Genomic DNA, 122,767 nt, shown 5'->3' on the forward strand with positions numbered 1-122,767 from the left:
TGGCCAACATAGACTGGCGTGTTTGCACACGTGCTTCGGGCACCGGTCACACTGGGGGCATTCCCACAGTGTCATGTCATCATGACACAGCATTTCCTTCCCTCTCAGGGAACAAGGGTTATATTTATAACCCAAGACATTTATAGAAGCAAACAGAACAAGTTAATTATAATTTACAGAAAGACATGCATGCATTTAATGTTATTTCGTTACATAAATATGTTAATAGTCATGTAGTACATAGTTTTTGTTATCAGTTATGTACATTTGGGTTTTGTTACAGCTTCTGTTGTTTAATGAATGTTTAGTGCATTATTTTAGCGCCGTGTGTTGCCATTTTGGTGTTTTGTGGGAATGACTGTGCACTTTCTGAAGTAACATATATACAGTGTGTGGAAATGCTACTTGTGAGGACCTTTGATTTTTACAGATTTTTTTAACAGAATTATTCATTTATTATTCATATATTTTTTTTGTTTTTTTAAACCAAAACAACAACAACAAACAACAGGAGTTTTTTTAATGTGTAGATGATTTAAATGAATTGCAAAAAGATTTACATTTTTGTTAGTATTGCAATATGTAGTGTTGCTAAATACATTTTTTTTTTTTTTTTTTTTAAATAGGTAGCTCAGAGGCAGTTTCAAAAGTAGTTTTAAAGAAGCTTCCACCACAATGCAGGATAAGTCATTGGTCTCATACGGTAACAAGAAATGATAACATTTATTGTAGTGCTGATTGAGCTAATCGAGCAAAGGAATAAGAAATGCTCTACTACATAAGCAGCTTAAAGCTTCTCTCGGGCCCAGTTCATGTTTAAATGCCCCAGCGGGGTGCCTAACCTTTCAGCTGAAGAGGTTTTCCAATGGACTTTCTTGCTGGACTTTAAATGTCTCATCCAACCATTTCAGTACAGGGCAGATGATGACAGCTAGAATGACAGCTTTCTTCTTTGAAAGGGGACAGGAACTGAGGGAGTGATCAAGACAACAGTGTCCTGACTTCTGATACTATATCACTTTTGCAACGATTCAAAAAAGGATTGGAAAGAACTGGCCCACCATGTAAAATTAGTTGGCATTCTGTGATGCTCGAAATTGCAAAATTGCAGTTTCAAAATCTTGTGACTCAGACTTTTTTTTTGTTTTTTGTTTTTTTTGAAAGATGCTTTTTTCCCCTAGGGCTGTCTATATATATATATATATATATATATATATATATATATATATATATATATATATATATATATATATATATATATATATATATATATATATATATATTTCACATACATTAAATATTTAATTTACTATCTACATTAAAGGGATTTAGAAACCCTTGGTAATTGTGACACCGGTGGCCATTAAGTGAACTGTAGCCAGCAACTTACTGATTGTGCTCACACTCATGCACTCATAACGTTCAAGAGACTGAAGGTGATTCAATGCCCCAATATACTCATGGTGTTATGTTATCACAAGTTATTTTTCTTTTCTTTTTTTTCTCCTTAATAAAAAGAAGTTGGAAAGTATAATTTACTATATACATTATTAATTATACGGAATGTGATTAATTAATATTAACAATAATAATAATAATAATTTAGTAATTAAATACTGTCATTAAAATTTTTCAAAGTTCTATAGCTCCTTTTTATATTTATAATTTTATATTGTATATATCAGATTCTATATATTTTTTTTTAAAATAAATCACTTCAGTTCAGACTATTTCCAAAAAGTTTCTGATCAGTTTTTAGAAATCACACAGAACAAAATAAAAAGGTTAATATCAATATTAAATAAAAGAGTAAAAACTTTTAAAAAAAAAAAAAAAAAAAAAATACACATCTTTCATTAAGCAATAAGTTAATGTGTTCATTTTGATAGTTTTTCCAAAAACAAACAAACATAGAAATGACATTCAAAATGACAAAAACTTCAGATCGACAGTGCTGTACATTAGATCGTTAAATTACTTTATTTCTGATCTCATCATCAAAATTTTTACAAAACATTTTTTTTTCTGACAATAATATACTCAAAGAAGAGCCACATTTTTGCATTTGGAGCAGGTCTTCACAAAACTGTTTTCAATCTGCGTACAGATGAAAACAAAAGAAAACAACAGCAAACTAACAGAAGGGTTATAACAATGCATATTTACATCCCACAGAAAAACAATAACCCATAGCCCGAGACCAGGCAAAGCCAGAGAAACATGATTTTCATGGAAGTTAATGGGCCTACAGAGGATGAAGTGGAAGGTTAAAACACAGGGAGAGAATACAAATGAGAGACAATATTGCTTTTCATTGTGTTTTTGCCCTATGTAATCCATTAATAGATTGAGTGGGGGGAAATGAATCAGAACCAAAAAGCCAAAATTCGCTTGAATCATTAGTTTGAGTTCTCCATAAATCATCAAGGCCCAGATCGTTGATATCTACACAATTAGCAGTGATGTCACGCCTCTTTCTACAACACTGTATTTCAATTCAAAGGACGGTGTTTGAGGTCTCGGCTGAGCACCGATTTCCTTCATACAAAGCGGCTCTGTTTTACAAATGGAACAAAACATCCGACTCAAGATGTTATGCTGAGGAACCTTGAACATGCTAGATGGGTATGCACACAGCCAGCTTAACAGACGTCATTTTAACAAAAGCGTTTTTTGCTGTAGATACATCAAGCACTCGGGTAACAGTGAAAACAGATACATGGGAGCTATTGCGACAAGTAGGCCTACTGTATAGCAGTCAAAATACAAAATCAAAAGTGTGTCTATATCAGATCCTTTTTCCTGCAGATGACACTCAAAAGTGCTAGACCGACAACTCAGAATCAGAATGAAATACATGAAGCAATAAGCTTTAGTCAGTGTAGAAGAAATACTGAAAATGTCATGAACAAAAACAAAGCTGTAAGAGATGGAAGTACAGTCAATTCAAGATCTGCCAGTCATTCAGACAATTAAGCATTTATATTTCCATAAATTTTCAGTGGACAAAAGACTCTAGAAATGACACACTGAACAAACTTCTATCCTGTTTGCATTTTCTCTGCCTAAATTCTGTAATTTCCTGTTCATTGATTAAACTAAGTTCAGGTTGGAATGAGTTTTATTCCACATGATTGCATTATGACCAATTTTATATTAGTAATGAATGCTTTTTTTAGCATTTCAGAGGAAATTGTGTCTCTGTTCCAAAACCTAGCATGCAGCCTACGTAAGCAAGATTTTAAGGCATTATTGGCATGTTTGCGACATAAAAGCCATTCCAAAAGGTAGGCAACATGATTAAGCTGCCTTCTAAAATACCTACTTTGGCCAGTTCAAAGGCAATCCCATAATGCAAAGCTGAAATAATGATGATCTTATTCATTTGAGTGAATCACTTTAGATTTATTTAAATTCTTCCATCTTTCTTATAGTAATAACTGTTACTTATGTTGTAAATTATTATGTAAATGATGCTGATGTGTGGCCCTCCCACTCATAAATGTAGGAAATCTGATTTATTTCAGGAAATCTGTTCATCCATACGATCAATTTAAATTAACTGTTTCAAAAATGATTCACATTTTTGTTTGCGTTATGATTTTTCATGGCAGATTCTGATTCCGATTTTTTAGAAGCAAATTTTAGAAGCTGATTTTTTCTTGTTTATTTGGTCTATAGACCTTATGTAGCCCCGTCCCTTTTCAGCAATCTTTCGTATTTATGATTGAACTGCTCATTTTAAAATCTTCCCGGTCTAATGACATTTGTTAAGACATCTGCTTTAAACATAACAATGCTCTGATAACTTTCATTAACTCTACAACAGGTAAATCCACTTCACCAGCTAATTATTCTTCAACAGCAATGCCATAGAAATATACAGGGCTACCGGAAAAACAGAAGTTCAAAGACAATATTCTAAAGATGGTGATGCACTTGTTTCTCTGGTACATAAGGTCTATTACAGACCAAACTGGCCTTAAAAAAAAAAAAAAAAATCATAATACCTGTACCAATTTGAAATAAGAGGAAACCACTGGATTTTAATCATGATCCAAAACAAAGATGCTGAACACATTTTGGTTACTTTCAAGATTTTAAGCAAAAACAGAACAATCTGACTTTTTAACATTCTCTTTACAGACTTCGCAATATTTCCACTCAAATTACATTTTGGGAAATGATTGCAATGCAGTTTGTGTGCAAGTCCAAAACAGAGATCGGCCAAAATAAAATGTCCAGTTCCGATTTATGGCCGGTCGATCGGTGCATCTCTGGTATTATCTAGTGTATGTTTTTAAATTGGTAGCTCAAAAGCACTTTCAAGTTTTATAGACTATTTTGCCCCAAATTAGTGTTATGTGTTTTTATGCTTCCTAAAATTTTGCTTAGTGACATGCTAACACTCTCATACAATAGGAATTTTCTACGTAGGGTATTCCAAATCAGTCTCTTCCCATGTTTCATGATGGTTAAGATGCTGTCTGTGTACAGTAGGTGGTGAGGCAGCTTGCTAGATTTTGGAACAGATCCTTCAGCTCTTTGGCCCAATTTTCGCCTGGCCATTTTGTCCAACATTCAGTTGCTAAACTACGACACTTGATGTTTAGATAGTTTGTGGGCTGGAGCTTTGGTTGAATGTGGCAGATTTAGTTGACATAGAATAAGTATGGTGACAGAGCCAAGTCCACAATAGCAGCAGATGTTAGCCCCATGGGCCAACCCCCGCACACTGACAACAGCGCTACCTCTCAGCCATGTGCAAGCCTGGAGATAAGCGATGTTTTTTTTTTCTCCTCCAATTTCTGCACAGATGAGCAGATGTATGTATTTGTGTATGTGTGTTGTATATAGCTCCTTTCACCAAGACTTTTGCCCCAATGTTTTTTTTTTTTTTTTTTTTTTTTGGCTGCACAGCAGAGAAGAAAACGGCCAGTGAGCGGAAATTCTTTCTTTCTTTCTTTCTTTCTTTCTTTCTTTCTTTCTTTCTTTCTTTCTTTCTTTCTTTCTTTCTTTCTTTCTTTCTTTCTTTCTTTCTTTCTTTCTTTCTTTCTCACAGGCCTCTTCCTGTCCTTCTGGATATTTGCATTAGACACTCATCTGAGAGTCATTGCAGAAGTATAAAAGTCTTCTCTGTTCCTTTAAATCCTACCCTTGAGGAAAAATGTGTTCCCAGAAGACACTGGGACCCAAATCACAAGGGGAAAATAAAAGAACAAGGCCAAAACAAACAAACAGGAGGGGAAAACTCTGTGAAGTTGTGGTTTTATTTTTTTGGAACTCTTAATTTTGCTTTTGTGTGAATGAACTGTATTAGCCTATTCTTTGTCTGCAAAGTGCTCTCTGAAAACCAGCGAATTACTGTACGCCCACTTCCTCCATTTTTAGAGAACATCCTTTGTGGACTGAGATGAAGTAAATGGAAAATTTGCATTTAGTTTGTTTGTTTTCCGCAGCTTAACAACACCTGCTTGGATATTTTCAGTAAATCTTTCAGGAAATGTTTTGCTTTGTAAACACTACTAAACACAGATTTTATTTAACCCTTTTGTCACAAGAAACTGTGCCTGCCTATGATCCTTGTGGCAAATTGAAATTTGATTGCACTAAAATCCATTAATAATTCATAAATTCTTGATTAGGGACTATTCCCTTTAAGGAAAACATGCCCCCATGCCCCCATCCCCCCTCCCCCTTCTGGTTCTAAAGTGTATTAAAATAATTTATTCAAAAGAATCAGCATGGACCCATTCTGCCCAATCACTGCATAATAGAATTAGGCACTACATTTTTGAAAATGTAAAATATTTTGGGCTCAAATATGAAAATATGATTAACGGATTTAATACACACTGTATTAAAAAAAAAAAAAGAATAATGTACTGGCAGAAAATTACCAGGACATTATCCATTAATCTAAAACACAACACACAAAATTCAAAATACAGGTAAAACACCTGTAAAAAATAAATACGGAAAATTCAGTCAAATTAAAGGTGCTCTAAGAGATGTCACGCGTTTTTAGGCCAAAACATCACATAAAGCAAACATCTCCTCACTATCCACTAGCTGCCTGTCCCCTTGAACACACTGTAAAAAACGCGGTCTCTGTAGTCGCCACAAGCTCCAAAAACGGCAACAAAACCTACCTGGTGTAGCCTGGACCACGAAACATAATAAACATGCTCCAGCCAATAACCGTCAAGAATGATTTTAAATGCGCGTTCATGACTGTTTCAGGAAGTACGGAGGGGAGGGGAAGGAGGAGGAGGAGGAGGAGGAGGAGGGAGGGTCTAGCTAGCCTCTGTTTTGTTTGACAACACTTCGAACGTCAACAGGAAGTTACTCCACCCAGGATCACTTAGAGCACCTTTAAAACTATACATTCTGCCCTATTTTTATGGATTTTTTTTTTTTAGAGTGCACTACCGTTCAAAAATTGGGGGCCTGTTTTTTATTTTTTTAAGAGAAGTCTCTTATGCTAACAAAGGATGCATTTGTTTGATAATACAGTCAAATACAGTAATATTATGAAATATTATTACAATTACAAAAAAAAAAAAAAAAAATGTTCTCTATTTTAAAATATTTTAAAAAGTAACTTATTCCTGTGATGTCAAAGATAAATTTTCAGCATCATTACTCCAGTCTTCAGTGTCACATGATCCTTCAGAAATCATTCCAATATTCTGATTTGATGCTCAAGAAACTTTCTTATTATTATCAGTGTTGAAAACCATTTTGATGCCCAATATTCTTGTGGAAACCACAATCATTTTTTTCCCTCTCAGATTATTTGATGACTAGAAAGTTCAAAAGAACAGCTTTAAAAACTATATCTATATAAATATTTTGTCTTTACTGTCAGATATTTAAGACTGAATTTCTTTTAGAAAAATATGGTAGTGTATTTCTGTCATGACAACTCTCGGAGAGATTGGCATGGTCATGAATATGGCAATCTAGAGTTTCATGACAGAACTAGGTGCATATCAGGTTCTTCACATGCGCCAAATGTGACAACAGAAAATGAAGACTTCAGAAGTGCCATTTGAAATTTTCTTCTAAAATGAGCATTTTTATCAAGCTTGTTTGTTTAGGTTCAGTAATTTCACTTTAATGGCAATTAATAGGTAATTTTCATTGCCATTAAAGTGAAATAACTGAACATAAACATACAAGCTTGATAAAAATGCTCATTTTATAAGAACATTTCAGATGGCACTTAGAGGCTTTTGCATCTGAAGTCTTCAAATACTTTTTTAAATAGTTGTATTAAAAAGGTTTAAATTCTGTTTGGATATTGTCACAATGTCACAAAACCTAATTACCAAAATGATCCTATTTATATTGTTTTTTACCCAAAGGACAATAGGAGGGTTAAACGCTCAAAACAGAAACTACAATATGTGAAAGACAAGCAAAGAGAAGATGCAGGAGCATCTTCAGGCTTACATAAATGACAGTAAAGCAGCAAATTGTCAGAAAAATGGGAAGAGACAGTTACATAAGGCTTCCTGATTTGGCGACTTTGTGGAGGAGGAGAATCATTGCTTTGAATGGCGGTTTAAGAGCTTAGATTATCAAGTCAATGTAACTCATCCAAATAGCTGATTGGATCGGATGCTTTCATACACATTCCTAGTCTATTTTAAGACAAAAATGATAAAACTATGCGGTTCTGAAAAAAATAAAAAAATAAATAAGCGTATGCAAATTATTTTATTTAGACTGATACCTCATAAAGCAGACAGTCCCAAACAGGGAAGTCTATGGAGAAACACAATCTCATGGCAATTCATAACTATTGTACATTTTGGCAAAATTTGTGGCTAATTCGTATGAATTCGTACAATCTCATTTGTATGTTTCCGTACAATCTGCTTACACTCATGTATAGGTATGTTTATGAGTGGATTTTGGAGTGGACCTACATGCTTTACTTTTTTTTTATAATACTCGTACAAATTGATACAAAATCGCTACCCAGTAACACAGTTATGTTTTCCTGGGAGATCAGGTTGGAAAATTATCCTTAAGCATTCCTATCCATCTCAATGGCAGTTGCTCAGCTGGTGCATATACAGTACAGTCCAAAAGTTTGGAATCACTAAGATTTTTAATGTTTTTAAAAGAAGTTTCGTCTGCTCACCAAGGCTACATTTATTTAATTAAAAATACAGTAAAAAACAGTAATATTGTGAAATATTATTACAATTTAAAATAACTGTTTTCTATTTGAATATATTTCACAAAGTAATTTATTCCTGTGATCAAAGCTGAATTTTCAGCATCATTACTCCAGTCTTCAGTGTCACATGATCCTTCAGAAATCATTCTAATATGCTGATCTGCTGCTCAAGAAACATTTAATGTGTACAATTGTACAAAATATTTGTGTACAATATTTTTTTTTCAGGATTATTTGATGAATAGAAAGTTCAAAAGAACAGTGTTTATCTGAAATCTAATCTTTTGTAACATTATAAATGTCTTTACTGCCACTTTTGATTGGTTTAATGCATCCTTGCTGAATAAAAGTATTCATTTCTTTAATTTCTTTTCAAAAAAATAAAAATAAAAATTCTTACTGACCCCAAACTTTTGAACGGTAGTATATAATGCTACAGAAGCTTTGTATTTCAGTTAAATGCTGTTCTTTTGAACTTTCTATTCATCAAGGAATCCTGAAAAAAAGTACACAACTGTTTTCAACATTGAAAATAATCATAAATGTTTATTGAGCAGCAAATCAGCATATTAGAATGATTTCTGAAGGATCATGTGACACTGAAGACTGGAGTAACAATGCTGAAAATTCAGCTTTGCATCACAGGAATAAATTACTTTGTCAAATATATTTAAATAGTACACAGTTATTTTAAATTGTAATAATATTTCACAATATTACTGTTTTTTACTGTATTTTTAATTAAATAAATGTAGCCTTGGTGAGCAGACAAAACTTCTTTTAAAAACATTAAAAATCTTAGTGGTTCCATATATATATATATATATATATATATATATATATATATATATATATATATATATATATATATATATATATATATATATATATATATATATATATATCTTTATTTTATATATAAATTAGAACAATTAGAATGAAATATTCTACTTTCCCCTAAACAAAAGCCTGACATTGCCTTTGTCAGACACATTCAGGACACAGAAAGTACTATGGATTTTCTGCAACGCTGCCACTGAGCTAATGTCTTGCTGTAAGGACCATTTTATGAGGTTGTAAAGTTCTTGCGACTTACTCAGAATTGAAATGCGGTGGGCAGGTAACCCTATTAGCATTTACCTAACAACATCAAGCCTTTACTTGATACATCATGCATGAAGCCTCGGAGCAAAGTATAAGCCACTCTCACTGAACAAGTAGATATTATTTTAATTTGCCCGGGCTTCTCAAATACAAACCAAGGAGAAAGAGAGAGGGCTGGTGGTGGATCACAAAGCTTAGGGCACATAGCAGTATCAAAGTATATATGATGTTAAAATGAGCACTGATATCAATCTTTCAATTCCCAAACAGATGTCAGCAATAAAGTGATACAAAGAAAATGAAAATCTATGATGCTAATGAGATGAGGAACTGAACAGACAGCAGATAGAAAAATATCAATCTTCCAAATGAGGAATCATATCGAGTCTTTCTAGAAGCGTATTCTTTGATCAGGATGCGCGTTTAAACAGCTGAGGCTTCTGTCCTTTTCACAAAACTTGTGTCAAAAGAAGCAAAACAATATATTTCTTTATACTCTCTATTTACAAGATAAACATGTGAAGATAACTGGTGCCGGAGACCATCAGGACACGTTTTCAAAATGTCTTTGATCGTCTTGACAGCGTCAGTTCTCTCGAAGAGATTGAGACATGACAGTGTGAAATTTCTTACCTCGCCAGCTCTCCACCATATTTCCTGTGACGTCTTGGCGGAGCATTGCGTTTTATCGATCCGTGTCAATTACAAACATGCCAAAGTAGAGTTCTGAAGGGGCCAAAGTGGTTACCGTGGCTCCCGAGAAGACGGTGATGATGCCATTGTTCCGGAGGCTTTGAACAGGTTGAAATTTGCAATATCCACACTAACCGTTGGTGAGGTACCATGTCCACATTCATTGTGTGAAGTCCAAACGCACAGGCACACAGGGTGAAAAAAAAAAAAAAAATCTGTGTTTACAGGCAATAATTCCATGTCCTTTGAGGGTTAAAAGAAAGAAAAAAACAAACTGGACAATGGCTTGTAATGCCAGAGAGTTCCTTGATCAAAATGCTCTGCTGAACTACAGTGTGTGAAACTGCAAACTGAGTGATACAGAATCAATGTAATGTGACTAATGAATGACTATAGTAGTCTATTAGACTGGTAATAGTCTAAAGTTCAAATAAAAGCCACGCCAGGAGCATCTGGTCGCCTTAATCTGAGCTCAAACTAAAAATGAACAGGCCCTTGATGACTATGGGAGACCGGAGGCTATTGCAACATGTATTCAGCACATGTTTAGTAGAGATCACTTTCTGCCTGAGGAAAAGTGTGATCATTTCACTTTACTAAATAATAAATTAAACGAATAATACATTTTAGTAAAAGGCATTTTCCCCACTTTGTTTTAAACATTATTCCTGACATCTAAAAGATGTACCATCTAAAGGTGAAAACTCTTACTACATGTATTAGATCAATAATACTATTATTTTGATGTGTGCTCTTATCGGACGTACAGTGGGTTAATACATTTTTTTGTGTTATGTGTTATGATTGCCCCAAGTCACTGTCACAATCAAACCCATAACACTCTGACAACTTGTATTAAATTCAGTTTAATGATATTATTACTTTTGGCACATATATACATTTCTTACATCAAAACATGTCATGTAGATTTGTAGCAGTAGTCCGAGTTATAAAGGAAAATTTCAATTACAGTTGTCCCCGGTCTCCCATATGTCTTGCTGTTTCATTCAATTGTAGCTGCTTTGTTGAGTGACATCTAGGGTCAGAAAATCTCTTCGTTAACACTCCATGACCTGAGGTGACTGTCCACCTCTTTCTGAACTCAGCTAAAGAAAAATTTGGGAAATCCTGGTTTATTCAGCTCTTCGATACAACTGGAGGCTCTTATCAGAGGTTCTAGCTTTGTTATTGTTAGATAATTTTCTTAGATAATTAAAAAGTCATTTGAAAATGGTTCAGAAAAATCGTTTTGGTCAGAAACATGTTTTACACAAGTATGTGAATGTAAACTCTTCTAGCTAAGCTCCATTTCACACATTGTTGCGTGCCAAAAAATAAATACAAGTATGTGGTGAATTGTCAGCATTTCCACTATCAGTTTTTCCATTTAGGTCTATTACTGTCATAGCATATCAACAGTTTGAAGAGGACACTCTTCGATGACACATAGCTAGCTACCTCAATAATAACACATCCAGCGTAATGCCGCCATCCGGAGGTTTGTTACAACAGCGTGTACAACAGGACAGTGCGCTTGCGACGTGTTGCATACTTGCGAAGAAGGTGTTTCTGCCACTGTATGGAAACCCCAGCATTCTATCCGAGTGAGGTACGCTTGCTCCGCCCTCTTAGGATTCTTTCCTCTTGAAGCTGAAGTGTGTAATTTCTAGCAAAATGCAGAGACAACTAGTATTTAGTAGAAAGTATGAACAAGCGGTTGATTTAGCAGAAACATCAAAACATAGATTGTTTGTTTGAACAGCCAACATATACTGTAGCAACACCAGCTCAACCAGTAGTGTACATCTGGGGGCGTGGTTTTCTGTTTGCCTCACCAATGGCAGATAAAAAGTGTTTGGGAAACCTTTCTGAAAACAGTTATTATTTTTGACACTAGTGGTTGCAGAAATTACACACTTCAGCTTTTTAACTTATAAAACACATACACGCTCACAAGCAAACACACACACACACACACATACACTATCTAGTTAACAGGTAGCCTTCAAACACAAAGCTTGACGATTTTCACTCTGCATTTCAGTATTGAATTCTGCAGAAATAAAAATCAGGCAACATGTTGTCAGTCGTAAACACTGCTGGCCCACACATTACAGTATGCTTTAGACACACACTGATTAATTTGATTACAATTTGAAAAGAAACACAAGCTTTATGTACATTTAAAGAAGCTTGATCTTTGGTACATGTGCACACTGAAAGACCTTGCCGTGTGAGACTTCATTTCAATTTTAATGAATGCTTTTTTATATACTCAAGAGATCTTCCATCTGACATGCTCATGTCTGGACAGATCTGTCTTTTTAATCAAATAATGACAGCATTTATGAGCACTCCCTGGCAACTAAATGAAAATAACAGCGAGAGGCCTTTGAGCTCTGGTGAACATTAATTTGTTTCTTTTCATTCTCTCATTCTCACACTCTCTCCCTGGTCAAAAAAAAGCCTTGTTTATTGCACATTCCTATTCATTCTTCACTCAGCATGGGAGAATCACCATTATCTACTCCTCAGAGAAGGCGTCATGTAGCGTCGGCACAGAGCGAGGGCTGAATGAAACCAAAGCCACGTTTAACGTCTCATGCATGTTGCATTGGATTTCAATTTGCCTTTGAGCAGAACGGGGACAACAAAACATGTACTGGCCTTTGATTCGGAACAAAGAAAAGATGGAAAAAAAACAACAAATGGAATCCTATTTTCCAGGATACGCTACACTCCAAAATAGAAGTGTACCGTATGCCAGATCCTCGTGTCCTCCAGCGACGTCATGGGAATGATTTTCACTTCTCTATATTCACGAGAAACAGTTAGTGCACAGCAGTATGCACAGTTTTCAGACGCGCAGCTGCGTTAATGCCGGCAGAATGTGGATCACCACCCAGGCACAGCCTCTTTTGAAATTATCCAACATGCCTTGCTATACGAGCGGGGCTGTTAGCGTCTAAAAGTGAGGGTGCTGGTGGAACGTTCTGTTGTTGGATAGTTAATGGAGCGTTCTGTGGTGGGGTAGAGGATGCTGGGCCCCTCCATGGTCGCTCTCTGGCTCGGTGGGGAGCAGGGACCCGCGGTGCCTGTGTTGATGGTGGGCACTGCCGGAAGGGCCACAGTCTGGATGGTGCTCCTCTCACGGGAGGGAAGCTCCTCCAGCCCCTCCAGGCTTTGCGGAGGACCGTCGTAGCTCATGTTGAGCCGTAGGGGTTGATGCGCCTGGCAGTAGTCCACTATGGGCTGCTCATACCTGTAGAAGGTCAGAGTGCTCATCTGGTGAGGGACCTGTTGGGGGTAAAGTAGAGAGAGACAAGAATGAGACAACTTGAAGATTCTTAATTAAGCCATCAACAGTCATTAAATCATCATAAAAGGGATAGTTTATTCAAAAATGAACATTTTTTCTCATTATTTACACATCCTCAAGTCATTTTAGACCTGTATGACTTACTTTTCTCAGTAGAACACATAATAAGAAAATTTAAGTTGTTATACACTGATAAAATTAACAGAGTCAAACTCAAAAACAGAATCAGTCAGATCTGTGAATGAATCATTCAGACTCAAACTGAATTAATTCATTGAAAATATCTGATTAAAAAATGATTTGTTCACAAATCAGTCATTGCTACTTCTGTCATTATTAATAATTTTTAGTGAATAAATCATTTGATAACTCTTTACAATAAGGTTCCATTTGTTAACACTAGTTAACCACATTAGTTAACATGAACTAATGATGAAAAATATTGCAAAAGCATTTCTTAATCTTAGTTCATTTCAACATTTAAGATTTGTATCTGTAAACATTATTTAATGAACCTGACTTAACATAAACTAACAATAAACAGTTTTATTTTTATTAATGTTAACAAACATGAATAGATACTGTGTATTGCTTATTGTTAATTAAAGTTAGTTAATGATTTTACTAATGTTAACTAATGGGACCCTACTGTAAAGTGTGAACAATCATTCAAACTGGAACTAAATTAAAGTTTCATTGAAAAGACTCGAATCAAAAGAATGGTTTGTTCATGAATCAAACATTGCTACTTCTCTCATGAAGAATGTTCACAGAATGAATCATTCAAACTGGAACTGCAATAACGATTCATTTAAAGAATCAGATTCTAAATTATAATTCATTCACGAATCTGACATACTTCTTCCATTAAGAATTTTTGATTTTCAAACAACTTACATTTTGGTCTTTTTTGATCACAAAAAGCTATTGTATGACTCTGAATATTGCACATTAGTCATATAGTATGGACTACTTTTATGGTGCTTCTTGTCATTCTGTAGCTTGATAGTCCCTGTCTTCATTCAGTTTCTTTTATGGAAAAAAAAAAAAAGCAATCAGGATATTCATCAATATCTATTGATGTCTATCTATTGAACCTATTGTGTGTTCCAAGGATAAATGAAAGACATGAAGGTGAGTAAATAATGACATTTTTCATTTTTGGGTGAACACTCCCTTTAATTAGAGTAATTAAACCACCCTCTCACCACAAGAGTCATTAAATAGTCATAAAATATCTCCGATAATGATTCTACCACCAAGAGACATGCACACATTCCAACATCCCTTATTCCCTCATCGTTCTCAGCCCACTCGCGACTTCCTCTTTAAGCCCTGCTTCCGTCTGCATTTAGAAGCTGCCTCGTGGCGCCTCGTTTTCAAAGAGGCACCGCGCTGGTAGGGGTAATAGCTTTTTACACCGAGTGCAAACCCAGCATCTGTCTTGCTTCCCAGTGTGTGTGCTGTGCTCGCTGGTGACTCACTCTATGTATACACAAGTGGCAGAACACACACATGCATACACACACACACACGCACACACACAAACCCCCGCATAGGCTTCTGCAGCTATTCCTATGATAAGTGACACAAGCAAATATGCCTTTCCTTTTCATGCCGTGACTCTGGGAGAGTTGCTGTGGAGAAACATGCCTCATGTGTACTGCAAAAAATAATGAAAACTTGACAACAAATACTGATAAAATACTGACTGGTAAATGTCCTTAAAACAAGTAAGTTCATTTTTCCTAAACTCATTGACAAATTATTTTCTTGTTTTGAACAAAATTCAGTGTAGTTTATGCTTAAGGAATCATGAATCATTCTTTTTGATTCACATGAATCAGTGAATGAATCATTCTTTTGAGCTGGATCTTTTCAATGAACCAATTTATCCATTTCACAAATTGAACAATTGGTTAAAGAATAAAACTGATTTGTTCATAGCGAGCTCAAACCACTGACAACTTGATTTGGTAAACTATCATATGACTTCATAAGACATGATGCGTACGAGTCATAAATTCTACATTTATGGTGATTTTATCATCAATTTTGGAGCTTAACAGCTATGATCACTATAAACTCTTTTCATATGGAAAAGAATCTTTAAAATATTTATTTCCAGAGAAAGCCATACAGATTTGGAACAACATAATTTTGATAATATATACAGCATATTTTCTAAAAACCAAAGAGGACCCATTATGGTTTTTTATATTTTTTGATTTTTACATTTTCTGTTGTCTTTAGTGTATAATGTTGCTGTTTGAGCATGAAAACTGTAAAGTTGCAAAGTACAAAGTCACTCCAAAAGGAGTTATTCTCATTATCAGTAAGAACTGTTTCTGAACTCCCTGAAACGCTTGATGGTAGTCTTGTGTTTTCTTCCGGGAATGAACACGTCACAATATTCCCAATTAAGTTGCATTAGTAGTCAGTTTGTGGTAAGGGGTGTGACATTTCAGAAACAAGCTATAAGCAGTTGACCAATCACAACACAATGGTCCAGCCGACCAATCAGAGCACAGTGCACTTTTCAGAAGAGGGGTTTCCTAGAGACAGGAACTAAACAGAGTGTTACAAAAGACTATAGATATAGAAAGATGGTTCTCTCTTATTATTTATGATGGAGAAACTGCAATGTGCAATATGGTGGAATAGGTCCCGCCTTCAAATTAACCCTTAAATGCATACCTCGGGTCTTTAGTGACCCGGGACATCATTCACTACCCTCCTCCTCAATCATTTTTTTAAAGTTAGACATCAACCTTCTTGGTATTCCTCAATCAATTTATTATAAACAATATAAAAAGAAAAAAAAATCATAAAAATATAAAAGAATGCCTATTTTTGCGTTCATTTTGTGTACAAATTGTATAGGGGTGTGTATGAGTGTACCCGAGGTGTGTATGAGTGTACGTATATTTTTTTCTGCACAACAATAATTTAATCTTAGATGATGGAAAAAGTGCAATTCACCTTTATTCCACAAGGTGGCAATATCTGATACACAATGCTGAAGTGACGACTCATTCAGACAGAAAATGAAATAATAAAACAAACATGAAATGGCTCAGCGATTTATTGCAGAGCAAGTACTGAACGCCATCAAATATGACTGTAACTGTTACAGGATGAATCTGGTGAAGCTGTTAGTGATCGAAATATTGATTTTGAAGATTTTGAAAATTATATAGTTTTGAGAATACGTTTGAGATCGCGAATGGGCTCATATTCGTGACCTCAAACATAAAAATAGCCTATTATTTGCTGAATTTACTGGGAAATGAGCTCTGACGAGGACAATGATGATGGCATAAAACATCTGCTCAAACGGAGCCCTTTCAAGCTGTAAAAGGTAACATATATATAATATATCTTCTGTAATTGTTACTCTAATATCAGAGGAGTTTTATATTATCGCGACAGGTAGAGATCCTTCCATGTTAGATATTGATCCGGGTCGATAAAGACCCGAATATGTAAGAATGATTGGCCAATCGCTGATTGATAAAGTCATTGCGTCTCTGCAGCAGCCGTTAGAAGCTCCGGTTCCCACAGAAACCTGTGAGTCATGTATAGCCTGAAAAATACGTTTTTTTTTTTTTTTTACGCTATTTGAGCATAATAAACGTCATTTATGGGTCTGTTCATGTCTTGCTGATTTGCCAAGCAGTTTTTGAGATTTCAGGATTCCCCCATTCAAATAGATAGGACTTGGTCTCGGATGCCTGAAATAGCTGCCCAGAGGCATTGCAAATATGGCTGCCGTGTGAACAGACTTGAAAGGGACTTTGGCGTTACTGACAGACTGAGAAGAGAGGTGATGCAACAATGTAAAATATGTGAAAAATAATGTTTTTTGATCATTCAATGAAAGTCTATTCTAGAAGACTCCAAAAATAAAATCAAGACTTTCAAAAAGGGCATAATATCTCCCTGATATATTCTATGAAATCGTACTATCCAATACAGGTTTGCTTCTCAAATAAACTGATCTCGTTTAAAGGATTTTCAGACATTATATTAGAAAACATGACAAAAATAGTGATTTAAAAAACTATTTTTGTTGTGTTCTCATCCCTCTTACCCTCACACACAATGACAAATCATGCTGAAACGAGTCACCATGTATTTCCACTGAACGACCGGAGTTCATTGCTTTTAAAGGGGTGAATTAGTGAACGCTTAGAGATAGTAAAGAGCAACCAAGCGCGATTACCGTCACCGAGCACTAAGTGAACATTAGTGACAAGAGAGCTCTGCCGGTGTGACAGACGAAGAGATTTTACAAAGAGACTCCTGACAGGAAGCAAAATAAATAAACAACGTCAAATGCAGGGCCGACTCTCAAGTGATAATGAGATGCGTTGTGTCAGCGGCTCGGGTTTAAAGCTCTTTGTATGCCACAATTAATCCACTTCCCCATATTCCCTTGAGCAGAGCGAATGGCTTTTGCATAGGCACCAGCAGAATGCACAGCTACTTAAAAAAACTGCTTTACTTAAAGTGTCATGGGATTTGTTAAGAAGAAATGGATAGTCATATATATAGGGCCAGTGCAAGGGATCTCAAAAGTACTAAAGCCAATATTAAAATACGAAAAGGATTTTAAATACATGCGTATTTGTGCTAATGGGTATGTGAAGTGCACATGCTCATCAAGATACCATTTAATGCGGCCATGTAATTGAAAAAAATCAGATTAAAAATTGGATCAGTGCATTAGGTCTTGCAGTGTAAATGCAGCTTAATAGAACTGCTACTGTGTGTTATGTTATTAATACTAATCAAACAACAATATTGTCAAGAAAAAAAGATAAAATGATGTTGACTGGATAACTGTAGAAGCTTTAATAAGTCTCTACAATCAAATATAAACACAAAATCAGGCTTAAAGAAAACAATATAATTAATTTACTCATTTTAATTACATGCCTGCTTCTCATTTAATCTCCAACAGCATTCAATATTAATGCTTTATATCTAATAATCATGCAGTGAAGACTGTGCTAATAATTTGAGCAGTTTATTTTACATTTGATTACTTCAAGAAATTATGCTGCTTTAACATAACTTGAAGCACTTCATTTATTCTGTTGGATATAATTGATTCTATCGACTGGTTATTCATAAGCAAAACTGTATAATTATTACTGGTTATCAGCTGATGGTGATGGCAAATATCTGCTAATTAATTGGCCTGTCTAATACAGTATATCGGTCCTGCTGGCAACATCAATCACAAAGAAGTAGCAATCTTACAAAAGCACAGGAAGAGTCTGTGAGCTGATCTATTCAATAATGGTCTTATTGCATTTTATGACTCCTCTGTGTGTTTGGGAGACAAGTGGGTTGGACCTTTAGTCTATGAGGACCCTCAGAAACATCAAAAGGTACCTGGGTAAAAAGAGAGGAGTGCTTGCCAAAATCCAAACCACTGCCCCAGGTGGCTTGAAAAATAGAAAATGAATGAGAAAGAGGTTGGATCATTGTTGTCAAAATGAAAGACCCTTTGGCAAGTATTTTTTCTTCTACAATCTGACATAGATTTTCTGATGGCTACTCTTCATGATAATCAATATATAATGAGTTAAGGCAGAGGCTGTTTGCATTAAGTGCAAATAACGATAGATGCTAGTGTTGTCACGATACAAAAATTTTGACTTTGATACGATACCCAACTTAAATATCACGATACCGATACTTAAACGATACTATGGCAAAAACCTAAAACAGCAGGAAATAACATATGACAGAACTTCTTTCTTCACCAGTGTGCAGGCTGATAATTCTGGATTTGAGCTTCATTGCCATGAAGTTAGAGTTAGCTTTAATATAATTTTTAATGTTTATTATTTTCATGCTCAATAAAATTGTAAATTATTTGCTGTTATGCTTTTTTCCCGTTTTTTTATACATGTAGGTTCTTGACAGTAAGATTATTGTAAACATTAGATTACTGTAAATAATTAGAGCAATGTTATTCATGCATAAATTGGTTTAAAATAACCGTAGCCTATATACCTTCACATATTTATGTTTTTTTAAATTAATTTTATTTTTGCAACCAAAAATCACTTATTAAACTTACACTCAATAATACACCTCTTTGCGGAGGTCTGCTTGCACAAGTAAAATAAATAAATAACACTCATTTAATGTTTGAGAGCATAAACATAATGCTGGTATCACATTCACTAACCTCTTTAAATTCTTTGTACAAATCGGGATGTTTGTTGGCAAGATGCTTTGCCAAGTTGGATGCGTTGGCTCCCTTCACTTGCATTATTTTGTAACGTCTTTTGCAGACGGGCTTTGTGATGTCTGTGGGCTTGCATTGTAAGCAAAATAATGCCATATTTCGCTTCGTGCATCTGCTTTCTCAACAATTTGTGCACGGTCTGCAAGAGCACCTATATTTGCAAACATACCTCTCGTTTCGTCACCATAAAAGCCGTTGCGCAGTTGAGAGGAATAAACACGCACTCAATAATGTGCTTTAGAAGCAGCGCGCTGGAACATTAGGAAATACAGCTGGAACTCAAAGTACCGGTACTAATAAAATGAAGAACCGGACCGTTTTTAAAAGCAGGGTATCACGATACCTTTCTAGTACCGATATATCGTGCAACACTAATAGATGCTTACACTAAGTGAAAATAGCAATATATTCTATTTACACCATGTAAAAGTATCAGTTCTTTGCAATAAGAGTAAATAGTAATTAGATGCCATCTATACTTTATATTAGCAGATTCTATTTGCACCTTAGTATTTATGTACGTTAACAGGATGCAATAATATCGTGCAATTGATCATATTTATTAAAATTATTAAATTGATGCTGCCTTGTAGAGAGAATAAAAACCCTCCCTACACCTTCGCCTAACCCTACCCAATAAACACTTTTAATATTATTAAACACTAGTTTGCAGTTTATTTCCACTTTTAGAACATTATTTTTATTTTTATTGAAAATAAATGCGAGCTTGGCAAAAGGCGGATTCGAACCCACATTGATCGCGTTAAAAGCCATGTTTGCGTGCCTTATGTGCTACTGCTGTGCCACTGAAGATGTTAAATTCTGTGTCTTTTTTTTTTTTTTAACTCAAGTGGCCCAACCAGATATTGTGGGCTGGGCTAGTGTAAATAGCGTTTGCTAACAAGGGACGCTATTTGAACTTAGTGTAAATAGACACTCCGATGAGGGCAAATATGTATTTGTTGTTAAATGACTTGCCATTTTAACCAAACGGACATTGTTGCCAAGAAGATGTATAATGTTTGATTTATAATGCAATAATACAGTGATTTTCCTCAACATTCCTCCTTTTTCATGTGGTTGGAATGGAGTGGTTAAAGCCTGCTTGCTATTTTCCAAGCGACAAGCAAAGGTGAAGCACGTTTTTGATGTAGAAGAACTTTGGAATATTTGGAATAACATAAAAAAATCAATTAATATTCATTAACAAAGTCAATGGTCTATTTAGATTTGCTATTGACTGTAATTGTCTTCTCTGATGAAGTGAACTGTCACATTGTACTGAGTTACAATGATTGTCAGAGGTAAAGAGCGGTCATGTGAAAAGGGAAATGTTCCAGGATGTTTACGCTACCATGAATGCAGTGGACTATCCAAATGAAAAGACATATATATGATAAACAGGGTGAATCCTGTACAGTGAGACAGGCATAATGTTTGCGGTGAGTCAACCTTTCTAATGAGCACTCAGTGACACCATAGCATTACCTCTTCACTCTTTCCAGCTTAAATCAACTCCATTAAGCTACCCCCCCCCACCCCTCCACACACACACATCTCTCTTTCATAGCCATTCCTTCCTTCAGCCACTCCCAACAGATCTGCAGTGAAGTTGCACTGATTAATTATAATATTAACTACTAACTGTTTCAGTGAATTCTGAACAGTGCTGGTACATAAATCTAGACTTAATGTGTGTGTGAAGGAGAGAAAGGGTGTGTGACAAGTCATAACTACACCTTTCAGCACGGCAAAGTGACAGACGTGGACCTTAGTCAGGGTAGACACTATATTTAATTTAACACAAATGAAAAATGGCCTTGAGAGACAGACGTACGGTCTGTTCATTGGGTTTCACTGTCTTACAGAAACAGTTCATCCAGTGCGGATGCCATGAACAGACTTATGGGTCAATGACATGATGCTCATTTTTTATTAATTCATTAAAAAAAAAATTATACATTCACACATACAGAGTTAAATTTACCTATTCTATGATGATCATGTTTTAATTACTGGACTAAATCAGGGTCACACAATTGTCATGATATTATAATAACAATAAAAATGCTTAATTAAAAGAATAAATTAGAATAGAATATATTTTAAAATGTAATTTATTCATCTGATGCCAAAGCTGAATTTTCAGCATAATTACTCCAGTCTTCAGTGTCACATGATCCTTCAGAAATCATTCTAATATGATGATTTGATGCTCAAGAAACATTTATTATTGTATTATTATAAATGTTTTGATCAATTTAAATTGTCTTTGCTGAATTAAAGTATTCATTTACTTTTATTTATTTTTTTTAAATATCTTACTGATATTATTTTAAATCCAATTTAAAAAAATATTTTTGGACATCCTCATTTGTCATTGATCCTTAATTAGATTTCACTCTTTTCTGGCTTATTTACAGTATACAAGTCAAACTTTTAATGTTGGTCATGTATGCCTGAATACCAGGGCTGGACTGGTAATCGGGCTTACCAGGCATTTTCCCGGTGGGCCGACGCACTTTGGAGCCGATAAAAGGTTATTTATTTATTTTTATTTATATTTTTTGCCATGGACTAGCCCATCTCGCAGGGACAGCGGCCTATTGGTTTGTCTTCTGAATTGACAGGCCAAAGTGAGAGAGATCTCCCCCTCCTGCGCTGTTTTTTTTTTTTTTTTTTTAAATTGGAGCACATGGGAAACTGCAAAAGGCAAATACCTGCTCACCGCTGCCATTGACGAACATGCACTGCGTTTCTGTTGCCCCATGAAATGATAAACATCAGCGCAAATCGCTTGATGCGTTGAAAGATTCAGATTTGTCTCAGAATTTTGTTTAAAACAGTCATGTGATATGGGAATATTACAGGTTCGGTGGTGAATCTAGCTGAAAACAGCCGCGACCATGTAAAACATGATGAGGTAAATTGGAAAATACATACAACTACAAGCTTGTCAATCCAACACCACCACCTTTATAGTAATTTACCTTGCAGCTACAGTGAAGAAATATGGTGTTTTGGCAGAAATGTATTTATTAAAAATGCTGCTATTATTAGGCCTACTTATATTACATATTGCAGAATATAAATCACTTTCTTTCATAAAGGCTGTTTTCGTATTTTCTACGTTTACAATATTTTTATTACACAATCTATAGTTTATTATTTATTTTAGAAACCATATACCTATGGTAATGAGGAGCATGGTTTTACCTGTGCTCTTTCTACCATGATCTTACAGTTAAACCATGGTAAATTTCATTAGGGTAATTAAAGGATCATTTAACAAAACAGCACTGTAAAAAAAATTCCGTAGTTTTTACAAAATAATTTTGGCAGCTGTGGTTGCCAGAATAATTTTGTAAAAAAATACAGAAAAACTGTAAACATTTACAGAACAAACTGTAAATTTTACAGTATAAATCTGTAATTTAAGAAAATTTGAATGTAAACCAATAAAGTCAACAATGCACATTACTACTAAAATATGTTTTGTACCTTTAATATATATGACAAGCATCATAATAATGCAAATGGTAAAAGAGAAAGCCACATGAAGAATCAGAGTTCATCACAAGCAGCTTTTCCACAAGCTGAAGTATATATACTAATATAAAGAAGGTGCAAAGAGTCATTCACGCAAACGCAAAAACCATCATGGTAACCCACAACACTTAAATAATGCAATAAACATTCACTAAACAACAGAAGATGTAACATAAAACCCTAATGAACATGACTGATAACAAAAACTATTAAGAAACATGATTATTTAAACAAAATACTTTGTCACACAGGGAATTGTGGGAACATCAGTTTACAGATTTTGACTGTAAATTATACATTGATTTTGTCTTTTTTTACTTATAATAATTGTAAAATTTACAGCATTTTACTGTGAAAATTGCATAAATGTCTGGTTAGAGCTTTTACTGTTTTTCCCTGTATATAATACGGGAACTTACTGTTAACCTATTTACAATTTTTTTCCGTAGTGTTTTTACAATATTTGACTGTTAAAATCACATTCATTTTTTACAGTGAGCTTTAAAGCCTGGATCCCATGAAATAAGGACAAAACTTTCTTTAAATATGTTTTATGATATTTTTAATAGCTCTTATGAATTTTACTTGAAGTAAAATGTTATTTCAATGAGAGCGTCATGAAAGATAACATAAATTAGGTGTTAACTCTTCAAAAATGTTATTGTTTTAAAGGAGTAGTTCAACCCAAAATGTCATAATTTACTCAACCTTATGTCATTACAAACATGAATTACTTTCTTTCTGTGTAACATGAAAAAGAAAATAATTGGAGTCAAGGGTAGCTAACCAAACTGGTTTGGTTGACAACATTCTTCAGAATATCTTCTTTTGTGTTTTACAGAAGAGAGAAAGTCATACAGGTTTGGAACGACATGAGAGTGTGTAAATGATGACAGAATTCAATAGCATTAAATTTACTTAACGGCATGAAAATCAGCGCTTTACTGCCAAAGTGCATTTCTATGTGACAAAAGTGCGATATTAAATATGTTAACTGCATTTGTAGTAAATTCAATAATATCCATCATTATTTGTCACTGTCCTTGTTTTATTTATTAATTTATTTACTCCAATTTAAGGCCTTAAGCCCAGCAAAAACATTCACAGGGGAACTCGTGGGCCGCATAGGCTGGGTTTGTCCAGGGCCGAATTTTAGCCCCAGTCTAGCCCTGCTGAATACTATCCCATAATGCCATTCATCTCACAACCGGTGAGGTTTAAATGCTTTCTATTCAGTGTCTGTAACAAATCTCCTGTTGTGTTTCATTTGGAGTGGTACATACTGTGATGTTTTTTTGTTTTTTTTCTCACTGTCTCCTGGCCCATATACCCAGATGACAACACCGTGGCCAACTCTAGTCAAATCGCTGGGCTGTTTGTCCATTACGGGTGACTATGACAGCAGGGACTCATCAGTATGTGAGGGACATGGTGTCTTTGCCATTCCTGTTTATTCAGAGCTTAACAGGGAATTCTTGTGCCCTGGCCACTAGTTATGCAAATAAGCAGGCTCGCGTAGCATATTAAAGCCGTACAGTCAAGCTAACACTTTGATTTGTTGCCGCTGCTGGTCTTAGAAGCGTGCCAACTAGCTGACAGCGAAGGCTAATAGATTGCCTGCAGAGCACCGTAAGGAATCTATAGTATTCATTCTCAACATTCAGGCCAAAACCTTTTTATTACAAGAAACATTACTGCTGTGAATTTGCAGTGCATTCGTGCAAGAGGAAATTCAGTGCAACAATGTATTTACCATGTCTAAGAGGCTAAACAAGGCGAAAGACATTCACCATCTGCATGCATGAGTCATCCTGCTACAACTAAGCATGCACAGTATGGAATCTGATAGCTCTTTAGTTAATAAGGTGACAAGTATGATAAGCAATATTAAATCACTCGGGTTTAGAAGCACAATCTGCATGGAGTGGGAAAATGCACAACTTCATGCGAGAGGAATGTTTCAGCGGTAAATGGACACATTGTGCATTGTTGCAATTAGTATACATTTTAAAGGGCGGATTCACACCAAAAAATTAATATTCTGTCATTGTTTACTCTTCTGTATGCTGTTATTTTTTTCTGTGGATATACAATGATAAAAGGACTAAAATAAAAGGAATAAATAAACAAATAAATACATGGACTAAATAAATGAATACATTGACTAAATACATACTGTACATAAATAGGCAAGTATGTTAAACCATATAAAACAGTATAATCGTTAGTATAAAACAAGCAATTGTGAGATAGTTTATAAGAAATAGCGTAAGAGACATCGTGAGAGTATAAAGGTATAAAGTTGCAATTCCAAGAAATAAAGGTGCACAATTGCAGCTGTTTTGCAATTCTTAAAAAAATGTAAAGGGCCGGTTCACTCCAAAATGAATATTGTCATTGTTTACTATTTTCTCTGTTATTTTTTTCTGTGGAACTCAAAAGATTTTTTTAACAACCATTACACAGATCTCACCATATAATGACAAAAGTACGAAAATAAATAAATAAATACACAAGGATTTTAAGTGGTATAAAGCAGTGAGTATAATACAGGTAATTGTGAGGTAGTTTATAATAAAAGACACTGTGAGGTATATGAACTTGCCATTCTGAGGTAATTGCAATGCCAGGAAGTAAAGTTATAATTACAAGAAATAAATATGCAGTTGTATGATATAAATTCACAGGTATGATATTTAAAGCCACAATATGATATATAGTCACACTTAAGAACAATGACAATAGGTTGTTTGCAAATGACGTCATGGGGTGGTGCAAAATGCAGATGGAGGACAGGAAAAGATTTTCTACATAGGGAAGCACTATGAAATGCTCATCTTTTGCGTTGTTTATGGATGCACTATTCGATCAAACTGAGAAACCACAAGGAGCCTTTATCGTGTAACAAAAGTTGTTTTTCTTCAGGGGGGAAAATGTAAGAAATTCACTGAAAAACGCAGGAAAAAGTGGCTTGTAATCCTGCGTATACAGTCAGGAGGAGCCGAGTTGGATAATGCTTGTGTGTGCAGTGACCTTTTTGTCTGTATTAACAAATAACATGTCCAAGGCTACAATATAATTTTTACAATGGCAAAACCTGGGTCGCTGTCGTGAAACACTTTGCGGTTTCCCTTAGAGAACTGTTTAAGGGATTATATCAAAGACTTTTTATATTATATAGACATATAATAGACATTCCCATATTTGTAGACATTCCCATAGGAAAGGGGTAAATCACACATTAAGGGAAAAACTGTTTAAGTGCTATGCACAGCCGGGCAATGGAGAAGTTTCATCTCGATGACAGACAAATATTACAATTCCGCTCCTCTTTATAACGTAAGGATCACGTCCAACATATGTTGCGATTTTCTGTTTAAACACCTCTCTTGTAATAGTGTCTAAACCAGTACATTAAAGCGATAGTTCAGCCAAAAATTAACTATCCCATGATTTACTCACCCTCAAGCCAATCTAGGTGTATACAACTTTCTTCATTCAGACTAACACAATCAGAGATATATTTAAAAATATCCTTGCTCTCCAAAGATTTATGATGGTAGTGAATGGGGGGCCTGTTTTGAAGCCAAAAATAATGCATTCATCCATCATAAAAGTAATCCATATGACTCCAGGGGGGTAATAAAGGCCTTCTGAAGCGAGGCGAAGGGTTTTTGTAACTTTATAATCTAACATAACTAGCTTCCGCCAGACGACTGTGCTCTATCCTCTGCCTTTCCGTGATTGTCATTGCGCCATGCTTTGGGTCAGAGTTAACTCTTCCGCCGCAAATCAATGCGTACAACCATCTGCCGGAAATTATTTTAAAATATGGATGTTTTTCTTACAAAAAACAATCGCTTCCTTTCAGAAGGCCTTTATTAACCCCCTGGAGCTGTATGGATTATTTTTTATGATGGATGGATGCATTTATTTTGTGCTTCAAAACTTGCAAACTTTGCAAGCAGGAAAAAGTATCTTCATGTCTTAAGTCATATGGACTACTTTTATGGTGCAACAGGTGTTTCTTTATCATTTTTTGGAAGCTGGCAGCCCTTTGTCACAACGAACTACTGTAAGGCAAGAGTTGCGTAATGATTCTTTAGAAATGTTCCATGAAAAACAATGTGTGAGAGAGAATAATAAGAGAATTGTCATTTTTGGGTGAACTATCCCTTTTAGTTTGTTTACCAAAGCAGAAAACATGGACCAGGGCAGGATGCGCAGTAACAAATTATCTTCACAATGGTTTGACAGAAGTATTTTTATCACTGTCGAGAGAGTTTAAATCGACCCTGATAGGGCTTAAAAATGTTTGCATGCATTTGTGTGCGAGTGTTGCATCAGGGTGCGTGAAAATTTAATGTGGCTGTGTTGTGTAGAGAAAGATGACACAGATGTTGCACAGGGAGCCTGTGTGACACTAAAGACACCAGACACACTTTCAATGAAGTAAAACACATGTCTGAGGGCAAGTTCGCCTGAGCAGCATGAAATTTAAACAAGAGGGAGGGGAAGAACATGTTTAAGAGAGAAAAGGGAATTTGAGTCTGCGGTAACCGTGACTAGTGTTTGCTTTCCATTTATATAACAGATGAACTCATACATTATCTGTCAGAAAGCTGAAAGGCTCATCTGCATTTATCCAATAAAGGTCTGTGCACTGATTTTTGGGGAATGTTGCTTTAGATGGTATATGGTGATATTCCTAAAGGAATAGTTCAGCCAAAAATAAAAATCGCCATAATTGCTCACCCTCAGGTCATTCCTCCATTTCAGTTGCTTGCAAAAAAATCATTAAAAAAATTATATTTTCTTTATCCTGTGAAACACAACAGATATTTTGAAGAATGTTTGAGCTGTTTTTGCCCATATTCTTAAAGTTCTTAATCTTTAGTGTTAAGAATTTTTTAATAATCTGAAGAACCTTTTTCCACCATAAAGAACCTTTTGTAGGATGGAAAGGTTCCATGGATGTTAAAGGTTTTTCATGGAACCACAGATGCCAATAAAGAACCTTTTTTTTTAAGAGTGTTTTTTTTACTGGAAAACAAGAAAAAAAAGTCTCAGTTGATTGGACAAAACTTGATTAATTTAGTTTGTGTTGATAACCGCAATAAAAAAAAAACATGGTTTGACTCATCTATAACTTCACGCCACCATGCATATCTCCGTTCCTTTTGTGGCAATGCTCCATCTTCCATCATTCCTTTGAAGAGGTAAGCTTTGTCTGCACGCCCAAAACTGCTGTGTCCATCCATCCAAATCTACTTTCATTTTCACTCTGTCTAGCTGATGAACATTTCCAAAAAGTAAAAAGGGTTTTTGGCTCTGTGGCAGCCGCCCCTGTCAACTTTTAATCAGGGATATTGAAAAGGAGTGTGTGAACGGGCCTTTTTAAGCTGGGGCTAATCAGACATGCCTCTGTGAACTGGACCAAAGCCAGGCCTGTGTGAAGACTTTGCTCTGTCTCTGCCTTTGTTTCTTTACCTACTACTTTCTCTCTCTCGTCTGATTTCATTTCAGAGAGGCAGATTATCTGAAATGAGGCATTCTATCTGGAAAAGAGCACTCAGGATAAGCCTTTACTGAAGATGCTTCTGTTTGAAAAGGATCGATGCGGATTGTCTCTCCCTCCTGTGCATCTAAGTCCAGGCTTTCTACTTTAAGGTGCTCTTGAGAAAGAACTACAAAGAATTTACTGTTCTTTGGTAAATGGACAAATCCCTAATTCTTATAAATGGAGCTGTAGACAACAGGTTATGTTCTGCTGGCGAATCTTCTTGGAAAACACATTTATTTGTGTCTATTTAGTATGCTTCTCTCCACCTCTACCATAGTGTCAGCCTCAGACGGTACGCCCACAACCCGTTCATTGACTGTCAGACGCAAATTGCACACCAAAATGGCATGAAACCACAAATTGGGATCTGATTGGCTGTTGCTACGCATCTTAAATGTAAAGTGTGTAATTTGCTGCACCAACTGGCACAAAAAGTGTTTCCAAACATTCAGAAGCCCAACGAGGTCATGTGTTTTTATATAGTTTTCTCAAGTTCACAACTTATTGTATAGCCTCTGTGTTTTTGTATTTAGTTTGGTGCCATTTGTGGTGCAAGAAACTGCACAGTTCACCTATACAGGTAGTTTTTAATTAAAATTTTAAAATTAAAAAAACAAAAAAAACAAATCAACCCAGGCTCATTAGAAAAACATGCCTGTGGCCAAATGTCTGCAAAATAATATTACAATGCTACTTGCATGTTTTGTCACACTTTCAAAGTGAAATGTCCAGCAAGTGACCCTGTACAGTACACCTAACCAATAGGGTTAAAGGGTTAGTTCACCCAAAAATTTTAAAAAAATTATCCCATGATTTACTCACCCTCAAGCCATCCTAGGTCTATATGACTATCTTCTTTCAGATGAACACAATCAGAGATATATTTAAAAATATCCTTAGTCCTCCAAGGTTTATAATGGTTGTGATTGGCAGCCCAAATTTTGAAGACAAAAAAATCCATCCATAATAAAAATTAATCCATACGACTCCAGGGGGTTAATAAAGGCCCTCTGAAGCGAATCAATGCATTTGTTTAAGACAAATATCCTTTATAAAGTGAAATAATGAGTTTCTGGTGGGACAGCCCAGATCTATATTTAACTAAAATTTGCATTTTGCACAGTAGTAATATAATTTGCCATCAACTTATATCCCAACCATTAAAATAAAAATAATAAAAAAAGACAGATACCATATAAACAATATCATTTGCACCACAGATACACACCTTCAATTTTCTAAATCAGCCCACTTTCATTTACAGATTACATAGCTGCAAAAAGGTGTAGAAGATATGTAATTATATTCTGGTGTAATATCTCTCCCACTCCCCTTGCCTGTTGTGTGATTACATTAGCAGGGAGCTGCAGTGCTGTTCTGCTCTGCCTGCTGTGCTGTTGGGTTTGTTAACTTCAACATGTGTGTGTTCCTCATTCATGGTGGGTCTAGGCTACTAATCTAAATTAAAACGATAACAACAACTTATTTGGCAGTAATTAAGATAGATTGTACAGTCTAAAATTAATGAAGGGGCGTATGTTTTCATCTACAGAAATAATTAACACAAGGCAGGAATGAGGGGGAAAACACCTTACAGGCCTGTGCATGGAAGCAGTGAAATGTCATATTGGTACACTTAGTGAAGATTATGGTATGAGCATTTTATATGACAGTAATGGAGTAAATCACAATATAGCTATTTTCAACATAATAATCACTTTTATTTTGACTTGTTTGATAGCAAATAAATACATAAATAAAAATGGATAGTTCTCAGCAATTCTGATTGGATGAACCACATTCAAAGTCATAAAATATCAATATACACACTTCTGATACATACACATGGAAGAGTAAACAAGCACTGCCATTTCTAACTCATATTTGTGTGGATAAACCACATCACTGTATATGGATTTAGATGTCTGGTGGTACAGTTTGTGTTGAATGTTTGGATCAATACTGCTAATACAGACACACCAACCCATACTGCCTCTCTCACTGAACTTCTTATCAAAGCTGAGTCTGCTTGCTTTGATCTGATGTTCAGCGAGGAAGAGATAAGACAGGACATCCAAGCACCAGACCTTGACCTCAGGCCTATGGTGAGCAGACAGCAACCGGAAACATTTCACAAACATACGCTGTTACGATTACAGTGTTTATTAAGTGACAGCTGAAAAAGTGAACTTTAATTTTCTTGAAATCATCTAATCGTCATTTTCTGATTTCTGGCTCATCACCTCTTAAAATACTGCTAGTGATACTTTAAGCTGTTAGGCAGTTACCAAGGAAATGTCACATCTATTTTCTCAAGATCAGGTCGAGGAAGTGGATTTTGAGTGGATTGCCTTTTAACACTGAACTTAGCTTTTCTTCTTTTTTTTGCTTGAGAACTGCTTCCTTTGGAGGCCTGACTGCTGATAGGCCAATAAGAAGTGATGTTATTTAAGTGTTTACGAATATATTAGATAGTGAGATGGAGGGTGGTCTAACATAGCATCTGCATAGTAGCACATCAATGTATTTACATACTTTGTGATGATTAAATTGCAAGGTCATTAAATTAATCATATACATGTACATTATATTATTTATTTTTACTTAAAGGCACACTATGTAAATTTCCGCAGCTAGAGGTCGCTTAGTGGAAACAAAGGCGTAAATTTTTATTATGCCACAGTCGTCGCTTCCGCTTCTTCCGGTCAAGCGTATGTGGATTAAAGCAGCGCTGTTTTATCATATTAGATACATTTGTGTGTTGAAAGTTGTTATAGTGCTACTATGCATTCCTTTGGCGGCGGCTTAATGCACACTGCAGTAAGCTAGATCGATATTGGGCATGGCAAAAAATGGTACTCACTGTAAATCAAGAAAATAGGGTTTAAATAATAAGACTTACTGTGGTGACCTATATAACATGATTAGTTCTCTGGATTTAAACATTCTTGGAAACATTTGAGATAATGTAAGTACACAAGTCAACAAAATATATAACACTGTTCTAGTGGTTTTTGGATATTTTAATCCAAAAATCTTACATATTGTGCCTTTAATTCATTTGAAACAAACATGAAACAGCTCAACTTTATCTCACCTTCAGACCAATGACTGAACATACAACTTCTAACATATAAAAATGATCAATCAAATGGTCTTAATTGTATCCATTCTGATGAATTCCTTCATTACTGTCTAAATACTGTCTGTGCATTGGCTGCATAAAACAATACATTATGGATTAGAAGCTTTCTGAGATAAATAGCTTTGGACAGACATATAACTGCATTATTAAAGCTCCAGTGGGAAAGATGTGACACTTCCAGAACCGCAGCAACAAATCCAGAGAGGTGCATTAAGAATGCATGTGTGAGTATTAAGTATGTAGAAGTGCTTTAAGAATGTATTATGTATGTTTATCTGAGTTTCACCGGTGCAACCACGAGAGGGTGTGTTTATCTCACTTGCATCCCACTGTATTTACTCCAATGACACTTGTCCCTCTGCACTTTTTTTAAAACGTCATTGAAACAATGTAGTGAGATGTTCACAAAAGCGCTGGCTTATGGATGTCTATTTGCGACCGCAGTTCTGCAGATAGTCAACAAATAAAATCTCTGAGTCAGCAAAGCGCTACAAAGTAGAAAATCTTGTCAAATCTAAATGTAAAACTTGTTTCTCACCTCAGGGACCCTCAGATTGTGTTTTTCTATTGTACAACTGGTGATTTACATTCTGCTAACAATGTCAGATGAAATTCGACTTTAGTGGAAGATGTTGGCATGGAATTAAGAGACAAATACAAATTTTAAATTTATTAAAATAAATTTAAGTGACGTATGGTAAAAAAATAATTGGAAACATTAGTTAATTTTGAACTAAAAAAATGATAAATACTTCTATAGAATTTATTAATTATAGTTAATTATAACATTTACTAATAAATACATTTTTAAAAATCAAAAGTTATTTTGATTGGTTGACATTAGTTAATGCAACTAACACACACAACGAACAACTGCAATTTATGAACTAACATTAAGAATTACTAAATGCTATAAAATGTATATTGCTCATTGTCATTGTTAACAAATGAGACCTTATTGTAAAATGTTACTCACACTGTAAAAAAGAATTGTTGGTTTAACTTAAAAAAGTAAGTTATCTGGTTGCCTTAAAATTTTGAGTTCATTGATATTAAAAATTTGAGTTAATACAATGAAGGCAATTGGTTTAATCAACAGAAACTCAAAATAGTATGTTATCTGAACCACATTAATTATTTAAGTTGATTTGACAAAAAAAAAAAAAAAAAAAAAATGTTGTGATAACAAATCATGAAAATATTTTTTTACAGCGCATAAACCATACCATTCTATAACTTGATACAATGACCACAAATATGCAAGCTAAATAATTCTATATTTTTCGCAGATTTTGCACATTGGCAGGCATGGAAAGTTAATTTCAGTGTATGCACCCTCTTTTCGCCCTCCCAAGAACAAAAGTCAAACTCTTTAAGCAAGGAAAGTAATACCCGTACAATGCCTTCGACTTAGACCACATCTTGGGAGAAAATGACTCTCTTTCAGCGGTTCCCGCTGCTGATGTTCCGTTCCTCCGTGGTTATCTGAAAAGTGACGTGCAAGCACAGCAGGGGTGCAGCTCCGTTGGGAGATGAATGGAAGGTTGAGTAACCCCTAGAGCTGCAATTACTCCAAACACTAAGTGGTCTTTTTCCCTTTAACCTCTTTGTGACCCTTCATAAAGAGCGTGAACAGTCTTATGCACGCCTGCAAAACACCGAACATCAGCAGGCTCTAATCAAACTTTAATAACCACCATTGATAACCACTTGCTTGACTGCTCCAAAGACATCCAGCTGGGTTGTCCTCTGATGACTTTCTTCTAGCAAAACCATTGACCACAAAATGAGGCTTTATCCCAGTCTGAAGAAACATTTTCCCCTAGAAAAACACTTTTGTTCCAAGACAGCTCTTCATCTGGCTGTGAGAAATAGTTCCTCACTTGAAATGTTGGAGAATGTGGTGCTGACTTTGATGGTGTGCTCTACAGTTTCAGAGCAGAACGCTGAACGATACTCCCACCGCTTCTTTCTCAGCCTCAGAGTTGCTCTTTGGCCCTCTCTGCTGAAAGTAAGAGTCTCTACAGAGGTGTTCTGATTTCAGAACAGCATGCCCTGGCTAGCCCTCCTGTCACATCAAATCTCTTCGTGATCTTGGTGGATGTGCTTGGAAAGAGATGGGTAAATATTGGGCCTAGGCTCGAATTAAACTGGCCAGATATACCATTGCAATACAGATGGCAGGTTTAGGTTGTGAGATTTACCCAGAGCTAAACATCAGATTGCGTTATGGCTAATGGCACAGTTGCAGCGAGTTGAGGAAATGCTTCAACCAAAATGTAAAGATTATGCACTTCATGATTCTCATACTTTTGACTTTTTTTGTTAGCAAATGCAAGTTTATGGTCAGTCGGATTTTTTAATGATTTTGAAAGATGTCTTATGCTCACCAAGGCAGCATTTATGTGATCAAAAATATTAAAAAAACTATAATATAAAAACATTCGACGTTCTGCTGTTCCTGTCTGTGGAAAAACACCATCATAAGCTGCCGATCGGATCCCGATGTCAGAGAAAAATGGATGCAGTTTATTTTTACATTTCACTGTGGATTATTTGGTAATTCAGTCCCAATATAGATAGGCTTTGCAAACAGAGTCTTACAATATAGATTCGACAGCAACGTATACGTAACAGTGTTCATTCTAATGCCTGATCTGTGATCAGTGATATGATCAGTCAGATTTTCCGTCCCAAAATCGTTTAATACTGTTTATGCATCAGTAAATCAAGCCAGTGACTAAACGATAAACTTCACATTGTTTCTCTTAGTAGCATGAAGAATTAGATTTTTAAATTGTGATTAAATGACATACAGAAAGCGATCAAAGTACGCTCCCTTTACATTGGCTGAAGCTGTTTATCTGCCACTTGCCAAAACTGCCGTTGTAATGATGATGCTGTTACACCTCACAACGAAGCTATAGACTAACGTTACTCTAGTTACGTCATTGTTAGTTGTGGTGAAAGCATTTTGTGAGAGTACAGGAATCGAGTTACAATGATGAGATCACTGCATTCACGTGATCATCTGGTCAATGCTCATCACTGCAACCTTTCATGTGATGGGAAAATATATAATCAACACTTTTCAGGATTTGTTAATCTCAACAGCTATAATCGTAAAAATGTAGTAAAAGTATCCGGGAGGTTTTTACATGTAATATGTATTTCAAATGCAAAGATTTCAGCCAATCACAGCAGCGGGCGTTCACACTGAAGTCTCACAGCAGACACACCCCTTCAAACAGAGCGCTCAACCAGAAGGCTTAAATCAGGATAGAAAAATGTCATTTATTTCTAAATTATGACATTTTATGATGCAAAAATCATACTAACAGTATAAGTGCACCTCAGGAAACATTATAAATTAAAAAAAAAAAAAAAAAATCCACTTCATGACCCCTTTAATATTTTTGTAGAAATCGAATCGTGATGCATTTTTTTTTTTTCAGGATTCTTTGATGAATATAAATTTCAAAAGAGCAGAATCTATTTGAAATATACTTTTACAATGTTGCAAAAAATATTTACTATCCCTTTTGCCCTGTTTAATGCAACCTTGCTAAATAAAAGCATTAATTTATTAAAAAAAAGAGAACTGACCCCAAACAGTAGTATATGTAAACATACAGAATGACGGCATCGTTAGTGATCATCTAGCATGATCATAATCATATACAATTATGTATTCGTGAAACTCCCACGGGGGATCAATTAGAATATTTTTAAATTACATGTGAAATGCTTAAATGTCCATTAAATATTTTAGAATGGTATAAAAAAAGAGCCTGACCTGGAAATTAGAATTTTTAAATTCCCATGATATTTCTAGGTTTTTCATGAATGTGTCAACCCTATATTTATGTGCTATTTCATCATTTCCCCCTTCTCCTGCATCCATTTCTCATTCTTTCTTAGTTTCCTTCCCCCAATTTCTCTCTCCATTACGCCCACAAACAGCAGCTGAAAAGGTCTGGCACTTGTTCAGAATCCCAATGATCACCCTTCCCAAAAATGTCAATGGATGGAAATCAGGCAACGTCACCAGACTGAGGATTGAAGCGTGGCATTATGGGCGACAGAGAAGCTCCGGCTGTGTGCGGAGAGGGGGCGAGTGTTCTTCTCGCCACTCCTGCCCAGTCGGAGGCCTGGTGAAGGGTATAAATCAGCAGTTAAAAGTGAGGTGCCTCCGGCTGATTGGTGTATAATTGAGTGTCTTTTCCGGACATTTCTCAAGGCTCTGGCTCTGATCATTTTAATTTTGCAGTGTAATTCAGGGTTCTGGCCTAATCAGAAGAATCTGTGCCCTGTGAGATTTGAACACCACAGCCAGTGTGGCTGAATGGTGTTTAATATAAGAGAGTTGGTTTCTAAAGTCAAAAAGGGAAATGAAATTATGCTGCAGAGATTTAAATTTATATCTGGAGTACTCGCCTAATAATATGAACCCACAGCTTTGGGTTTTCATTAGAAAAGTTACATGTCTAAAAAAAGAGTGATAGAGTTATTATGCACTTTTAAAGGTCCAGTTTATTTTGTGATTTTATGCCTTACACTGTGTCCTAACCAGATGCAATGGGATGACACGCAATGATGGGATCAATGATAAAGGCCTTCTGAAGGGAAGCGATGGGTTTTTGTAAGAAAAATATCCATATTTAAAACTTTATTAACTATAATAACTAGCTTTCCGACAGATGGCCATATGCCTCAATTTGCGGCGGAAGAGCAACCTCTGACCTGACACAATGACAAACATAGAAACGCAGAGAGGATAGAGCAAAACAAAACATCGGTCATGAATTAGAAGTCTAAAACGAGACATTTTAAAGAGAAATGTTGGAGGAATTTGATGTAAGAGAAGAGGAGCTTGAGTTTGTTGCCCAGGCCTAATTGTTTGAACCGCGAGAGTCGTCTAAGCTTACGATACTCCTACATCCTGCGTCATACATCGGGGTTACTCTTGTGTCGACTTGCACAGTATGAGTATGGTCGTCCACCGGAAGCTAGTTATTTGAGATTATGAAGTTTTAAATATGGATATTTTTCTTACAAAAATGCATTACTTTGCTTCAAATATGGATTACTTTTATTATGGATGGATTTTACTTTTGCTTCTTTTTTAAATATATATCCAATTGTATTCATCTGAAAGAAGTGTCATATACACCTAGGATGGCTTGAGGGTGAGTAAATCACGGGATAATTTTCATTTTTGGGTGAACTATCCCTTTAACGTGAAATAACAATGAACGATATTTCTACTGCATTTATTGATCATAGATAATGTTAATCTCAACATTTATTAATACATTTTTAAGATCAAATGTTGTAGGCCTATCTGTTAACATTAGTTTTAACAGGGGTGTGTAGACTTTTTATATCCACTGTAGCTATGATTAATAAATGCTGTAGAAATATTGTTTATTTTTAGTACATGAAAATTGATTTTAGACTGAATTTTTATCAGGTAGCCAGATTCGCCTATCTATTTTTTTCTTCTTCTTATATATATATATATACTTTCCTGAGAAGTTTACATATTATTTAATGGCCTTTGGCATTGATTGACTGTTACCCTCTGGATCTGTCTCGATAGACAGTGGAAGACCAGAACTAGTGTCATTTCCTTACTCTGACGGCAGCTGCACTGCTGATTGATTGGGTCAGGGTAGAATCCTTTGAAATATCTCTCTGCATCTCTTTGTTTCACCATCATACCATCCATCATTCTCAGGTGCCACCTCTCCTGCCCCTTTCCATCACCTCCATCCTTCCTGTTCCACTGTTTCCATAGTGATGTGTGCTTGTGCCCATAATGACTAAGTATCTCTCAAAGGGACTGGCAGAACCCCTCTAATTTCTCTCGGCCCTTTTCTTTTCTTTGTCACATTGATGCAAGCTCACCTTTTAAGAACAGTCCATAGAGAACACGACAGCATCAGAAAATGCAAAGTGTCTGTAGAAGGGTGTATAATGTCAGCATGTCTCTTATGTAGGTTAGCCACATCAAAACAAAGTGGTAAAAGCAAACCTTTTGAAGGAAAATAGATCTTTAAAACTGAAATTTTACTCACTCTTATTTCTTTAAAAACCTGGAACATCAAAGGAGACAAGTCCAATCTGCATGTTTTCCGTACAATGAAAGTGAATGGTAACCACAACTGTCAAGGGTGATTTGAATTGTGTGAATAATGATTTAAATTTTAATCTGTTTGTCATACAAAGCTATTGTATGAGTTTAGTAAACTTTTAATAAAGTGTACAGGTCATGTGGAAAAAATATTTATGAGGTTTATGGTGGTTTTTTTTTTTTGGTTTTTTTTGGAGTTTGACAGTTCCTGGTCACCATTTACTTTTATTCCATAAGAAAGAGCAGCTTGAACATTCTTCAAAAAGAAAAAAAAGAAAAAAAGAAAAAAGAAAAAACAGGTTTGGATCATCACGAGAATGTTCATTTTTGTATGAACTACCCCTTTAAGAAACAAAGGGAAACAGATTTCTTGGAAGAAACCTGAATGAATGAGACAGAAACAGTGAGGTAGTGCACAGGGGAGGGAAAATAGGGGCTGCTACATCTGCTAAAACTGAAGAAGAGATTTTTTGCCCACGAAAACAGAGGGGAAGGCTAGCAGAGATGAAGAGCTATAGCAAGACCGTTCCAGAGGGGGGTGGTGGTGGTGGGAGGGGGGGATTGGATGCAGAAGAGCATTGAGCCGTGGCCTGTGTAGCAGCATGTAGGCACTCGTTACTGATGTGGCAGAAAATATGTGCCGACAGGAAACGAGGATGCCAGCTGTCCCTCGATTATGACATTACCGCGCAAGAATGGACGACAGCAAAATCATATATGACTCACAGGCAATGAATAATAGAGGCAAGAACCATGAACTTCTGGCCCCGTATTAGGTGCCACATACAACCTCCCAGCCTCCCTATACAAGACCAACACTGCATATGAACAATGACACTAAACCACTATGAGAGGCTTGAGGGATTGCATCGACACTCAATAATTAATAGCAATTAAAATGAGTGTCTGTGCATGCAAAATCACATCTGGAACAGCTGAAAGCAATGCCTCTAGCAAAAAGCTTGTTTTTTTCCTGCCAGTAACCATGCAAACATCCAAACAACAGCATCGGTGTGTGGGCAGCAAACATTATTATGCAGATTATTTTTTCAGCACAAGTGACCTTGCCTTTAGAATCTACTGGTGCGGAACTGTATGGAAGTGAAGTCTAACACCACCCATGTTGACTTATTTAAATACTGCATTGACATAAATGCATACAAGGGATGTGCAGTTTGGTCATTTGGACTTCTGCAAAAGTTTTCCAGGATTTAGATGGACAACTTTAGTCGTTAACTTGCAGCATGAGCGTTGCATTTTTAAGATGCAATGTCAAGTTAAAAATAGTTGAACTTTTTAAAATGTGCTTCAAGACCTCTACATTCTGTTCCTTAGCTGGGCCTTGCAACCTCATTTTTAACAAGAATGCAGTGTTTGCACTGCCCCTTTTTTAACAGGGGTGGCCATGTGAGGCACGATCAATCAGTCAATCAATCAATCGTATTGTAAACAACAACGATTCAAATCACATTTTTTTTGGGTGGGTACAGACTCCTTCAATCGAACAGCATCCCAGTGTGAGAAAGAGATTATCATACAGTATGTGCACAGTTATCCTGCCACCTCCATTGGGGGATCAGCCCTTGTGTTTATACAATGAGCTCTGGACTCCTGTTTTAAATGCATTGTAATCCGCTTCCTGCAGCCAACGCAGTTGTGGTAATGTAGTTACAGATGGGAATTGTCATTATATGAGAGAGAACGGTCTATGTCCTTAGAACTTGTCAATTTGGCAGTAACACTATTTTCTGCAACTCAAGTACAAAAGTTACGATGAAAACACTAGCATGGGGCAAGAACTGTGGCCCAGCAAGCAACCACTGCAATGCAAGAATGTGCATGCTGGTAGTTTGGTCCCCTCAGGGGTGTAATCTCTAGGGAATAATGTTCAGCATATGAGACAGGGGAGAGCCATCAAGACTTAGCCATGTGCCCCACGGCACTGGAGATCATGCATATTTCATGGAAATGGCAAAAACAGACAGTAAGGGCTGCTAGGTCTCTCTGTGGTGCTCTTGAATGACAGCAGTGTGCTTTGGGCCGAGGACTGGTGGGTCATGTTTGGTAAGCAATATTTGAAAATAGCATAATAGACTTCTTAAATGGCTTTCTAAAGGTATTTTGGAGAAACCTATGAATATCGGAACTCTTACATGAGGGAATAAAATATAGAAAAATGAAATGCATTTCTGGCATGGCAGTTGTCCATAATGCAATTCAAGATAACATACAAAATAAATAGCCTACCAAAACTGCTTTCAATGCGGTGTTAAATAGACTACTGTAATGATCACTTCATTGTCAGTCTCTTTCTCACCTCCCATTCAAACACACACACACACACACACACACACACACACACACACACACACACACACACACACACACACACCATGGCATCAATAAATGCAAAAGACTGGAAAGATTCACAATCCCTTTAAGATCTTCTCTTATGTTTTATCCATGCTGGAATAATTGCCACAGCGGGTTTCAACCATCCTCTTCCATCCTTCTGCAGAGCTCTAATGACTTCATATCATATAAGTAAAGTAAAACATTGATGGCTCACATGTGCACTGCATCCTTCATATCTTAAATTGCATGTGCGAGGACACTCCTGCTGAAACGTGTCATAAGTTCTTTTCACCTGCTGAGAAACCACTAATTTGTAGATCATGTGTCCACCACTCTATAATACTCTAGGCTGGAGCATGTTACTAAAAGTGTGCTAGGGTGTTCTAGCTATTAGCTAGGTGGTTACTAGGATGTTACTCAATGGCTGCCCGACCCTCAACTCTCTACAGCATTCTGTTCCTGAGATATAATCTTTCATTTCAGCGAAAGACTATAGGATTTCTTCATCCGATTTTTCATTCACCAAGCAAAAACTCTAATGTGGACTGCCTAGAAATGTAATAGCAAAATAAGCTTAACAATTTGAGGTATCATATGTGGGAAAAGTTATGTGCCAAACGTTTTCTCTAGAAGAAGAAAAATAATGCGCCTTAAGTTTTCAAAAAAAGGTTTCCGAAATACTCTTCCAATGTTCAGCCAAACAGGTAGTCGTGCCCTGAATTTAGGCCAATGGTTGAGGGTCACTCAAACAAGCACAGTAATGCTGAAAGCCCTACAGAGCCACAGTTTCCTTACTTATATTTGTCTCTGCACATTAAACTTGGTTAGGAGAAAGCATTTTAACATCGAAAACGTTACATTTCTGCTATCGCACCATAGAGCTGGGTGGAGTAATGTGGACTTAGGCATCAACCCACTTTGAAGTTTTATGATTATACAAATGTGTGTACCCAAAGCACACTCCCTTTAAACTGTAAACAAAGTCTAAGTTGAGATGGCAATGCTCTGCAGTTTGTTTAAGGCCATCTGCTGAGAGCTTTGCTTTTGCTGTGTGCTGGATTTAAAGCTTTTCAAACAGGCTCAGAGATGATACTCATGCCACAGTAGTTTTAATCTCAGTTGTGGCACTGTCTCAATGCCCTATGCCTTGTGTGCTTGGTAAGTGTTGGCCTCTATGAGAGCGTTGAATATAAGAGAGGTGCGCTGGTTGTTTACTCAGCAAGGTAAGAAATTGTGCACTTTTTATTCCTGGCATCTTCGAGAGCTTTGGCTATAGCTTCGGTAATGGGATCCTTCCGTATAGGTGAGGCAGCAATCAGAAAAAGCAAGAAACTAGGATTGAGAGGGGGAAATAGAAGATGAGGCAGAGGCAGGAAAGAAATAAAAGAGATACGGAAATTCTCATTGACATTTGAATAGACTGCAATGGCGTTTCAGAGGCTTGGTGCACAAGCTGAAAAGCCAGTGAATAAATATATCATGTCAAGAAGCCAGAGAGATACAGAGAGACATCGATAGATAGACCGAGAAGGGGGGTAGAAAGAAAATCACCACTAGTGGTGATTTTCAATCCCCCCTTGTCATCGCGAGTGGGTGTAAAGTTCAGCCTCCTCACAAATTGGATGGGGGAATTTGTTCTCCCTTGACATTCTCTATGGAGGTGTCACACAGAGGAGCTGGCCGCCTGCTCTTTGGAGGGAGATGACAGGGGCATTGTCAGGCCAGGAAACACAGGCCCCACTCCCCCTGCACTATCTGTTGTACATCACAACACAAGGGCAGCTTTTCGAATGCCGTAGCTTGCCTCGAAACAGCAGGGTGGAGAGGGAAGCGATGTAGGCACTCAAATGGACTCTCGTGAGACGCTGTTTTGGGATCGGCAGATAAAGAGGTTGTAGATCACGGCGTGTTTTGGGGAATAAGGTGAACGTTCATCTTAATTACCTCCCTGACATCTCACAGCTGTCCGTGATATTTGCAAGATACCTGAAAATGCGGATGATGAATCCCTGTGAGGGTCTGGAATGTCTGAAGACAGAGGGATCCTGTCTTGCTCTGTACCAATCTCTTCATCAACCACATCATCATTTCTCACACTCAGCTTGCGATGGTGGCCACATGGGAGTTGGTAGGAAACTACCCACCCCGCCCCCATCCGACACAATTTCGCATGCTTCGCAAAATAAACTCTCCTCTATCTGGGGAAATAGACATAGACACCTTCCAAATTAACTGCGACAAAAAGAGCTAGGCACGATCCCCTGACGTTTCCGGCTTATCACAAAATGTCTGGTCATTAGCAGATTTGCCAGTTAACACAAATGTGCATGCTTTCCCCAAAGGGACACATCAAGGTTCGACGTTTGCATGCTGCTGCTTTTCTGAGGCAAAGCCAACTGAAACCGACTTGATTACTGCATGCTGCTGAAACCAACAAGGTCAATAGTATCTGGTAAAAGCTCTTTGTTAGAATTCACATTGATCTGAATTGTAGTTGTTCAACTGGTGCAGGACCCCATGGAGGTATGCAATTTAAAATCTTTTATCTTCACTCATTGGACCACAGTACTTTTTGAATAACTCCTACAGTCGCTGTGGTGGTGTAGTTACCATTTAGCATCTACCATTTAAATGTATGCATTTGGCAAACATTTTTATCCAAAGCAACCAAGGGTGTCCAATACTGATCCTGGAGGGCCACTAACCTGCAGAGTTCAGCTCCAACACACCTGCCTGGACATTTCTAGTTATCCTGAAGACCTTGTGGCTATTTCAGGTTTGTTTAATTTGGGCTAGAGTTAAACTGCAGTGGAAAGTGGCCCTCCAGGAGCAGTACTGGACACCCCTGAGGTGTGCAGGACATTTTATCAGTTCATGCATTCCCTGGAAACCGAACCCATGATCTAGGCATTGCTGGCACCATGCTTTAATGTTTGAGTTACAGGGAGGCTAACAACAGGGGTTAACTGGGCTATACTAACCATCCAAACATTAAACGTCTTGGCAGAACCAGAGTGCAGAATCTGTAGCTGTACATGGTCCTGAAACCACTGCAGTTCAGTAATTGAGTTGTACTGAAACGAACACAACAGGTAACTGTCCAGGGTCCTGAAAAGAAGTGCACTACACATCTGTCCACTATTCTATTCCTGGCTCATATGAGAATCAGTGTCAGTAGGTTGGCACAACAAAACAGAGAACAAAGAGAACACGGGCGGCAGACGCACCATGTCGAGACGTCATGCGACCGGATTATAGGCAGAGTGACACTGCAGAAGCCCTAATCCGTATCTGGGAGATTAGGAAAACATGACACTGTGCTCATCAAATCCTTTTAATCATCCAAATGTTCTGGTCTCCTCCACATTTACAAAAATGTGGCCAAATGGAAGGAGAAATGAATCTGTCTGGAAGTTACTGTCTGGCATCATTGCCCCACATTGCCTAAACCCCTCACTACAAATTATGCCTGAAAGTTAAATAGCATGAGGGCATGCAATGCAGTTGTCTGCATTAGACTAAGAAGATATCTTCTTTTCGCATAATTGATAGGTTTGAGGCAATTTACATGCAACCTGCCCTTTAAATAGTATCAAACAATATTAGTGTCTAACTCTGAAGTCTGACAAAAGAAGTATGCATTGTCTCCCTCAGGCCCCAAAAATGGTACAAATAAGAGAGAACTGTATGTGCACTAAGTCCTAAGGGGTTTGTAGAGAAGGTTTTGGATGAGGATTTAATGGAGCGATAGTAGAGGAAGTCATGTAATATTAAGCACTAGCACAAGACGAACAAGTCATTGTGACCCCTTAACCTAATGTTCTGACTCTGATTTCAGTTTTCTTATAAGTTCTATCTAATTCTTTCTATGTATGCCTCACGTCTTTAGGAACGATAGCTACATACACAAAACAGCAGAATATGGTTGTCAGTCATGTTTTAAAGTGCTAAATATGGCTACGTTTCAGTTATAAACAAGAGTGATGACTGCACTCTAAAATTGAAGAGACTCCTTTACTTTTTTCCTGAGATGGAGGGATGAACTGTGTCACTCAAAGGTTTTAGATCCAGTCACTGTTTTCCATATGGAACTGCTCCCATGATGTTGTGGTTTGTGTGTGACCCAAACGCTGCAATGTAGTCTTATAAATTAGTAAAAAATGCTGTCAATTAAGATTTGACAGATGATCTTGTACCTCAATTGTACTTGTCTCAGGGGTTTTCAATCTAGGGTCTGCCTCCATCCCCCCTCCCTCACAGGGCCAGAAGAGGGTGCTAATGGGTCCAAGGCAAAATGCATAGAAAAATAAATACATAATAAAATAAGTTACAATTTACAGAATTTGACATTATTATGGTTTCATTCTACTTTCTAAAAACTGAATTAACAGTCATATTAGATTCAAGTTTCTCTTTAGGTTTATACATCTAAACATTCACTTTAAAGATGGACAGAAAAGAAAATACAGTGCCAAATTAATATAAAATTTAAAGTAAAATTTTCCATATTTTACACATTATTACCTTTTTAAAAGCATAAATAGCCCTTTACCTACTTACTAAAATCTTTCAAAAACAAAATCTTTTCCCTGTTTGCCAATAATAATAATAATAATAATAATAATAATAATAATAATAATAATAATAATAAATATTGCTAAAGCTTCTGACCCCTGATTTTGACTCCAACAAACATACTAAGAGTGAAAACCACATAAAATAACATTGAGGTATGAAGCAATAGTGGCTATGAAAAAAATACAAATAAAATAAAATAAATTCATATTATACATGTGTTTGCTTGCACACATTTCTTGCAACAATGCCCTAAGGCAAAAGACACATGCTGCACCTGTACCGCTGTCATCTGGAATTGTGTGATGGGACTCGAATTAAGTCATTACTACAGGCGTACTTCCTTCTCCCTGATGTCACGTACAGCAACCACAGAGAATTACGCTCTCAGCCAATTCTACGTGCATGGTCTCATTCTCATGCAAACATAAACACATGCACACTCCAGAGTCCTCACGGGACTTTCCCGGAGTCTTACAAACACATTTCCCATATCTGCAGACATTGGAATGTGCAAAACCATGTTCAAAAAGTGACTAGGCTTTCCAGAATGACTAGTTGACTAATCAGTCTTTAATAAACACTGTATGGTTAATCTGGTTTCGCAAATGCCAGTCGAGCTCCATGGTGCTGGGCAGTGAGCACAGGGCCCACTAGAGGACGTTGGGCCCTCAGGCCACCCTCATGAAGTCTGTTTCTGATTGTTTGGTCAGAGACATTCACACCAGGGCATTTTCGCCCACAGGACTGCCACATACTGGATGTTTTTTTTCCTTTTCACACCATTCTTTGTAAACCCTAGAAATGGTTGTGCATGAAAATCCCAGTAACTGAGCAGATTGGAGGGCATTTTGTAGGGCTCTGGCAGTGCTCATCCTGTTCCTCCTTGCACAAAGGAGCAGATACCGGTCCTGCTGATGGGTTAAGGCCCTTCTACGGCCCTGTCCAACTCTCCTAGAGCAACTGCTTGTCTCCTGGAATCTCCTCCATGCTCTTGAGACTGTGCTGTGAGACACAGCAAATCTTCTGGCAATGGCACGTATTGATGTGCCATCCTGGAGGAGATGGACTGCCTGTGCAACCTCTGTAGGGTCCAGGTATCGGCTCATGCTACCAGTAGTGACACTGACCCTAGCCAAATGCAAAACTAGTGAAAAACAGTTAGAAAAGATGAGTAGGGGAAAAATGTCAGTGGCCTCCACCTGTAAAACCATTCCTGTTTTGGGGGTCGGTCTCATTGTTGCCCATCCAGTGCACCTGTTGTAGATTTCATTAACACCAAAGCAGCTGAAACTGATTAACAGTGTGTGTGTGTGTGTGTGTGTGTGTGTGTGTGTGTGTGTAAATAAATACACATTTATACATTATACATTACCCCCCCATCCCCGAAAAAAACAAAACAAAAAAAAACAAAACAAAAACAAAAACAAACAAAAAATTTTCCTTGGTACTAGAACAGTATTTTGGGCCTGTATTTTGGGTTATATTTCAGTATATCAAATAATACTATTGAAAGTACTTTGGTAAGTATCACAGTATTACCATCCGAGACCATTGATGTGGCACAGTACGCCATAACAATACTTTTTTGTTAGCATGCTTTTTGTTTGTTTTGTTATTCTTTTATTAAGCTAATTAAAGCAACATTAGCTAAAATAAAAAGAAAAGAAACAAGATGAACTGCTTCACCTCACTAATCAATTGCTCTGTTGAACTTTGATGACTTAACAATTGTGATTTATCCCTAGTAGATGAGCTTTTTGGTAACAATCCACTCTTCCCATATCCAGCAGGCAATTAGCCATTTGAACTTTCTCACACATCCGACAAAGCATCATTCAGTTCCACTCACCATGAAAACATTCTCGCGAGAGAGCCTTTTTCTCTGAATGTATTCAGAAATCAGGGAACATGTCCGTACGCATGGCCGCTGTGATAAAGTGCCCAATTCCACTATCGCAGAGTCTACGGCAGAAAGCCGTGCCTCCAGTGTGTTGTAATTGTGATTCTTGTTTCAGAGTGTGAGCCTTCAGGCTGCTCTTTTGGTTTATTCATGAGTTGGGTTTGAGGATGGGAGTGGTGGAGAAGAATCTTTAATTTTACTATCAGCCCAGGCCTGGCAGATCTATGTGAAGAAGCCTCTAATTAAAGTCAAAAGGAACATTGACCATTTTCTAATGGAATAATTCAGATGAGCCATGTTTGTCCATGCCAGTCTCTCATCCTCCATTTTCATTTATTAGAATGCATTATACTTGTGTGATTTCTGGCAGCTTGTATTTGCTTCAAGATCACAAGCAAGTGTTGCCCTCAAAGAGAATTGCGCTCTCTCTCTCTCTCTCCCTCTCAAGTGTGTTTGCCAGTTGGTGCTGGAAGCAACCAGATGAGGAAAGCGAGGAACTATGTGCTCTGGTTAACCCTTTAAAGCTTGACATTTAAAATGATTTTTGAAATGGAACAGTTTATTGAACCTTTAGATAAAAAAAATAAAGAATCGTATTTGATACTTCAGCTTCATATAGTAAGAAAATATGGAGCTCATACACAAGGGGGAAAATACTCAGTTTTATTCAGAGGACCAAACTGTGCAAATAACTGTGAGTTGTTAATATTTATATGCTGTATGATCAAAACTCTGTAGATTTTCAGCAAAGTGTTGATCAAGGTCATAATTTAGAGGCCTTAGAAATTTGTGTATTAAAATCAACAGAAGTTGATTTTTCACAGCGTTGCTGGAGAGGGGCCGAAGTAACCGCAGGTAACAGGTATGGAGACCACACACACCAGGCATGAAGGTATCAATAGCTTCACAGAATCCAGATGTAAAAGAGGGGATGTCAGAAGAGGACACGGCAAGAACATTCTGTAAAAATGACACATTAAGAGACTGTTCTACATTTAGTGGTCTTATGGATGGAGACATTTTTTGTGTGGTTAGAAACGTCTTTTACCAGATCTCAAAAGCCCAGTAATGTAATTTGTGATTGCGGTGAATAAAGTCACTACCAACCATCAACCCAAAATCCTGCAAATCTGATTAGGACCACCTGAGGGCACATTATATCGAGTCTGTATTAAATCTTATTTTGAAAATAAATAAAAAGACAACATAAATAAGCATGAAGCAATTAAAATGCCAGTAAGACAACATAAATAAGCATGAAACTTTAGATAAGTATTTATCCGTATTAAAAATACTTGGGTCAGCCAACAAATTTACTTTTCCTCCAATCCATTAGTACAGATACATGACGAATGGCTTTAACTACCATTTCAAAGCTTGTGGAAAAACCTAAATGGGAACTCAGTCACAGCGAGACCTACATTTGCAGCACTTTGAGGAGGATGTCACGCCACGTGGTTCCTTTGCGGCTTGTGAGCGAGTTCCACTAAGCCTTGGAGAGGGATGCCTCTCTAGTTCCCACTCACTTCCATCTTCGTCTAGCATAGATGTTCATCCAATGGTTTATCTGAAGACACACTGTCAACATAACGACATGACAAGTATTCATGAAGCCTGACGGAAACGTTATCAAATATGCATTAAATATCACGACTAGCAACATGGAGTCCCTCACAACATTTGTTGAAGTGAGCCGTGTTGAGTGAGTCATGCGTGGTTTGTTGCCGTTACGGGATGTTGGGGAGATGTATTATTCCAAAAAACAGGGAAAAAAAGTTTTCAAAGTTACTTTTCTCTTCTTCATGGTGTACATCTGCTCAAGTGATCAATTAAAATCTCTTGAGGTGTTTTCTGAAATTTTCAAATTTAGTGCTTCTACATCCTTATTTCCATTAACACCTAGCTACAGCCGTTAATGAGATTCTTTAACCTGTGCCTAATTAGGACAGCAGGAGCCGATGTGAGATTTAATCTCTCAGGATTTAGCTTTGATCATCCCTTAACCCCGAGCACGGCCCTGGGGGGTCTAGTTTTAGCCCGCTGCTGCGGCCGTCCAGGGTTGTGAATCGCAGTGGGAAGGGTCTAAAGTCAGTAGGCCTTGTGGTTGGGGATGAAAGCCAGGATTGGGAATACAAAGGCAAAACGAAGGACTTTGCTACTAGGAAAGGTAAGTCTATTTACAGCAACATTGTCTGGTTGGGAGAGAACAAGGGAGTAGGGGGGAAAAAAGACCGCTTCAGGAAACATTTCCCCTGATTGAGGAAAAAAACAAGGTGAAACAAACAAACCAAGCACAGGAAATGCAGTGAGAAGAGCTTCAAAGCCTGCAGGTTGATTTAGCAATTAACTTCATTAGCATATGGTTGACTTAAGTACATGGTTTTAAAACACAAAGGCATCTTGTCGAAAAACAACACAGGATTATGCTCAGAAAGAAATCATACATGACTGTGATACTGTACACTAGAGACACAATGTTCATTATACTAAATACTCCCACATACAGTACTGTATCTTTTCACGTATTCCTTAGAACGTAGCACCCGAGTTAGCTTTCGTACCCAAGGGTGTGAAAACATATAGGCTGTCTCTAATGCTTTCCTTTTGCATTTTTCTGTTTCTATACTTGTGCTAAAAACTGAGGTGCTTAGTCAAATCACTGAGGCTTGAAGAGCAGAGAGGGCTAAATTATTTACACTCAAATGAGGGCAACTCTGACGACTTATAAGTTGTAAACAAAAGAGCCGGGACATATACTGCAGTTATTTACCCTGGCAAAACTTAAGCCAGTTAATGAAGTTCACTCAAAAAAAGACAAGGTAAAGTACCAGCTAGCAAAGCAACAATAAACAGGCTCTTAATAAAGGGCAATGTCAACAAAGTCTGTTGTTAAATCTAAGGTCATGAGTCCATTACAAAAAGTACTGTAGTAAAAATAACTGTAACTATGGTATTCTGGTGGAATTCATAAGACAAAATCTGTCCAAAATGGCAGATAAAACGATTACAAACCATTTTACTTCATCGGCCAATGCCAAAAAGTTGTGAAAAATTTTAAGTCAAACTTAATATGTATTGTTTTACCAATAATTGTGTGTACTGTGAGTTTTTTTATGTTTATTTGTGTATAACCGTGTTAGTATAGCAACATGCTAACTACACTGAAATCAAATGAGAATTGAGTCTCCTGTTTGTTTTATGTGTGAAGAGCATTATTTCTACAGTTGCAGCCAATGTAGGGTGCTGCAAATCTGTCACTTATGAGGTTTAATGACAGGTAGGATGCTGCATTAATATTAGAAAACAAGGCAGCTCACTAGGTTTTGAAACAGAGCCATTGTTTTCAAAATTTGTGCTTACCATAGTTAGTTTTATAGAAGAATATCTCCCATTGATCGATATAATTGCACTGCAAAAACTACAGTAAATTTTCAGATATAAACACAGTTTGCTGTGTCTAATGTTTTGTGTCATAAATCAATGCTAAACGGCTAGCTTCCTTTGATAATTCGAGCCCTTGGCGAGCGGTGCAGCAGGCTGTATTTGACAGCTGCACGATTTGACTCCAAAGTCTGTTTTCCCTGGGCTTCCTGAAAGAGATGTTACTCCCTGCGCTCAGTAGGGGGACGTTTTTATTTGGCACCAGACAAAGTATTATCCAAATGCACCTATCTACATCAGATAACCTAGCAGCTTCTGTCTGTCTCTGGATTTTTCCAGTTCAATTTCCGTGCAGGAAGTCCTCAGAGATGGCAAATTATACAGTCCATAGCAACACAGGTGCAAGCTGGCTGATATACTGAACAAAGCAGCAAGGCCACCCAGCATCATCTCAGGGGAGGGAGGGAGAAAGCAGATAAAATGACATTTATCCAGACATTTATTTTGCGGATTAAAAGATTAGATGGGCAATGCAACAATGTATATGAGACATATGATGACATATAGTAGCATTTTTTTTTAACGGAGACAGGTGCTCACCCACATATTCAAGGGCGCAAACGTACACACTAGCAAAAATGACAAACTGATAGACATGGCTTTCTCTCCGACATATGTCAATCTTCAAAGGCGCGAAGCGACTGAAATGGGATGCAGCGTGGATCGCTCCATCAAAACAACATAACCTTGATGTCTGCAGTTCAATAGTTCCCGTTTGAGCTACACACCATTTACTCCACCATCTCAGGCTTCCTGTGGATAAACAGGTGAATGAGAAGTATGTAGAAGCAAAATGGGAGACATGGGAGGAAAACAAGCAAAGAAAATTCAGAAAGAGAAAACTGACTAATCTTGACAAAACTGACAGATGGGATGATATACAGACAGAAGATCAATGGGTTTCTGACAGGACTCTACTGACAAGACAGCTGCATTAATAATGCTAATGTGTTAATGATTGTTACATATGATGCAGTTGTAGATCTGTGAGCAGAAAATAAATAGATAAAACATACAATTTTAAATGTGCCTCTGTGGTGCAGTAAAGGAGTTACATACTGACTAGACACTGGGTTGTCTGAACCAGGGCTTTTTTTTTAAAAGTCATAATTCAAAGGACGTCCAAATATAAAGAATCACCCCGACAAACAGTTGACCATCCTGACCCTATTCTATGCTAAAAAATAAATGCCAGTAAAGAATTATCCCCTAACATTTGTGGCCCCTTCATTAGGTTCACCTTTCTAATACTAGGTCTGATGTGTCTAGTGCTTTGTGACAAGGTGTGTTATCCAGCTGGAAGCAGCCATGACAAGATAGGCAGAATGTGGCTATAAAGGGCTGCACATGGGCAGCAACAATACTCAGGTACACTGTGACATTTAAACAATGCTCAACTGGTGTTAAGGGCCTAATGCGTGCCAAGAAAATATTTCCCACATCATTACACCAACACTACAAGCCTGAACGGTTGACACAGGGCAGGATGGATTCGTGGATTCAATGTCGCACACCAAATTCTGACCATACCAAACCCTATATTTTCCTATTTTGAACTGACATAAGTACAACTTGGAGTGGCCATTTGCTGCTGTAGCTCATCATATTCAAGGTTTGATTCAAGGTGCATCCAGAGATTCTCTTCTGAATAGCATCGCTGTAATGCTTGGTTACTGTTGCCTTCCTGTCAGCTTGAACCAGCCTGGCCATTTTCCTCTGACCTCTCTCATTACCAAGGCATTTTCACCCACATAACTGCTGCTCACTGGATGCTTTTTGTTGTTAGCAAAAACATTCTCTGCAATCCCTAGAGACTCTGGTACATGAACAATCCCTGGAGATCAGCAGTTTTCTGAGATTACATTTCTTCCCATTTCTGATGTTTAGTTTGAACAATACCTGAAACACTTGATCACATGTACTCAATCACCTCTAGTGCTTTGTGACTGGAACTCTGCCATTTTGTAGAAGCGGTTTTGATTATAAAGTGTACCAAATCATGACCATGGGTTAAATAACAGTTGAGCTGACAAATACATACTGCAATTAAATAATCATGTTTTTCATTAAACACAACCGTTATGTATATTTATGCAATATATGTAACAGTTATGTAAATTAATTATTTATATAAAATTTAGAATTTTTATGTAAATTATACAGTTCAGGGCTCGACAATAACGCTTGTCTGCTTGTCTGGGACAAGCAGATTTTTTTAAGGGTCAAGTGAAATAGACGAGTAGCCTGATTAGAACAAAAAAATAACAACTAGGGAGGCATCAAAATGCACAATGATTCTGATTTTATTACATTCAGTCTAAACAGCGATTGATAATGGTATAGTGTATTTATGGTAACAAGGTCGCACTGTTGAGGCTCGCGCTGCCTGTCAATTTGTGAGAGACTTTAGGAGAGATAAAAACAAATGAGCATAACAGCGTATTAAGTTACTTACATATTAGACACAATATTGACTGTTTTTGTTCTATTTCACCAATGAAAATAGGTCCAAACAAAGATCACAGCAGAACTATTGCACGTTCTCTAAGCACCACAGCGTTTTGTTACTGAATGACTTAGCATTTTTAACTAATCGGTTGAATGAATGACTCAATGGGCCCTTTATTAACGATAAGCGTGTGGTCTAAAGCGCACGGCGCAAGTGCACTTGGGGTGTGTCCAAATCCACTTTTGTTAGTTTAAGGATAGGGAAAATGGTGTGGTCTAAAAGGGTTGTCCCTATTCTCTTAATGGGTAATGGGTGTGTTTTGGGTGTAACATGCAATAAACCAATCAGAGTCTCATCTCCTGTTCCCTTTAAAAGCCAGTTGAGCTTGCGCCATGGTGGATTCGCTATTTACATGGCGGAATTTGCAAGCGGAAAAACTGAACGCTTCTCTTGTAAAGAAAAGGGATCTGCTCGTGCGCGAGGTTAAAGCGCACGAGCAGACCATCTATGGGAAAAGGATTCCATCTAAGCATTGTTATCTTTATGCACACAATAATAATCTTTTACATTGTAATCCTTTTATTTTAAATATTTGACGTGTATGTGTAATAAGCAGAGTGTACGCGCGTTGTGTACCCACATATAGGTGCATATTACTAACACACTCTATAAATAACAAAACAAATATTACGCCATTGACTTTAGACCAGGTTTCTGTTGGTAAATGGCACAGTCTATTTCAGTTGCCTCAAAATAGCAACACGCCAACAGTGCACCTGAACACTCCACGTTTTCAGACCATTTTTCAGTACGAATGCATTTAATCAAATGCTATTTAAACAAGATGGTGCAGGACGTGAAAATGATAACTGCGTCGGGCTGAAACTAGCAAAAAACACTTGTGTCACGCCTGCCGCCGCATTGCACCAGATGCATGATAGGGCCCATGACTCACTCATTAAGTGACTTGCGGCCACCAACTGGCAGTTTAGTTTCATGTTTAAAAGTATCATTGCCTTCCACTGTCCACTCACTTTTCTAACTTTGTCGCTTTTCTCACATTGCTTGCTAGACGTGTAATCTTATTAAATTGGAAGAGCCCTCAGCCGCCATCTCACACACATTGGATGAAAGATGCCCTGTTTTTCATGAACCTAGAGAAGATTAGATACTCTTTACGGGGGCCTAACAGTGCTTTTAGTAAAATCTGGAAGCCTTTTCTTGCACATGTTAAAACTCTTCAGCTGGATTCGGTCTGATTAACCCTCCCCTTGTTAATATTAGTTTGTAACCCTCCGGAATCTTTAAGATTTGTTCTGGGATGTAAATATACAGATTTACTTGTCTTTTTCTTTTTCTGTACACCTGCTTGTGTACAATTATATACATCTCATTCTCATCACAAATTATGCATATATTTTTAATTATTTTATTTATTATTATTATTATTATTATTATTATTATTTTTATTTATTTTTTTCTACTTGTTTTGTTTTGGTATCTGTAATGTAACTCTCTGCCAATGTCATCCTTTCTTGTGACTTATTGTTTGCAAAACGTTTAAAATTAAGAAATAAATCATAAAAAAAAAGCATCATTGCATTTTTTCCCAACATTTCTTATTTGTATATTAAAAATAAATAAATAAATAAATAAAAAAAAATAATCTCATGACATTATGCATTGCAGTTGTAATTTTGCAGTGTAAATTATTTAATTTGTTGGTAACAGCCCTATAGTGTCTTAACATTATAACTGAATTTATTGATTAAATGTAAGAAATTGACATGAAAGGTGAAGCACATGTACACCTTAAACATAAGGTTTAAAAAATGGACTTTATAAAGGAAAATAATGCCCTGGGTTAAATATCAAAAATATGCAGATTTAAGTATGTAAAGAAAACTGATGATACACTGATATAACACTGTAACACTTATGAAAATATTGCTTCCCCCCTACCCACTGGACAAATGAATGACCGATTTACTTTTGATTTACTTACATTTGCATGCATTTTAAATTGTAATCAATGATAACAAGACTTTTTTTTTTTTTAACGAATCGTCTTAACGAAGTCAATAATTCTATGACTCGTTCATAACACAAAAATAAAATATTTTTATTTTTATTATTATTATTATTATTATATAATATTACTGGTGTAACAATGTAACCCAGCGAAAGGGTCACTGAATGAATCAGTGAAGGAATCTGAACATTTTTGGTGAATGATTCAAAAGATTAAAATCCACTTGATTAATTCACTGAATCAAAATCCTCGCCTGCTGCTCGAGTGTGCATGCTTTTATGTAATAAGCTGCTGCCACATGATTGCCCGATTAGATATTTGCATTAGCAAGCAGGTGTACCTCATAAAGCCTCCCTGAATGCATTATATACATCACATTCATTAGGAACTCAAAGCTCAGACTGTAACGAGAATTATCTTACAGAGACCGCAGAAGACAGACACAGGAATATAATCTGGCGAACATCCACTCCACTTCTACTTGAGTTTTTACAGCCATTTGAGGCCTTTAAAAACACTCCATCAGTTACAACATACTGAACAGGATTAAAGGGGTATTAGATATTCAAAGAAACTACAGGTTTAACCTTTAATTTGAGTTTAGAAATGATCTTTAGCAACTATTTATATTTGACTTCTGTTAATTGAGAAAAAAACTAGGGGTTCAGTGACATTTGCACTCGCTTCCCCCAGTACCTGCCCACTGATGCATTAGAGAGAAAGGGTCAGGCTTGTTTCTTCAAGGCTATGGGTACCATAAAATAATATATGCATATCAATTCCACTGACCTTTATTAAGTTCTTACAGGCACCTATTGAACAAGAGTTTAGTCGAATTTATAGTTTAGATTTAAGACTAGTATCTGCACCACAGATTTTGTATGCAACAACATCTTCAAGTAAAAAAAAAAAAAAATACTGTTGACAGTTGCTTCCGATACAAAAATGATGAATTGGTGAAACAGTAAATGTTGGAGAATATTTTCTAAATACGACGTCCTGACACAAACCCTGTAGCAGCAAAACTGTCAGTAGACTAAAAAATAATGCTTCTTCAGTCACAGCACTTTGTTGTGCCGGCTCAAAACCAGAGTTGTGATTTTGACTAAGAACCACCTCAGGTGTAAGAAAAGTTTGCAATATACATCTTACCCATTTTTCAGATAAAAGGACATATGTCAGACCCAAGTACGAGATAAATTATTCTGTATCTGACAAAAACAGACTGTCACACTTGTTAGGGTGTGTGCTACATCTAGCAAACAAAATTCTAATAGCGGATTGGATATAAAGAGGGTCTTTATCTTTAGATCGCACCCAGCACTTTCCGAAGGATGCTGCTTTGTTCAAAGAGCAAAGATAAAGCAATGGAAACTCATCTTTGTCATTTTCAGTGGCAGTTAACTGAATCATTAGCAGGGGGCCACCAAATCGAAGATAGTGCGGCATTCTAGCTGCGGGTAAAACCCCTGCAGAGCTCAGATTTATCTTCTGACTGTCTGCCAGAGCTATAGAGGAAGAGGCGAAGAAAAGGCCATCAGAGGGATTTTTTTTTTTCCTCAGCGCAGCCGTCTGAAACATGGGGTTGTGGGACCAGTCTCGGACAGCCTCAGAAGTGAGTCGGAGTCCTGGGGAGGAAGCTCTCTGGGGAGGCCGCTCCAGGGGAGTGTGGGGAAATATAGCCAGAGACGAAGTCAATCTGCTGTCAGCCTGCCAAACATAGGACAACGAGACAGGCAGGAGAAAGGAGACATTACCCGTCCTCGGGGAGACTTTTCAGAAGCTCGGCTGGTACAGGTGGAACAAATGGCAAAGGTTGTGTTTTGAATGGTAAGTCACAACAGAGCGTTCTGCGGCTGTGAAGGACAAGGGCACGCTTTGACTGGATCCTTTCCAAATATCTGTCAGCGTGTTTTTTGCAGTGAGGGTGACATCTTTTGGACACAGTCCCTGCAGCTACAACCGTCAAATTCCTTTTTTTTTATCCTAGTGTATGCTCTCTATGATGCACTGTCAAGTAAAACGGCACTGTTGATGTTGGGAGACCTCGTCAGATCCGTGCTCTCGCTTGAATGATCGGAACCTGTAAAAACTATCGATTCCTCGCTGGAGGTTATGTTGTATTTAAAAAGTGCTTCTGTTTTAGTAGCCGTGACGGCCTGCATCCAAAGTCAAGTGTGTAATTTTTGTGTCACCAAACAGAAGTTTGCCAAACACACCATGAAAAATGGGGACAAAGAAAAAGGAGATTAAAAAAGGTGAAAAACTTTGATGACCAGTTACAGGACATATTAGAGCTGGGTTAAAAATATTGATTTCTTGATTTTAATCGATTCTCATTTTAATAAACCAATATCCGTTCTTAAATACCTAGAATATATCTTTTATATGCAGTTTTCAGCTGATGTGTGAAAAACAGAGATTAAGATGCCGTACTCTTACATGTATTTAAGGTGTAAGAAAAAAATATTTTTTTTTTATGTTACTTTTTACTTGATGGTTACATTATATGACATGTTTTGGTGAGTCAGTGTTTACACTTTTCAGGTGAATCAACCTATGAATTGTTTACTTCTAGTTGTCTCTTCATATTAAGCTATAAATGGCACTTCAAAGGGTTAGTTCACCCAAAAAATGAAAATTCTGTCATGTATTACTTAGCCTCATGCCGTTCCACACCCGTAAGACCTTTGTTCATCTTCAGAACACAAATTAAGATATTTTAGTTGAAATCCGATGGCTTGGTGAGGCCTCCATTGGCAGCAATTACATTTCCTCTCTCAAGATCCATAAAGGTACTAAAAACATATTTAAATCGGTTCATGCAAGTACAGTGGTTCAATATTAAAGGTGCCCTAGACTCAAAAATTGAATTTACCTTGGCATAGTTGAATAACAGGAGTTCAGTACATGGAAAAGACATACAGTGAGTCTCAAACCCCATTGTTTCCTCCTCCTTATATAAATCTCATTTGTTTAAACGACCTCCGAAGAACAGGCGAATCTCAACATAACAGTTGAGATTACTGTTACGTAACAGTCGGAATCATTAATATGTACGCCCCCAATATTTGCATAATGCCAGCCCATGATCAAGGGATTACACAAGCCAGTATTAACATCTGGAGCGGCACACAGCCGAATCATCAGACTAGGTAAGCAAGAATAACAGCGAAAAATGGCAGATGGAGCAATAATAACTGACATAATCCATGACAGCATGATATTTTTACTGATATTTGTAAATTGTCTTTCTAAATGTTTCGTTAGCATGTTGCTAATGTACTGTTAAATGAGGTTAAAGTTACCATCGTTTCTTACTGTATTCACGGAGACAAGAGCCGTCGCTATTTTCATTTTTTAAACACTTGCAGTCTGTATAATGCATAAACACAACTTCATTCTTTATAAATCTCTCCAACAGTGTAGCATTAGCCGTTAGCCATGGAGGACAGCCTCAAATTCACTCAGAATAAAACTTTAACATCCAAATAAATACTTTACTCACATAATTCAAAGCATGCATACAGCATGCATGACGAACATCTTGTAAAGATCCATTTGAGGGTTATATTAGCTGTGTGAACTTTGTAAATGCGCTGTAATATAGTCGACAGCTCGTGTGGCAGGGAGCACGCGATTTAAGGGGGCGGCGCCGAGTGTAAATCAGTGCATTGTTAATGATGCCCCAAAATAGGCAGTTAAAAAAATTTATTAAAAAAAAATCTATGGGGTTTTTTGAGCTGAAACTTCACAGACACATTCAGGAGACACCTTAGACTTATATTACATCTTGTGAAAAAGCATTCTTGGGCACCTTTAATATTATAAAGCGATGAGAATATTTTTGGTGCGCCAAAAAAAAAAAACGTATTTCAAAACACTGCTTCATGAAGCATCGGAGCACAAATTAATCAGTGTATCAAATCATGATTCAGATCGCGTGTCAAACTGCCAACTGCTGAAATCACATGACTTTGGCGCTCCGAACTGTAGATTCGATACACTAATTCATTTATGATCCGATGCTTCCTGAAGCAGTGTTTTGAAATCGGCCATCACTAAATAAGTCATTATTTTGTTTTGTTGGCGCTCCAAAAATATTGTCGTCGCTTTATAATATTAATATTGAACCACTGTACTCACATGAGCTGATTTAAATATGTTTTTAGTACCTTTATGGATCTTGAGAGAGGAAATGTCATTGCTCCCAATGGAGGCCTCACCGAGTCATCGGATTTCAACTAAAATATCTTAATTTGTGTTCTGAAGATGAACGAAGGTCTTACGGGTGAGGAACGGCATGAGGGTGAGTAATAAATGACAGAATTTTATTTTTTGGGGTAACTAAGCCTTTAACATAAAAAGAACTGCACATTTCATCTCTATACCATGAAACATTAAAGAACAAGCACAGAAGGAAGGTCAACATGTTAATTGTAGTCAATAAAGCAAGAACAAGTATTTCCTGCTTGCAGACGTTGAGGTGAACGTATCTTAGTGTACCTTACAAAATGTTCCACTTAAAGGTGAGTTGAATCTTTACTCTTGGTCTCTCTGCCCTACTTAGAGCCTGTGTTATCGGTCTTCATAACCCAAACTGAATGCCTTTGTAGCACTCCGCTAAATTCACCTTTCTCTTGAGGCTCTGTGTCTTTTCTATTTTCCCCCACTTTAAAAGAAATCGTTTCCATTTGTCTCTTCCTATGTCTATCCACTTCCCCAGTATGTAAATGACTGTCCTAGATAAAAGTATAAAGCACCTACTGGTACATTCACAGGGATTATACATCTAATCTCAACACTTCATCATATCATTTTCAACGGTACGGCTCATAAAAGCCGTAACAACCCACGACGTGAGAACGTGGAAAAAATACACCAAACCTCTGTAAGTGTCCTCAAAAGAAACAGGCTCCTGAGATGTGTGGAGGTGTGAATTATTGATAAGCAAGGATGTGAATCGAAAGAAATTAAAATATTCTGGTTCAGATTCCTCTAAAAGATTCCAGTTGCAATAAAAGATTGTTTTAGTACTATTGAAAAAGAAATATTTGAAAAACACAGTTCTTCTTACATTTACAGCCCTCAGCAGTCTGATGACACATGATGAGATCATTTCAGACTTTTCAGAGGCAGTCCAATGCAAATGCAATCCAAAAACTGGCTCTAACTACACTACTGTTCAAAAGTTTGTGGTTGTTAAGATTGTTTTAATTTTTTTGAAACAAGTCTTTTATATTCACTAAGGCTGCATATTTTATCAAAAATACAGTGAAAAAAAAAATAGCTGCAAGCAGTAATTATCAGGGCCAAGCACAAAAGAGGCATAATGAGGAGTTATCAGACTGCAACAATGAGTAATTAAAGACATATTTAGATGATTTTAGACAAAATATCTGAGAAATCATAAATACAATCACTAGAAATATGATTTAATTGCTTATCATTTTTGATCAAAAGATGGTTAATCACCAAATTGATGAGGTGTGTCAGTTTGAGGTGACAATAACACACAAAGTTTGGTGTCAATATGGCAAAGCATTGCAGAGGTACAGCCTCAGAATCAGCTTTGCATCATGCCATCAAATTTGTTGATACTTTATTCCATAATCGATTTGATTAATCAAAAAGCTTTTGATAACTTTTTGCCAGCATGGTTTAACAATGATCTGAGCTGATTTTGGTGATAATTTGACCAACAGTCTAGGAGGAGTTTGACAAAGTAGGCTTTCAATGGAATTCAAAATGGTGGACAAGAAGTTTGCTGCATGGCATAACTGGTACCATTGTTCTTTGGTATGACTCATCGAATCTCATTTCATTACAATAGGTGAAATTATCCAAAAGCTATTAGTATTATTTGAAATTTCTTTATACTTTATGTGCAGGTATTGTTGTCTCGAAACTTTTTGAGTAAGTTCAGGGCATGGTGCAGATGACGCATACAGAGTTTCGTAACAATATGCTAATGCGTTCGTAAAATATAACATTTAATACAAAATTGGGTATCATCCGACTGCATGCTGCACTAAATCAAAATAGAGCAGTTTTATGGTTTCAGGACAAACCTTTTAGAAGTTATAAGGAAAAATAAACATTTGTTTATATCTCCTGACCAGTAGGTGGTGCTGTGCCAAAACGCTGCAAATAGAGTAGAACTGTATCATAAGAGTCTGTTAAAAATGGCTGACAAGAGTCACAACGTAGTATGGGTATGTAGTAAGGCATTCAGATCGCGTGTCAAACTGCCAACGGCTGAAATCACGTGACTTTGGCGCTCCGAACTGCAGATTCGATACACTGATTCATTTATGATCCGATGCTTCATGAAGCAGTATTTTGAAATCAGCCATCACTAAATAAGTTGTTATTTTGTTTTTTTGGCGCTCCAAAAATATTCTCGTCACTTTATAATATTAATATTGAACCACTGTACTCACATGAACTGATTTAGAGTATGTAGTATGGGTATGTAGAAAGGCATTTTCTGTTACCTGAACCAAAGGTCGTGAAAATCATTTCGATTTTTTTTTTCTTTCTTTTTTTTCTGTTTCTGAATAAGGAGTGGTTTTGTTTCCCAGGCTCATTTATAAGTAGATGAGACCTAGTTATGCTATAAAAAATTCATTATATAGGCATTGTCTTATTAAAAGTAGAGAACTATACTGCAGGGATGCACAAAGTATGGCCCACGGGACAAAATCTGTCCTACCACATGGTTATCAGTAGCAATTTACTACAATCCAGACACTTTGGGAAAATTCAGTTGCCACTTCTCTACAGCAAGTGAATGATGCAACACAACAAATCAGAACTATACTGTTATAATAAAAAAAAAAGAGAGAACTCTCTTGTTATAATAAACAAAGTTGACTGCACTTCTAGAGAGTTTGATGACTGTAACATGTCTACACTGCAAACGCTGTGTCATTCATTTAAATTACATTCAGTTTAATTCACAAATGGTGTTGCAATATTATTCATGATTTTACAAACTAATTACATATTATAATGAAATTATTTTCATGAATTTACATGTAACATCAAAACATTAACACACTAGAAGCATATTAATTTAAAAACTGACCAGAGCATATGTTAAACGAGGTCCTAAAAATAAGAGGTTGCTGTAAGAAATAGCTGTGATTGTTGGCTATTGTGCATTTTAAAACCCAATGAAAATCATGCATCATTACAATTACCAGGTCATTTGAATCACCGACCCTTGGTCACCCTTCATTTTTAAAACTGGCCCCTGAGCTATGTAATTTTAATATCCCTGCTATACTATGTAATATAGAACTGTCATACTTTCAGAATCTTTTGAAATCTTTCTTTATCAGAGCAAGCGTTGTGCTAGCGTGCTTTATCTTTAACTACCCTCATTATCTTTCCTCAAAGCACAAGTTTAACCGGCAAGGAAGATAACTTCAATTTCTTTTCCTTTTATTACTAATTAAACCCAGGATGTGCTATGCCGTTTGAATCTTCTCCTTGAAATCTTATTAGCTAAGACAGCCATGAAACTAGTTTGCTGCAGTGACTCAGGAGTACAAACTTTACACAGACTTACCAGTCCTGCATGTTAGTGATGGGCCGGGGAGGTTAACAGCTTACATGTCTAAATCTAAGAGAGTCTGCTCTTGGTCCATTAGGCTTTGCTACTTTTTTTGTTACATTCACACGGAAGCAAAAACGGTTTTCAATCCTGTTTAGATTGATATATGACTATATAAAGTGACTTATATTGAAAAATGCAATACCTATTATAGAAATAAAAGAAATAATAATATAAAAAAATATACTTAAATGTGAACTGGATATAATGTTTCCTGATACTTAATTGCATGTTAACTGAATGAAAATGTATTCTAGTTTAAATTTATAGGGCTTTTTGACACTTAAGTAGGACTTAAGTACTCTTTATCCCCTGGTTTCACAGACAAGGCTTAAGCCTATCCTAGACTAAAATATTTGAGCTGTTTTAACTGAAAGCAACTTCACTGACATATCTTAAAATATGTCAGTGCCATTGTTTTGTTTCAAGATGCACACCTTAAAGGTACTTAAATGTCGTAATTGAACTAATCCTGGCTTAATCTAAGCCTTGTCTGTGAAACCGGGGGTTTATGTAATTTCATAATTACTCCTTTGAAGATGGTTTAAGTGTACAGCAGAATGCACCGACAAGCATTTATTTACATTTATGCATTTAGCAGATGCTTTTATCTAAAGCAACTTACAAAAGAGGATCATTTATTGTAGGCTAAAATGATTGTTTTTGTAATTTTGATTGAAACTTGTATGTCGTATTTAAATTTATTTGTAATTATGCATGACAAAATATTATTAAAACAATGATTTAAAATTTACTTTAAAGTAAAACTTTTAATTTGACATTAAATGCACTTTTTAAAAGTGTACTTAAGTGTACTTCAGTTCTCTTTAAGTACACTTAAGTGGAATTTTATTTCCTTAATTTTATTTTAACTGCAAGGTTTATATATATATATATATATATATATATATATATATATATATATATATATATATATGAAGTTCATTAAGTTGCACTTTATTTTAAGATGTCCTTGTTACAATGTAATTATACATTTAAGTACTAAGTAACATTAAGTAACAACATGCACACATGGTTATAACATGATTTGGTTTAGGGTTAGTTGCATGTAATTATGCATAATGTATTGTTATTAAAGTGATGTGAAGCCAAGTGTCCCATACTCAGAATTCATGCTCTGCATTTCACCAATCCAAGTGCACACACACAGCAGTGAGTAGTGAACACACACACCGTAAACACACACCCGGAGCAGTTGGCAGCCATTTTTGCTGCAGCACCCAGGGAGCGAATGGGGGTTAGGCACCTTGCAGGGTAATTAGTTGTGGGTAATGAGAGAGCTGTTCATTCAAACTCCCCACCTACATTTCCTGCCAGTACAGAGACTCGAACCCACAACCTTTGAGTTAGAAGGCTGACTCACTAACCATTAGGCTACAACTGCCCAAATGTTAAGTACAACACTGTACATGTAAGTGTTTAACAAGGACAATGCAAAATAAAGTGCTAACGTACATTACATTCAGTAAAATTAGTACACACTTCTTTTTCATTCAAACAGACAGTATTTGAGTGTCACACCTGTTAGCAAACACAGTATTCACTCCCAAACATTTACTTAGTGAACACAGCCTTGCCATTCCCCACTTCTTGTATTGCTTTAGCATTCTCCACACAAGTGTTTCTTAGCAGTCAGCAGCATTTACAGCCATTGACCGGGCCGAACCATTTGATCAGCAGTTAATGACACTTAACACAATCGCTTCAAGACAACCCGGTGCTGTTTAGAGCAGAACAGATGTTTTGGCAAAGCGATCTCACGGTTTAATTAGCCATTGATACTAAGTGCATTAGCAGTGAGAAACGTCACAGCTTGAGATATGGCTGTCGCACTACACATGCTAACGCTAATAGGTACTCGAATGGACACTGTGATGATAGTGAATGGAAGGTGCCAACACTGAGGTGTGTTTTTGTTGTGAGCTGCTTAAGGAGGTGTTTTATGGCTACTAACATCTGGAGCTCAGGCAGATGTGTGCGACAAACAGGAGGACGCCTTAATAGGTCTCTCTAGGTGAAAGTCATTACTGCCCATTACACAGTCGACTGAGAATGATATCCACGGTGTTCTGAAGAGCTTAATAACTTAATTAAATGCTTTGATTGATAATACAAGCATATATTGTCATCAAGCTGTGATTATAAGTGCGGAATGTAAGATTAGCTTATGTAATTTGGAGCCCTCCCTCCCACCTCCCCTTACTCACCAGCAATTATTCAAAACCATTCATTAAGCTTGTGCATTACGCATAAGATATAAAACAAGGATTAGTGTTCGAAAGTGTTGTACATGCGAAGTCATTCAAAGTCATAAGGTAAGTTTTTACTTAGCCAAACTAAGTCACTTTCCTCATGTAAACAAATCTCAGCAATTAGGCCCGTAGGCCTGCATGATATCTCAAATTGCTGTTGCTTGAATAAAGGCTAGATAAACAAAAAGGCATTCAAAACATTGAAAAAGCAGCTCTTGTGAATGTGTGAAAATGACAACATTTTGCCCATGCTCTGATGCCAATAGTTATCTTTGAGGGTCTTCACACTTATTTAAAAGTAAGTGTCAGACTCAGACTCAAATATGCTCAGGACCACTTCACACCATTATTTAATAATATACTTTTAGTTAAAGGCACAATATGTAGGATTTTTGGATTAAAATGTCCAAAAACCACTAGAAATATGTTATATATTTTGATGACTTATGTACACACATTATCTCAAATGTTTCCAAGAATGTTTAAATCCAGAGAAATAAGCATTTTTTTTACCAGGACATGGACGTGTCTGACTGTCCGTGTGTCACCCATCAGTGACGTCATACCCGTGTTACCCACTGTTTCCGATTTTATTTTGTAGAAACCATGGAAACACCAAAGACGGTTTAATATATTACATATTTTGTTAGACAATGGAACAACTGTATAGACAGAAAATGAATTATTGTTATATAGCTCAACACAGTAAGTCGTATTGCTTAAATCTAGTTTTCTTGATTTTCCACGAGTACCATGCTTTTACCATGCCTCAGAAAAAAACTACACTATTTTGTCAAGTAGCTAACATAGCATAATCAGATGCAGCTTTATTTTTAGTAACAGTATAATACAGCATTTTTTCCATCATACAATACGTTTGTATTTAATTGTATGCCATTTATCAACACAAGCCATTTATTTATTTATTTATTTATTAATAAGCTATTTTAAAATCGATCTAGCTTACTGCAGTGTGCAACAAGTGTCTCAAAGCGGCCTCTAGTGGCAAAAATTCTACATACTCTGCCTTTAATGTTTAAGTATTAGTAAATACTACTACTACTATTTATAATAATTAGCTAATAATAAAAACATATTTTAAATTACAGTCAATTCTATAATAATAGTAAAACTATTATTATTATTATTAGTCATGATAATAATAATAATAATAATAATATAAAGTATTTTAAATAGTAAATGATAATAACAATACTATATCAATAATAATATTTTACTATAATAATACTTCATACTTCACTTTAGTACATACTATCATATGTACTAAAATATGTTTTAAATAATAGCTTATTATTATTATTATTATTATTAAAAACATATCTTAAATTATAATAAATTATATTATAGTATAAACTGTGAAATAAATGTGCTGCATGCTTGAAAGTGAAGAAGCAGTTATTATAATTATTATTTTTATTTAAAATATTATTATAAATAAAAGCTAAATAATAATAATAACAACAACAACAATAATAATAATAATAATAATAATTATTATTATTATTAATAATTTATTATATATTACAGAAATAACAGAATACTGCTTCACTTTCAAGCATGCAGCACATTCATTTCAATCATAGTCTACTATAATATAATTTACTATATTGTAAAAATTAATATTTTTTATTAATAGCTTATTACTATTATTAACTTTACTATTTAAAATGTTTTTTTTATAATAGAATATTGATGATGATGATGATGATGATGATGATAATAATAATAATAATCAACATTATTATTATTATTATTATTATTAAGTATATTAAAGAAAGAACAGAGTACCACTCATTCTCTTTGAAGCATGCAGCACATACATATATTTATTTAAATCTCAGTCTAAAAATCAAACAAGGTCATATAGCAATTTTGATTAATTGTGCAACTCTAACTGTGCTTATTTCCAGCCGGGGCTCACACAAGGCAACAAGATTGGCTCTCATCCACCAGCGGCGGTTCAGCCACCTGGCCTCCGCCAGCTTCAAAAGTACCTCATCAAGCTTGCTGTAGCCCCAGCTGAGGCAGCGTTTAACCTTAAAGACACTTGTATCTGTTCCCCTAGTGACACCCTCTCCTTTCTCACCTCGACCAACCTGCCTCGGCTATCCAAAATGTCAGGTCATGGGCCACTGACTGCATGCGAGCTCCCCGGTCTCAAACGACACTCACTCCTCCCCTCCCAACCTCCTACACTCAGCCGCACGATGGTCCACTGACCGTAGCGCTGGTAAAAATGACCTTTCAAAGCTGGTCTGAGACTAGATTTTTTTTTAAATCGCGCTGATGATCTGAGGTTTTCTGAGACTTGCTTGATCAGTGCAGGAGGGCAGTTCTCACCACAACCTCCCAAAGTGGCCTGTTTTTGGGTTTCATCTGCCCTAAGGCTGGTAACTGTAGCTGATGTAAAGGGCTACATCCTATTAAATGACACCAGAAATGAATTTTCAGTTAGAGGTTATTGTTGCGTGTAACGGGCCCCAAGCTGCCAAGCTTTAAAGGCGTTTAACAGGGTTTAACGGTTCTCTGTGTTGACGAAAGAAAGCAGCACATCGGAATTGTATTAAAGATGATACATCAGACCCTTCATATGGTCATAAACACCCACAGAAGATTCAGAGCTCATAAAAAAGGACATAAAACATGGCCAGAGCTCATAATCTTAAGCTTTTTGCAGTATGGCGCATCAAACATGCAACTTTATATTCGCACTCCAAACAGATAATGTTTTCAATTAAATATGCACATTTCCTGCATATAATTAAAGGATGTTTGTCACATGAGGATGAATGGTGCAGTAAAAAGTTAACAATGAACCAAAGAAATGGAATTGAGAGTGGTAAATGCCTTAGGGGTACAGCTGATGCATGCTGGGAATGACAAAGGTACTATGGGAGGCTGAAAAAGAGATGCAACAATTAAAAAAAACAAAAAAAACAACGAGCATTTGCAGGCAAAATCCTCCTGAGTAATCAGTGCAAAGAGGCATAAACAGAGACAGCTGAAAAGAACACTTTCTTAGAAAAGGATGAATGTCACAAAACATATTGGTGCAAACAAATTTCTAAAAATGTATATTTTGCTTAAAGACAATGAAGCTTACTTTAGGTCCAATAAGATCCTCCCCCATTCTCTTCTCTCATTCTCATTACCATAATGTGAAAGATTAATTGTGTTCCCACTTTATATTGTCTGTCTTCTACTAACATTTAAATTCATATTTTGATACATTGCACTTATTGTGTACATGTTTTTACAGCTAAAGTATATATAAACAAACAAACAAACATGCATGCATGACATTGCAAGTGTAATTCATTTCTATAATGACATCTATAATTGCACTGTTGACCCTTCCCTTACCCCTTAACCCACCCTTAAACCTACCCATACCTCCAAACCTGCCCTAACCTCATCCCACATCAATAGCAGCAAAAGTATTTTGTAATCTAACATGAACACAATAAGTACATTGTACCTAAAAATCATATATATATATATATATATATATATATATATATATATATATATATATATATATATATATATATATATATATATATATATATATATATATATATATATATATATATATATATATTTGGTTACACTTTATTTTAAAGGTGTTTTTTAGATTATGTTTTTAAAAGATGCAATATAAGTCTAAGGTGTCCCCTGAATGTGTCTGTGAAGTTTCAGCTCAAAATACCCCATAGATTTTTTTTAATAAATTTTTTTAACTGCCTATTTTGGGGCATCTATAAACGCGCCGATTTTATGCTGCGGCCCCTTTAAATCCCGTGCTTTCCGCCCAGAGCTCACGCTTGCCTTGAACAGTGCCTTAACAAAGTTTACACAGCTAATGTAACCCTCAAAATGGATCTTTACAAAGTGTTCGTCATGCATGCGTCGGATTATGTGAGTATTGTATACTGTTATATTGTTTACATTTGATTCTGAATGAATTTGAGGCTGTGCTCCGTGGCTAACGGCTAATGCTACACTGTTGGAGAGATTTATAAAGAATGAAGTTGTGTTTATGAATTATACAGACTGCAAGTGTTTAAAAATGAAAATAGCGACGGCTCTCTTGTCTCTGTGAATAATAACCGATGGTAACTTTAACCACATTTAACAGTACATTAGCAACATGCTAACGAAACATTTAGAAAGACAGTTTACAAATATCACTAAAAATATCATGTTATCATGGATCATGTCAGTTATTATTGCTCCATCTGCCATTTTTCACTATTGTTCTTGCTTGCTTACCTAGTCTGATGATTTGGTTGTGCACATCCAGACATTAATACTGGCTGCCCTTGTCTAATGCCTTTCATAATGTTGGAAACGTGGGCTGGCATATGCAAATATTGGGGGTGTACACCCCGACTGTTACGTAACAGTCAGTGTTATGTTGAGATTCGCCTGTTCTTCGGAGGTCTTTTAAACAAATGAGATTTATATAAGAAGGAGGAAACAATGGAGTTTGAGACTCACTTTATGTCATTTCCATGTACTGAACTCTTGTTATTTAACTATGCCAAGATAAATTCAAATTTTTCATTTGAGGGCACCTTTAAGGTGTCTCTGACAATGTAATTATACATTTAAGTACTGAGTAATATTAAGTAACTACATGTACTTGCATTAGGGTTAGGATTAGGGTTTGGTTTGGTTTTGTTAGGGTTAGTTGCATGTAACTATGCATAATTTATAGTTATTACAATAGTAACCTCATGCAACATATGTAAAAATGACACTAAAATAAAGTGTTACTATTTTTTTTTATATACACAAGTACATAAAGTAGTAGTTAAAGAGACCAAGTATAAAAAGTGTGTGTGTGTGTGTGTGTGTGTGTGTATTGTAAATGCTCAAAATGCTCAAATAAAATGCTTACTTTAGGATCATTTATATCCTCCCCCATTCTCATTAACATAATGGAAAAAAAAAATCTCATTACTGTAATGCAAAACTGTTATATAGAATTTATATTATATGTTTATTGCAACTACATTTATTTTATGCTAATAAAGTAATGTGAATCAAATGAGAATAATTTCTCAGAATGAGAATAAAAAAGTTAAACCACTAAATGCCACAATAATGAGGACAATTGTGCTTAATTGACAGAAAAGTGGTCACAATATAATAAAAAAATCTTGTTAGTCTTAAAAACCAGCTTAATTTTCTTCATTATATATATATATATATATATATATATATATATATATATATATATATATATATATATAGAAGTATTTATAGTACTTATACTATAAAAGTATTTATACATCATGATAGTGCTTATTTATGCTGGTTTAAAGGTCCCGTTCTTCGTGATCCCATGTTTCAAACTTTAGTTAGTGTGTAATGTTGTTGTTAGAGGATAAATAAAATCTGTAAAATTTTAAAGCTCAAAGTTCAATGCCAAGCGAGATATTTTATTTAACAGAAGTCGCCTACATCGAACGGCCAGTTTGGACTACATCCCTCTACTTCCTTCTTTAATGACGTCACTAAAACAGTTTTTTGACTAACCTCCGCCCACAGGAATACACAAGAGTTGCGTTTGTAGAGTGTGTTTGTCGCCATGTCGTCGAAACGCTGTTATTTTCATCCCGCAGTCCAATCACCGGGTCTGATTCCGGCTCAAATTGATAGGGTAAAATTAAAGACATGTTTACAATAACACTGAGCGCGTGCATCTCCACGTTATGGTAAGAGGCGTGACCTTTCCGGGCAAGATGCGCTAAACTGCTGTCGAATCACAACACAGGAACCGCTGGCACAATCAGAACTCGTTACGTATTTCTGAAGGAGGGACTTCATAGAACAAGGAAGTCATCAGCCCGTTTTTATGACAGTGGAAACAGCGGTATACAGATAAGTAAATTATGTGAAAAATACTTTGTTTTTTTACACGCGAAACATGAACACATGTTATATTGCACACTGTAAACACAATCAAAGCTTCAAAAAAACACGAAAAACGGGACCTTTAAATAAAAAAATACTGTATTCAAGTAATGTGATTCTAATAAGTCATTATGCATGCATTTAAAAAAAACAAAAACAAAGTAAAACATATAGATACAATAATTACGAAAAAGCTTAACTGTCAAAAAAATTTCACAATGCAAAATAAATTTGTATTAGTCTTAAAAAAAAGAAACTGCATTTTCTTTCTTAAAATAGTACATATTTCTTATGATTTAGAGGCTGAAATATGTTTAAGTTTATGTATTACATTTAGGCTACTATGATGGACAGAGATTAAGCAATAAACTCTCCTGTTTGTGTCTCCCTATTGGAAAACAATTTGTTATTATAGTGTCTGTGCACATGATTACAGTATCACTGTATTACCCAGCTAATAGACCGATTTGTGGGGCAGAACCTTGTGCAAATCACTCATGGACGTATTTTAGAGGGAGCCACTGAAGCCCTTTTCTGTATTTCCATAATGGCTCTTGTGGGTTGTGTGTAAGGTGACAGATTAAAGGCAAAGAGAGTCAGGGGTATAATATCGGGTAAAAGCAAGGCTGCCGAGAGTATTTTTGATGTGGAGCCCATTGTGGCAAGTGCTATTGTGTGAGGCCGTGAATGTGTGTGTGTGTGTGCTATGGATGCAGAGCGTGTCGGCGTTAGGTTGTGTGTTTGATGTGAAGGTAAAAAGCCTGATTGTGTTTTCTCTGTCCCCGAGGAAGTGACAGGGCTTTATTGTAATTCCACTCTCATTTCCTGCACCATGGCGACCGCAACTCTGTCACTCAAGCGCATGAGAGAATGGCTCTGCCAATCAATCAAGCCTCCATTACGCAAAACCTCCTTTTCAAACCTGCTCTTTTTCTCCTGTGCCACTTTAGCATAACTAAATTTGAGCTCTTTGTCATTGGCGACCATGGATCGTGATTGGTGTGGTAAGTGAAAAGAACGAGATATGAAGAAGAGATGGCACAGCACAACTCAACGCAGGGCCTATAAGCCGCATGCAGCGTTTTGTGTCCCATGTGAGGACCTCAACAAAAATAATCACAAGAATGTCTTCTTACCATGCTAACGAAGAGCAGGGATAGGTTGACGATATGTACCTTCTGATGGTTGAAACATGTCAACCGGTATTGATTCTGCTGAACCATTTATACAGCATCTGCAAATGTTTTTCTCACTTTTCCGTGATTTCATATCTCATATTTGTGACTTTTTTTTTTATAATTGTGACTTTTCAGAAGTGGTCACAAATGTGAGATATGAAGTTACAATTATGAGGAAAAAGTCGCAATTGACAGTTCTTATCTAACATTGGTGACTTTATTTCTGTCATATGACAAATCTGAGTGTTTTGCTGTTGATATGTTTGGTCTTGGCGGAATCGAGCAAGTACGGTACATGCTACTGCCAATGCAAAAGGAGCTTTCACACCAGAGGAACCTTTTCATAGTTCCTAGAACTATTGGCTGTTGACCCAGTACCCAGATGAAGTACACTGCAGAAACTAGGAATGATTTTAGTTCTAGGAACTCCTTTTGGGGGAACTAAATTAGCTCCTACTTCAGAGTAGGGTCTAAACCAGCACTATAGGAACTATCAGTGACATGAGTGTACGTTGATTGGTCAAACGCAAGTCAAACACCGGCACCCGGCATTTTTTAAAAAGCTTCGTAAACATATTTACTTCACGAACATGGAAAACAGCGATAACAGCATATACCTGTTGTCTGCAGGGTTGTGTTCTTTTCTCTGTACCGATAATATGTAATACTCAAAGTTTTAATAGATTTTGTCTCTTAGCCCCACTTTTTGCTGTTTCAGTTGCGTAAATTATGAGTATACATTCCATCTCCATTTTCATGAAACCCACGACACACAACAAACACAGCGCCGATCACAAAATCCTCAATCCACCGTTTTTTAGCGTGTGTAAATGCCGCGCTTAAAGACGGCGCTGTCAGACGCTTCAAAGGTCCTATTCCCGGTGTGAATGCAATCAGGAACATGGCCTGGGGGAGAAATAAGTTCTTGGGGAACTATCCTAGTGGCTAGAACTATTTGGTGCGAAAGCCAACACCTATACATGACACGCTGCTGTGAGCAAGTAAGACATGCTGCTGCTGTACAATAGCATACATGAATTACGTGTAACAGATCTATACAGGTGGAGCTGGGGAAGGTGGAGGGTCTCTGTAAGCACATTGCACTGCTACATCAAATGCTAACCAAGTATTCGAAGGTGGAGCAGTGAGCTCATTGGCTACTGATACAGCAGGAACCAATCAGCTGTGCCCTTTAAAGAATGATCTGATTGCAAGCAAATTGAGTTAAGGACCTATCAAGGACCTATCAAAAACAATTTCTTGCAATTGTGACTTTCTCTTAATGTGACTTTATAATTCATAATATGACTTATCTAAATTTACAATATTTTTTAAATTCTAAAATAAAATAACATTACAACTAAGCTGTATAGCTAACATTTAAATATATATAGATATTTAAAATGATTTTTATGTTGGTAATACCACATACCACACAAGTCTATTCTCCTCATTAGTATAAAATAAATATAATAAACAATTATAATTGTATAACTGTACTACAAAATGTCTGTTTTATGGCCCCTGAGTTTTCAGCAGCACTGGACTAGAGATGGTGAATATAGAAAATCATCCGACAGAAAGTGAAAAATAATTATATGCCCCTTCTATGTTTTTACATCTTGAGATGGTGACAGGACATTTTGGCATGAAAGTGTCTACTAAGGAAATAAATGTATACGAAAGTGTGACAGCCCTATAAATTGAGCCTCCAGCTCTTCAGTCATACAAATCTGACAGACATGCACAACTTACTCTCTATAATTGGTAACTCACAGCTCACCTTTCCTTCTAAAGAGATGTGCATGTGAAAAGAGAGAATTGAGTGTTCCAGAAAGAAAATAGATATGAATATAGGAATATGACACTAAAAGGGGTAAATGCAAGACAGAGCACAATGAGATGAAACCGTAATGTAAAAAGAATCTGTGACAGGGGGTTAAGCAGTCAAGATCTGTTGTGTGACGTTCAAACGGAGCAGAACATTAAATTTTTTTTCTTTTCCATTTCCAACAAAGACAAAAGTACATTCACAGCCATGTTGGGTGAGAGCGGGAGAGAAGCAAGGAAAATTAGAAGCAATAGTCTACCTTGAAACTGTCAGTTGGTCTAATTTTGTATGCTGCACCTTGTCAAAGACTTCTGCGTTATACAAAATGAATTCTGTGACACTTTAAGACAACTAAAATTGTTCCAAGCTGTGACATTTAATACTCCCCCTGTTGTCTTCAAAAACATTATTTTTCAAAGCAAATATCCTCCTTAACCCCCTGTGTTCAACATAATAATAAAGTGGGCTGAAAGGCACAAACTTTAATGACTTTCAAAACACTCCATCATTCTCTATGACAAACAAAGGTTCTACAATGGCTTTGTACATACATATACACCACGTCCAATAACTATATAAATATTTGTAAAAGTAGCAAATACAAAAAAGTACACTAAACACACACTAAGGGGATATAAATAAACCTAGTAGTTGTCATAAACAGTAAATGAGGTTTCTGTGTCGTTCTTAAGTCTTCAGGGCATTTCCAAAGAAAGATATCTCAGAAAAAAAAAAAAAAAAAAATCAAATGTAATGAATGTCCTTTAAAAAAAGTTAATGATATTCCACTATCCCACACTAAGTAGGCTTTAGGCTAGTCATACAAACTGGGGGTGACATTTGCAGAGGTAGGATATATATGCTAATAAAATGTCAGCCCTCTCTGACAGCGTTTTAAGTAGTTCCTGACACATTTTGATGCCCCTCTACAATCCAAACTGCAGTGTTGACTTACATCAAGATTTGATCATGTTTTCAAAGCAGTGGGTCACAGAGGCTATTTTCACAATAGATGTAGTGCAGATTTAGCCTTTAGTTATTCATTGCGGTTCTACAAAATGGCTTCTGCTCTTTTGTATAGAAGCTATACTGAGGTCAGGGGCAGACATGCTATAGAAACCCAGGATCAATGTAAGGTTAAGTGTCTTGCTTGAGGGTTTTTCTTCCTTTTTGAACAAAAATTATCAATGAAAGGAGGTGCTTAAAGGGATAGTTCCCACAAAAATGAAAATTTGAAGTTTATCTGCTTACCCCCAGGGCATCCAAGATGTAGGTGACTTTGTTTCTTCAGTAGAACACAAATGATGATTTTTAACTCCAACCGTTGATGTCTGTCAGTCTTATAATGCGAGTCAATGGTCACACAGTTTATAAGAGTCAATAAACATGCACAGACGAATCCGGCTTGTGACGGCACATTGATGTCCTAAGACACGAAACGATCGGTTTGTGCTAGAAACCGAACAGTATTTATATCATTTTTTACCTCTAAAACACCACTATGTCCAACTGCGTTCAGCAATCGCTTGGTGATGTCTGATCGCGCTCTGACAATGGCAGTGATGTCTAGCACTCATTGAAGTATATGCGCGAGACATCACTGCCGTTGTCAGAGCGCGATCAGACATCACCAAGCGATTGCTGAACGCAGTTGGACATAGTGGTGTTTTAGAGGTAAAAAATGATATAAATACTGTTCGGTTTCTAGCACAAACCGATCGTTTCGTGTCTTAGGACATCAATGTGCCGTCACAAGCCGGATTCGTCTGTGCATGTTTATTGACTCTTATAAACTGTGTGACCATTGACTCGCATTATAAGACTGACAGACATCAACGGTTGGAGTTAAAAATCATCATTTGTGTTCTACTGAAGAAACAAAGTCACCTACATCTTGGATGCCCTGGGGGTAAGCAGATAAACTTCAAATTTTCATTTTTGGGTGAACTATCCCTTTAACCCTCAGGAGGTCAAACTAAATAAAGAAATTGTATGCAATACTGTATGCCGATTTATATATTTTTCTTTTTGCAATAATGTATTTTTGTTCTTTTTAAATAATTATTTAAAATAATAATTATTAATAAATAATTATTATGAAATAATTATATATACATGTATATGTATGCATGTATGTATATATAGCATTTTATTGTAATATTGTATTTAGTTTTTCTATTAAACTGAGAAAAGAAAATTATAACCCTATTAAAGTCCTCAATGTCTTAAAATGTAAGTAAAAAAAAAAATTAAAAAATAAAAAATTAGCTGTGATTTTTAAATGATAAACAATAAATAAAATCCTAAATTGCATACAGTATATAACATACAATTTTAAAAAATAAATAAATAAATGAAAATAAATTTTTCATAAAAGCCTCAGTCTCTCAGTACAACATGTTTGTAATACATTTCCTATAAATTAAATTAAATTAATTTAATTATTAAAAAAAAAATGCTTATAAAAAGTTTGGCAGCAGGGATGAATGGTTGAGCTTGAAAAAACACTACAATTTGTATAAAAAAATAGAAAAATAGAACGAGTTATTTCACCCTACAGTACGTTTTCAAACATATTTCCAGTGGCCAAAAGGCTACGAAAACCCATGTTTGGGGGTTTTAATACTGGACATTTCTGTGAAATGTTGAAGAATGTTGGTAACAAAACAGTTTTGGCGCCTATACGTTCCACAGTTTTGAGCTGGATGATGACACTGTCTTCTGAAGAGCTGATTTATAGCTGAATCGACTTTTCATACTTGATGAATTTTGACACTGTCACTGAACCGAACTGAATCAACACTGAGCCGAATAATGACATTATTGTCTTCTGTAGAGTTGCTTACAAAGCTGAATTGAACTTTTTCATAATTGATGTTACTATTATAGAAGTTAGTGAACTGACCTGAATAATGACACTATTTTCTTCTGTAGAACTGCTTTACAGCAGAATTTGAATTTGCCTCATATTTGAAGTTTGCATCATTCTGATTCTGTTATTTTGCTGTTTATTTTGTGAAGCTGTTTTGAAACAATCTGTATTGTATAAAGGGCTTTAGAAATAAAGGTAAAGGTCAAGAAAAAAAAAAGTTGTACAGTTTTGGGATGGGTAAATGATAGAATTTTCAATTTTAGGTGAACTATCCTTTTAGACCTTGTATTTCCGTCCCTCATAGCCTCATTTATATATATATATATATATATATATATATATATATATATATATTTTTTTTTTTTTTTTTTTTTTTTTGCAGTGACTCTTGACTGCTGGGAACTGCGTTGTTTGTCACTAGATGTGAAAATGTGTTATGAACCATTGATGGAAACATGCAGACATACAGTATCATAAAGTCTCTTTCCCCATGAGTCCTAGAGATATGTTTTTCCTTCTGTTAACATCCTACCAGTGGAGACCTTATTAATCAAAAATGATTGGCCAGTTAAAAACACTTTGTGCCTTCCCCTCCCTGCAGAGCACTACATCCAAACATGCCTCTCTTTCAGTTGCTCTCTGTGCCAGAATGAAACTGCTGGCACTAAACACACACAGGTCCATAAGGGACAAGCAATCGATCGCTCTGAGTCAGCTCTGTCCACTTTAATTCATTAAAACCCCCCTGTCAATGCCCTTTGGGTAATTCCAGTAATGTGAAAGAACCTGGGAGTGCCTGTGTATGCACACGCATAGGGTATACGTGTCTTACTATATACAGCTTTCCTTGAAGGAAGAAGATTTATCAATTGATTAAACATTTTAAATGGAATTATTAACATTATATGGCAAATAATTATATCGCAATTAATTGCGTGTATCAATATAATTAAAGAAAATTAATGAAAATAATTAGACAGTAGACAGCCTGTGCTGTTGTGCTGGTCATGTCAAAAATGTCAGATGCATTGGATGGGTTTATTATAAGTGAGACGCTCATGTTTGCTCTAGACAGAGGGTTAGTCTACTCAATTGCTTACTCATGATACATAGCAACACTGCTAAAAGTATTCCTAATATGCTGGAGCTTTTATTGAACGTAAATTAGTGTTGTCAAAAATATCGATATTTCAATCTGTATTGATACTGAAATATCGGAAACAGTTCCAATACTCATCTTCTGCAGTATTGATACACCGACAATAGGACTCATATTTTTTTTTTTTTTCTCTGTAAGAGTATTTCACAAAGCATTTTAGCACTAAACTAGCTCCTAAATCTGTCCTAAACTTTAGGAGTAGTCAAGAGGACTCCTAAATCACTAAGACCAAATCACAAACAATCATTTAAACAATCACACAAACACTTGTATTTTAAAACCTTTATTTGAACATGATGATGGCAACATGATACCTTATCAAAGACTATCATTCTTCAATCGCTGACAGAGACTCCTTCCCCATCAGCTAATCGCTGTGTGCATAGTTAGTAAGCGAGTTGACACCATCCATTCAAAATTATTGAATGGAAATGCCCATCTTGCCAAGTAAAGGTAAAAACAGTCAGTTTTAGAATGTAAATAGTTGAGAGAAAACAGTGCAACAGTGTATTGGATCCGTGCTTAAACTCTTAAAGTGACGGCAGCTTAATAAACCTGCTGCTGTTAGTCATGTTTATCAAAGAACAAAAGACTCACTCACTGCTCTTGACTGAATAACTTTTGTAACTTTAATTGTAAGCATTAATCTGTATTTAATTTTGACAATCAAAATGATCCAGTGTTTTTTTTACATTTGATTACTTTCATTTCTGTATTATTTCTTACCTGAATTCTACAAGGGTTAGTTCACCCAAAAATGAAAATAATGTCATTTATTACTCACCTTCACCTCAAAAAAAAAAATAAAAATAACAACTTATATAGAACCACTGATTCGACACAAAAGATTCATAATGCCCTGAAGCTTCCTAAAGCAGTGTTTTGAAATCGACCATTACTATATAAGTCGTTATTTAGTTTTTTTGGCGCACCAAAAATATTCTCGTCGCTTTATAATATTAATATTGAACCACTGTACTCACATGAACTGATTTAAATATGTTTTTAGTACATTAATGGATCTTGAGAAAGGAAATGTCATTGCTCCCTATGAAGGCCTCACGGAGCCATCGGATTTCAACAAAAATATCTTAAAATATCTTCCGAAGATTAACAAAGGTCTTACGGGTGTGGAACGGCATGAGGGTGAGTAATTAATGACATTATTTTCATTTTTGGGTGAACTAACCCTTTAAAGACATGTTTTTCCATTTGTCTCTTTATTCTATTGTATTTATTTGTGCTATCTTTGCAATTTGTTTACTTGTTCTTATTTCAGAATTCAATTATGTATTTTATTTATTTATTTAACCTGACATACATGTTTACTACATCAGTTCCAAATATTCCACATGTTGCTTTTTACCCGTAAATTTAAAAATAACATTTTAAAGCTGTAATCGCGATACCGTGAAACCATGATATCTTTGCCTAAGGCTATCAAATCCTCTTATAAGCCCATGCCTATGTTAGACATCCTTTCAAAAGCACCCCTAAGAGCTGTATTTGTGATGTTTGAGTTGCGGAGGCGTGACATGAGAAAGGGGTGTATCAAAGGGGTGTAATTCCGCTAGGTGCCACTAGTGTCGCAGAAACTGCATACTTCACCTTTAAATGGCTACATTAGGCCGTCATGCAGTTCCGATAATGCCGTCTTTATCGGATGTTGAATGATTAGTTAGGCATCAGAACACACTGAGACATGAGCCCGACTCTCATGCTATTACAAGCCTGAGTTAAGAGCGGAGGACAGAACGTTCTGCAACAAATACACACTTGCAATAAGCGCACAATCACATTCCACACTTGTCAACTTAAAAGGTCACTGTATTAGTGTGGGCCCTGCGTCCATGGTAGTAGCTCATTTTCAATGCTCTGTTCGTTCCAAGGTATACTTGATGGGGAAACGTAGCATGAAAAATAATTGGATGCGTATTTTGATGAATTCATGAGACGAAAATAATCTCCATCTTTAGTTTGACATTAAAAACTGCTGTTTCACACAACAGCTGAAGTGGAACCAAGTCTGAAATGAGAATTGCAGGCTACTAAGAAAATCACAATCTGATGAGACTCAGAACGTCTATTTGTTGAAGTTCTTAATCATAAATCTGTAATTTGTCGCATAAAATAGTGGATATGAACATATATTATAGGTCTTTTTCATAGCAAATGAATAACGGCAACTTAAAACTACTGTACACAGCTTTACCCACATACATACATTACACTCACATAAAGTGATATATCAACTGCTTGATTGTTTATATCATCACTAAATGTAAACTATCCTATCACTCACCTCTAAGCTCCTAAATGTGGATAATTAGGCATTAAGGTATAAACTTCAACATCACGAATTTCCGTAAAGCTACTTTTATACAATGTGTATCATAAAAAGCGCTGTACAAATACTTCATTTTTAGCTCACCCAAGGTTTCATGCCAAGTTCATTTCAGTAACTTTGAGTATAATAACTTTGAGTAATTTGTAAACAATGAAAAAAGCATTATAACATGGTTCATTTTGCGCATATGTTCTCACACTTCATCTTCAAGTCAGAGGTTAGTGGGCTGTTGCTGAGAAATTTTGAGTTTGGATTGGGATCGGACCGAAAATTTGAACTGTCAGGTCAGGTTAAAAAATTTTGTTTACAGTGCAGATTCGTGATTCAACGTAATGACTTTTCCAGACCTCTATCAGTTCTCCCCATAATTTTACATACCCTTGGCAGAATCTGCAAGATTCTTTATAATTTTTAAGAAAAATGAGTATCTTTAAAAAATGCATTTTGTTTATTTAGTACAGCTTTGAAGCTATTTGATACAGAGATATTTACACATATTCCACAAGACTAAATAATAACAAAATTTACACAAATTAGTCTGTTTAAAAAAAGTTTACACTGCCTCAGTACTTAATATAGAGTGCTATTTTAAAACAAATCCTAAACGTCTTACAGATTCTACAAGTGGGAAGTAAACTTATGACAGAAAAAAACAGCTATGTGCACTTGAGCAGTAGATCCATACTTTTGCACTTATCAGGATTATGGGAATGATCCACCTGTGCAGATTGTGGATGATGTAGCAGAAAAAAAGTAATAATCTGAGTCCCACTGAGCCATAACACCCACTGAAATCCCAATTCCTACCAACACAAAAATCACACACCAACTTCCCTGAAACAAAAAAGAATGAAGGTTTTATCCCCATCTTTTTGGACAAAAACAGCATTCGGATTCTGGCAAAGGATGTTCCTTATAGCAGTCTTTGCCAGCCACTTAATTTGTTTATAGTTTCACCATGGCAGTAATTTAATCTGTAGCCTGCAGAATATTTCTGCCAAAGCTGATGTGTGTGTGGCGATGTGAGAGGATGTCGTGCAGATCTTTAAAGGAATAGTTCACTCGAAAATGGAAATTCGGTCATCATTTACTTATTTGAATGTAATTTCAAACCTGTAGGACTTCCTTTCTTCAGTGTAACAAAAAGGACAATGACAATTTGAAGACTGTAGTCCATGTTTTGTTGAGGACTGTAGCATTTAAGCTTCAAAAGGGATGCAAAAACACCACAGAAGTATCGTAATATGTGTTCTGTGTCATGCATGCGGCATAATCCATGTTTTATGAAGTCATACGATAAATTTGTGTAGAAACACACCAAAATTTACATCGTTACTCACAGATAATCTTAACAACCACCCTTGTTCTCCTTAGTATGTTTATGAGAGAAGTAGTGATGTATGATTGTTTGAATAATTCTTAAGTTTAATATTTTCAATCAGTTCACAAAACCAATCTAAATGACAAGTTTACAAATCACACTGACTGGTTACAGCTCACATATCAGATTTACAACTTGTATTGACCAATTTTATGATGCATTTGCATCCTTTATGAAATTTGAAAGCTTCAGTCCTCATTCAATGTAATTGCATTGTCTCCTTTTGTATTCAACAGAAGCAAGTATGCAATTAAAAGGTGTGGAAATGATGACAGAATTTTTGGATGAACTATAACTGTAAGAAATGTTTAAGAAGCATTTATGTTAGGGAGTTTATGGATGTGTGTACAGCCTAAACGGTCGATGAACGTGCGCATTAATATTACTGATAAACATATTTTGTGGGCAAGAATGTGTCTTTTCATGTGTCGGTGTGTGTTTGTAGTTGTTTTACCAGCCTCGTGGGATGAAGCAGCGGTATTCAGATCCTCTTATTTAGATGCAAGTCCTAGCGTGGTTGAACAGTGCTGGGAGATGGAGCGAGGTGGGAGTGAAATGGGGGGATTGGCTGTCCTTGTCTCCAGTCTCCTGCCCTCTGGGCTTCCCGAGACCTATCGAACCCTCTCTGAAGGCATAAACAGTAATAACAAAAATAACCCTTTACAGCATTATCACAAAAGAATCACCACTACAGTCCTTTTTTAAAGAAATAGTTTTAAATTCCACTTTGAAACCGGGCCTGAAATGGCATCAGCCACTTAATATTATTCACATCTGTGCAGTTTAAAGAATCAGGGGCATGAGATGAAAAATTTCTTCATCAACATATATTGAGTTTTAGCTTTATCTTCACAAATATTCCCAATGGCCTTCAACTGTGTATTATTCTTTCCCAGGCAATTATTATTCACTCACTAGCCAACGAGAGTCAATTACAGACAGTAGATGTCATACTTACATGCTCATTTATCTTAATCGGACATGTTGCTGCATGATCTCATTCATTTAAAAAAAAAAGTTAGCTATTCAACAAGCCTTTTGGGCAGCAACCCAACTGATTGAAGCCTGTGAGAGCAAAGAGCCCCATTTTCCCACTTACATATCCCGAAGTGCTGTGAGGTTCGTCCCTTCAATTGCCTGTTCCCAGAGGTCTCTTCAATTGTATACGCTCTCACTAAACCTCCTCCCTCAGTGCTAGCAAATGTCTGGATTTTAAAAAAATTACAGCCTTTGAGAATTTCACTCTGCCTCTTGCCTCAATGTCGCAGACAAAAGCCCTCGAAATTCAACTCCTGCTAAACAGACAATAGACGGAAATATTTGCCGACAGAAAGCGAAGGTAAAACAACACAGCTGCCACAAAATGTATAAAAAATCAATTGGAAGAGCATGAAAATGTCTCACATTAAAGCAACCTATCAGTCACAACAAAATGGCTGCTTTTCAAGAGCTTCATGACAAATTTACAAGTCAGGTGGCTTGAGCCTGGAACACCAAAGATCTAAGATCTCCAGCAGATCTAAGACTACATCTGAATAAGTGATTTAAGCATTACTCTCGCGCTTTCAATCCCTTTGTCATTGTGCAGTGAGATCAGAGCCTCACTGTCTCCCCTCATCTCATCCGCTGACTTCAACTGTCCGCGCCACTCGAAGAAAAGCGTGCCTGAACTTCAGAGCTTAATGAACATGTCGGAATTCAATGAATTCTAATTTGCCTGTACTTTCGAAAGAGCTCGGGAAAAAAAGGGGAGGAAATTTATTAGAGAGAAAATTGAAAAGGGGGCCCTCTCTTGCTCCTTGATTTCCTGCACACGTTCCAAGAGGGGCTGAAAAGCAATTAGCTCTCCGGCTATGATAGTAAATGAGAGGTATGAATGCCCAGGATGGATAGCTTTCCAGGAATGAAAATTCTGCAGTGGGAAGGATTATGTTAAACAGCCCATACCAAAAATCAAGGTAGCATGGTGCTTGAGCAAACGCTCTGTTACACGTAATCCTCCCCGGAGCCCAATTTTCTTTCCGCGTGTATTGATTATTTGAAAAGGATGAAAGGAAACAAGATTTACAGAGAGCATGCTTTATAGATAAATTCATCAGTGGCGAGTAACCCGTTGAACTTCGACAATATGAGCCAGAAAAGAAATCCCTTCAAAATCGCTGCGAGTGAAGGTGGTAAATGAGAGGTGTTTGCTGATACAACCTTTGCAAACCAATTTGTTTAGGCAGTCTTTAGTGAAGTAGCTAAATTGCACCGCTCTGACTGCTTTGCGTTGTTGTTTCAGAAGGCACACTTGCATAGAGATGCTCTCTCTGCTAAACACTTAATTAGAAGCCGTGCTGCCGTGCTGCCATGCGCTGCCCTGAGTCTGTCCAGCCTCTGGCTCTTCCCTGCCAATCAACAGGAAATGGACTGCACCTATATGTCAATCTTCGGGAAACTCTCTATGGTTGCCCAGCAAGAACGCAGCTTGAGATCTGTCAGATTCACCGTTTTAGAGACGGTGATGCAACATGTTATCCACAGCTCAGCTACACAATGGGAAAATGGGGAGTGTTGTAACATGGGGTGAGTTGTAACACTGTCAGTTTAACCAATTAGAGCTAAGGTGGAGTGAAATCATCATATATGACCACCAGCCTCTCGGGATGATGGTGGAAGTGTTAAACAAAATGTGTTACAACACTTACTAGTGACAAATATAATATATATATATACGGTATAGCATGATCTGTTTATATATGCAAATGCATGTAAAAATGATTCTAGCTGCTTGTTCAGTTTATTTAAATAAATTAAGCTGAACCAACACAAATCTTTAGTTTTTTACTTAATTGGCACACAGTTGTATTGTGTTACCTAAACCATTTGTGTTGGGACTACATCATTTATGTTGCATTGATTGAAACTGGGCAGTGGATTTCTAGTTCCCAGCATGCTTTGCGTAGGGAAAGATCAGGACAGTAAATGTTGAACTTAAGTGCTGTTTAATGTGTTTTTTATTAAAGGGAAATACCTTTTAAAGTTTGATGTTCAGTTATATTTGACATTTAAAAGAGTTTATGTTATGTCGATTTTTTGAGGTTTACATTATGCTGAAGTGTAGACCTTGTGGATAGGCTGTGGGTGGCTACATGAAATAAATCTATGTTGTTCTCAACAAGCTTTAACTGTGTTAAAGCCAGTGATGAGAAGTTTTTTACCTGATCATTACTCGCATGCTATAAATGTTACTTAGCATATGAAAAAGTGTTATTTTAGTTTAGTTTTTATAGAAATATAAATAAATTAGTTTGAGGGCCAGCACATAATTTACGCAGTCTACATATGGTCATCAGCTTTACCCCTCTCAACGGTCATGAAACATGTATGTCTGTGTACAACAGCTACTCACAACCTAAGCACAAGCGCACATCTTCACCACAATGGTAACAAAAAAATAAAAAAAAAAATGTGTACGCTACAAACTCTTTTAAATGTTCAAAATAACTAAACATTAACTTAACTTAACTTAACTTAACTTAACTTAACTTAACTTAGTCTTTCTATTTCCTTAAAAGCGCAGAAAACTTAAGCAACACTGCACAAGGGCACCAGTCTGAATTGCAATAGCACTGGTTGGATCAACAAGAATGAATTATGTTCAGGAAACATTCACAGAATATATCAAATGAAACTGGTTTGATCTCATTCAATTAGGATGAATTTTACTCATCAGTACAATTAACCTAGCTTAAGTTCAAATAAATCAGTTAAACTGTGTGGAAATAGGTGTCATAATTGAATTAAGTTAGACCAACAAGTTATTTTTTTGAGTGTGGAAGGCTATTACTTGAAATCCTTGACTACTGAAAACAACTCATTAAAAATAATAAAGAACATAATTCACACTTACTTAAGCCTATAGCATTGTGTGTACTTAATAAATAAATGAAAAGACACAAATATATATATGGCCACATGTTGACACATGCCCCTATGAACCAAATACATGAAAACTCAGATCACATACTGTACATATAGCCACAGAAACTCTTTTGCAATTACCCTGCAGCTTTAAAGAGACTATCAGATGTTTTCTAGTCATTAAAGGTCCGCTGAAGTGTCTTGGAATGCGCAGCATTATTCAATGTGTTGACGTGATTTGAACTGAAACAGGAAGACAAGGTGATATATCCGTTCCTTTTTTAAAATAGCCAATAGTGTTTTGTTTATATCACAGCTCGGCCAGAGGCGTTAAACTCAGTAAAACCTCTGTTTCCTTTTAATATCTGTTTCTCCTCCTATACTAACGTGAAAACGGACTTCATTCGCATCAATGGAAAGCATATTTACACTGTCTGAATTGTTCCCTATTCTCTATATAGTGCACTATGTGCCATTCACCATGTAGAAACTAGTAAATGTGTGAACAAATGACCGATTTCAGCCGCAGCTTGTCTGTTGATAGTGTAGGAGGGGGCGGGACTTCAGATTCTAGAGCACATTTGATTGGACAGAAGATTTGATGAGAAGCTGAAGTGCGATGTGATGTCATGAAAATCCGTGATCCATTTTAGCGGAATTGAGAGACTGTAAGTTTTGAATGCTTATATCTCCTAAATGCAAATTTTGTCATTGCTTTGGAACACACCAGCTTATTCATCACACTAAGGCTAAAATATTCATACTAAAAGCTAAAAAAACCTGAAGTTTTGATTTCAGGGGGACTTTAATTACTACCAGGCAAATGTACATTATTTATGAGTGCTCTACTGCATATGCAAATTATCTATATTCTCCAAAGCTTATATAGTGACCTGGACGTTATGTCACATAAACACATATAGCTGCACTTACACAGGCTCACTGCTATAACTAACCCTTCTCCTGGTGATTTATAGCACTTAAAGGAGGTGACAAGATGACACTGAACTCTGCCATCATATATCTCCTCATCATACATGTTGGTCACATGAGAGGCCCAGCGCAGACGCCCCAGTCATAACCTGAAGCCACTTACCTCTGACTGACAACTGACAACTCTTCAAGGAGAAACACAGAGAGGGGAATTCAACTGAAAATTAATTTCAGTCACTAGTAGCATTGTTTACTGACACAAGCTAACCATATTCACAAAACTGGCACATCTCTTTAGTGAATTTATTCCCGAGTATCACCTAACCAGATAAACATTGGGCCATTTTACTTTGCTTTAACTTTGTGGAGATCTGAACTTTTTTTCAGTAAAAGGGAGAGAGCGAGAGAGAGAGGAAGGGGAAACAATAGAGAAAGAGCTATGTGGATATGCTGTTGCTTGGTGACTGACTCCATCCAGCTCTCATGGCTCATTGGCCATGTACAAGTACGGCTAAATTTCCCTGCATAGAGAGAGAGGTGTCATGCTATTTGCATGAAGAGTGTGGCAGAAAAGCTCTTGCCCGCTCTTTCTCGGTCCCGTACACCCCCGTCTATCACAGTATGTGAGCGCTGTGGAAAGGAAGGAGAGTGGGTAGTGATGGAAAGTCAATTCTCTGAATCAGTTCTTTCATACAGTTTCGAAGAACTGGTTCAGAGGTTCATGATTTGGTCCCTGACATTCCAGTGTGACATATTACCTGTTTTAAAGCAATCCACTAAAGCCACATGTCGGTGCATGCTGCTGTTTATTATAGGCTTCCAATTATTATTATTACAATTATTATTTTTTATTAATTAGGCTGTTTACAAGTTATTCAGAACCTGAACATAACGTTGGGATAGGATCCAGCATACCCGCAACCCTAAAGAGGATATGCGGTTTGGAGAATGGATAGAATTTGCTTTTTTAAATTAGCAATATTACAAATATTAATACCATTTACTCATCCCATGTTGAAATAAAATAAAAAGTTTGTAATAAAATTACATTAATTTTTAAAACTAAACATTTTTTGTATGTGTGCTGATAAATCTGTAATACAATCAAATTAACATATTTCCAGTATGCTGATTTTGTTAACATTCTGCTATTAAACATATTTTTCACCCATTACCCGGTTCACACCAAATGACTTGAGAACCACTTGAACTGATTCACATTACAAATAGCAAATGGCATTGAATTAATTGTTGAGACCAGCACTGTGAATTGGTTTAGTCACTGAGATCAAACTCTACAGTATGTTGAATGAATATGTTGAATAACTAGGAGCTGAGACTTTTTTTCTGGTCCACTACATGACAGGTAAAATAATAAAAAAAAGCATGTCGAGAAAAAAAAAAAAAAAAAAAAAAAAATTTATATATATATATATATATATATATATATATATATATATATATATATATATATATATATATATATATATATATATATATAAAAAATTGGAGCAGAGTAATTACAGGATGATTTTTGCAACGAATGCTACACTCACACACTACAATCCTTTAAAAGACCGTGTTTATCTTAAGCTAATTTCTGAATCGTCCACAGCATTGAGGTTATTTGTATTCATGCAAGCCGTGGCGGTTTAAACATAAACTCTATTAACCCAGCTTAAAGACCATTCAGTAGAGCTCAGATGTACAGAGGGGACTCTTAGACAAACTCAGTGTGGCAAATTAACAGCAGCGCACACACACACGCAAATGTTTGTGGTTGGCATTATATTTAGAGGTAACACTCAACACTTCAGTCGTATTACAATTCTCCATGCATTTAGAAAATAGGCTCCACTACAAAATGCAGAGCTCGATAATGAACTACAGACAAAATGAGTGAATCATTTATGGGAGGTAAGGAAAACATTACGGGTAAATAGATTAACTCAACTCTCTCAAGCAAACAAATAAACAAATGAACACCCCCTACCATCACCACCACCCCCAAGCTCCTCAAATGGCAGCTTATTTGAGTAGAAGTGAAGGGAATGTTTGGCGTATGGCTCCTGTCTGTGCACAAGTGAAGCCAAGCCCTATAAGAGACAGTAAAGTAGATAATTACCAGTTTTGAAAGATTCACGAGCTATTACAGAGAAGGCTCACCGTTCCTTACACTGTTTGTGCATGTGTAGATTTCTTTATTTATTAAAAGGGGGAAATTAAGTGATTAAAAACAAAGGTAATGAAGGCTTTTGTGGCTCTCAGCATGAGCCAAACAGGGTGGTTAAACTCAGTGGATAAATGGTGCTGTTGGAAGAGCCTCTCTCGATCTCTCGTGTGTGGTGAGGGTGCTTAACGTTGGCCCGGACTTAGGATTCTACAGGGCCATTTATTTCCTTTGCCGTTCAACAAATCACCACTTTAAATCTCAACTGTCATAATGCCATTTACTCAAAATGGGACCGCAACAACACGTAATTCAATCTGACCCCCATGTTAATTCAATAAAGAACAAGAGCTCAGATGCACAGCTGCTCTTTACTGTTACTGTGGGGAACCATGGTGAGAACAGAAAGTTCTCCTTTCTCATTGGATGGGCTGGAATCCTCTTGCGTTGCTGCCATGCAGGAGTATCATGCACCTATTTTGTTAATGAGGGGGTACCAGGTGCAGTACTAGCTGACTTGGGATGCTAGGAAACATAAGACACGACCAAGCAAGTCTTAACCCTTAAATGTATGAATGTTTCACTAATCATTCTTACATATTCGGGTCTTTAGCGACCAGAATCTATATCTAACACGGATGGATTTCCACCTGTCGCAATAATATAAAACTCCCTAATATTAGTATAACCATTCCAGAAGAATAAAATAAAGCATATGTTGTTAACATTTGGAGCTTGGAAGGGTTCACTTTGAGCAGATGTTTTATGCCATCATCACTGTCCTCGTCAGAGCTCATTTCCCAGTACATTCAGCAAATGATAGTTTTGAAAATATTTTTGAGATCATGAATTTCATCATCTTTAAAATCAATACTTTGATCACTAACAGCTTCACCAAATCCTCCATCAAGTGACAGTGACACCCATATTTGATTCGGCACTTGCTCTGCAGTAAATCGGCCTATTCTTTCGTTTTCTGTCTGAATGAAACGTCACTTCATCATTGTGTATCAGACATTGCCACCTTGTGGAATATAGGTGAATTGCGCTTATTCCATCATCAAGGATTCAATTATTGAGCAGAAAAATTATACGTACACTGATACACCTCATGTTGTTAGCGACCCTATACAATTTTTACAATTTTTTTTTCTTGTTATATTCTTTATAATGAATTGACTGAGGAATACTAAGAAGGTTGACGTCTAACTTTGAAAAATGAATGAGAAGGAGGGTAGTGAATGACGTCCCAGGTCAATACAGACATGAGATATGCATGTAAGGGTTAAGGGAGCCCTGTATAGTTACTGTAGGCTGGTTATGAGTTTATCTGACCCAGATTACACATATTTCTTAGATGGCATTTAAAAACCCAATTTCAAAAAAGTTGGGACACTGTACAAATTGTGAATAAAAACAGAATGTAATGATGTGGAAGTTTCAAATTTCAATATTTTATTCAGAATACAATATAGATGACATAGCAAATGTTTAAACTGAGAAAATGTATCATTTTAAGGGAAAAAATTAGTTGATTTCATACTGTGTGGCATCCCCTCTTCTTTTTATAACAGTCTGCAAACGTCTGGGGACTGAGGAGACAAGGTGCTTAAGTTTAGGAATAGGAATGTTGTCCCATTCTTGTCTAATACAGGCTTCTAGTTGCTCAACTGTCTTAGTTCTTCTTTGTCGCATCTTCCTCTTTATGATGCGCCAAATGTTTTCTATGGGTGAAAGATCTGGACTGCAGGCTGGCCATTTCAGTACCCGGATCCTCCTTCTACGCAGCCATGATATTGTAATTGACACAGTATGTGGTCTGGCATTGTCATGTTGGAAAATGCAAGGTCTTCCCTGACGTCTGGATGGGAGCATATGTTGTTCTAGAACTTGGATATACCTTTCAGCAACTGAGCGCTGATAACAACTTGGGTTGTCCTTGTCCTCTTTAGTCCGGATGACATGGCGTCCCAATTTTCCAAAAAGAACTTCAAATTTTGATTTGTCTGACCACAGAACAATTTTCCACTTTGCCAAATCCAAAATGAGCCAATATTTGGCATGACATTTGACATGTCTCATTTTCAACATTTGATATGTTATCTGTATTCTATTGTGAATAAAATATAAGTTTATGAGATTTGTAAATTATTGCATTCCTTTTTTATTCACAATTTGTACAGTGTCCCAACTTTTTTGGAATCGGGTTTGTACATAAAATGCATTCTTGCAAAAACAGCAATATGGACTGCAATGGAATCGAATACAACGTTTTAAAAAGTTGTTACATGAACTTAAAGATGCAAAAATCGATTAAAAGACCTCAGTTTGAATGGGCAGGACACTGCTGTTGCTTGCGCTGTACTGCGGATGGGTTAGCCCATCACAATGATCCAGAGGGGGAGTGCCAAGAGAGGGCAGGAGTGAGCAGTGACAAAAGACTATGTAAGGAGAGAAACGAGATGGATGGAGGACTGCAGTAATGGGGAACTACAGGGGCTGGCAGAGACAGGTAGAAGAGACGAAAAGTAAATAGGAAGGAGAGCCAGGGATAGGGAGGAAGATAGAGGAGTAGGAGGATAAATGGATGGCAAGCAGAAGAGAATGAAAAGACGTCAAGTCGGGGAAAATAAATGGCTGCCGGAATGCTTACAGGTGAATTTAAAGAGGGATTAGTTGGTGTGTACATGGAGGAAAGAAATGCACTCTGTTCCAAAACCTAGTGAGCTGCCTCCGCAGGCGGCATATTAAGGAATCGTAAGCATACTCGAGTTGTGAAGACTGTTTCAAACAGATTATAAATGTAACTCATTCAATACTGAAATCTACACAAAGTTGAACCACTGGCTTGCTTCTCATGTGGAATACTATTCATTTGTATGACGCGTCGAGTTGCAAAGCATCTCAAACCAGTAACTCAAACCAGTTTTGTTTCAGTTATGATGCTGCTCTTGAAGGAAACTGTCTATGTTGGCAGTAGACAGCAAGGATCTCTAAGAAAGATGCTGAAAGAACTTGGCTAATGAAGGAATGGGGAATGAGGAAGAACGAAAGGGAGAGGCATGTCCTAACTCAGTCTGGCTCTCCTGGGGAAGGTCTTAAATTACACTCGGATGTGGACAGCTTGTCAATTGCGAAGCCAGGGCCCTGGCTCGAGAGAAACGCTGCATACCCTTCATTAGGTCGCAATATCAGTGGCCGTCTCTAAATCTCAAGACCCTTTATTTATTTATATACACACTTATTTATGTATTAACCTTTCACCTCTTCTTCATGCCCTGCAATGTGGGCTAGATCCCCCAGGCTTTCTCTTGAATAAGAGATAGCAACAAACCTTGCACTACACTAACCAAACAGTATAAGAGTCACTATGGTTCCAGCTTATCAGACTCCTAATTGCATGTGTGTCAACAGATTGAGCAGATTTTACCAGTTCTTTGTGTTCAGTACACTCACTATGGCTATGTTCCAAAACCTAGTGTGCTTATCCTTCTTTGACAACTTTGTTTTTAAACTAGAGTGTCCAAATTTTGACATTCAATGACGCAGATGAGAGAAGATAAATCTCAATTTGGATCCTTTATATGGGCATTTTGACTGATCTCTCTATTGAAATTCTACCCTTCTTAAAGGACATGTAAGATCCATTATTGACATTCCTTTGAATCCAAAATAAAAAAAACCTGTTTCAATGGGGCAGAGAAAAGAAGATAATTTAGTGCACTGCTAGATTTCCAGCCAGATCACTCAAAGTAGCAGTCTCGCCGCAGGTATACATCTCTAGTTGTTCAATAATTTAGCCACAATAAAATGTCTTATTTTACAGACCACTGTAGCTAAGCCCAATTTGAGTGCTAGTGTTTTTGAAGGCAAACAAAAGTCTTGGAAGCCCAAGGTTGTGATGATGCAGCCATATCCTTTTCCAGACACATTAGCAACAGTGACAACCAAGCAAGAACAAGTATGAACTGTTAATCTCTGAGTGTTAGAGCAGAAATAACCAATGTGTGATGTAAATTTTAGGCTATGGAGGCATTTCTGCTTGATCTAGCCCCTAACAGCAATAATTGTCATTTACATTTGATCTCAAGGCAAGATATATGCTTAGTGCTAACACTAACCAATGGCTAGAAACTCTCCGCCTAACCTCAGGCTAGACTCTGCATTCAATGATTTATCGAAGGACAGTTAATTAGTCTCCTGCACTGAGATTTCTGCAGGTGCTGTTGAGGGGCTGCCCGTCACATCCATCAGTAATGATGCCTGTCAATCACAGAACTGGCGGCTGAGCCCCTAAAGCCCGTAAAGCTCCTGCTGGGCCCACGCCAGCATGGCCAGTTTAGAATGAGAGGAGAAGCTGCAGGAGGCTGGACTGAGCTGTTCCACAACTCTATGATATGAAATCATGAAATAAGCCAGAGTCAAACTCAGTTCACCTCAGTTTCACACATTTTCTGGGCTCCCACTCCTGATGTTACTGCCCAACTATCCAGAATGTCCATCTCCCACTGAGACGAGTTATGTGAGATTCCCTGCTGGCATGAGCCAAGCTGCCCCATCACACACTTGATGCACCATAAAAGACACCAAAAGCCCATTCCCATGTAACAAGTTGAGGATTGCATCAGTGGATTAAACCCTCAAGAGGTTCAACTTTGCAAGGGATATTCTTTCTTAAATTATTAGTTGACCCTGCAAAAAAAAATAAAAAAATTAGTGATCATTTACTCACCATCATAACCAGTACAATTTACTTTAATACAGAAAGATACATTTGTAATTATGTACTGGTCACTCTTTTCCATTTAAGAAGCAATTCCAAGTCCTCTGAACTCATATAATATATTTATTTGTCAGTTTTCTGTCAGAAAGCTCATTCTACAAAGTAACAACAAAAATATGATTAAACTGAGCAAATAAAGCATTGTTTACTAATTGTTTCAAATGAACTCATTCACCCATTTATCAAAAAGGCTCATTTACAAATAAAAATAAGACAACATTTCTTAAATAAAACATGCATTCATAGGGTGATTTTCAGGGAAATAACAGGGATTTGTAAAGCTTAGGAAGATGTTGCCATGAATTTAAGCAGGCTTAGTTAGAGGAGCTGTAAGGTAAAGTACCAGAAGAGTCAATACCCCAAGTCTCATATCTATTCTCCATATTTCTGAGCACCCTTCCTCAACAAGAGAGGCTTTTGAGCCTTTTCTCCCTCCAGTCAAACCGAATGAGCTGAGGAATAATCGCTCAGCTTGAGTGGGAGAGTTGGGGCTATCCCCTCCAGGCACTGCAGCAGGTGATGGGATGAAGAAGGGAGGAAGGGAAATAGGATGGCACTGCAAGAAAAACAAAAAGTAAAAAAGAAAGACACAAAAAAAAAGAAAAAGTGTGTTGACATAAATTAATCAAATTTTGGCAGTAAAATTTCTCTGATCATGTGACAAAACAAAAAAAAATCAGTTTGGTTATATTAGTGTTAATTGGCAGGTGATACATTACAAACCCACAGGAAAGGAGATTTATCGGGAGGCTCGTTAGACAAGCATCCAAATTTCAGCCCTGTCAAAAGAGGGTATAGTACACCTCCACAGAACTTTGTGCCCTGGGTCTTCAACTCACCTCACATCTTTGTAATGGGAGTCAGCAGTCATTACATTTGCTCGATGACTCATTCTGCAAGACTTTATGCTTCCTGGTTGGTTTCTCTTTTCCAGTGTGCTGTTGTTGTTAATATTGCAAGTACTGCTGCTAATATTGACATATCCTTTAATACTAACAATTTTAAAATAAAAATGAAGTAGAACCCCTCCCCTTAAAGTCGATACCAAAATGAAGCTATTACACAATGGAGAATATCCCCAAACTTTTAACCTCTCCAAGGGGTTCCTCTTGTCAGATTTGACCTTGCTGCATGCTAGCTGGTGGGGCTTTATTCCTTTGCCTTCCCACTATTCAGCGGCTCATTATTTCTCATCCCTGTTGTGAATAATCTTCCTATGTCTAGCCCTGAACGTCTGGACCATCATAAAGGAGACTGCTGGGCCATTTCAGGACTCTTCCGAATTTCCTACGGCGCATTAGCAAACACACAAGGGAAGCACCTGCTGGTCACACGACTGCATATGTGTCTAGACACTGCAGCCCTTCGATCAAATGAGTCTGTGGGTATATAATAAAACTACAGAAGATTCAAGTCAGAATTCTGGAATTTTACCATTTGTGGATTTACACAGTTGTGAAATCAGTATGCGGCAACTACAGGAAGTAGTGTGCGCACTAGGATAAGGCTATGGGAGTAGAGTTATCTGTGACATAATGTACTTCTTTGCCTTCTTCTTCAGCACATCTCAGCATGTCATCTCAATGTCGCCAATTTTGCTGCTCACCCACTGCTTGGTAATTACACCACCCATCAAGACTAAGCCAAACTCTGGAATACAAATGCACAGTCTTGCAAAAAGAGGGCCACATAGTCAACATCATCTGCTGTTCAGGGCTTATTGTGTTTCTCACAAGTGTCTATACGGCCATCAGTGGAATTGGAACCACAGACTATTCAAAAGCCGGACACTGCTACAGAGCCCTTCCTAAATCTAGTGAGGAGCAGGAAAAGCAGTGTCTGAAATGGAAATTGGAGTCATCATCTCTTCTCTGACTGCCCATATGGTCCTGCCTGCTGGAGATGCCAAGCCCTCATGGGACTTAGCAGCTAGAACAATTTCCATCTCCGATTTCGGACACAGCTTATCCACAACCAGTTACCTCCAGGGCAATGAGAAACAGTAGGGGTTTTTGAGGTGGGCTGTTTGATATTCAGGGTCTAAAGACCAAGCTGTATACCAATTGTCTCAAAATGTCTTGTGTTTCCGCTTATGAACACTCCTGTATATGACAGAGAGTTTTGGCATTCTCAGACACTGTCTCAGTCTTATTTGTTCTCCAGAAAAGAGATTCCAAATACAGGGCTTGTCTCTATCTCTCTCTTGCTCAGTGGAGGGCAGCCATTGATAGGCGGAGGAGCAGATGGGGATTGACAGAACTCCTAGGCAGAGAGCTAATTGAAGGAGACTGGGGAGGACTTTGACGGCACTCAAATGCCAGCAATGATGGGGAAATCAATGAAAGCTTCAAATGTACTACCTTTATAAAAAAAAATCAAGGAACTCTTTGCTAATTTCCATGTACTGTTAGTGCAAATGATTTTGTTTTTCTGGTTACATACAGCCCCAGAAAATAATAATAATAATAATCCAGACAGCTTCTTTAATATTTTCCTAATAGTAGCACAAGCAGACTATGTGAGGAGGGTTCGGACCAAAAGCAATTTCCCACTTAACACTTAAAGCATTCAGTAATCATTCCACTCTAGGTTTTTCATTTCCCACTCTTCACTGTCTTTCCATTCACCGGTGAGAGAAAGCCTGCTCCAAATTCCAAGTTCTTTCAGTATGTTTTTTAACACTTTAATATAAGGTTTAATGTTAAGCAGTATGAACTAACAAAGATTTTTTTTTTTAGTTAATTTATAAATATACTATTGTTCATTGTTAATTCATGTACATTCAATCTACATATACATTACATTTACATTTACAACTTCAAATGTTACGAATAAATTAACCAAGACAAAAGTACTGTTCACTATATACTGATACCTACTGTAATGCATCAATTACATTTTTTTTTTTTTAATTATTATTACTTTTTTTTTTTTTTTTTTGGTAATCTTGAACATCTGGCCACAATATGCATTAAGTGAAATCATCTTTCTGCAGCTTGTGTGACTGCAATCTTGGAGGGACTTTGTGATCTCGGAGTGAGAGAGAACACCGCTGCTCTATTGTTAAAAAAAGGTCCTCATTTTAGGCAACATCATGAACTCCCTGCTCCATTTCAACTTGCACACACTAATCACAAGCTGCAAAATGTTGTGTTGCTGTTGGAAAGCAGTGTATGAGGAGCAGCTGCAATATGAACAAAACAAATTTTAACTCTCTCTGAATGGTCAGATCTGCAGGTTGAATGAGCAAGTGGGACAGTGCCACTCTGACCTTGTGCCACAACAATATCCACCAATATAATCAGAGATATTAGTACATCATTAATTTGCAATGTGTAAGTGATTCACTCTCGATAAGAGTTATAGGGCAAAAAAGTGGCTAGCCACAGGTGACTGACGTGTTGCATGACTCACCAGCATAGCCGACCATTTCATTTTACAGATGGCGAGAGACAGATGACAAAGTGGAGCACCTTCAGATTTAAAGTGGGAGAGGATGGAGCAGGCTGAAATGCCCAGCAAACAGACAAGGCTCAATATGTGATTTATATTTCCTTGTACTGCAGACAGTGTACCTAACCTCAATGCATCAGGGTTTCCTAAATTAATGTACCCACCATGTGACAACCCTCTTGCAAGGGACCCCCTTAAGAAAAATAAACAGATATGCGTCTTTAACTTTAGTTTTGTCTTGTGCTGCACAAAAGCAGACTCACATTTAATTGGTAAAAAAATAAAAAATAGAAATGAAATTAAGCCTGTGGCACATTTTAGACAGATGCACAAGGGACTGTGATGAGAAATTATTTATATTCTTATGAAGTAAAATAATAATAAAAAATAAATAAATAATTTGGCAATGAAACTCTTGGGGCTATCTGCAACTTTGATTGTTGGGAGATTGCGACTTTGGTTGCTAATGAACAAATTCAACATTCGTAGGGAGGTGAAGTGCTGATTATGACTTGATTCTCTCCCCCAGGCTTTTTGATGTCAGATAAGTTGCAAAGGCATTGATAGCTGCCATTTGATTTCAGGCAGATACAAAGCATCTAAACTGTAAATGAAATAAATAAAATTACAAAGATGCACAAGAGTCACACAGGACACAAAAGAAAAAATATGAAAATTCATAGGCTGGTAGAAAGGTGCCTGGACAAAATTGACCATGTTTGTGTTTATGTTGCCATGACAATCAGCAAGCAGAACCCACACTACTGTTTTGAGAATATTCGGCCTACATAGTAATGTGTTTTGTTTTTTCATCTATTTATATTGCTCTAAATTAATCTCTACTATCTTTAGTACAACTTGATGACTACACACTTAGAGTTACACAGCTCTTAGCTTTTAATGCTTTATCAACTGGCATTAAATACTCTCTAAATCAGTTTTTATATATATATATATATATATATATATATATATATATATATATATATATATATATATATATATATATATATATTATTATTATTGTACCAAAGCTAATTAAAATGTTTAGAAAATATTTACTTTGTATCAAGTAGACAGTGTAGCCTTAGACCTGTTAAAGGTGTACAAACCTGAAGATAAATATTTCCATTTGAATTCAATTAAATTTATCATGTGCTTCTTACCCAAGGACCATCCAGTGCCCACTTTGCAGACCCATTTTAAAAACCTTTGCTCTAAAAACCACAGGGGGAAAAACATCCGACCATTAAAGGGGTGCTTCACTACTGGCAAAATGGGCTTTCAATAAAACTTGGCTGCCTATACAGTAAGCAGACAGAGAAAACAGAGAAAAAAAAGCCTGTTGGCTGCTTCCGAAATTGCATATTCTCTTGAGTAGGCACATATTTTTAATAAGTAATTACTTCACGACCATTAAAAAAGTATGTTCGATATAGTATGAATGTATGTAGTATGAATGTAATCATGACGTGCAACATACACCATGTTGCCCTTATCACGTAACTTACCAACGTCCATTCACAAATCCTCTCCTGTGGCCTCGTGGGACATTAAAGTGTCCATCGTATGCACACTTCAGAATCTCGCTGGTGTAGTAGGTCATCCAGGTACTTTTTGCTTACTCTTTTATGAGTACTGTGAATTCAGACGCACCTCTTTTGTCGTATACTGTTTTTCGCCTAACATACAATAGGGCAGTATGCGATTTCGGATGCAGCCATGGTCTTCTCTTTTGCTAAGTAAGTAGGAAAACTTGAACACCCATAATGCACTGTTGCCTTTCAAGACCACTCCCACCAGTCTGCTATGGATACACTTACCAGAGTCAAATACCACCTTGCTTTAGTAGGAAATACTTCTTAGCAAACTTTTAGTCATAATGGTGTCGTCTTGTGTTATTGCCAGGTGCAAAAATTCAAAGAGTAAATATTTAGCGGTAGTGAGTAACTTTTTAGTTTCCAGCGAAGGATCCAGCACATTGTTGGCAGTGGCTAAAGGCTGCAAAGAATCGTAAAAACGGAAAGAATGCCGCAACAGAAAATCTCCATGTTTGTAGTCAGCATTTCAAATTGGATGGCCACCAACACAGTGTTTTAGGCCAAACAGAGGGGAAAACTGAAATAGACTGCTGTTCTGTCAAAGCAAAACGCAGTATATCATACAGGAAAGAAAGCTGTTGCAATAATGTTACATTTTTACCATAATGCTGTTTAGAGAGTAGTACCCTTACAATAACTGTTCTGTTAATAACCCTATGTTGATCCAACTGTCTGTGGGTAGGGATACAAAATGCAGAAGTATAATCTGTAGTTTTCATGAAAGCCCAGGAGCTGCCAAAAGTCTGCTGCGTTTTACATCATCCTACATCATTGCTGAAAAATAAATGTGAATTTCTCTGTCAAGTAACATAGAGAACGAGAAAACATTGTTCATTTACATATACTACAGATATTGTAACAATACCAAGCAGGTTGAAAATCGGCAGAGTTATTCTTTAACTTGCACATCCCTCTTGATGTTCAAACACATTTACAGATGCAAAAAGTGAGCATACACAAGACATAAACATCACAAAATACGACTCCCTCACAAAAACAACTGCATCAAGAATTTTACATAAGCACAAGCTCTTGTTGCCTCTTTTTTTTCTCCTCTCAAAAAAAATTAAACTAAGGCAGAGTAGTGGGTGGTTTGGGTAGCATCTGACTTATCTGACATAGCCAGAGATAGCCTGGAGGGTGCCATGCTAAAGAGGCATATCCAAAAATTGGAGCTTGAATCAAGCAATACAGTAGGAGGTGATAGTACCTTTGCTTCAAACTAAAACAAAGCTTACCTACTCAAGAAGAAAACATCTCAGCACAGGTCTTGTTTGAGAACACAGTACTGCAAGAGCGCAAACAACCTTGATTATGTGCGAAGAAATGCAATGTGAAAATCAAACTGAGATCATCTTGCATGCATAATCCCCATGAGGAAACAGAGATCGTGGGAGCTAGCATATGAGGGTACAGTACCTCTATGATAGAGGAGGAGTATGTTAGAATAACAGATGGAAAGTAGGGGGCTCTTGAGGATGCGAGGGGCATAGGCAAAGTAAATCATAAGTGGATCATTCCATTTGGGACGGTCGCAGGCGCCAGTGTTGAAAGGAGTGTTTACCACTCTGCAGCCCCTCGATGGAGGTATTAAGGAGCCCCACTTTAAAAAATAGGCCAGCTGTAAAGCGCCAACCACTACTCTAGAAAAAGAGCCAGAGCAGATCACCACAATCTAAAAATTCACATCTGAAGTTTCACTGCCTTTCAGAGATACAGCAAAAATAATTACCTAGTACACCCTGCACGAAAACCCCAAAGGGTTGCCAGAGAGACTCAATGGTAAGTGCATCGTTCCTCAGTCGATGACTGCTTTGGTACCCTTGAGCAAGGCACTTAACCACTATAAGCTCCAGGTGTGCTGCAATATAGATGAATTTATGTTTCGACCCACTGATTATGTCCGAAAGCAAAGTAGGCTGACCAGTCAATCAAAGTGTTAACATTTTATAAGAAGGTTACTGGTTTCAGACAGGACCAGGACCTTTCAAAACTGATAAGATTAAGGTATCTTAGTAGACAGTTTGTAAGGCGAAATATTGAATTTGGACACGTCTTGGTGTCTTTCTAAAGTTTTGGACACTATCATTGTCCAATTGACCGTTCGCAAAGACCCGCCCCTTTAGTTACTGTTAGACTTGTGCCGATATTCGGTAATGCGATAAATCGCGATAATGAATATGCACGATATTGTAATCGTGGGCACTTCAGAATACCGTAAATAATAATTTATTACCAATTATTAATTTTTTATAATGTAATTAAGAATACTTTACCCATCACTCGTATAAAATGTACACTGCTGTATTCTGCGTCAAAAGGACGCGCTCAGATGTAAACAACCCCATCGTGCATGAGAAGCACATGGCGGAACGAGTGAAAGAGACGCGCTGAATGAAAGTGCACGTTCACTCTCTGACAGCAGAGGGCACTGATGGAACAGCAGCGTGCAGCGGTTACCACGGAAACCGTGCAAACAAAGTAACTGCGCTAGTGAAGTTTTTAAAATGCTTCAAACAGCCATAAATTTTTTTGTAATCTCAGTGTTGTTCAACATGCCCTAATGATTAGAAATGTTCTGATTATTTGTTATTGTTCAGTAAAACTTAAAGTCATACGGCTTCATTGGTTAACAAGTTAATTCATTATTACCAAACTGACAATGAAAAATACTTATAAAGCATTAATTATTCTTAGTTAATGTTCATTTCTTAGTTACTGTTTAATAACATTACTAAAATCAAAAGAACTTATTTAATGGACCCGAGATAAAACTAACAATGATCAGTTGTGTTTCTAAACTAACATTAACAAAAAATAAAACTTTCTGTAACATATGTAGCTGTTGCTCAATCTTAGTTAATGCATTAAATAGAGACCTTATTGTAAAGTGTTATCTGTTGTTCTTTATAGCCTATAATATAGCCTTTAATCTGTTTGAAAAAAAATTTGTAGTGTATTATTGTATTTAAACATTCAGTTGTTTTTGTTTTATTACAAAAAGAGTTCTTAAACCTGTTAAACTATGACAACATTTTTTTGCAACTTATTTTAATATCGTGATAATACCGTATACCGTGATAAAAGCTTCATCAATTAATCGCAACATGAAAATTTGATACCGTCACATGCCTAGTTACTGTTGCTATGTCCAACAAGCCATGCCGCTCTCACACCACACATCATGTTCTCATGCAGTGAAAAATACATTGCGGAGCAAAGAGACAAGACAGAGCAGGTTACTTTTGATATGAAACAAAGTCTCAAATTTCATATTTTGTAATTTTTAAAGAAATGTAAATAATAAATACCGTTTTGTGGCTCATTAATGTGTCCCGACAGATCACTGTAGCTCCCCAGATCAAGTGGCTCGTAAACTGATCATCTCTTCTTATTAGTTAATTTATAGCATCAAATAAACATAAATGAACATCAGAAGGAATGTTGTTTAAACTACAGAAAGACATCATTTTAAAGTTATGTTGCCTTCACGTGTTATCGGAAATGTGATAAATCCCACTTCTGAAGAGTGCACTTCATTTGCAATTTTTACCTAGAAAACTCGTATTTACGATGATTCCGAGAGCACGTGAAGGCAGCATTACTCCCCTGACTGCTTTGTCAGACATAAAGGCGGATTAGGCGTTATGATTGGTTAGATCGCCTGTCAATCAAACTCTCGGCAAAGGGTCAATTGAATGTGAGAAGAGTTGTTTTGTATGAATTGCAACTGAAATAACCTTCAGTTAAAGTAACCTAATTTTATTTGTTAATAAATTGACTGAAGCTACATTTTTAGAGACATCCTCCTAAATATAATGTGGATGTTAAAAGCTAAACCTGCAGAAGATAATATTGGATTAGAGAACTACAGCTAATGAAAATAAAATTCAAAATTGCATCTGGGTCCAAAGAATTGCAGGTGCCAGCAAAACTGCATATCAGCTTGGCACTATACTTCGAATAGTTCACAATGAGACCCGTGAGACCTTCAAGACACTGAGCCCCAGTCACAGGGAATAGTCATTACCTGCAAAACCACACTTGGTTATCTCACCATTCTGACAGGAGGCAGGCTGTAGTCCCAGGGCTCAGTTAAGTGCATGCTCCCAACAGGCCTTGGCGGCAGACAAGACATTGCAGACATTGAAATGATGCATGAAGGATTAGATGGCCGCCAGACAACACTTCCAGTGATGGGTTAGACATGTCATCCTCCCACTCTGTCCAGGGACAATGTTTTTCGACCTCATTGCCATTGAGATTGCTCTCTGAGCACTTCTCTTGACACAAAGCCACCCTAGTTTTGCTCAGAATAAGCGTTTCACATGAGCTTGCTCTCTTGTGAGTATCTTTCCTAAGATAAACAAAACATACATGATGAACCCCAAACGCCAATTAAAATTGAGATTGTCAGAGAGCCTGGGAAAAATCTGGAGGTGTTATCGTTTTTGCTGATTAATTAGTGCAGATAACAGCCTATGTATCAATCAAATCGTCACCTTGGAATTATAAGGTTCTATCTTACATTTTTGTCCAAATTGAGTTATTTACATATTCTTGTTCTGTGACAACTTGTTTACATTATGTGATTTTTTTTTTTTAAGTTTTGTACATTTTTTGACTTTTTATTAAGGAAACAAAAAGGTTCTAAGTCGAATTGAATGCAAAAACTTTTCAGCTCAATATCTCAAAACTGCTCAGAATGCAGATAGAACCTTATAATCCCAAGGTGTAGAAATATTGGCAAAAAATGCAATAGGATTTTTCTCTTTATTTGTTCTTCTTTTTTTTTTTTCTTTGTAAATAAATATGCCCTGACAGCATACATTGCATCTTCTTATAGTAAATAAGGGGGGGGGACTTATTTATATCAGTGAATAAAATATAGGTAAGATGTATACATAAAAATATTAACTACATGAAATAGAGATATGAACATTTATATATACAACCATCAAGTTCATTTTAACCCTGTCTTTGATGTTGTTCCTAGAGAACAAGAAAAAAAAAATCTAAATTTAATACCATAATACCAGGGATTTATAATGGGCAATACTGTTCTGAATCTATACTGTTCATGTATTGCTGTTCATATTTGTTGTAGGACAATATTTACTTTACAATGTAAATTTTCTAATGCGTTATATAAGACTGGATGTGTGTATATTTTGTTTTGCTTACCGGGGAACAATTTCTAAACAATCTCTGGTGTATGTTGGGGTTGTAGTTAAAAGTATACCAAATATTCTTTTTTTTTTCCTTTTTTTTTTCTTGTTACTGGAAATGTCTGTTTGCACAAACTGCACCTATACATTTGTTTTTAAAACTATCAACAGCTTAATTTAAAATCAGCTTTTTTCTCCACCTTAGTTATCAGTATTGGCAATCCCCAATATACCGTAGGATGAAGTTCTTGTAAAAACAGAATTCTGGCAATTATACCCACTTGACAAGCTGTCCGTCAAAAACGTTTCTAACCATTGGAGTATAAATTTCTGAGACACGGCTTAAAAGGTCATTTCCCACATCACCTCTCCTTCCACAATGAAGGCTCTACTGTTCTCGTTTCATTTCCTCAACCTTCCTGAATCTGCCCTCTCCAAAGATAAAAAAGAACAGGTCACGATAAAAGAACCAAAGAGAAATGTAGTGACGCTTCGTGAGGGAGGTGAGATGACCTTGATACGCAAATAGACCATCTTAAAAAGAAAGAGAGACGGAGGAAAAAAAACTAAAGGCACTAAAGATATTTATCATGCAGTGGGCCATTGGCAGGAAAGTAGATGGGTTCTGCTTCATTTAATTATCATCATCTATAAGAAATTATTTTTTAATTTTCCCAAAGCTGGTAGAATAAATGTTTTAAAGGAGGTTCTAACTTTGTTCCTCAGAAGAAGTCATACAGGTTTGGAATGACATAAAAGTAAGTAGAAGATGACAAGATTTTAATTTTTGGGTGAACAATCCAGTCAAGCACAATGAACCTCTGCCTGAAAAAGGAATAAACAGCCGGTTATGTTGACAACACCCTTTCTTTACATACGTATTTGCTGTGCGGAGTCTTGACATTTGAGGTTCTGCTAATTCTACCCTTGTGTCGCTGCACTATAATCATAATCAGCGGTATTCTTCTGCTCAAAACTGAGCCTCTGCACGAGAAGCATGCTCTAGCCCACCATGCGAACGTGTACATGAGAGGTGAGAGCTTCATGTGTGCCTACTGGGCCAAATGCCTGCTCAAGCCATGACATGATCCTAATCGACATGAGCACACGGGAGGGCTCAAGCCCAGGGCCGTGGGCCAGACACTGAACACAATGACCAGCTCTCCCATTCCAGCGTCTCTGAGCGCCTTACAAACAATGCCCGGTCAGGAAAACAAGCCCTCGATATCAGTCCACAGCTGTGCTTTTGTCTCTCTCTCCATCCGTCAGAGACACACCACGCAGGCTTAGACACCTACGCCGTTGCCTCTGCTGCCCTCTGTGACGGAGAGAGCTTGTTTATCACACCGAAGCATATTGCCGATGTCCTCGCAAGGCGAAGAGAGAAAGAGAGAGACAGGAAGATAGAGAGACGGACACAAGAAAAGGGAACGAAAGAGAAACAGAACAAATAGAGGCTGTGAAAAAGATGAATAGAGAAAGAGTAGCAAATAAAGCGAGAGAGAAAGGACAGTAAAAATTGCTGAGATAGAGAGTGGGAGAGAGAGAAATGGAGTGAACGCATTGGAAAGCACATAATGGAGGGGACAGAGGCTAATTAAGGAAGGCCGGATTAATTAGGCTTTCAGTCTGCTTGCCTCTCATTCTCCCACTGTGTTTCCTGCCAGCACCACCCTCCATCCCCTCATAAAACACGCCGCATTGTTGTTGGACGGATTTTAGGTCTCTAGTCTTTGGAAAGTACACAAGTCTATAATTTCCAGTGGGAATGTAACTTGGTTACCTTTGTGGGCAAATACAAGGTAAGGCTGGGCCGGATGATGGCCGTATAATGTGTGATGGGAGATATGTGTAAAACATGCTATACCACTTATACCACAAAGTATCCAAAACGTAATTAAAAAATCTGACATCAAGCGGAAAATTATAGCCTGAGGCAGCAAGTTTTGTGAGAGATGCACAGATAGTAAAATTGTTTCTGATACTGATGAGCTGAAGCTGATAAAATTAACTGATAAATTACCATTTTTAAAAATGTATTATTTTGTATAGAATTATAACTAAAATAATTTAATAAAAAAGTAGGACACAAAAACTAAAATCAGTCATCTACAGTTCAGTACAGTATGAAAATGGATATTCATTTTAAGATTTGCTAAAAATTACATTTAACATTGTTATTAGTGTTGTTAAAGATTAACTCAAAGTAATCAAAATGTAAAAACAGGGGAAATGAGCATACACAATTAAATATCCAATATCAGTTGATACATACACACACACACACGCACGCACACACAAACCACTACTCCAATATAAAATAACTCAAACTGTGATATAAGATTTTAGTTATACAGTAGGACTGCATAATTAATCGAATTTCTAATCACGATTACGATTACGAATGCCACGATTTTGTAATCATTCAAAGGCATGATTAGAAAGAAAAATATCCACTTACATTTAGGAGTGACCCTGAATAGTCGACGATTCGAATCTTTGATAGGAGGAGCCTGATTCGACTACCAATCTCACAGTCGAATCGTCGCAGAGGTGTTATGAGAAGAGATATGGGGGCACTCAATATCTGATTTTACATAGACATACTGGTTCTTTCCCATTAGGTTAATATACAGCCTATTATGTTAACACTATAAATTAAAATGTGAAAAGAAAGAAGCTTTTAATAAATATTTTTAATGTGAGTGAATAAATCCAACCTGTGACCGATTTAAGTTTCACTTCTATGATCCATGACCGGCAGATGAGCATCTTTACGGCAGGGATTAAATCTTCAACAATGTCTGGGATAAAGTGTACAATTGGATGCACTCTGAAATGGTAAAAGATGATCAAAAAAACGTATGATGCAAGTTGTGCCAACAGCTCATGTCCTAGAACTCAACAACGACAACAAACACTGCTGCCGCTTCTGTCGGCCAACGAGCTGACTATAGCGCGCTATTTGAAAAGACTCAAACGGACACAGGCAGATCGCGTGAAAGACTGGATTTTTGTCTCTCAATCAGGTAGGGTAGCTACAAGTGATTTCAAACTATTTCAGCCGGATGTAATTTGATTTTTGGATGCTGTTAATGTTCAGCTAAAAAGACTGCCACTCCAGTTTAGCGTTTAGGCTATTGTCTCTGCAGTTAAAAAGACAAGTTGACAATTCTAGCTATACTTTTTAATTTATTTATTGATCACTCTGAGTTACCTAATTTAACTATTTCTGGCTTGTGTTTTGAATATATGTTCCCCTGCACTTCAGGCATTTTGCAGTTTGACTTGATCATATTTCATTTTTTTAAATAGGCTATTTTCATTTATTAGAACAGTATATTCTGTTCTAATTCAATTCTGTAAATTAATGTTATAATATAATATAATATAATATAATATATATATTTAAATTAAATTAATAAATTTTTTGGTGCATCAATGTTGCACTGTAGAGCTAAAGCTTGCTCGCACAGACAATTTAGCCGATGTAATTTGATTTGCCGACATATGAAATGTATATCTATCTGCAGTGTGGCCTTTCTGCAGTTATTAATATATTTAAAAGTTTATTGATCCAAAATGTTTTTATTCATTTTCTTCTATATCTTTGAGAGTGTTCTGTACATCGTGGCTGTGAATGTTTATCCACATTGCCTTTCATTTGTTTAAAAAAGATAAAATCATTGTCAGTTTCGTCTATCACTTGACAGGCAGTTTGGTCGGTTTATTAGAAAGATATTTCTCTGTGCTGTGTGTAAAATAAAATAAAAGTTGTCTTAAGCCACGGGTAGGCTATAGGCCTTACTTAATTTTCCGTGTCCCGCTCCATCTCGTGCACAGTTCAGCGCGCGAACCTTTCAAAGTCCGTGCGCACTCAAATTATGATTCGACTATCAGTCGAATATAGGCAATCTGATTCGAATCGGATTCGACTATGTAAATCCGTAGTCGAGGACACCCCTACTTACATTATTCTGTGTGTTTAAGAGGTGTGTTTAGAGCATGTTACGTTGCGAAAGGCGATTCACAACTACTTCAGAATGTAAAAGGTCTAACCTAGCACAAAAGGAGCTACAAGTGACGCAGGTGTTCGCTGATATGTCGAATGCACGCGAAACAGCAGCACCCGCCATTTTTAAAAAGCAGTGTACACAGCCTATATATTTACTCCACTAACTAATTAAAAATCTACAAACATGAAAAACAATGATCTCTCAAGGGCCTCTCAACCTTACGCTAAGGAGAAAATCCAGAGCGACTTTGAGCAGACCAAGCTAAACATGATTATGTATTTCTGCTAAGCTAGCGACATTGGGCATCAACGACACGGAAAATGCTAATACTTTGTATAACAGTTATATCTAATAATGATTTAGACAGGACTGTTAAACAGATTGTAAACTAATGAAGACAGAGAAAGCGAGCACTGTGTGCTCAGGATCTGTCTGAACTCTTCTTAGCGGTGCAAAATAAAAGTAACAACAAGCGCAGCTTGTTCCTAGGGGAACATTAGTTCTCGGGGAATCACACTGGTGGCTAGTTCCTATATCTAAGTTCCAAGAACAACCCGGTGCAAAAGCCCCTATTATTATACATGCATATATTGACTATTTTTTTTTTTTTTTTTTTTAAAGAAGAAACCAATGCATAATTGACATTTGAGGTTTAATGCTATAGAAAAACAATAAAAAATTTCAGGAAGAGTGTTTTCAGCTTGTTTTTTTGTTTTGTTTTTTTTTATACAAAAATATGGCATGCAGTTGCTTCAAACAATGGTATAAAGCTATTCAATACATCATTCAATGATGATCATAATTAATAATCACAATTACAGTTTCAAGGGAATAATCAACAATTATGATTTTTGTCATAATCGTGCAGCCCTATTATACAGTAATTAATTATTATTTACTTCCTTATGTTTTAATTTTTTTTTAGATTTAGATTTAACTTTATTGTCATTGTGGTATCTTGGACATTTAGCATGAACTGTTGACATTATGTATCAGTGCAAAACGTGATGTGTGCTCACGTCACCAATCTAGTGAAAGAGTACTAAAGATTTATGGGAGTTCGGATGTGAAAAATCCATTGAATTACTGCCACTTTGCAGCCAAGGGTGCCTGCACTCCAGCAGACTGTCATTTACAAAAGCTTCAAAACAACATCTATGTTTTAAATAGACGACTTGGACCAGCCCCCATACAATCCAATTAGGCATCAAATCACTCCAACTCTATTTTCATAACACTGAGTTACAAGAGGCCATCTGGGACACAAAACAACCCTCTCTCACAATCCCAAATACGGCCCCCCCACCCCTAAAAAACACTCTCTTTTCTCAATGGCACTGGATTCATGAGCAGACATGAGGGGCCACTTTTACAGCAAGAACCCTCATTGGTTCTTTTCCTCCTCCCTGTTCGATGGAGCAAACGATGAGGACCCTTCAGTCCTGTTCACTATGCAGGATTCTTGGCCAAAAATGACAGACACTGATGGGCATAAATATTTATCAGGTGCCAAAGCTTTGCCAACCTGAAGATACTGGGACAAAAAAATCAGAAGGGTTGGAGAAAAAGTGCGGTTAGCCATTTCATGATGGTTGACGTCGAGGCTCGTTGTCAGAAAGTCATTCTGAGGGGGAGGCTGGAATGCCCTTGTGCCAGGCTGCAAGCTCAAGTTTATGATAATCTCAATAAATTATAATGAACTCTGCAGACATTAAAAAGCATGATTTGTACTAAATTAAATGAGCTATGACTCTCAGGTCACAGAATCTAGAAGAACAGATTCATCTCATCCCTTCTATCGCTTCTTTTACTATCAGAGAAGATTCTTTTCTGCTGGACTCATGCAGTAGGGGAAAGTGGGGTAAGCTGTGCCACTTAAACTGTCCTCTACTCAAAGAGAAATGTGCTAAAGGTGCAATTAATACTTCTGATTATATTTCAGGATGTATGATATCAACTGAAATTAGAGGAATGCATCTATAATAGAAACAGACAGAAAAATTTGACTTTAAAAGAGAGAGAGAAAGTGGTCCAATGACAACTTATCCCAAAAAGATGTCAAGGGGTACAAGTCGAATTTACATTTCAAATAAAAACATGGAGATTAAAGGTGCCATTGAACGTTTTTTTACCAGATGTAATATAAGTCTAAGGTGTCCCCTGAATGTGTCTGAAGTTTCAGCTCAAAATACCCCATAGATTTTTTTTAATTAATTTTTTTAACTGCCTATTTTGGGGCATCATTAAATATGAGCCGATTTATGCTGTGCGGCCCCTTTAAATCTCGTGCTCTCCACCCACGGAGCTCGCGCTTGCCTTAAAAAGTTCCTAAACAAAGTTTACACAGCTAATATAACCCTCAAATGGATCTTTACAAAGTGTTCGTCATGCATGCGTCAGATTATGTGAGTATTGTATACTGTTATATTGTTTACATTTGATTCTGAATGAATTTGAGGCTGTGCTCCGTGGCTAACGGCTAATGCTACACTGTTGGAGAGATTTATAAAGAATGAAGTTGTGTTTATGAATTATACAGACTGCAAGTGTTTAAAAATGAAAATAGCGACGGCTCTTGTCTCCGTGAATACAGTAAGAAACGATGGTAACTTTAACCACATTTAACAGTACATTAGCAACATGCTAACGAAACATTTAGAAAGACAATTTACAAATATCACTAAAAATATCATGTTATCATGGATCATGTCAGTTATTATTGCTCCATCTGCCATTTTTCGCTATTGTCCTTGCTTGCTTACCTAGTTAATACTGGACATTAATACTGGATGCCCTTGTCTAATGCCTTTCATAATGTTGGGAACATGGGCTGGCATATGCAAATATTGGGGGCGTATACCCCGACTGTTACGTAACAGTCAGTGTTATGTTGAGATTCGCCTGTTCCTCGGAGGTCTTTTAAACAAATGAGATTTATATAAGAAGGAGGAAACAACGGTGTTTGAGACTCACTGTATGTCATTTCCATGTACTGAACTCTTGTTATTTAACTATGCCAAGATAAATTCAATTTTTCATTCGAGGGCACCTTTAAGAGAAAATATTTAATATTAAACATTAAAACTGTGCAATAATATAAAATTAATTTAGAAAATGTGTAGGCAATTTACTTAATGTAAAGAAATTAGTCAAATTTTGAGTCAGTTTTCTTATGAACAGCTGTATACGTTATACCATTTTTAAACAAGATAATGACAAAAACATCACACATTATTGCTTGATTAAGGGAGCGACACGCCTTACCCACTCACAAACCCTGTACCACTCTCTCAATCATTTGACTTAACAATAGTTTGCCTTTTTTGATCAGTGAGTACATTGGACTAATTGTGTGTGCATTTTTTCTACTATACCTTTCTCTCCCTAGATTAATATAGTTCCTATTTTTTATTTCATGAGCCCGTTCTGAACTGCTAACCAGATTTGTGGTTGGAACATTAATCTCCAGCACACACTTTTGTCTGTTGGGTGGGGGGGGGGGGGGGGATTAGTCCATTTTCATTATTTGCAGGGGTCAAAGGTACTGTTCAACACCAATTTGTTAACTAAAATTTGTTGAGTCTAATGATGATTAATGCCCTTGTTGTAGGCCTTCCACTGTTGCACCGAAGCAAAGTTCTTGTTCTTTTTTTTTTTGTTCTTTTTTTTTTTACAAAAGCAATTAGAGCCATTTTAAATCCACAAAACGAATCAAAGGCTGACAGGTTAAGCTTTTAATGCAAATGTGACAGCAACATAATGTACAATACGACAAAATGTGATGGTACTGGCCTAATTGCTCACAACTAAGAAGAATTAATATGAAATGAGATGCCTTCAAAAACACGCTTGATGATTTCAGCGCCTCCATGCGTGAACATATACATACATAGACGATATCTCCAATGGGCCTGGCAATGTAATGCCTCATTTCTGCACTCATGTGAGTATTTTATGTTTTATGAGAACATGTAATGAGGTAAAGACCGCAAAGTAAGGATAACTGATGGATTTGGTGACAACTCTCTCCCAACAACTACAATATTAAGTGTTGGAAATGGAAGACTGTGTGACCTATTATAAATGACAAGTAGTTTTTTAATATTTCAATTTTAATTGTATTAACCAAAAATAATAATTAACGACTACAAAAGCAAAAAAAATATATATATATATTTGTGCAGTTCTAGTCTACTATAGGACGGTGACTGTTCAGTAAAACAAAGTTCCTCACCTAAATAAATGGATTGAATGGGTACTTCATCCACAGTTGAGCCTTTATGAGTTCTGACGATAAAGACCTTCGGTCGATCTAAATCGTTCAAAGAAGACATTGGATCTCGGCATTATATTTTACGATGAAAGGTGTCCAAAGAGCATTTCAGTTTAATGTAGAACCTCTCTCAAGGTGAGGTCAGAGGACAATACTTCTCAGCAGTCTCTTCCACACCTTTATGCCATTTGTGATTCGCAACAGAAGCGATGTAAGGAATGAGAAGAACACTGGTTTTCAAGACAGGAGCAATCTGAACTGTGTGTTTGAATCTAGTCTTTTGGCTTGATGTGAAAAGCCCGTAAATCAGGTGCGCGTGTGGAATACCAAATCACAGGAGAGAGAATAGAACTCATCAATCATGGGTGACGTGCGCTTTGCTGCACGGGAGGGAAGCCAAACCACATTAGTGTTGATGCAGCAATGCTGTGGTATGGTGGACGGCAGGGGAAAAAAGGAGGCAAACAATTCAGAATTATAGACTATTAATGGAAAACATTATGGAAACAGGTCAAGTAAGTGACCTCAACATGAGGAATTGATGATTATGGACTTGACGGGTCACACTAAACTTTAGCCAATAGTTAGCAAGGTCTAAGCAAAGAGGTGTTTAACACCTGTAGAAAGCGCCATTACCATTTCCATTCATCTCCATGCATTTCAAAGAAGCTAAATGCATGGATCACTTTATGCTTTTAAAAGTCCACCAAAAACAAACTGAATATTGGCACAATATCTACTGTAACATTTTTTTATTTTATTTTTTTACAAAAAATTAAGACATTTACTATAATATAATGAAATATTTCGAGATCTTTTGGAATAACCATTAATGGACGGAAAAAAGAAAAAGAAAAAATGTTTACTGCCACATGGTGAAGTTACAGCATCTTCCAGCATGGTCTAATTAGGTCATTCTAACAAGCCAAACCTTAACCTGTTGGTCAAGCAATAGGTGTACACCATGATTCAAACTGTTTTCTTCTTTCAGCTGTTCTTTCTTGTGTTGCCAAGACATATCATCATAAAGGCAAAAAGGGTCACATGCTTTGTAAGAGACTTAGGGATTTGCTCATAATAAAGAAAAAAAGTTTGTTCCTTGACTTGGGGAAATCGCAAGAGAAAAACATGCCAATCTGCTGGACTCTGATGTGCACCTCTGATCTCTCAAAAATGCTTTGAGGCGGCAGATCAGAGAACCGACAGGGGCCTGTGTGGAGAGGTCAACGTTGCTGTCAGGATGTCATTCTGTGTGCCTTTGTGCTCTCACCCACCTTTATAGTCTTCTCTTCCTGCGACTTGATTTGGCATACCTGTTTACCATCATGCCAATCGGCCTGCTAGCATGTCTACCTGCCTTTCTTGTTTCACTCAGGCCTGTCTTGCTAGCCACCAGCACATACGCCCTATCATGGCTCTGCCAGAGGCACTGTCTGCCTTCAATGACACCTTACTGCACTACTGACAGATTTCTTATCCCGAAGGAGTAAAGGTAGCAGCTGCCCCTTGGGAAAAGTATGAACATATGTAAATATGGTGAAGCATACAAACCACACACAAAACCAGCCCCTTAAAGTGCATCTATTGACCCCAGCTGCCAACACACGCATGTCAGCGGAGTCCTGAGTGACACACTGAGAAAATTAGTATTTTGTAAATTGGAACTGCAGATTGTGCTGAAGTATAAAAGTGGGTGATCTAAAATGATTGAAAGATGATTCAAGAGGGAAAGATTAATGTGAAGCAAAGATAAGAGGCTAAAAAAATAGGTATGAACTGATACACGTAGAAGAAGTCAAAAAGAGCCCTTGGAAGACAAAGTGGGGGTGTCATTAAAGACATTTTCAAAGATCACTAGAAGGAAAAAAAAAGAGAGAAAAAAGAGAAATAGAGCTGTTTTACTGAGCATGGCTCAAATAGTGTTGAAACAACCAATAAGTATATAGGAGTCAGGATTAGAATGATGGTTAGGAGGTTTTTTCATTAGCAGGATGTGTTTGAAGTTCCCCATAGACAAAACCATTCCATTTTGGTCTTGGGAGTAGTTGAGCGTACATATTTTAATGAGGACAAATAAATTATTGTGACACAGCAGCTTTTTGAGGGAGTTTGTTATCCTGTGATTACTATAGCTGAATTTTTCAAAGAATCACAAATCTCTATGGGATAAAAGAACAAGCAAGTGCCTGCCTGACAGAGCATAATTAAAACCACCCTATCACCTTCAAAGAAATGCCTACCAGGTAGAAGAAGGTATTGCAGGTAGATATGTATAAATGCATTATGTTACAGCCGAGAATACAACTGCTCCTAAAAGATAAAATCAAATGAATTAACAGGACACCTCAAATATGCACTAACAAATCAATATGTAATTGTAAATTAACACCTCGTCCGAGGTTAAACAAAATCGCATACTGTGCCAAAAACATTTTAAAAAATTGTGTCCCTCCTAAAATATCTCCCTGCCAGAAACATATCCCTCCCACGCATTTATCCAACAAAAACAAACTCCTAAAAATGGCATCAAAATAGCACAAGAACAGAAGGAATTTCTTAAAAGCAGCTAAAGAACTGACCTCTTTTCCCACCAAACCCACTGGATTGTAAGTTGAGGTATGGAGTCTTACCTCACATTCTCTGGAGCCAGAGATGGTGTAGGTGCATGGCCCAGTACCATTGACTAGCACATCTGTGCCCTCTGTGTTATTAGGCTTGTAGTCCACATAGTACTCCTGCAATGGTGTGCTGAGTGTGCGTTCTGTCTCCCGTGACTTTTTCCGACGTTTGCGAGCTGCAGCCGAGTTTTCCTGCAGCTGCTTTACACTGCTTGGGTAGCGCTTCCATGAGACATAAATTACCAGGAGGATCATGGCAACTGACAGGAAAAGGGCAACACTTCCTGCCACTATCTTGTGGAATGACACCGGTTCGAAGTCTTGCTCAGGTGGTGGGACAGCGGGCTGAGAAGGTGCTGAAGAGGTGGTACCTTCCAAGGACGTCCCCTGGCCCCCTCTGCTATCTCTAGATTTAAGAGTCGGGATGAAAGAGCTGGCTGGGGGCTTTGCAAAGGCAACAAAAGGGGTAGAGGGAGCAATTACGGTTGATGGCGTAGCAGGGGGAATCATGCAAACTCTATTGGCGTCAACTGCATCCATAACCTTTTCCCCCTGAACTTCTTTGGGTGATGCACAAATCATATTAATCTCTTTGTTTCCACGGAAGGTTCTCAGCCAGGCCACTAGTGGACACACAACTGGCCCACAGTCCCACATGTTTCCTGCCAGACTAATTGCAGTCAGAGAGGTCCAGGCATCCACAGCTTCTTGAGACACATTGACAAGCTTGTTTGAATCCAGGTTAAGTGTCTGCAGATTCGGCATGGCCCGGTACACTTCTGCATCTATCTCCTGCAGGTCATTTCCTGAAAGGTCTAGCTTCTGCAGTGATGTCCAGGTCCACGTAAGGCCTTCACTCATGGTTCTAATGCGGTTCCACTGTAGGTAAAGAGCACGCAAGTTATAGAAGCGTGGGAAGTTGAAAAAGTTGATTTTGGAGAACTGGTTATGTTCAATATGCAGCTCAGTTAGCTTCAGCAGGCCAGACATTGAATTGCGAGTAATGCTGCGCAGACGGTTGTAGCCAAGGTCAAGGAACTCAAGATTACGGCAGTCCTGAAAAAGGCGAGAGGGGAGATTCTTAAGGGAGTTGGAGCGCATGTGCAAACTAAGTAGCTTGCGCAGTCCCTGGAACTGCCCTGGCTGCAGAGCTTGTAGCTTGTTATAAGAAAGGTCCAGGTTTCTCAAGTTTGGTACCAGGTGAAATGTGGTGTTATGAAGAAGTGTTATCTTGTTGGAGCTCAATATTAGCTCTTTGAGCCTCCGTATCCCTTGAAAAGCACGTGCATCCACATTGGCAATGTAGTTGTGGTCCAGGTACAGCCAAATGAGCTGGTTGAGGCCAACGAATTGTCCAGCCTTTAGGCTTGCCAAGCTGTTATACCGCAGGGACAGGCCTTGACAGCCACCAGAGAGGTTCTTGGGAACATCACGGAATGCACTAGACTCACAGTATACAATCTTTCCATCACATCGGCAGCTCCGAGGGCAAGGTCGCTCACCAAAGCAAGGGGTGGCAGAGAGCCATGCCTGCATTAGCAGTGGCACCATGAACCAGCGGTGCCTCATGGCAAAGCCTGAAATGGAAAAAGAAAAGAACAGTCAAAAAACTATTTAGTTCCTGAATGTACAAATAGAGTTTAAGAGAGTTTAAAACAGATACAGCAGATTCACTCTCTCTGATAGAATATCTCTCTCACTTGTTTGGCACAGATTAAATTGTGATCCTATTAGGATGCTGTGATGTATTGCGACGTGTTGAAATGTGCATTGCGATGTGCATCATATTGTGAGGTAGTTGACAACACCCAGCCCTAATTGTTAAGCAGTTTCAAAGCAGAGATTAAGACGATTAATGAGAGAAGAAATATTGTAATTGTTCTGTGATTATAAACCCTTGAAATATTACATTTATACAGCAATATGATACCACACAGGACCCAATTAACAGTGGTGATTGTGCAAATCAATCCAGTCATGCCATGTTGTTTAATTCTTCTCTCTGGCAATGGCAAACATGTCTGTCTTCCAATAAGCTTGGACATGAGCCCACTACAGTATGAAAGGAAATGTCCTGAGAGATATGCCTCGGCCATCCTATTAGTCCCTAATTATAATCTAAATCATTGTCAGTCAACCAAATCATTTATATTTGCCTGGCTGTTCAGTGACTCTGTTACCAGCCTTTGTCCGTCTTTCCTTAATACGCAAAGAAAGGCGTATGTGTTCTTCTTGTCAAAACAAATGGGAGGTTTAAGAGAGGCATTATATCAGCAGTGAGTTCACAACTAAACATTGGCTCAAGAGGTTAAAGGTCTGGCCAAAATAAGTATGATCTTTATGTGAAGGTCTTGGCTGAAGCCTGGACAATTTAAAGTAATGGGATTTTATCAATTGTGCTGTGTCTTTCTGGCCTTCATGCCCACACAGTGTTGCTGTAAAAGGGTTTCAATTCCATCCCTGATGCAACTTTTAAAAAGCTGGCTAGAAATAGCATTCTGAAATGAAGTTCCTAAGGCATTATCTGTCTGTATGAGACAACTAATGTGGCACATTATGACACATTAATATTGTCATAACAAGAATTCAAAAAATTGATTATGAAATATCAAAACATACATTTAGCTTGAAGGGAAAACTATAGCAAAACCATCCAAACAAAATTTTAAAAAAATGTGCATGGAACTGAATGGCTTTTCAGAATCTATACTATGTAGTAATTCTACCAGATTTTCTACTCATCTTAACTGCATTTAACGGCTTATCAGGACCAAACATTTAAATGGTCAAGAGCATTATTAATGTACATCCTGATTATAATATACTGTGGCCTCAAAAATGTGTGCACTTAAGTTACATCTATCTATAAAAACAATGTATTAAACAACAAAATAAACCATCTTCTAAACAAATGTTGGTAGATCTCGGATTTAACTACACATTTTTTAGCTATTTTTGCAAAGAGTTTTAATTAGCTGATCTTGTTGCAATTATTGGTGAATGTATTATTTCACTTCCACCAAGCTGACAACCAGAAAATGTCTGAATAACTGTCTTAATTTTGAAAAGCATCTATTGTTATCATGTAGAACCTAAAAATGTCACTTGGTTTGATATTTTCTAATGTAATGCAATGACATTCATACATTTCTGCATGTGGCTTCAGTGTTCACTGATTGTGATTAACAACAACAATCACAAAAACAAAGCACAGAGGTGCTGATGTCCATGAGCGTACACTTGCCAACAACTGAAGCACAAGCAGGCTGCAGTACAATAAAGTAATTACGTCACTGGCTTCCATTCATACTAACCAGACAAACAGACTGTATCAGCTTAATGACATTTGCTAATGAAATGATCCTGATAAAGTTAATGATCCAAGCGAAGTCTAATGAAAATTAATTTGTAACAAACTTGCTTTGCCACTTTTCTTATTTTAGATGCAACTACACTTTTTCTTCTCTTGGTAAAACTGATTTTGCCTCTATATAGGCCTACATACCCTTCACAGTGATGCTCCAAAATTTTGCCAGGTTGGTTATTTTATGTTTGCTGTCAAGATCTCCCACTACAGTGCCGCAAAGCAGCAAGCATAGCTCATCATTTTATGAGCTGTGGAAGGCCATCTCGCCGCACGCTGCTAACGAATAACAATCAGAGCAGGTCACATATCTGTCAAATAGCCCCTGTAAAATGATTGAAAGCACATCCATAATCAAGTACGCTCTAATGTGGCCATGAGAAGGTCTGTGACTTAGTTAATTGCAGTGCTTAGTTAAATAATGAGAAATCATCAGAATCATGTAAGAAATATAACTCTGGTAAATATCTATACATATCGTAAGCATGCAGAATGCATCTGTTAATAAACACAAAATTAAAGTCACACTGTTAACGGTGATGGAATGCATACTGATTCTTTGCTTTTCTGTAAAAAAAAAAAATACAACCTATGTGGCTTCACCTTCCTTTGATGTAGAAATAAGTCCAGTTGCTCAAACAAGCAAATTATGCAAACTGAACAACTATACATTAAGCCTTCCAAGCATTGTATGCACACTTGCATTAAAATATCTGTACACACGACAATGCATGCACATAATGTGCACCTTTTCCAATATCACATAAATCTCTGAAAGAATATTAACTATTGCTGTATGATCTCCACTATCAATAATGCATGGGCACACTCTGAGAAATTGCCTTGCTGCCAAAAATGAGGTTCAATTAGCATTCCAGTGTTAATCAATGAGTTGGCATCAGTCTGATATTTAAATCAGTGATAGATAAAGAATTGAGATAAGCTGATAATCTGACCAATATTTTTACCAATATTCACACTTTCTAACTTAATTGGTTGTCAGGTCTATGGATGAATGGCACTGATGGATCACAATTGAAAAGCACAACAGCATTTACAGTTAAAATAAGTTATTCCGTCTATTGTCTAGACACTCAACTTCGTATAGTCATTCATTCTCAAATGAAAAATATCTAGCTTAACGATTGCGAGTGGTATTATAGTGGTAAGGAGACTTTACCACTATAGTCCAAACCAAAGATTCAAATGAATTTGCTACCATCTAGATCACCAAACATAAATATAATGGCAGAGTATTTAACAGCAGCAATATTTTAAACTAATTTTGTTATAAATACTTGTTCTAAAATTATTTTAAATATTATATGACAATATATTATAAGTAGCAGCAGAAATAAATAAAATTTAATACATAATGTGTTTTTGTTGTAGTACAATGGTCATTTAGATGTTATTGTGACAAAAAAGTCAAAGATCAGTTCTGTACATCAGTTAGCAGACACCCAATTATATAGCCTATACTAAAAAATAAATAAATAAATAAATAAAAACTCTGTGTCGACCATAAAAACATCGAATAAATGCCCACCGAATAAATGATGGACGGATACACTTGACTGTACCTCAACAGACTCATACATGTGAACTGAAGTGAATGCAGGGTCAGATGTGAAATATGCATGATTATCAAATGCGAGATAAATCAATATATGTAAATGATATGAATACATGCACAAATATGCATATAATGAACACGTTATGTGAATCAGAGTACATGCGATCTCTTTTGTTTTAAATGCATATTCACCGTTTTTCATTTATCACGATGAAAAATAATTAAATTGCAGAAAATGCCCCCCTAATTTATCACCATAAATCATCTACAGTGGTTTCCATGTTCATTTAGGTCCGAGTGATAATAGCCAAACTTACCCATCACCGCGTCTCAGTCAACTCCTCGCCACAGGTTTTTACAGCTTTCTACCGTTCGAGACCCGAAACGGCATGGCACGCGCTCTCTTCAGATGGTTCGGTTCTTCCACACGCGCACGTTCCCGCCTGTAGTCCTCCACCGCAGAGCAGACCCGGGAAATCTTCAGTCTCTCCTGACTGACCACTGATCATATCTTTCCATTCCCCTCAAAACAATTTGTTTCATAATAAACATCCACTCGAACAGAAAGAATCCATTTTAATCCTAGAATTTTAGCTTAAGTCACAGACAGAATCGAAGACGCGCGATTCCAAATCCAAGTTATCTACCACAAGTCAAACTTATGGAAATCCCAGCAATCCCCTTCCGCCTCAGTATATTCCATCGCAGCATAATGCGCAAACACTGTCTTTCCCGAAAGGATGATGCTTACCGTAGAGTAATCCGTGGATATTTTATTATAAATGAAAATTATGATGTTTAGGAGATTTCAATCCAGTCTAAAATTATTGCACTCAGAGAATATTGTTTAGAAGTGTCCTCCACTCCATCGGGAATGTTTCTCCTCTCCTGTACAGTTCCCGACAGTACAGAGATGCAGCAGGATTGTGAGCGGTTAACCACAACCGCCTGTCGCACCATAACTTTGTCAGACAGAATCCGAATGCCCTCTTCTGGCGAACTGACATCTCCAACAGCAATCTCTTCTCCTCTCATTTCACACACACTCGATATTTCCAGAGGAAAACGAGTGGGTGACACAACAAGTCTATTAGATCGACTAACATAAAAGAAGAACAAACAAACGATCCAGAGATGTCTAGCTATTTCTTGGCCAAACAACAAATCATCACAAATCTCAAAATCTTTTATGTAGCCAATACTGCTTTTATGTTCCTTTTGAAGTTTTAGATGCTTTATGCGAAAATAAATGAAAACAGAATGTGGAAATCTTCAATTTTATTTAGTCGAAATATGATTGATTTATGCTTCTTTCTTTCAGCTGCAAATTATTCATATTAGGTGAGTACTTAATGATTTATCTGTTTATTTTAGCATTCTCGTGCTGTCACGGGGGTTGTTGGGAAATAGTTTTTTTTAATAGGCTATTTATTTATTTGATTTGGTTTAAACGTTATGTTTGGAATAGGCATAGGCCTATACATAAATAGGCCTACTTAAATTCGACATATTAAAGTTGATATGAAATGGATGTTGCTAGTCTCTATCTGCAAGTGTTTGGGAAAGTATTTTGTTTGAAGATTACCAGGGCTCATGCATGGTTTTTTTTCTTTTTTTTTTTTAAATAACAATGAGCACACATAGCCTAAATCTTTTTTTTCTAATAAACACTGCAATGTTCAATAAATATATATTTTAGGCCTATACAATAAATATAAAAATATTTAAAAAAAATACATTTATATGTGTTTTTAAAATGTTTAAGGTACACAATTTTTTTTTTTACCAAATTTATAGTATAATGAGCTAGTACATTATAAATACATCTTCCAAACCGTGTTTTTGAATCACTACAGCACGCCTATAATAATGTTTATTATTATTATTATTATTATTATTTTTCACTATTTTAAACAGAGTGGTATGCCAACCACTGCGGAGTAGCCAGTACCCGCATGACTCGTCGTACACATAAACTGAGCGAAGAAGCTCCGTCTAAAGTGTTCTTCTGAAAGACGCATGCAGTTTTGTTTATTAAATGCTAGAATGCCAAAAGTTACATAGTGTTCCTTTAAGTAACTAAATAGGGACTACAAATACCACAAGGCTGTAGTCCTGCTTATCAGTCATCCCTTGGTTTCCTGATATTATGTTTTATCTAAATATATAAATATGTCAATAATGGATTTGATTGACATTGCATGAATTCCACAATGACAGTCTAATCAGTTATTATGGGTTTTCACATAGACTTGAATCTGATTGGCTGTGGTTGTCCTCACTGCAAAGGAAATGTTTGAGTGGCAGTGCTATTTCCTGCTTCATCATTAGCACAACCCTGCAATTTCTGTCCATCAAGTGTCCCCTTTAAACTAACAAGCCAGTTAACAGAAGCATTTAACCTCTTGAGGCTAAGTGAACTGATTGAGCAAAGCCAATTACTGAGAAGCTGACTATCACATATATATATATATATATATATATATATATATATATATATATATATATATATATATATATATATATATATATATATATATATGTGAATGCCTGAATGAAAGAAATGTAGAATAAAAGAGGCTTGTGTTTCCAACATTCCCTTCCTGTCTTTAAAGCGAACAGCTTATCCCTGCACTGAGTCTCAGCAATTGTACAATTGCCTAGAAATCGAGGCCAGACAGCTGCAGTCTTTAACAACAGTTCAGAAAGAGGTCATGGCAGGAGAAAAGTGTGTGTTCCTGACTACTTTGGTTTATCCAGAACCACAAATATTTTTGTGTGTGTGTGTGGGTTTTGGTAGTTCTCATCACTGTTGTGGTCTTTATGCTAGTGCTTAAGTATTCTGAGTGGTTTGAGCAGATTACTATGTGATTACTAGGGCATTTTGGATGGTTAATGTGTGTTTTCTTATAGGCTGAAATCAAAAGAGCCCACCTGCAAGTCTCTATGATGTTCTGGCCCCAATATACAGTATGGCTCCTGCAATTTTGGGAGTATTTTTGCCAGATTTTTTTTTCAGCGCAGCAAGCAAAAATTTAATCTTTACCAATTTGCATACTTTTTATGAACACTAAAAACTTACTCTGATCAGTTGTTGAGCTAGCTGTCATTCTATACTGTATAGGTATAATTGTCAGCTGCACATTTCGAGTCGCTGCTGTGAATATTACCAGCGGCTCAGAGTTCTACCTGGTCTCAGCATTTTTTCCCAAAATTGAGCTTGACACATCTGTCTGTAATGCGAAAACATCATTCCCTGGAACTCTTACTTACGTACCTACTGGACTCCAATTTGGCTGATGGGCCGCTCCTTGGCCAGGGTTCAACGAGCAGAGACAATCCTGCTGACAGCGGTGAAACAATTAATGCCCTGTGAAGTTATGATGCTGGCAGCTGCCCTTGTCCCATGTAGTGCTTCCACCCTGGTGACAGTGCTATCCTTCTTTTTGCTGCTTCACATGCTGATGTCATATTTAGATATCTGTTCAGGGTTGCATCATGGGAGGAGGAAACATCAAGCTAAATCGGGGGTGATAATCAAGTGCGTTACCATTTCAAAGTCTTGACTTATGGCC

The 122,767-nt window shown here is 36.9% G+C and overlaps 1 protein-coding gene across 4 annotated transcripts; it reads right to left on the bottom strand.

The window, feature by feature from the left end:
* Positions 1–10,841: 10,841 nt before the first annotated feature.
* LOC125257011 (leucine-rich repeat transmembrane neuronal protein 4) lies at positions 10,842–120,438 on the bottom strand. Of its 4 annotated transcripts, none has more exons than XM_048173418.1 (3): positions 119,510–120,438; positions 114,265–115,829; positions 10,842–13,288 (listed from the first exon to the last, which is right to left on the bottom strand). In XM_048173418.1, the coding sequence occupies exons 1-3, from the start codon at positions 119,511–119,513 to the stop codon at positions 12,950–12,952; spliced, it is 1,908 nt and encodes a 635-aa protein (XP_048029375.1). In that variant the 5' UTR covers positions 119,514–120,438; the 3' UTR covers positions 10,842–12,949. The 4 variants fall into 4 exon arrangements, with proteins under 4 accessions (XP_048029375.1, XP_048029385.1, XP_048029379.1 ...); XM_048173428.1 differs by lacking the exon at positions 10,842–13,288 and adding an exon at positions 78,764–81,956 and having other exon boundaries at positions 119,510–120,435; XM_048173422.1 differs by lacking the exon at positions 10,842–13,288 and adding an exon at positions 90,503–93,679 and having other exon boundaries at positions 119,510–120,437.
* Between the last annotated feature and the right edge of the window lie 2,329 nt (positions 120,439–122,767).

Source organism: Megalobrama amblycephala, linkage group LG2 (assembly GCF_018812025.1).
Source record: "Megalobrama amblycephala isolate DHTTF-2021 linkage group LG2, ASM1881202v1, whole genome shotgun sequence".
Taxonomy (NCBI): Eukaryota; Metazoa; Chordata; class Actinopteri; order Cypriniformes; family Xenocyprididae; genus Megalobrama; species Megalobrama amblycephala.

Bases quoted from the DNA above. Each gene is read 5' to 3' on its own strand.
- LOC125257011 (XM_048173418.1), bottom strand. The intron at 13,289-114,264 runs GTAAGACTCCAT...TACCCCCAACAG, and splicing joins CTGGCTCCAGAGAATGTGAG to GTCCCTCACCAGATGAGCAC.